The following is a 117,261-nucleotide window of genomic DNA, read 5'->3' on the forward strand; positions in this document are numbered from 1 at the left end:
TTTTTATTTAATCCTACATTATTTTATACCTGGATTATTGAATCCTGTTAAGAATGGTATGATTAAGAAAATACAGTTACAAATGAGAGTATGCCCTTCGTGACTGTGTGGTTGTGGTTTATTGATCCAGGGACCTGATCCTGCCCTTTCTTAAAGGAAACCAGGGTATTGGCTTCAGCCACATGGCTTGGTAGCATATTTCATACTACCATGACCCTTTGTGTTAAAGAAGTGCCTCCTGTTCTCAGTTTTAAATGCAGTTTCCTTCCTCATATAATTACTTTTTGTTTCAAAGAGCAGTAATATCTATGAATCTGTCATGGTTAAAGAGATGTCTTAAGACTTTTAAGTATTTAACTTAATTTAAGATTTACAACCTTAATTTAAGGTTTATCAGGCAGTAATGTCTGTGAACTGACGTCTACTGTATATACTGTAGATGTAAACACCAGTGTACAATTGGGTGAATTGTTTCTCTCAGCCAAAAGGAGGATGTTGGAATATCCATATTTCTAATGGATAGTGATTGTATTTGTGCTCTTAAAATCTATTGGTGCCAGAATACTAACCCAACAGGGTTACCATAAAATGAGGCTAGCTTTTTCAAAAGGAACAAAATATGATATTTTTCAACTTTATTTAATTTGTAGTGTCAGTCTATGATGTTATGAAGATAAAGAAATAAATGTAGGCCATGCAGATGAAATACATTAGCCTCTTTTTAATGAACCTGTGCTCCTTTTCCTACATAACTTAGATTCTGTTCATCCTCTGTGAAGTTGTGACAGTCATGGGGATTGTGATGATGTGACCTAGCAGATACCATAAGCTTTAAAAAAAAAGATTAAGAATAACATGTCCAAATGCATAACTAACATTAGGGGTGAAAGAAATGCTGTATTTTGCTCAGTTTTTTTTTTAAATTTGTATGACATTTAAAAATAAGTCTTATGTCTGTGATTCTGAGAAATTTTTATGATCCCTTACATTGTTAATGAAAATGTGCATCAGAAAACAAGCTACTGTACAAATGGTTTCTTTTTTAACAGTGCATTTTGGATACACTGTCCTTACTATATTGTTTAATGCTTATCAAATTAAAAATTGTTTGCAAGAGCTACAATTAACCACAGGAGGTCAGCAATGTGAAGACATGAAGCTTGATCAATAAAATGCTAAAAAAATGTCAGAAATTACTTGAATACATAAAGTAACATTATGATTGATATGTATTAAAGTATGTCAAGATTTCTGCTGAGTGACTTGCAATGTGGAGAAACAACATCGAATCCAGTGTGAAGTCCTGTTGGTCCTGAAAGGTATTTGTCACAGTCTGAGATTAATTTGTTGCTTTTACATTGTATTTTCCTTCCTACTGTAAGTTAGTACAGGAAAGAATTCTGAAGCCAGGGTTTGGATAAATTGTTAACTACAGACCTTAAATACTGCTCAATTAAAGACTAACAAGACGTATGCCCATGTCACAGGAATAGAGTACTGTCTGAATATGCTTTTGGTAACTTGATTAGAATGAGCAAGGATGGATAAATTAAGGGAGCCGAATAACTCTGTGCTCATAAACAAGTGCTTGTAAGGCCGTTGACTCTATGGTACTTAATGTGAAAAAATGTGCTATATGAATTAGCATTTTGCTTGAAAGTTGACATTTGGTAGCACTGTAGTAATGGAAGACTATTAGCAAAAGGAACAGTTAGCTGTACTGTTGGTACTGACAGAAGCTAAATATGAACTCATTTTTCAAAGTAATATTTCTGGTACTTAAATAAACGTTAAATTTTCACTTTAACCTGATAAATACTGTAGATGCAACACAATGAAGTTTGGTTTCCATTTCTTATGCTGTCATTAACTCGCGGAGTTTTGTTGGGTGATGTTTTCGGATTCTTCTAGCTTCTGAACATTCCAAGAGTACTGTTCCTGACCACGAGAGGTTTGAAGAATTTTAAACCTTATAAAGAGGTGTACAAAACCTAAGACTAATATCTTGTAAATCTGTAGTTTTTCTGTTTTGTTTTCTGTGCTTGATGCTTTCTAATAGAGGTGTTAATTTGTTTTGTGGGGTTAATATTTTATTTTAACACTGTTCTATTTTATATTTTCATGAATATATCATAAAGCAACACAAAGTAAAGCTGGTATGGGCTTGAAGTTAAATATCTCTGAGATAGTGGTGCCTTTCTAGTAAGGTAAGTCTTCAAACTGTAAATATAACTGTTAAGGGTGGTCTATAATGTATGTAAGAGTTCCTTGTCCACTGTGTTCTATATAATGCAGTGGAAACTGGGTTCTTCTAGTTTAAATGTGCAAATTGACAGAATAGAATACTATGGCTACATTTTTTATTTATATGTGAAAAGTAAATCTACAGTTTTGGGTTTATGTGACCTCACTTGTGGTAAAAAAAACAAATTCTGTAATTTAAAGTAACATTTCACCATCCTAGGTTAATGTATTTATGGATTTAAAAGTAATACATTATAATACATTTCAATAAGGACCCCCAGTGTAAGTATAAGATTATATATTCATACTTACATATACTTTATGTAGTACAAATAAAATTACTGATATAGTAGATATAACATCAGACCGTGATCTCACCTGCTCTCAGAAGTGATCTAGAGTGTTGATTTTGCACAAGGCTGCTAGACCAGATTTCTAGCAGACAGCCTTTAGTTCGGAGTCTAAAGTACCTGGTTTCAGGAAACAAAAAAATGTTACTCCTTGAAATGTATAAAATAAATAATGGAAATATATTGTTTAACATAATCCACCTAGTTTTTTTTTCTTGTGGTAAATTAGTAAAAAGGCCAACCCACCCAAGGTTAAACTTGAAATTGAAGGGCGCTTTGAACCTGAGTGCATTTTGGAATTTCCTAAATAACTACTCTACTGAGGTGAAGTGAAGAGCAGATTCAATCAACTAATCTACCAGGCACATATAACAATATACATTCTTATTTAAGAACACTAGCAATAACATTTAGGTGATCACGTTAGGACTACACTGCATCATAAAACATGAAAAGCAAGTGTTCATAACCTCTAAGGAGGAAGGATGTTGTTTAGATGTCACACATAATTTAAAATTGCCCTCAGAAATGCCAGTATTTGGAAATGGACTGAATTATTTGGGAATCTTGACAAGTAAGTAAAGATTTTTTAATATTATATTGATAGTTGCGTGTGAAGTCTTCTGTCTAGTGTCTGAATGAGCTGCATGCTATGGTCTTGTAAGGTGTTCAATTTGTACCTTTTTTAGGAAACTTTAGACTTTTACAGAGACATCTCAATACCTTAAACTACAGTTTTTCTTTAGCTTTATAAAATATAAAAATCCAGGTTTTTTAATTACTTCAGAGGTCATATTTTTCACAATTAAGACGTTTTTACTATAAAATTAGACCACAGATCATGAGGACAGATAGGAACATGCAAGGTTTAAAAAAATGCAGTTAATTATGTATAGTTAGTGTTGGGTAAACCTGTCTGGCTGTAAATTCATTAGTGGAGGTAGTGTGGGCCCTGTTTAAATCAAATATTTAAGTGATACAATGATTGAAAGCTGATGTTTCCAGTGTTTTTTTTAAAGAAGCCAGGGTACTGACTTGGATAACGTAGCTGGTTGGCTTGGTCCATACATATCCCTTTGAATGTAGAGCCTCCAACTCTCAATTTTTAAATATGAATAAATATGATGTTTTTGCAGGTAAAATAATTTTGACTAATTCCACTTTATGATAGTAACATGGAATTGGAAGTCTGTATGAATCAAGCAGAACAATGCTACAAATACAATATAAAAATAGAATGCATGAATTGTGCATGCTCTACATATTACATTACATAATATAGTTGGTCATTTCATGAAATTAAAAATGCAGGACATCTTCTAAAAGTGTAAATTATTTTCAAAAAAGATATATGGTTTCTGAATATGTATCATTTTTAATGATTTTGTGTTGTAAACAGGACTTGCATCAGTATTAAATACCGTAAGCACAACAGTTGCAAGAAACGGATTCTGTCACTTCATCAGGAAAATGTCACTGTGGCCGGTGAAAAGATAATACGCTACTCAAGGTGGCAGCATTTACCTACTTTGTGTATATACTTGAAAAGGCCTTGCTTTCTCACCATAAAACCTAAGGACACATGCAAAAAATAATAAATTATAATATAAATAATAAATTAAACTTTGTATGTTTATATCTAAAGTTTAAATTATAATGTTCTCCCAATGTAAATGCAGAGGCGTTTGTTACATGAAAACTCAAAATACTACAACTCCCGTACAATATCTGCGGTTGAACTGCATTTTGGGATTTGTAGTCCACGTTATGCGGTCCGTACCTAAAACGTCTTTCTCGTAATGATTTGTAAAAATACATCCCCAACAATGCAGTTTCCCTTTTTCCACAGGGGGAGGTATGTGAAAGTACCGCTGAAATGTCAGATCAATAACAAGGGTTAGGGGGATTGGTTGTGTGCGAGTCACACCTGCCTCAGATCAGAAAAGAATGACCGTGCGTGAAGGTGTCTGAAACTAATTTTTAAACACAAAAGGGACAAAGAACGCCAAATCTGTATGAAATCTTCGGCTCTTTTCGCGTAAAATAACTACATCACGAGGAAAGCAGCGGACCCGAGCTAGTGGAAAGTAATCTTCAAAATGGGAAATGTTTCAGTTTGACTCATCGATTTTACCCCCTTTCACAGTTCTCTGGGACGAAGGATTATTGGTTAAATTTAGATTTCACCACGTTCAATGAACGGAGGCGTCATACATTATTCCATGCTTGAAGGAAATCTGAGATCTTCACGGGACGGCGAAATTTTCCAGGGTTGGGGCTGTTAAAATGGACTGCTGAGATCAGCCTGGTAGCTAGTTTTATTCGGAGAGGCGATATTACATGTATCAGTCGTTCTCTTATGCAACATGAACGCATCAGCCACCTTCGTATGAATTTATTGAATACCGGAAACTATATTCAGAAATCTTTATTAATTCTGTTAATATATGCAAATCGATGTTTCTTCTAAAGAAACAATAGCTAACGTCGAAAGGTTTTTTTTCACATGAAGAGTTGGACAGTTGGTGCGAAACTTCTGATGTCGGCTGCTTGACTGCAAAGGTAACAACTTATATACGTGTGTTATATATTCTTGTTTAAAATACTCAGTTCCCATGCTATTTGAATTGAGTGTCTGTAATCGTTAGGACAGTCGTAATACTGTACTGTTTTCTGTAACACGGGACAATATTGTACTAATTTTGACTAACTCCTAATTGCGTCGCTTTTAGATTCTGTAATATTTTTTGTCTCATAATTATCGAAATATCATACCGAGCCCATACCCATCTATGGCTGACTCCTTTTTTATTTCAGTTTTCTACACATCAACTTTGTGAAATCATCATGATACTCCCATGTTTGCGGAGAGCCCTGCGGCCCGTCGTCTCCATGAAGCCCGGACTGATGTCGGAGAGGGTCTGCTGGAACAAGTCTCCTCCAGTCCGCAAGCCTTTGCCCATGCTGTTGGTTCAGGGCCGGGACCTCGGCACCCACCCTCACAAGGAACCCATGGAGCCATTAAATTCTCCACAGGGAGCAAGAGAGTTTATATACAGCCTTCACCCCACCGAGCGGACCTGCTTGCTAAGAGAGCTGCACCGCTTTGAATCCATAGCGATAGCACAAGGTAGGCAAATAACGTTTTATGTGCAGATTTCATTGATCGTGGTGCAGCCATAAATAGCACTGCCACCGTGCTGCCTATCGGAAGGTCAGCTGACATGCACCAGGGCATGCATGCACATACTTAACACAAATTGCAATAGAACATTTGCTTGAAAATAAGCCTATACAGTGTGTTCAGAGCTCTGGAAAATAAACGTGTTTTGTTTTGTTTTTTTTGCTGGAAGAAAAGCAAATTTAATCGTGTTGATTTGATTGCAGAGTTAAAAAATTACAGGAGTCTGCACCTCCATATTTTGATCCGCTTCCTTCAGCTGAAATACACATTAAAATAATATTGATTTACACCTGTATTGATTTAATGTCGGGTTTGGGGCATTAGCCAGTGATAGTGAGTGATCATTGAAACACGTGTGTGAAGTGCTGATGTCTGCTGCTATCTTGTGTGTTGTGATGTGATCTTCTGACTAAGGTCTTAACCCAGTTGCAGTCTGTGATAGTCAGCTGGACGTCAGGACTATGTGTTGTTTCCAGGAGATAGGGATCATGCCTATGCTTGAGCTCCAGCTGAAAGCTTTTCTGCTGTAATGGTATGTGGGGGGTCCATCTCTATACTCGCCCAATTATATTTATAAATTTCAGTTTAACAAGAGATCTGATGTTAGACCTGTGGTCAGTTTTAGTAATTTAGTGGTGTATCTTCACTCCAGACAAGTATAGAACTAGGAAACTGTGAAATCTTTCAAATTTGAAATTTGTTCTTTTGAAATCTTTCAAATATACACAAAATTATTCTTATGAACTGGAATACCATGATTTTAATTTTAATTCTTGGGGTAGGAGTTATTTTTTAGAATCTCCCATTGATTAAGACTCTTAGGCCTAAATATTTGTTGTTGGGTTTTTTTAATTACCACCGACTCATTAACAGAGATTAATTCTCCTGAGATTTGAAGTAGAGAAATGCTGTTTGACAGTAAAGCTCTGCAAGAATGAATAAAATGGAAATCTCTGGACAAAACGTCTGTTTTAAATTTATGACAGTCTTTTGACTCAGGAAGGTTCTTGAAAGTGTTGAAAATCCTACAAGATTAGATTTTTTATGCTCATTAAAATTAAATTAAAAATGCATGGTACACAGATTTTTTTTGTTCCAATTATTAAATCTCACTCCAAAGGGTTTTATCTTGTGAAAAATATGTGGTGTAACACTTAAATTCCCATATTAATCCACTGTGAAACTCTAGGAAGGAAAATCATAATATTAATCCCTTTGGATTTTTTCAGTGCCTGGTCATCAGTGGTGTAGCTGCAGCATTATTTAGGAAACTCTCTGTCATGGAAGCCAGCCACTCAGACGCAGTGTCTGGGAAATGAAGAACAACATTAATGGACTGTAACCTTGGCAAACCAAGCCAGTGTTGTGCTTCAGCTTTGTTGGGCCCATCCAAAAAATATTTATGTAGACAACCTGAGCTCCGGCAGTAGAGCTTGATTTTTGTGCTTTGAAGTCTGATAGCTTGCTCATTGTTTTTCTTAAACTGGTTCCAGACTAGTATTCTTACGGACAGAACTACTTGTTCTTATTATAGCACAGAGTCCCAGCATCTTACCTCTGAGCTGTCCTTTAATGAGCCCTTTTTGCATTACTTTGGGATTCTTGAAGTAGCTGAAGAGTAACTCCTGATGTTTCATTTACTTCAGTTGGTTATCTAGGTAGAGACACTGTGAACGCTGTCAGCTGTTGTACACTTTCAAGATGATTTAGACCACAAATATTATATAGTATAACAGCCTTAGAAAGAATTCAAAGAAAGGTGATATATCAGGAAATGTTTATATACAAGACAGATACAGAAGCTAAATCTATTCAGTCTGGAACTAAGAAGTTTGAGATTAGATCTAATCCATGTATTTGAAACCTAAAACAATAAACAGCTTGCTTAAATGGAACTGTTCATCCTTCTAAACCATTAAACAGTGGGATGATGGCCTCTTCCTACTTGCTACCTTTCATACATTTCTGTGTTCCAATATATAACTTTCCTGACATAACTCATATTTTTTATAAGGAGAGACTATATTAGGCTCTGTTAATGCAGCACTTCTCTGTTGCTGATATATTTATTTAAATGTTTTTTTTCTGGGGCAGATATTGCTTGCTGTGTCACTTGCCTGAACTTTACCTGTCCCAACTTATCTCATGTTTTAGACCAACCTTGCTGCCCTTTACTAATGCAGTTTTTTCACGGTTGTCATGTGTAATTGTTAAATTGCATTCTGCTGTGTACAAGCAGAACAAAGAAAGTCGAGTGTTGGTTAGTTGGGGTCTTTTTTGTGCAATTGCATCCTTCATGATTCCATTTTTGACAGTAAAAGTATCTTACCAAGGCTATATTATGTTTCAACAAACAAAAAAAAATGGCATTTGTATCAACTTAGATGCATGTCCTAGTTCTAAGTCTATGGAAGTTTTTTATAATCCCTTTCTTAACTGATAATGTTTTCAAATTCACACTTTTGTGTAAAGTAAATGTGTTACGTCAATCTTTGAAAAAGACCTTTAATTGGGTCCTTACTGATGCCTCCAGTATTGGTTGAGGGTGACTTTCAAGACTTTCCCTCAGAGGGATCTCTAACACAAGCTCCTCAGTGGAAACGTATAGGCTCTAACATATTTGATTAAGCTGGGTGCACACTTAAAGGCAAACTGTGTAGATCAGGTCATAGACTCAGTCAGATAGGGTGAATCCTGAAGCTTCTGACTATAGTCACCCAGGAGCTGCAGCACAGTTAAAGGGAGGAACCCCTATATGACTCATGAAGGTACATTCTAGGCTGCGTACGTCAGTCTTTTGTATAATTTGGTTGCTGCTTCCTTTGTTCTAGCAGAGAGATGCATAGACTTAAATACTTAAATAAATGAGCTGAGATTTCCTCAAATGAAAAATAAGGTTTCAGTCATAACCCTGCTTGTCAAGTTCAAAAGTGTCTCGTCTGAGGAATAAATATTATTACACCACCTGAGCAACACTATTATCACCTTCAAAGCTTTGGTTCAATAAAGGTTCCATTTCCAGCATTTCACAATATTCTTATTGTAGTATGAGGCATTGTGATTTAAACTAGTGAAATTAGTCATACTGTACTTTTAAAGCCCTGTTTAACATACTGTGAATGGATGCTGATTATATTCCATTACATTTGTTTCTAGAGCTGAATGTAGAGGAGTCTGAAAAAATATGTCTATTATTATAGACATTTCTCACCATCTTTCATTGTTTGTTTCATGGACTACAAGTATTATTTCTTCAGTCATACAGCAGGCTTAAGGCTTCAATATAATTCTGATTGAGTACATGACAGAGCACAAAAAATGTCAAAAATTTAATGTCATTTAAACCTGACTGGACCAAGAAAGGTACACAACCATGTGTAAAATGAAAGCTTTAAAAGCTGTAGCAAAGCATTTTTTTAAGATCAATGACAAGATAAGTTGAGTGGTTTTATACTGCTGTGTAGAAGTCTAACTCAGTATACGTAGGATATGAACATAAACAATTTGATAAATTTGTTTTCTACTGTTCTGAATAACTTTTGCTGTTATTTGTTCATGTTGATCAGAATCCTCAAAGACATGATCATGGTAAAGAACATGTGAGCACCCAGTGCGAATCGAATGTGATCGACTAATTCTCTGATGCTGCTCTTTTTTTCGTCCTCTGTATCCACCTATAAAGGTAAAAGGCTGTTTTTTAATCTACAAAATAGATATAAGGATTAAGCACAATCTCAAAACATTGGCTAAAGTTTCAGTAAAGACCCCAGTACAATTGTGTTTATTATGTACAGAAGGAAATCCATTTAGTCGAAAGAACATTGTAAAATGCCCAAGAGTCACAGGTTTGCACAGATTGCAAAAGTGTTATGTTTACGTTTTGTTTCTCTTCCTGCACCTTAAATGTAATCAGTCTGGCATGGGCCTGATGACATCTTCAAATATTCTAAAAGCAAGGTAGTTAAAGCCATTTACTTAAGGCAGATTAGCTACTGATAAGATATGAACTACAGGCACTAGAGCAGTAAGTGCTTATTTGAGGTTTGTAATGCATTAGTAATCACAGCCCTTGAACACATTTCCATCCCTACAACAGCTAAAAGCCTCCCTCTCATCAAAGACTTGCCTGTCTAGATCACACAGCTGGGTACCATTGGATTGTCTTAATTGGCGGCTAGTAATATGCATTCAAGGAGTTTTTAATGGAAACGGGGGAATGCAGTGTTTGCTGTTGAGGGCCATTACATTATGGTGCCTAAAAATACTTGCTTACATAATGACGAAAAACAATGCACATTTTCTTATTTTCCTTTTCTTGTGTTTCACCAGCTCTTATAAACAAAATATTGATCTTCTTTGATCGGTAGCCTGGGTATCTGTTCTGATTGAGGATCTCTCAATAAAGCAAGCTTTGTGGCTAGTAAAATGCTCATTGGATTTGTGTGCTGAGTCATTTTGTTTTTTGAAAACCGTGCTCGATATAGAGTCTGAAACCTAATTCCTTAAGTACCTTGTTTCATTTCTTTTTTGTTTCACACCATCTCACATAGTTGGTCTAATTGATTAATTAGAAATCGTATAATCAATGATTTATAGATAAGAGCTGCTTGAAGTGATTGTTTTGTAATCAATTACAAATAATCTTAGGAGCAATCGTATATGTAAAACTTAGGAAATAATTAGATTGTTCTAAACTGAATAGTTTCAAACAAAAACCAGAAGACAAAGTCTTCCAGGAACTAATTCTGAGACCTCGGTTGTTTGTAAAGATTCTACAACATTATATATACTGTATCTTTATATCCTGGATCTGAAGGAGATAGTAAATTGTTTCACAAAGTAATGAGCGTGCACATGCTGTATTTGTGAGATGTATTGTAAAAGTAAGCTTTTTTTTCCATACAAGGCTTTTGTAATTTCCCCACTTTCAACTCTTCAGAGGCTCCAATTTATGTAATTATACTCCTAATCCGCTTTAATCACTTTTGTTTCTTTCAGATCTTATACACTGGGAGTTAATACTGTAGAAGGACCCTATAGTAACTCAAAATACAAAAGCAGCAGGTTAAAAAGTGCAGTGGTCCAGAATGGAACAGTCTTCTTTCCTAAGCTGCCATCTGAGATGAAATGGTGTTCTGTATGTTGCAGTACTATATCAGAAAGCAGGGAAAGGCTCTTTAAAGCATTAGAGCTTTTCAGAAATGGTGACAGCAGCATGTTTCTTCCATATTTCCCGGGGGCATCAATAAATAGTATTGTATTAGAATTAAGTACCCCATTCCCCTGACATGCATGTGGGTGGCAGGATAGTACACCCACCTCTTGGCTCTCCAGTTCTGAGTTTGATTCCATTTGCCTGTCCGTATTTTTTCTCTGTGCTCACGTGAGTTTTGTCCCAGTGCTCAGATTCCCTCCCATTTTCAAAGAAAAAAGCCACATGGTTACAGACATTCTTGCAGAAATGGATCAATTTCATTTCGAGTTTGTGTAGGTGGAATACATGGTTATACTAAAGAAATTGTGCACATACTCATTATATTTGAAAGCTATATTTGTTCAAGTAACACCATTCTATAAAATATTAAGTCCAAGTTTCCCACCAATAGAGAAAATTCCAAAAGAGCCTCTTTCAATATTTGCAACAGAAGAAAAAAATACTTTTGTTCTATGAATATAATTGAAGATTTTTTTTTTTATTGAGGGAGCCTGTGCAGCCTGTTTTATTGTACTGTAAGTATCTAAGTAATCCAAGGGTCTCATCCAACCAGGATACCAGCTTCAGCAACATGGGGTGGATGGCACCCACTGCCTATTGTGTAAAACAGTGTCTTATGATCTGTGGCGCACTTTCCCATAGTTTTCACTTGGTCCCAATAGTTCGTGTTTCAGTGTGAATTGTGCATTTTTTTGCACCAAAAATACTGCTGCATTTGTAATCTCAGAGCATTTTTGTCCTCAAAAAAGGTTGTTCATGTCATTGGGAAAAGATTAAAACTGGTAGAAATGCATTGTCCAAAAACAATAAACGGAAAGAAAAGTATTATTTTTAGTACAATACATGAGAAAACCTTAATCTACACACATTTGCACAGCACGTCTGGAAATAGTGATCTCGTACTTGTGAAAGCTGAGTGTGAAATGCTTGCTCTCTCTTGTGGCCTAAGGCTTTGTAAGTTAAATGGAAGTGCTAGGCTTGTCTAAATGTGAAAGAATGAATGGCTGAGTGCCAGGCAGAAACAGAAAGTTAAACTCAACACTAATGGCAACGGCGCATGTATTAAGCTTTAAACACCTGCATATTCACTTTCGTGTGAAGTTCCTTTGTCTCTCTGTTTGCAATATCTGGTACATTTCTTCGTGTGCAATATTGAAATGTGTTCAGTTTCTCTGAGAGCACTAAATCCTGCTCTTGGATTGTTTGAAGAGAACTATAGATTTTAGTCCTTTCACTCAAATTCATTTAATTTGCTGACTGTTGCTAGGGTGATTACACAGGCAGTTGAGCATGGTGCACATTGTTCATTATTTAGATTCTTTAAATAGAATTACCAATTTAAAAAGACAAGGAATTGATGTCGTTTGATATGCTCAGTTGTTACAAATGTATTTGAAACGATTCCAGTAAAATGTGAGCTTCTGTGCTGCATTGTTATGCAAATTAGCATTCTGTGGTAATAAACTTCCCGTGTTTATTTTAATGTTTAAACTATGAGCCGTACATCTTTCCGTGTTTAGTTTCTACTTGTGCAAAAAAATATTCCACCAGAAACATTTAAGTTGTTTTTGGCACTATGTTCTGTCTAGACTTTATAAATTAGGGCCCAATATAAAAGTAATCAGACAGACAAAATTGATACATGAGTGAAGAGATTAGATTTTTTTTTAAACCTTTGATTTTCAACCTTCAATATTCACTCTTAATTCTTAATTTATGGTTTTCTCTGTGCTGCCAGTTGATCCCAACAGATGATAGTGTCTCTGTAATTCACAATGTAAAACCTCAGACACCTAAGCACTATAAGCACATACAAGAAATGCCTTCCACAGCTGAATAAACCTTTTCACCCAACAAGATTGCCCAAATTAATGCTGTAGTCCCCCTGGGCCTTCAACTCCACAATGCTCCACACCTGCTTTTCAAAGGGACAGTAGTGTGGGGAAGGACCATTTTAGCTTCTGAGGACACATGGTCATTTTATCTTAATACAACTGACAGTGGATTTCAGCCAAAGAGAGAAGGGTTATAAATTGCTCTTTAGGTGCTCTCATAGTCGCGCAGTGTAAGTGTTGCATAAATACTGTACTGTATGTCTCTAGAGCTCCAAGTGTGTTTTGTCCACTCATACCTTAGAATTATTTTTAGCCATTTTCCTCAGAAGGGGCAAGGACGTTGGGTCCCATACTATTTCTTGTTAAATGCAGGGGAACGTTACTATTAATAATAACTTATGTTCCAAAACACTATACTAAGGAACCAGTTTTTTTACATAAGTTGCAAGAAATTGCTTTTAAGGGGTAATGTATTACATTTAATACTATCTGTACACACAGGTGATCATTTTAAAGTATTTTCCCCCTGCTTCCTGTTCACATTAAAAAGTAATCTCCTACACAAGCAATGTTTAATGTGCTTTTAAAAGTAACTTTCCAAAATGCTGTACATTGCAGAGATATCTCAGAGAAGCTAATTATGATCTGTCCACTTTCTCCATGTTATTTTTTTAACTTGTTTTAACAGCTGTTGCTTAAGATCTATTTCGGTAAATGAACAGCAATAACATTTGAAAGCAGAACTGGGGAAATGCAGCTAGCCATCTCCCTTTAAACCCAAAGAGTTTGAGAGTTTAAAGACCGAGATGGCCAAACAAGTTGGATTTAACATTTGGCAGAGCCCATATTGCTGACTAAGACAATTGAAACTTTCCAGTAGTAAAATTTTCCACATTAGTATTGAAACAATTTTCTGGCCAAAAACTGATGAAGATTTAAAGAGACGAAGAGAGACACTGTGATGCTAATGTTTTACTTTTATTTCTGATCGCACCTTATCCCCAGGTTACATGAGACTTGGCATACGGTACATAAATTCATCTTTTTGTAGAATCCCGTAATACAATGTTCAAGTTAGGAAAAGTATACATTGGATGCATAAAGAGTATAAGTGGTGCGATAATTTCCTTCTGTGGATGAATATTGTGGAGTAAGTGCCCGGCTTTACCATGACACCGTTTTACTCTGTCTCACTTTGTACTCGCTTTGCAACATCCTCAGTGTGTTACCCCAGAGTCCTGGACGGATTTCCTATTGGACTTTACCAATCATGGCCTCCTATTAATCCCTAATCTATGAACTGGCTTCATCACTCCACTGATAGCTGATGTGTGGTGAGCATTCTGGCGCATTATGGCTGCCGTCACATCATCCAGGTGGGGCTGCACATTGGTGGTGGTGGAGGGGAGTCCCCATTACCTGTAAAGCGCATTAACTGGAGTGTCCAGAAAAGCACTATACTATATAAGTGTAAGGAAGTTGTTTGGTACAGAATCTTTAGGTACGCCGGAGTATGGGTGTACTTAAAACAGCTTTAGATTTCTGTAGATGATCCAGTTTTCACTTTTAGACTCTGTATCAGGATTTACAGTCAGAAACTATTTAACACACCTGGGCCAATCTTTGCAGTTTAGACAGAACAGCATAATTTTATTTATTTTTTCTTTTAGACTGCTGTTCATGTAAGTTGTACTGTAAGTGGTTCTAGTGCTTATCATTCACTGAAGGTTCACTCTCTTTCACAGTGCAACACATAAATTCTTACCCATGGAAGGTTTCTCTCTTTTTGCATTGTGAGGCTTTCACACTTACTCTTTGAGAGGTCTTGTTCCTAACATACATATTCTCCACACTGCAGCGTGACTCATCTCTTCAAAGTCATCTAAAATGGTGGCCTTCGAATCGATTCTTGGAACAGTTTTCCATTTATCACATTCTGTATTATGTTAAATGCACCCATCCAATTGTCAAAGGTTTTCCTGTAAAATGTGCTACTTGCTCTTTTATGTATCCAGCTTAAGCTTTTCCTAAATGGAAAATTTTATTATGGGGTCTTTGAGAGAGTTTTACCTAAAGATAAATTTACTTACTGTGTGTCTTGCATTATATTCTGAATTTGTTTATTACAGCCAGGCATAGCATACAACTACCCCTACCTCCTTCATTAAATACATCTGTCATGTCACACTGTGACCTGTTCCTTTGGATAATGGTTTAGTTCAAGTGTTGCAAATCATGATTCATAAATCCTGTTGTATATAAAGATACTAAAATATGTATTAATGTCAAATTTATATGAGAACAACAAGGCAAATATTAATACAGTACATTGTTAGTTAACCATTGACAGAGGTTAGTTGTCAATTGAGTATTATATTTAGGTAATATAGGTTATAAATAATAAATAGAATTTGATTCCTCTAAATCAAAGTGATAACTAGTTTTGTTTTCTAATATTGTATACCATGTTTGACCCACGCTTAACTGGATTAAGTGAAGCTTTTTCTGACGTGTCCATATACTATATGTATGTATCCTGAGCTACAAAGTTGGCTTCCTCAAGGATGTCATTTAATGACATCAACAAGATCTGATGTCATTTTTGTCATTGTACCCGTTTACCGTACAGGTGGACCTTCAAAGAACATTTGAATCTCTGTCCCCAGTTTGGTAGGTATGTCCTACATCATGTGATAATCATCGTTTGATAAAGGATGTGCTACAGCGGAAGCTACACCTAGCAGCCATCAAATTATGTGCAATGATTCTGGAATGGAAACTTTGGAACCTTAAATCCCCCTAACTTGCGTTTCAGGATAAGGGCACAATGATGTTCTAAAAGCGTGTGGAATATTATATGTACCTCGTTGAGTAACGATTTCACAATATGCTTGCTGATCTTGTGGTGAAGTTCTTGTTGTACCTCACAGATCAGTCAATCACAAGAGGCGAAGATTGTTTGAAAGGCAGATTTTCATAGTCTTTCGATGAAGTGGCAAACTGTGTACCGCATTTAGGCATGCATCACGTTCTTCACAGCTATTGGAAGGTTTACACTCCATTTTGTAATGCTACACATCACATGGTACTTAATGCATCACTAAACCCCTACTGTAGTCTTGGCAAGCCTGAGCTTCATGAAACTGCTTGCTGAAAATTAAAAATATTTATTCATATAAGACTGCAGAAAGAAAATGAAGCACCTAAAATTGTTTTTCAGAAATCAGCTATCTGTCATGCTGCCGCTAAAAGACAACCTATGTAATTTTTCTATTCCTTTCAGGGATTGGTCACCTATTAGATAACATTGCATTTAAAAAGGGGATATTTTTTCCATTTATTTTTTGTATGTTGTCACTGTGAAACTTCAAGTATAATCTTTCTTTCTTTAATAGAAGGCTTTCAGGGATGAGCACACTGTATGATTGAAAAGACGAACATCTTTTCCAAATTGCATGTTACCTACAATACTTTTCAAATTATTTGAAAGTTGTTTTTAAAGTGCTGTTTTTTGCCCTTTTAGACTTTTGTTTAGCATCGTGCATGAAAGTGGAATTTTTTACAGAACAAGCAGTTGGTTTTGTTTTGCCCGTCAACCTACGGGAGAGTGGGTATTTGATTAATGATATGTTCTGTGGTAATTATTAGTTCACACACAGGAAAGCATCAATTTATATTCAGTCCTGAACGTCAAATTAAAATAATAGCTTACTACTGAAATGTCATTTGAGTAACTGTTTGAGCCAGGCACAAGGGATCAAGCTGTATTCTGACTTGACAATTCAGCTAATGACCCACTATATTGCCTTGTATTCTGTATTCTTTAGTTGCCATGGATACACTTATAAGTTTTGTATCCATTAAGCTCCAATGTTTGGGTTATAATTAAATGGGAATCCGTGAAAAAAATATTTTATCTTTGTCTACTGAATCACATAGCAAAGTCAAAGGTCCCTAGCACAGGGGATCTGTTTAGGGATCTGCATTCTTTGTGGTCCACAGACTGCTTTAAAAAAAAATATTTTTTGCAAGAATATCCAAGACCTTTTTCCAAAGATGGCTGAAATGGAAATAACCATGGTGTCCACTGTGAGCATGGACCAGATAAAAGGTTTGACCCATCTGCCAAGCATACATTTCAAATCCTACTTTTGCCAGCTGGAGAGCACAGTGGTACAGTTCAGTTCCGGACCTGGGGCGTTATTTGTAAGGAGTGTGTGTGTGTTCTGCCCTGTGTTCATGTGGTTTTCCTTCAGGTGCTCCAGTTTCCTCCCACTCTTCAAAGACATACCGGTATGTTAAGTGGCCTGGGTGTGAGAATGTGTATGTCTGTATCTGCCCAGCATTAGGCTGGCACCCCTTCTACAGGGTATCCTGCCTTGTACCCATTTCCTGCTGGGATAGGCTCTGGCTCCCACAACCCCCAATTAGATAAACTGGTAAGAAATTGTAGGGGTGGATGTTTATCAGTTTTTTCTCCTAAAGTAGCCTCCCCCTCTCCCTTGAACACCAAGAAACTCTTGCACTGAGCAGCAGGTTTGCCATTTGTAACTTGTGGGTGGGATGCAGTCCTCACATGCTCAATAGCACCTGCATTCCATTACACCTGAAAGTGTTTGATAAAATGTATCTTTTTCTACAGCAATCAAGATGGATTTTAAAATTACGGATAAATTATTATGGTTAGTGGGACTTTGGCAATTGTAGATCCACTGTTCTTTTCTAAGTAGCCTTTATTTTAAAAAATGTATTTTATGCTAGATTTAAATATATTTTCCTTTGTATGGAATTGGTATTGTTAGTTTTTAGCATTGTTTTTAAACATATGGGTTTGCCTCTTGTCCTTGGGCACCGATGTGCTTCAGAGTTGTACAGTGCCACAGGGTTTTATAAGGAGAAGACGATGCTGGCATGCCTCTCTAACATAAGGCCTTATCACTCCCTTTTGTACGAAACCAGACTTGAGTTTAGGAAATAGGTAAAATATTGAGAGAACCCCGGTTTCACGTGGGACCTCACTTTTGTAAGAAATGTAAATGTTTTATCTCCGATTACATATGCAGTACTGCAAGAAGAAAGAAGATAGGTTGTCAGGTCTTCAGCTGCCATTTCAACCAGCTGTTGAGTTCAATTTAAATTTCAGAACAATCTTTTACCCAGCTGTGGTTTTCAATAGTTTTGTGTACATTAAAAAATATATATTTCTGTGAACATTCTTCAAACATGTTGTGAATTCCAGAAGAGGGAATAAGATTTTTTAGGAATATTTACAAAGCTTTACAAAACCCCACATAGAGTATAAAGCTAAGAGAGATATTTTTGTTCTATTTGCCAGATCTCTAGGCGAAGTTGAGTAGATGTGTGAAGATAGCTTCAATCCACTCTGCTCTTACTTTTCTCTGGCAATAACTATGGAGTACACAAAGGTGCTCCTAAGGATTGATCATGTACTGTAGTTACACCTACTCAAGTGAGTTACACTATGTTGTTAGGCAGCAAAATCTGTGAAATAGTTCTGAGAATCTGTAGGCATGAACCCAGCACAACCAGATACACAAAACTGTGCTCAGCACTCTCGTCAAAAATTATTGATTCCACTAAAGATAGAGCCTGCAGATGAAAAGAGGGCTCCTAATTGGATATTTCTCACTAGTTATCTGTTCGCTGATGTTGCTTTCAAAGCAGCCATTAAACCCAGGTCTTGCTTTCCTTGAGTAAAGTTTAGAAAAGAAGTGTCCTTATGCTGTTAGTGGTTATAAATGAAGAATACTGAGGTAGATAACTTTCCAGTAAGCTCCATGCACTGTCCATTAAGTTTCCATTTAAACTGAAACCAATTTAAGTCCCATAGAAAAAAGATCAGCTATATATTTGTAATGAAAGTTATTGTAGATTTGAGTAAAATCAATTTTTGAGCTGCTTTTTGCAGAATTATGATTTATTGATATTGTCTGTGGCCTTCTTTTGAAACCAGACTGCCTGTTCTATATGTGCAATAATTGACTGCTAGAAGTAAGAAGAACTGTTAAGACTTAAGACTGGCTGCAAGCATTGCATTTAAACAGTTAAAAGTGTGATGAAAGTTTCCATTCTCCAATAATTCATTGAATACACGTCAGTCGAAAGTCCTATTAAATTAAATAGCTTATTAAATTATTTGTATGATTGGACAGATTTGTAAAGGCTTCTGTTAATTAACGGATGCCTACGAACACAAGACAGTGGGCCCCTATAAGACTTGGCTGATGTTCTGTGTTAATGAGTTTTTCAGTTACATTCCATTTTATAGGCTTGGTTTTCAAATCAGGGAAAAAGCTTAGGATGTGAGCACTACCGTGAAATGAGATGAGACAGGATTTTCTAAAAGTAACATCTGCAATTTCCCAATGCCACAATATAGTTAATTAAATAGTGGATTTTTTCATGACGTTTACTCAGCATATGCAGATAACAGTATTGTTTGTCATTTTTCAGGTTACTTTCAGTGCTAATTAAATAGCCTGTCAGTGACAGTTCACTCATGCCAACTTGATTACTTCCTTAAGTCTTTGGAACCACCAGATATAATGACAGTTCGAGTAATGTAGGTTACTTTCAGAATCAAAGCCACAGTTGTATGTATTTGGTCTCATTTTCTTTTTGTAGCCTCCTGTTACGGACTGCTTTTTGTGAATATTTTAAGTTTCTTTGGGGCTGTTAATAATAATACCTTACACTTATATGGGGCTGTTGTGGTTCATGACTACAGCTTGGCTTTGGGACTTGGATTTGGATTTTTCAAGACTCCTTTCATGAAATTTAGAATGTAGACTATTAGTCAGATCATTAACTTCCACTGGCATACTGGGTACTGATGGGGGTGAGACATGAACACTGATCCATTGCTCCCCTATAGCCCTGTATAGATAGGGGGTCAGTGCAAGCCCTCGTTGTTCCTGTGGGATGGAGCAAACTATGTAGAGGACTAGAGGACTGCCCAAGCCGCAGACCCGATGGAGGACTACACGCCCTCAGCGCAGCTGGACCAGAAGCTGCCATCAGGATCTTTGCATTCAGAAAATAAATGACTTCATACTGCTTTGCTGTTAATTCTTCATTCAATACCTCCTAGTTCCAGAATGACTGTGTGGGAACTTGCGTATTCTCCCTGGGTTCACGCAAAGCTTTTTTTTTTCCCCATAGCGCTCACCGGTTTTCCTCCCATCTCTAAATGATCACGGCATGATATGCCACATCCCGGTCATGAGTGGCATATAACAAAAGAATCATTTGTAAAACTGATTTTGTTTCTTGCTTTGAAGTCTGTGTTATTTCACTTTAAAGCGATGTGTAAGCCTTTTCACATGTTTCTTGATAGAGGGAGGTTTGATTGAGCCTATCCAACAGTTTGCGGTATTTTTTTCCAGAAATACAAGCAACAGGATTTAGCCCTTTATTGCACTGAATGCCATGTCTTTCGGCGGATTCACGGTATACTCTGTATGTTCCACTAAACTGACCAGCCACGTAGGTTCCCCTTACAAAGAGGTCGGAATTATTAATGCACCTTTTTTGTGTGTGCTTTTTTGTTTCAGTATCCCATATTTTGTTGTTGTTGGTTTTTACCCCTTTTTTTGAAAATCCCTGTTTGTTTTATTTTCTAGCTTCAGAAAAATCTCGCTACACAAAAAACCTGGTTCCTCTAAGCCAGACGCCTGGGGGAGCAGCAGTCTCTGGGGCTGTGGCAGATGGGCGAGGTATACAGGAGTGTGCCTAGTTATGCCAAGTGCCTCCACATGCTTTATGTGCTGCTTTTAATTCAGCATGCTTGTGCTAGATGTAAAAGCCTCTGCTGCTGGCAAGAAAGATGAGTGATATTGCTTTTTTACATACTGGTTGTCAGCATGTTTTATTTTTTTGTCAACTTTGAGAGGGATGTCGGTTCTTTCAGGGTTTTTTTCCTGCCAACATTATTTAGTGCATAGGGAACTGACTCTGCATTTGTAACTTATTTTAAATTTTCAGTGCAGAGCTGTCTCTTACTGTCTTTTTTTCTGCACTTTGCCTTAGTCTTTTGCCACTGGTCCTCACATTGGACATTGTCGCAAAGAGCAGCAAGTTAACAAAAATATTTTGCAACAAAAAGGCTCCTCATGAAAGTAAAAAATAGATTTTTTTTCCACCTCTGAAAACCTATCCAGGGCTTCAGGGAGTTTGTTGGAAGCTTCACAGAGTACTTAAGGACGCATTTCTTGGAGTCTTTGACGGATAAGACAAATTACTTTAAACACTGAGGCCATTTTTTCTATTATTATTTATAAAACTAGGAGCTTCTGGACTTTGTCATTACTAAATATAGTGATAGTATGTAAAAACAGACTGTTCTCCAGTAATAAGGCTCTGTTAGGTCTTTATGTATTCAGAGTAGAAGACAGTGGCTTATTATTTTTAGAGTTGGCTGCATTGGGTGGAAATCAAGAGCTGATTTGTAAAAAGAGAATAGGGGAAAACATCCAATAACTTGGAGATGTCCAAATTTATTTTTTTATTGGCATGGTAAACCTTTGTTCCTATGACTTGGGTATTTATGGTGATGCACCTTCCTCTAGACAGAGGAACTATTAGGGAGGACAACAGTGTTAGGATACAAAGTTCAAAATGCACAATTTAAATCCAGGACAATGAAGATGTACAGAAGAATGTATTGGTAGGACCTCATTTGGAACCTTTTGTACAGTTTTGGCCCGCAAGATCCAAGAAAGATAATTGCTGGTCTGGAATCGGTACAGATAACAACATGTACAGTAGATGTTATGATTCCAGGGAATGTCCTCCATTTTCAGGCTAAAAGAACTGAATGTTTTTAATCTTGAACTGAGAAGACAATGAGGGAATTTGGATTTAAAGTATTTAAAAACCTTAAAGGCATTGACAAAGTCAACCACAAGGATTTCTTCAGCATCAACAGAGGACAAAGATGGATCTTAGGGAGAAAATCATTTAACACTGAGAAAAGGGGGTACTTTGTCATTCCAAGGGCTGTCTGGAATAAGCGACATACCTACAGTAGTGGAAGAAAATGAAAATTCCTGGGTAAATGATGAAAACCATGTATATTGAAAGTGTGGACTTCCACACACGTTTGGCTCATGTGTAAATTAAGCAAACAACATCCCAGCGTGCTTGGAGGCCTGTTTGCCTGTAATTTTGGCAAGAGTGGCTGCAGGAGGAGATCTCAGTGACTTTCAAGGAGGGAGGATTGTTGGGGTCCATATGACAGGAGCTTCAGTGAACACAACCATTCAACTTGCTGATGTTTCGATGTGATGTCGACATGGAAATCCAAAATTATCAGCAGAGAGAAACATTGGGTGGAAGCACGCACTCCAGGATTGTGGTATTTGCGCACGAATTCACAGTGCAAGGCAAATCACACAGTCAAGTGCATGAGTCAAGCTCGAAACAGAATAGTAGCATGTTTCTGCGCACTGTGAGAGACTAACCATACAATCTTAAAGTGAATTATTATTTTCATGATTGGCAGATTGATGTGGCAACTCTAAAATTCTTGACAGGTTTATGTTGTGTGTGACACATGATTTATTTCTGTTCTTGTAAAGAAATGTGAAGGACTATGCTTTTGACAATGAGGCAAATTGAAGAGACATCCATTTCATTATTTCTTTCATAGTGAGGGGAGCTTTGCTAATTTTGTGAGAACCTCCTGTGAAAAGTCAATGGCTTTTTTGATGAAGCAGACAAATAGAAAGGGGATATAAGGGATGCAGTAAATCTTCTTGCAAAAATAGTAGATCAAGGGTTCAAGTGAACAGTGTCCATACAGCCCTATTCCTAATAATTAAATTGCTGCAGCCCTGGGTTTTTTTTACGTTGCTAAGATACAGTTCTTCAGTGGCCTCAGAGGTGTATCTGCAGGGCTGCGCTATGTTTACTGCTATTTCGATAGATCTGGCTGAAAGGGAGAAATGCACAAGTTATTTTTAATTATGACAGTTTTGCTCAACAGTGGTTTAAGTAATTAATATAAGTTGTGTTGACTTGTTGACTTTTCGTACTTGGTGTGTATCCTGTCTTTCCTACAATACTGTCCTGTGCCAGACATTTAATCCATACAATCCTTTGTATGTTTAATACAGTAATACTCACCTGCGATACATTGGAAAGATAGAAAAAAGTGGGGTGGGGGCATGTCTTTATCATCCAGTTTACTAAATACTATCACCCATTTACGATATATATGATTACAGTCTGAAATATAGGTGCTTCATCTTTTAGACCCACTTGAAAAAATAAATTTTCAAGCCATATGAGACCAATATACACAATAGGTGTCCTGTGCACTATACAGTATATGCATGCATATACTATTTAATTTTGCTAGGACAATGTATTATTTTTTTCTGGTGATTTACAGGATATAAATCCATCCATCCCTTGAGGATTAAGTTTTTGTTTATTAGGCACTGAACATCGTACTTTATGTAGTGGATAGTGTTAAGGTATTTCTTCCCAGTTAATTCTGAAATTAAAAACATAAATTTCCTTTCTAATGTTAATTAATATTGTATATTACAGTTTTATAGCAACCTTGTTTAGGGACAGTGATTTATGTTGCATTGATTTTGTCTTTCCCTGACCAGACAGTGTAATATTTAATGATTACGTTAATAGTATTTGGTGTCTGGGATTTGTCTAATACATCTGTATCTCTGTCTTGGATTACTTCCCATTGTCTTAAAAAATTCTGTATTTCATCCGTGAAACTGGCAAAAAGCTCACTCTCATCTTTACGGCATACAGTGTGGAAAAATAAAATACACTGCATTCTTACAAGCTGCATTTGAAATATGTGGACCGTGTAGGCTTGTGTGCTGTGATGCAATTTAAAGACTTGTCACGGTACACGCTGGCTATAATTGACCGTCCCTGGAAGAGTGTGAAATTTCCTCGGCAACATGATTACTTGTGTGAAATAATTCTGAAACAAAGCAAATCATAGAATTACCTGTTCTACTAATTGATTTTCAGTAAATAATACTGTGTTGCACTCCACCATTCCATAAAAACTTAATTGTCATCAAATCATGAATACATTTATCAATTAAACATCCCTAGAAAATAGTATTTGTATTTAATTTCCTGAACTATGTAAATACTACAGCTACAGTACCTCTACTGATGAATATATTCGAAAATTTGTGTAATTTATCACCATTGAAAAATAGATCTGATGTGAAGCTGTATTTTTATTGGAATCAAAGTCTGTTTTTTTTTTAATTTTTTCAAAGTGGGATATCTTATAGTTGCCTCTGCATATTACAACATAAGACCAGTAATTCGTTGACATAGACTTTTCAGAAGTACCCCACAGAAGATAAGTACTGTACTGTACATATCAGAATATAAAAGGTTATATAAGCCTACAATTGATATAGCACAGTAGTGGAGCTGGAACTCTGAGCTACTGTCATTTGATGCCATCTTCTCCTAATCAGTGTTCTGCACCATACTGAGGTAAATTGCTCATCTGCCATCTTTCCTGCAGAGTGAAGAATGAACCTTAGATTGTGTTCCAATCCTTAAATGTTGAATTGATTTTATCTTTGAAAAGACACTTGGAAGATTATATATAATTCTATTTGTTTTATTTCAGAGAAACTGGAAATGGCCCCTCCAACAACTGCTCAGCTAAGATATGGTAAGATGTCTTTTAAATGTTAGAAATAGTCAGATTTTTTTCAAAGGACAGGTAGGTGCCTCATAGAGGTCAGCATGCATACTGCTTACCTTAAGGGTTCTGAATTTATTTTCCCCTTGGGGGTCCCTATCTGTATTCTTCCCTGCTTCCACATAGGTTTTTTTTAGCAGGCACTCCAGTTTCCAGCCACCTCCCAGACACATGCAGGTTAGGCTTGACCACAGTTGGGTAATCTAAACTGGCCATTTCAGTAAAGCCAGCAGGGCCGATTTGTCCAGTAGGCACAGCGGGCCCTGTTTCAGGGGTCTGTGAAATAGTTTTTAACCATGTGTTTTTTTTATTTGTACAATATAACATTTTAAACAATCTCTTTTTAAATGTATATTAAAGGGAAATGCAAAAAGAGATCATTTTGATCAACTGTCTACCCATAGAAACCAATTCTCCCATAACAATATATCCATATAAGAAGTAACTAGGGCCTGCAATGACCTTAAAATCCAGCCCTGGCCGCCAGGATTGGCTTTGGGACTATAGAATAATTGAGTAAGTCAGAGCTTGACGATGGACTGATGATCAAAAGTTCAATTTAGTTGGTAGGGAAGGGCAGAATTTTTTAATTACCAGATAAAATGTGCTCTATGTTTGAACCCACTTATAATAGCATGAGAGTGATCAACTGATCTTAGAACAAAAGCAGACAAAGTGGATAAAATGCATAAAATGTGCTTAACACATGTGGACTGATGTATGCAGCTACAATTGTTAACACTAGCATGAAGCAAAGTTGTTTTCCTGTAATTAGCTTTACCGACCATATTTTATATGTATCCAGTAGTTTGCAGCATACTGACATCTGCTGGGGGTAATGCTGTGCCTCCATATGAACTAGTTTGACTGAACCTCTGTAATAGTTTTTCTGCATTTCCCATTACATACAAAGTATGTTTAGTCTTAGCCTGTGAACATGTATAGCAGTTTGAGTGAGTGTTGCACAGTTCTCAGTTTTGAAGGTGGCTGGTGGTGATAAAAGACAAAAATATGTTAGGTGGGGCAGGGGTATTGGGACTGGAAATCTGAGGTCACCATGCTAGGTGAACACATGGGATGGTGCTCTTCAAAAATTTATTTTTTTCTTCCTCCACACTTTAAATTGGTAAAGGTTTAACATGGTCTTATCTGTCTATGAACCTTTATTCCAAAACTTCCCTGACTCATCTATGTCTTTGACACTGTACTTATTCTTTATCAGTTAGCATGATATAGCATCACTCAATAGATTATGCCCAGTGCAACCAATGAATTATTAGGAGAAGAAAAACCGAGTCAGTCTCCAAACCTCAGTACAAAAGAGTGTGAGTTTTACATGTTAATGGGGAATAAAGGAAGTCAGAATACCTTAAAAATAACCAAAAGGTTGAAGTGGTCGGAGCAAACGATGAACAAATCATGTCAAATGACTACAGAGAATCTGGTGAGCTTAGAGGGTCGCAGAGTTCATGCAGTTATTGCTTCAAAGGGCTATGCAGCCAAATACTATGATGTGGTCCAATACAGTCACTTGATATCACTTGGCTGAACAAAAAAAGTGTGTTGATAATCTAGTGTCATCCAAGTTATTTAAAGAATTTCTCAAAAATAGAGGATTGGTTATCTTACTATTCACTTTCATTTCATAATCAAAAATGCAATTTCCATGATTGTAAAGTAAAATTAACAATTTAGATTTAATTGTCCCAATACTTTTGGGAACACTTCAATTCTTGTAATGTCTGTTAGATGTTTAAACTAAAGTGATTAACTGCTCAGGGCTTTTAATTATACTTTTAGACTGGAGGAATTCTAACCTCAAATCCTTTCCTCTGCTCTTCAGTTTTATCTGTGTAGCAGTGATTGTTGCAAGCATCATAACACACTGTAACAATGAAAGCTTAGCAAATGCTTGTCTCGCATTTCAGCTCAAATACCAGTATGAGTTGAGTTATGTGCATATTTATTTTTGAAAGGCATGGTCTCAATGCCTCATTTATTATCTTTAAAGAAAGTCTTTTCCTGTCCATCTTTATTAAGTACTACTCAGAGGTGTTTCTGTTGGCGTTTATGTTAGATTTTCAAGTATACAGCACATATAAATAAAGTATCTTAATATTATCAAGACCCTTTGTATTGCTAAGACATAGACCAAATACAAATATATAGGCAGGGCAGAAAAATGGCTATGTCACTTGCACAACCAATTGTAAGTAAAAAAAAAAACCCTCTAAAGTAGATTTCTGAAACACTAGGAGCCTGATTTGCGTACTGCCTTTAGTAAATGCCAAGGGAGAACTTCACTATACAGTTAAAACAGATTGCTGTTTGTTTGGTGCCACCTGAGAAATCATTTATGCATGCATTAAAATTTTATACTGTTGACAGACCCAAAAAAGTCTTAAAAGGCATTTTCCCAGGGTAATGCACTTTTATCTATTCTTTTAAAATTCTTATTACACTGACTACTTATTAAGACATCCCAGTGTTATTTCAGTGGGTAGAAAATTATTGCTTGTCATGCTATACCTTATTATTTTGCTGTTTCAGTTGTTTAGTGTGCTGAATTACACATCTCCTTAAAGTTTCAGAAACAAAAATAATTGGGAATTTTTCAGGGATGGCCAACTTAATGTGAAAAAATGCAGCTTGATTTTGTACTTCTCTTACAAGGTTATTTTTGTACTGAGAGAGATGATGAGACGCTGGATAGTGTTAAATTTAGTTTCACTATATCAGGAAACGTCAATTAGTTGACAAGGACAATACCTAGTGGACTGTGATTTGCATATCAGAATCTTGTGTAGATTATAGCTGGTAGACAAATGAAATGTTGATTTAGTGCTCAAGCTGCAGCTTGTGTTTCATATACAATTTTCTTTATTTCTCTATATCATTGTACCCACTTAACTTTCAATTTTTTGTTTCCAGTGCTTCTTCACAATGCGATCCCATTTATTGGGTTTGGTTTCTTGGACAACGCCATCATGATAGCAGCAGTAAGTGGTTAATCCTTTTTTGTCTTTTTGAATTTGCATACTGTATGTATTTTAAACGATGCCTTAAACAACGTCAAGCATTTAGCTGTTCAGAACATAGTGGTCGCACACAAAACAGAGGATCAGATCAGAAAGTCAAACTCTTTCCTCTTCCAAGGGATATTGAACTTTGGGCACTGATGTTGGTCCCATCAACAAGTTTTAAGTTCAGCGTGACGTACAATTGAAATACCACAGAAATGTTCAAACGCCATCTGCATGCTGAGTTAACAAGTAAGTAGTATTTGTCGGCACAATTGCTTGAAGTCGATATGTGAAATTCAGTTCAGTTGCACTCTTTTAAAACAGCCTTTCAGGTCACGGCACTGCTAAGATTTTTCTTTTAGATGTGATTTACCATAAAGTTACTACCAGTGTAAATGATAACAGCACTTTAGCAAAACTTGAAAATGAATACAAGTATATTTAAGTTGGTTGGCATGTTGTTGTTTTTTTTTCTAAAAAGCATGTTGCCTTGTATGTGTCAGTTTCATGAAAATATTTACTATTAATATCGTAGCAGAATTTACTTGGTCTAAAGCATGTATACAATTTAATAGGAACAAGTAATAGGTTTTTTCCATGCTGAAAAGAGGAGAAAGAAAACACAAAGTTTAAATTGTGAAGCCTTCACACGAAGAAGGCTCCACGGCCAAAACTTTGTGTTTTCTTTCTTCTCTTTTCAGCATGGAATAAACCTATTACTTGTTCCTTTGCAGCCTATGTACTGTATGCTGATGCAGCTACCCACCTGAACCACTATAATATAATAGGGCAGCTTTGCGTGTCATCAGAAGTTTTGTTGTTGTTTTGAATCGCAGACAATAACAATATTGCACTATGCATACATTGAAATTTTGTCTCTTTTTTTAATCAAAATTGGAGCCTGTACAGATTACTCTGTGTACTTGGTAGTTTCATTGCGATTTGAAATGCACTCATCATTGCAATTTCATTATAACCCTGAAATGTAAAAATAGCATTGCAGTTCCCCTTTAAGTTTAAGTTTCCTGCTTCTCCACCACAGAGAGAGCTTCTTTGTAATTTGTTTAGTGGTTATGTACCTGTGCTCAAGACATTTACCTCCTGCCAGATATGCTGTTTGTGTTTTTTTTGTGTTAAGTCATTTCAATTCCAGTGGAGGCTAGTTTGATCATATGTAGAGATCCTTTATATTTATCTCATACCAAAATGGTAATAATCCTTAAACCATATGAATATTGGGGTGCCCTTATATTTTAATTTCTCATTCATTTTTTTATTGAGGATTGAAAAGACTTTTAACAGAATTACTAAGAAATTTACTGCGACAGTTTAAAATTGTTTTATAAAAAAATAAAGTAGGCCTACACCAATTGTACTTATTATTCAGTGGACACAGGCTCATTTTGCTGTTAAATAGTTTTTCAGTTTTAATCACTCCTTTCCAAGTAGTAACCACGTTCTTTCAACATTTTGAAAATCCCCCTTTTGAATTATTGAACTTCAAACTTAGTTTATTCCTTTATGGAGATAACTACTTACTAATTATTAGTGATAAAATGATGTCATAAAGCTATCAAATAAGCATAGGTAGAATGAACCGGTTTGAGGGTCAGGAAGCACAACATAATTTTGAAGAGACTATAATGTTTTTTTTTAATTTCACAGGGAACACAGATAGAAATGTCTATAGGTGTCATCTTTGGAATTTCAACCATGGCCGGTATGTAAGGTTTTACTTTTAATTTTATTAGTGAATAATATCTCACACTGTCCAGTATGTTTATCTTGTCATTTTCTACTTTATTCTTGAACAGCACAGAAATGTACCTACAGTATATTAGCAGGTTATTATAGTATAGCACACCTGTGCTGAGGCATATAACCCTGAATGTCTTCAAAGTGACAAGTTATTGCCCACAAACACTGAAAGATTTATTCCTATCGGGTTCTATTGTCTAACTTAAGTTTGTTATAATGTTTTATTTCGAGGAGTAAATGTTATGCATTTATTTATCAATGAATGCAAAAGAGAACGCATGCATGTTCAAAAAGTAATATAGAAGGAAAATATAGGAAGAGTACTGTATGGTATCAATAAGAGTCTGTACTAAAAGTACAAATTGAAGGGTTGACCTTTGTTATTATACACAGAGGTAATCTGCTAGCCACAAGTATTTGCTTCAATATATAGATTTCTTCCTGCTACGATACTGTGTGAATTAATTGCAGTGAGGAACTGAGTGTCATGAAAGGTGCTAGTGTAGACGAGACTGGGAGTGTTTGCCATACATCCAGTACTGTTTGTGACTAAAGGTCTGTGACGTTGAAAAATGTTGCTAAAAGGACACAGTTTTTTTCTCGTCTTACTCTCAGATTTACTCTTATCAGCTTGCCCACTGGCATTTTAGCCACATCCATGGTGTAGTTTAAGCATTTAATAGACATATTCATTTTAGACATAAGGGCTGGAATCAGCAGAGTCAGGCTGCACCGTGATTATTATTCATTCATGATCACGATGTGTATTCGAAATTGTTCATTCTTCAACTCTTACTTCTCAATATAATAATATGCCTTGATGCTAGTTATGAAATTTACTATGCATTTGGCCTTTAAGCTACATTGTTTTTTCACATAAATGTACATTACTATAATATTTTCTTTTATAGTTAGTCGTGTACATAACTACAGTATAACAATTCCTCTTTCAAAACAAAAGTTGACATTTAGCATTTATTATACTCAATCTAGATTTAATATCGGATGAGGTTAAGAATACAATATATGCTCTTTTCTGTTCATTAGTACTTTAAAATGATTTTAAATACAAATAATAGTCTACTAAAAAGAATATCATTAAGAAAACCTGTCCCTCTCACTCTCCTCTATACACATCCATTTTTGGTTAAAAAATGTTTATCCCTTCATATTGATTATGACACTCCATGAATATGGAACTGACTAATGTTAGGGGAAGTGCATATTGGAGTTTGTAATTGATAAAAAGCAAAGAGGAATGCTGAAAAAGCAGCATTAATCTGATGAAAGTACAATTAAAAGTAAGAACTGACTGCTTGTCATCATTTTCTTTCTCTTACTTTGAAGAAGGTGCACGTATGGTATCATGGTGAAGTGAATGGAATTTCTACCATTTTCTTCTGGTTTAACACTTCTTTCCCAAAATGTCATGGAACCGTCTCCCGTGTTGGCTGGGTTTTCAATTTCGTAAATAATTAAAATGTTTGGTTATGTTTAAAATTGTGCTAGAACAAATCAGTCACTGGCACCCACTGCTGGGTCTGTGTACAAGATGAATGAAGATGGAATTCCGGGCTGTTCTGCTGGTTCCTCCCTTCACATGAATCTTGGGCTGACGGTTGTCCTTTTAATCTGGCCTTGTTTAATCATGGTTCTTTGTGCCCTTTTGTTACAGCTGCAGCCCTTGGAAACCTAGTTTCCGACCTGGCAGGACTGGGGTAAGAACTTGAAAATTCTCTGTGGCATTGCTGCTTTCCAAAGCACGGTAATGACAGTGCAGTTTCTGCTTCATTGAGCTCTGCCTTCATGACCGTTTTACTTTCTGATTACAAATCAAATCCAAATGTGATTAATGTGAGCACTGTGACTTATTAAATTTTTCCTTTTAATGGGAGTTATGTGGTGGTCCACATTGAAGAACCACATTAGTAGAAGTTTTAATTTTACTTTTCTAGAAACTATTATCAGGAAAATAACACTCAGGAAAAAATGTTTTTTATCAGAAAAGCCCAAGATGATTCCCCAAATGCTAATAGATATCTGTTATAAAGGCTACTGAGCACTACCTCTTAAATGTTCATTAATAACCACTTCTCTTACTTATCAGTATTAATATCTTGTTCCTTTTTTCCTGTTTTGTTTTTTGAGGTATAGAACTCTTACGTTCTGGTTTCCTGTATATATGTCAGATGTGTATATCCCCAATAGGAGTTCAAATTCACTTTGGTATCGGTTTGCCAGGTGTTTTTAAAATAATTTTGGGTTGTTGCTTGTTAGACCTGCAGTCTTGTTTTATAGTATGGTATGTTTCTGGAATATTGCATTGTAGTGCTCTACTATTGTCAAATTATGCTTTCACACTAGCTTTTGTGTAACAGATCTGCTTCTGTGGTGAGTGAATATACTGTAGGTAGTGGGACATTTTCCAAAGGAAGACAAGAAGGAAATTTACACTCATACAATCTGCAGAGTTTAAACTAGATGGGTATTGGCTTTTCCACATAGAGTTCCTTTGGCTCATTTGGATTTTTATCTCTGCATTTTATCTATAGTTTTTTTGTTTTTAATTGTGATAAAAAAGTCATTAGGTAGGAACCCATGTCAATTTGTGAATGAACAGAAAAAAGAATCTTTGTTTAGAATAAAAAAACCTGGTGAACACAAGTCTTTGTCTAAGCTTTTGAGTCATATTAGACATTGTATTCCAAGTCTTTTTTTGCCTTTGCATTTGAAGCCTCTTAAAGGAGCTATGTGTACTAGTGTTTTCATGGGGAGAAAGAGATTTTTTAAAAAGAATAAGGAAATACCCTTTTCTACCAATTGCAAATAAGGATGTTTCTTGGTAGAGCAAAGATTTACTGTGAGTGACGACTGTATCATTGAGATGCCCTCATTGAGATGAGTCAGTTTACTGGGTCATGTTTAATGGACCATCTACAATCTTGTTTACACAACCCTGCTTCACCTGCATCTGTTGATTTTCATCACATACCTACAGGGAGTCAGCTCAGCTGTGAGGTACTCTGGAACAATTATTTCCACTGTAGTTGATTGCATCTGATTGAATCTCACTGAATCTGTTTATTATAACTGGCTTAAAATGTTAACATTTTTCACAACCGTTTTCCTCACAAAGTTACTGTGTGCAGTCTTGCAGGCTACGTTGAAGCTTTGGCTAGCAGACTCGGCCTACAGATCCCTGATCTTACTCCGAAACAAGCGGACATGTGGCAGACGAGAGTGAGCGCACACAGTGTGAGTGTCCTGTGACTTATTTTTTTCTCTTTTTGTCCAGAGTTACCGTTGTTGTCTATCTGTTGTTTAATAATACATTTTATTAAAAGTGCACTTTTAAAGGTGCGGTAAAATACACAATTTAATATATGCAACACAATTAATAAACAGGACAAAATAGAGGATAAAATCAGACAACACAATATACAGACATAAATAAGTAAATAAAAGAGATCTGAATCAATACATTAGGGTAAAATCAGGCAGCACTAAAGGCTTTATTGTACAGATACGTTTGGCTCTTGAGTTAAAAGCTTGGATTGGACTGCCTTCATATCATGGGGTAAGTCATTCCTGACCCAAGGAGCACAGCCTAGACCTACTCTAGGAACACAGAGTTTAGATTAGGAAGTAGACCTGAGGTTAGTGGTTTTAACAATATGACTGGTAGTTTTTACAATGTTCCCATAACCCTTTGCCTAAAGATGTACCTCCTGTTCTCAGCATTAAATGAAGACCTACATAGTTTTCAGTTGTCCTCTGGCAAAGTCCACTTTATTGGCTTTTGAATACTTGGATCAGGTCCACCGAAACCTTTTATCCTTGAATAGTGTCGGGCATTCCTTTAAGCCCCAGAATGTAATTAGTTCCTCTTCTCTCGACTGATTCAGGAGAAGCTAGATGATATAAATGGTGCGTCAGCTTTTACATGATTGATAACAACCTACATTATAAGCACCACAAGGTTATCTGTGGGAATGCCAGTGGGCTGCTGTCCTACAATCATACTTCCATAAGCATGAAAAAGAATAATGTTAACAGATTCATTGTTATTTTTGTATTTGTTTTTGCACTGTACTGACGCCTTAATAATGGTTATAATTATGTAGCATGTTTATTGCTAAAGATATGAAAGTATTTTAACATAACATATGTGGACATTTGCAAAAGTATCCACTCCTTTGCAGTGAGGTGCCATTTTGTTGAATTACAGTGTATTTAATTACACTATTCTGTTTATATATACTATATAAATATTTGTAATCAAAATTTGAATGCTGAAACATGAACAGTTTTATATGTGAAAGATGTTAAGTGTCAGTAAAAACATGTCCACTTTGAACGTGGATCACAACACAGAATTTCGGATGTGTTGGCTTCTGTGCGTACCTGGAGAGGCCCTCTGTGGAAAAGCACATTAGATAGCGCTGCACATCTGTATGAAGTATGTTAGCGTAGAGCTGGGCGATAATTCGATAACGACAATTATCGTGATATAATTTTCCTCTATATAATTTTAACAAAAGTGCGATAAATGTTCAATATATATGTTTATGCTTTGCGCATGATATGCGCATGCGCACAAAATACTGCGCAAGTGCGCGTGCGTGTTGCAGACCAGGCAGCTAACAGATTTGTTTAATGTTTCTGCTGTTTGGGAAGTGTTTGTTGTGTTTTTAAAATAAGAAGTTGTTTAATTTACCAGTTAACTGTCTGGTTTCTTCAACTTTCAATCAGGAGAAAAAAACTGCCTTTAAACTTGAAAGAAATAATGATTTAACATTTATCGTGATAAGTATTGATATCACCGGATATGAAACTTTTTTATCGTGATAATGTTTTTGGCCCAGCCAAAATGTTTTGCCCAGCCCTATGTTAGCGTGCACATTTTCATGGAAGGCAACTTGCAGAACCTCCTTTGTGATGAATGTGATTAATTCTACAACCTGCTGTGCACCAAGCAGAGGGAATAAACACTTCAGACAGCTTGGAGTGTAGATAAAGTCAAATTTATTTGAATTTCTGCTTTGTCAGAACTTATATCGCAGTCGCTTTATTTTATTTTATAGTTACTTTCCTTTCTTCTACCCACTGCATTGTCTAAAGGCTGGGATTCTTTTAAATTGTCTTCTAACAAATATGAGAGAACCTCTCTAGAAACTAATAATAGTATCAGATAAAGTTTTTTTTCCTTCAACGTTCATGCAGAACATACACCAACTGGATAAATGTATTTTTAGAATGTTCCTGGTTTGTCATTAGAATTACTTGTCATGTTGTCACTTTGAATAGGGCAGCTGTGAAAGGAAACTCAAATCATGAAAAGCCTTTGCAGATTTCGGCAGTAATTCAGGATTGCTTTTCATTCATAACAAGCACTTTCTAAATTTCTGTTTTTTAGCTTTCCTGTCGTTAAAATTCATAACACAGTAATTTTTTCTCAAACAAGGCTTTGGATTTTCAATCATTGAAATGCGTGTCTGGTTTGTCCTTGTATTTTCCAGGGAAAAGCCATAGGAGTTTTCATCGGCTGTATCTTAGGAATGTTCCCTCTGCTTTTCCTCTCCGGAGACGACGCCGAACCAAAACTGGAAAAGTAACCCTGTAATCCAGTGACTTGAAAGGCAATAAGATGATTTACCTCAAGTATTGGGAATTGCTGACTTTATGTGAAATGAAGAACCAATTAACTACATGCAGTAAACTGGGAACAGATTGTTCTGTTGCACACAGTAACTTCTTTTTTGGAGCAGGCCTAGGCTATCTAGAATACTAACACTATAAGCATGACTGTGTTTGATGATGCCATTTTCTTAAAAGTCTTATGTTTTCTCAAGTACCGTTTGCGGATTTCAGTTTTAAAAAGTACCTTTGTGTACCTTTGGATTATCAAGCTAATTGCTGCCTGCTGTAACTTCTTATTATTTGTTCCTTCAATGGATTTAGCTCCACTCTTGTTTTTTAGGTTTTGAATGTTAACACTCATGTAGTCTAGTTCAGATAGCAAAGCACACAAAGCAAAGAATGTTGAGGATTTATCTACAAAACGTAAGGAAGCAATTTATTGTTTAGGGTTTCTTAATACAGCCCAATTGTGGGACAGAGGGTGAGTTTCTCTGTCCATCTTTGGGAGGGTTGGATACCTGGAAGTTGGAAATAGTGTTTAATTTTTGTGTTTCTGATGTCATTTGTTTAAAGCTGACTACAGTGTTTTAGCATGATATCTGTATTGTAGTCACAAGATACAGACAGATGTGATATAATCAGAAGTGTGAGAAAGCTGTCAGGTCATCAGACAAGTTTTCCCATGAAACAAATAACTTGAACAAAGCATGTTTTACCAGAATTATGTGGAAAATGATGAAGTAGACTAAATCAAAAGTGAACATGTACGTATGGAAAATTTGAGATAGCAGACTGTCTAAAATAATGAAGCATTAGTGGCAGGTTGCAAAATATAGACACATGGCACAATTAAAAAAAAAAAATCTGGAATATAATCCCAGATGTGAATTTTATGGTCATTTTTAACGACTGAAAAAGAAAACAGTGCAAAATAAATGCAGTAAATCGCTTTCGTCTTTTAAGCAACATCCAGTGCCAATGTCCAGCAAATATTTCAATCTCTTTTTTTATCTTTTTTTTTTTTAGTAATATATAAACTGATGTTGGCTTTGGGATGGCATACTGTCTCAAGAAAGCTGTTTATTATTTAAACTATATGTAAATGTGTAAAAGGCAAATAGGTTTTTGAAGAAAAAAAACTAAACTATGCTGTGCTTTTGTTGCTGTTGTTTTTACTTGTGCCTTTTTTTAAATGTTATTTTTTTGTTATGCTAAAATTACCATCGACCCTCGTTCCTTTAGAACCCAGTATGTCGGTTTTCCGCTTCTCTACTACATTGGTAAGCCAGTTTAAAATGAAACTACCTTTCCTAAGAAACACAAGCACAACACTTTATAGGCGCTTTATAGGAGTCTTCGGAATGTGCAGGTTCAAGGAATGCATGACTGAAAACTAAGACTATACAAAACAAATCTAATGCCCTAATTCCAATGTTTGGAGAACATTCAGCTTTATCATATATTTGCACCCTGGTTAACTGGAAGGGAAGGACAGACTAACAGTCTGAGGAAAAATGAAATGTAATTACTGAAAACTAATTACTGGCTGAACTTTCAGTTGTGTGATTGTGAAAAGGTAGCCAGTTCTCAGCAGTTCTTCAAGACAGCAATTCATACGTTAGTCTATGCATAACTCTTTGCATTTTTCTGATTAGCTGCTTCCATAACCTCTTCTTTCCTGTTTGGAACCAATTTATTATTGATTTCAAATAGAAAGCACTGAGAAATAAAGATTTTATTGAAAATTCAAAACTTTAACCCTTCTGAGCTAAACTTGTAACACCGGGAAAGGGCGCATTAGAAAATACAGCCCTTATTCATGGAAATACCTTAAATATGCAGCACTTTTAACAAATCCGACATTTATTGTTGAGGGATGTTGGGTGTGAAACAAATGTGCAATTGGTTAGTTTAGATACAATATATGTAGAGCGAGAGTACAGAACACTCCTAAACAAGAATTTAGTGCACAGATACCCAGTATCTAGGTAAGAATGAGAAACCAGCAGCTCTAGGCTGTTCATTTATTGCACTCTCTGTTTGCAATTGTAGTATCCTGTTGAAACATTTCATGCATTCACACCATTGCATATCATACCTGGGTATTGCACTGTATAACAGCTGGGCCATAGTAAGGAATAAATAAGAAGTAGCTGCAATACTGTTGACCATTTTCAACAGTGAACATTATGCTGAGTTTCCATTTTAAATAAACTGGAACTAGATATTCATGTAAAGTGTTATCTTGTTAAAATTGAAGTCAATGGAAAGCACCAGCATAACTGATAAACATGCATTTTCTACAACAACAAAATGTACATTTAGTCAGTTGTTTATGTGGTTCAACATAGTTATAGGACTATTTATAGTTAGATATAGGTGTAGAAATGTGATTGTATTAATAGTTTTAGCTTCTGTCAGCTGTCTGGTGATGGTAGTGTTGCAAGGAAAGGAAAACTTTTTTTCTTGTAATTGTTAGCTTTGTCTCCCAGCACTGCAAAGCACTGGTAAGTGTCTTGACATTCTAGTTAATATATTAATACAGTAGATGTTGGAAGCACCAGATTATGGGATGTTAGCACAGGTCCTAGGAGAGATAGTAGAGTTCTATGCAGAACATCTGAGAGATCCGTAATACTCTGGATTTTAGCTCGTTATAGGTGTACAGTTAACTAGATGTAATGTTGCAGGTTGACTTTGGGCAGCATTCACAAGCATGCCAGGAGAACGGGCAGAAATGTGACACAGCATGCACTGTTTACATTTGCTTTCTTTAGTGAAGGTGCTTATGAAGATCTAATAAATAACTACTATGCTGCATTCATTATTTATTAACATTCAGAAGACAGGTTTCTTATGTGTTGAAAAAAGCATGCTCAGGATTTGTTTAAAAAAATCTATATTGCACTGGATTAAACCTAATAACGGGGATTTCATTGTCTTTAAAATAAGAGCATTAACACAACTAATCAGTTCAGGCAATCTGATCTCAAGTAGTAATCTGAATTTTGTTAGCCTTGATGGCAACCTTAATTGTTGTGATTGCATGGCGATAAGAATGCTTGTGAATGTGTTATAAGGCTGAACAAATTGTTTCAGGTTTTTGTATTCCTTTTAAATCCTTTATCATATGAATGCAACTCACTTTAACCCAAGGTAACCTTAGATTATGAAAGTGATCTTTTGTCCATTAAAAATCAACTAGCAAATTCCTGATTTACCAGAGGCAAGTCTGGAAAGATCCTGCTCTATAAGCACAGTGGGACAGTTACTATAGTGCTATGTCTTGGCACAATACAATTTAAAATTTTAAAAATCCAAACCTTTTGTTCAGCCATTGTTTTTTGTCATTTTTAAAATACAGTATGAGCATTCATAGACCAATTCATATAATTATACTTGGGTTCCCAAAGACTGGTGTTTTATACCTTTTTGCGGTGTCTTGGTGTGAGTTTCATTATCAATAATTTCATTCCTGCATGTTCACCTAGAACATGTTAACTCAGTGGGTGGGAGAAAGTGTTCATTGTGGAAAAGCCCCCTAATATTCCTAAGTCTAATTGAGGAATTTTCACCCAATAGGAACTGTTTAAATGTCCCAACACATCTACAGTATAGGAGGCAGAGAAATTTCAATTAAGAAAAATCATAATAGGCACTCCAGTGACATAAGTCTCTTGATTTTTTTTTTCCAGTGTGTTGTACTTATCAAAAATAATCAGAGATTTTGTATTCAAACAAAATATGAATGATATCATGTATAATATACAGTATATTGTCATGTATAATCCTTAAAATAAGATGTGTGTTGAAATTACACACTGGTCTTCACAACATACTGTAATAAAGCAGCATTTTTGCCCTGCCATATCTTTTTACTAGAAGCCTGAAAACGCCAGTTCACAAGCATCCATTACAACTATATAATAGGATAAAGTGAAGATTTAATCTCCTGTGACAGTGCAAGAAAAGTAAATGAATGATTTTAAACCATTGGGAAGGCGTATATATATATATCATATTGTAGCCTAGTAATGTAGCGATAAGTGAAACTAAAATTCCTTGAAATTAAAGAAAAAGCAGTGATACAAGGGCTTTGTCTTTTGCATTATTTGTATTGTAATTTTTGCATGTTTTTTGTTACTAACCTGCCTTTACTAATTTGCCTCATGTTTTTTAGTTTTGAAGGATTCCTTGACCAGTTTTCCCCAGGTTATTACTGTATATACTTCATGGTAGAAACTGAAAGGCTTAAGACCTAGTCTCTTAGCGTTCTACACAAGTTATTTCACAAAGATGCTTTTTCTCAAACATTATGTGTGAGCTGAGTAATGTCACTTGTACATTACTGTTCCTATATTAAGTCATTTTAAAAATAAGTTTTTTTTTTCTCATCAGAGATTTAATGTATAGAAACCTCAGAGATACTGAGAACTACAGGCAGCTGAACCCACATATATACCCCTTTCCTGTTCATGTTTGTGTATTGAAGATGTCAGCAGCATATGTTTTATGATCTAGGAACACTACGTCATTAATGAGCTACTAATATTCAGGGTCCCCTGATATGCTCTTTACATAGGACATCCAGGATCTCATAAATTCTTCATCTGCTGCAGAGCAGTGCTTTTTCTCATAATCAACACCTTGCTACACGTTTCTGCCTCCTGGGTTCATTCATTAACAAGATGGAGAATTAATAGAAGCATTTTTTTTCTCTTTTGAGAGTTTTTAGAATTTAAATCTTCCTGCGTTTTCTTAATAATTTGACCTGTTACATTGTTCAAATCATCTATATTCCCATCTTCCATGTGCGGTGTGATTCCACCAAATTTCATAATTTTATGTTAAATTAAGCACAACTGAAAAAATCTTTTTCAAAACCTTTCAGTTGCACTTTTAATTCTGCCTCCTCATATGAGAACATTTTAATGAGGTTTTGTATTTAAAGCCTTCACTATAACCTTGTTCAAGGTACATGGAAAATAATGTATTTAAAATCATACTGATTGTAATGTGAGAGCACTAGGTTTATTAATTATGTGGTGTCAAGTCTAAAATGATCTGATCCATTGAGTCCAATTAAAAGACTAGTATACTATGTTTTTGAAAAGACGTAGGCTAATGAAAAGGCTCTTTCAGCTATGCCAAGATGGACAAGGGTTGCTTTCTGCAGAAAAAATAGACTACAATCTAAATAAGACCTGGCTATCAATCTCTAAAGAACCATCAAAAGGTACGGTACTACATCTTTAATCTAGTGTTGTTGAAGTGCCCACTCAGAGGTGAGAAAATTCAGTCTTGATTGAAATTGCAGTTTGAGTTGATGTTCAACAAAGAAAGATTATTTTTCAAAAGTGTTTTGTATGACTTTTCATATGTGAATCTGATAAAATCTTCTAATGCCATCAAACTAAAGAGACATTGGAAGATTTTAGCAACTGTTTGTGGTTCACATGCTTCTGAAACTAGGAGAGCACCAGCTTTCCCCACATGGATAACTAGTGTGGTTCTTGTTAGGAACAGCAATTCAGTTGAACATCCGATTAATTGAAGGTAGTTTTATGTCGATCTTACATATATAAGACATATGCTAATGAAAAGCGTATTTTGTTTAGCAAACAAAAGCTGCTCTTTAATTTTAAATTCAATGTAGTTTAATTTTGTTTTATTTAACCTGCTTGGGTTCTTTTTCTTTGATCTCCATTAAAAATAACAATAAAGTGTAATGTCTGGTGTTTTAATCATTTTACAGGTCAGAAACCCATCCATTCATTCTCTAATCAATTCTTCCGATTCAGGGTCGCTGGGGAGTCAGAGTCTATCCCCGCAAGCAATGGGTGCAAGGTAGGATACACCCAGGATGGGACACCAGTCCATTAAAGGACACATGGATACAGACAAGCCCACACTCACACCAGGGCCAATGTTCCCAGAAGCCAATTTAACCAACCAGTTTTTGGATTGTGGGAGAAAAACAAAACATGCAGAGAAAACCCACATAAATGCCGGGAGAGCATACAGACTCCAACCTGATAGCATCCCAGGTCTGGAATTGAACCAGCACTGATCTGGAATAGGGTCCCAGCACTGTGAGGCACAATACTAATCACTGAACCACCAGGCCGAGTCTGTCGGAATCCATCTTTGAAATATAGACTAATATAACAGACTCCAAAGGTCTGTTAGAAATCTAGCTGTCAACACAGCCATCAATAATAAAATTTAAACAGCCCATTAAATGATGTTGTTTCTCAGAAGTTTCGTTCTCATTGGAAATCACCATAAAGTACTGACTGGATTTTTCAATCGGGTGTGTCAAAGCCTAGATTTAATTTGGTCCTCTTTCTCCGTTATATTATGTAGCCTGTCTCTAGTGTAGTATCTTGCAACTTGCAAATTTTTAAATGATTTCCTAGAAAAGTAAGACTTCGGCTACATATAGGACAGTGCAAACTGTGATCCCCGAAAGTTGCCAAAATCTATGGCTTAAGTTGCTTAGCTGAACCACTGTTCATTTTAAATACGTAAAAAAGAAAAATAACAACCAAGAAGGCCCTGTAGATTTACAGCCCTGGAAACCAGCAATAGTTTTTTTTTTTAAGAAAGCATTTATTCTTTCCTGATTCTCTTTAGATGGAGAGCTGATTTGTTTTCTAATACATTTATGAAAATGACGTTTTTTACATGATGGTAAGAGAATAACATTAAGTAGTTCTTAATATTTTGCATGGACAAAAATTAGATGGGAAATATTATATTGCAACTGAGGCTATCAAGAGGTATTAAAAAACAATACAAACTTTGGATTACACCGCTCAGGATTTTTTTTTTACAATAATACATTATTATAGTTGCATAGTTTAACAAAGCTTGAGCAGATACAGGATCGAAAGACTAGTGTTATAAATGTACTTGATACTATAAGGAGGCTCAATAATAAAAGAAAAACAAGACTTATAATAGGATTGATTGTTGTTAATTCCTGACCCTCCAGTGATCTCTTAGAATTTAGTCTCTTCTGTCACTTTAATTTTATGTATCAATGTAATGCAGCAGTGCCTGATACAGATTTGTCCTGTGACCTAAGTCAAGCATTAACAGTTTTCTCTCTTCGCTCTCCTGGACATATAGTAAGTATCCATGTGGGTCCTCAGTCAGAAGAGAAAATGTGGAGCAGCCAAGGTTAGAACATGCGAGCTCACAAGCCTGTGCACCATCTGTCATACAAAACCCAGGTCTCCTACAGTGTTTGTACATTTTTCAGTTATGTGCAGCAGCAAGAATGGCAACAACTGCCACAGATGGTGGGCCTAAAAAACAATTCATACAACTTTTGTATCTCTCAACAGCTAAAGAATAAGACATTTCTTAAAACTTCATTCATCTTCCTCCTTTCAGCAAGTCACTGGTGTGCAGCGACAGAAAGAGGGAGCTTCTCTCACCCAATTGTGAGCTTGTTGGTGATGTTACCTGGGAAAGTGTACACAAGCATGACAAGGAAGGATGTAACCGAAACACCAAGCAGGGAGAAAATTATATACCACTTGTAGTTTCTCCATATGAAGAAATAAAGAGTCTTGAAGGGGTTCACAATCCATGATATTGAAACAGTTGGACGACTGTTGAGAAAAGAAAAATCAAATATTGGTACTGGTCAATTATACAGCTCATAAGTCTTCAAAGCTGATGATAACAGTAGCCATCAGATAAAAACTGTCCCTAACTCTTGAAGGCTGTTTAAAGGAAACTCACTTTGGCTTTTCAAGTGGTTGAGGTTCTTCTCTTCCTTCACCGGCTGGGTGTTTCTCTGCTTCCTCAGAAGTCAGAAGCTCAAACTCGGCTTCCACTTTGCCCTGTGAAAGGGAAGCACTGTAATTGTTAGTGGTTAACAAGAGAGGTCCTATTCAGTTATTGCATTTACATTCTTTAACAAAAGGATGAGCAGAATCAGGACCACTATTAAAAATGATCTCAATCCTATAATGGGTCTCAATTAACTGAAAAGAAAAGCAAGACTAATAATTGGATTGTCATCTATGCCTAACCCTGCAAAAGGACTCTGGACTAGAAGCAATGTGGAGGCAGGTCAGGTGTCTTCATTTAGTACACAAAAGGATATTATGTGTTCTGAATCTCTGGCAAAAGCTTGTAATCCTATTAAATCCAGTCTTTTATCTGCAGTAAAAAGCTTTTGCATTTTTAAATACGATTCACAGTGCATTAAACGTGTTAAAGGTTACCTGTGTTATTTAAAGTGTTGTTGAGTGTGAACACCTCCTTAAGGAATTTCCATTCTGAACACTAAAGCTCCTATTGTATTTCACATATCAATTACGATGCCTGTTTACTGGAAGTCTTCAAGTGTTCCTTAATCCCAGCATTGATTTCTCGGTTTTATTTAACTTTGTGGCAATTGTATTATTGTAAAATCTGGCAAATTTAGGAATCTATTGGTAAATTCCAATTGACTGTGGTGATACAGGTCTTGTTTGAAATGATTACATTCGCTTACTGTAAGCTCCAAGATGTAGGCACTACTTCCTGTTCCTACAGTCACAGTTTCCCTCTCCTTTTCCTTCTTCTTTTTCTTTGTCTTATTGTCATTTTCTTTTTCCTCTTCTTCCTCCTCTGCTTCTTTCACCTTCGTAAACGGCCACCATCCTTTCTCTCTCTTCTTCTTGAAAATGGACGATGTCGGGTACGTGCCCTCTACTGCCATGTTCACAGAACACTGCTTTGCTGTTTTAATACCAGTAACCATTCTGGTCAAGTCAATTTCAATGGCACCTTTGGGGGGGGGAAATGTTTTCAGAGTAAATGTAAGGTCACAGAGTACTGTATATTATATGTAGGAGAGAGCTGACATCTGGGAACATGAGATAAGGTAATAACTGACCATATTCAACTCAATGAGAGAACCTGCTCAAAGTATGTTTTGTTGATCTTAATTTCTTAAAATGCACATTTATTGTGAGGATGTCTTTTACCAAAAAGGCATGCATGGCTCGGTGATCTGCATTATTTAATAGAAAATGTGTTAAAATGATAATGCATTGATTGATGTTGAAAAGAAATGTTAAAATGGAATTCCAATTGCAATTATGATAAATGTTTTACATTAGTTTTCAAATCTGCTCATGTTTGGTAAAGCTGGATTTTTTCAGGAGTCTCTTGCCTGTGTAAAAAAAAAAGTTATAAGTACAGTATGTTGAAAAGTACAACAAAAATATACTTACAGTACTGTGAAATTACATAGATACATTCTACTCCAGTCAAACTGTTTTTCAATATCTAGTTCAAACATTTTTGACCTGGAGAGCCCTTTTCAATCAACCACTTCCAATGGGACCCCAAGTTTAAACTCAATTGGAAGCATGTGAGTATTAAAAATAATTCAAATAACTATAAAATATAAAAAACACAACTGCAGATCTACATATGCAGTGGACACTTTGTCTCTGTGCTTCTTTTATGGTCAGAAAACTGAATCTGAAGCTAGTGATAACATGACTATGCTCCAAAATAACTAATCTGGTCATGGAGCATGCAGGATCTATCTTGTGTTAATACTCCGCTATTCAATGCTGTGACCCATCATTTGTTAATAAACCTAAGAAACATGAAACAATGGGGCAAAAATCAGTTTAATATATATATAGAAAAAATATAGAAGCAGAGGCTACTATATTACAGTTACAGCTACAGGATGTAGGTTAAGGGGCTATTTAATTGCTGTTCTCAGACCCACATATCTGCCTTATAAGCCTTATAACTGCAAACCCTTCTGTGTCATTTGGAAATGATTTTTTTTTCCAGATGCCACTAGAAATTAACAAATACTGAGTGGACTGACGTTTCTGGGTCACGTTGCACTTCATCCTCATATCGATGCCATTGGAGGTTAGGAAAGTCTTCAAAGTAATTTCTTCACGCTAGGAGACACTAAGCTAAATATAGAAATCTGCTGCTTATTAGAACATACTTGGAGTTAAAATCCATATATTACAAAGATACAAAAAAAACCCTCACAGGGGATCATTTTCTAATGAATGCCAAAGTAGTGAAAAACAAAGGGAAAAGCCAAATGGAAATCAGTCTTTTCTTTTAAGCTGAAATGTTTTGAGCTTGAAAGTAGTTTACGTTGGGGTTTAGCTGTTGTTAGGAGACTAGGGGTGCAGACAGGGCTGCCGGTTTTGATTTTGGTCTGGGGGAGTGAATGGGCCAGACTTTCACCGGCACAAAAAAAAAAAAACTGTGTGGCTGGGTATGAGTTGCTTGCTCTGCATTTCAGGGTTATCTTATGATTTCTGTGAAAACACAGGGAACTTGCCCCTTGACACATCTTTCTGAGAAATTTCGACATCGCTCCATCAGAATTGCAGAGGGTTTCAGCACACAAGGATTCTATGGTACGGTTTAGGCCTCTATGGAACACTCAAATGGTTCCCTGCAACAACTTCTTACAATGCTCTTTGAGAGCCTTTTTAAATTGAATAGATCATTTAGATATCAGGAACTACTGTATATCATCCTGCAACTCACAACTGACAACCCACTGGAGTTCAGTGGGTGTGAGCCTGGTCGGTACCTGGATGGGAGACCTCCTGGAAAAGATAAGGTTGCTGCTGGAAGAGGTGTTAGTGGGGCCAGGTGGGGGGGGGGACCCTGCTGTCTGTGAGGGTCCTAATTCCTCTGTATAGTGACGGGGACCCAATACTGTAAAAAAGGCCCCGTCCTTTGGATGAGTTGTAAAACTGAGTTCCTGACTTTCTGCTGAAATTAAAAATCCCAGAGTATTTCTCGAAAAGACTTAGGGTGCTACCCCAGTGTCCTGACCATATTTCCCCCTGGCTTTTACTAATCATGGCCTTCTAATCATCACCATCTATGACCTGGTTTCATCACTCTAGTTCTCCTACTCACTGACAGCTAATGTGTGGTGAGTGTACTGGCGAACTTTGGCTGCCGTCCAGGTGGGGGGTGTACACATTTGTCCTCATTGCTTATAAAGAGCTTTGAGTGGAATGTCCAGAAAAGCTCTCTATATATGTAAGGATATTATTATTATATTATTATTATTATTATTATTATTATTATTATTATTATCATTATTATAATAAATGAAAAACTATAAATAATCTGTTCTCATAACAGATACTTTCCAGTTGGCAGGATTCAAATACTTAAAGTTATGCTTATTCCTTCAGTTAACATACTTATACTTATTCTTTATTCTTAACTAACTTTATTCCCAGAACGTTGCCTCAGTGATTAAAGATGCTAGCATTTTCCAGGTTTGCAGTAATGAGGGAATTAATGTACCAAAAATCATATGATTTAACTGACACAGTGGATTACAGTATCTCTAGGTTAATTTCACATACTTCACTTCTATAGACCAGGAAACATTTATCTTAGGTCACATGTCAAATACATTTGGTGGCTGCAGCCCAACCAACAGAAAACATTATCCCTTATCTCAAAGGTACTGTACCAGAGAAAAATATTCGTCCTTCCTTAATTGGGGTCAAAGAAACAACTGCAGAGAGGCTTAGATTGTGGCTGCAAAGCTTTTAAATTACTCTTTGGAGCTGACAGCTCTATTATTAGCTCTACCATGAAATCAGCAAGGATGCAAAATGAAGCACATGGAGAAAAAGTCAAATTTTTTAGATCGTGGTCATCTGTACTGAAAGCTAGTAGTGAGCAATACTGTATATGTACGTTGTCTTATTTTATATTGAACTGGCCAGCACTGAAAGGTCAGTAAGGGCACCTGAATGAAGCACAGATTATAATCAAAGATGCGGCCCGCAGCAGTATGTTGCGGTGACAATCTGCCAGTCTGTTCATCATCATTTTCAATGTCCTCAAGCAGGCTTGCCACAAGTAATCTAATGTGAAAATGCAGTCCTCTGAAGTATTGTTTTCAGTATGTTTTTACTGCATATAATTAGCATAGCATTATAAGTAAGAAAAGTGCTATTTCAATTTGTAAAGGAATTTATAGTCTATAAACAAATGTGTTCTTACATTCTGAATATCTATTCTGTGGAACTATGAGAAATGCCCTTGAATGTTTAAATACCACGGAGAGTCAGGACCTCTGTTTTACATCTCATTTGAAGGACTTGGCCTTTTTTGCAGTGTAGTGTTTATACAGTATAAGGCTTACCAAGGAAATCATTGGCAGAGACCAAGTCATAGTCCCACACTTGCAGGATGAGGATAGGTGCTACACGGTATTCAGACTCTTCCAGTGAGAACAAGGACTCCTTCTTCTTGTAGACAATCTGCTTTTCTGAGGGCAGGAAATCAAACCGGAAGATGAACCTCCAGTTGAAGTTACCTTCCCCGGTGAATGAGTTAAAATGGACATCAGTTTCCTGCTTGGTATGGTCCATTGTTTTAATCCAGCTGTGGGATACAAAGCAAATAAAACTTTCAGACTGCTTACTGAATAGCTGAAAAATATTAGATCTGGTAATTATCTAAATACAATTCATTGTATTAAAATACTGAAATAAAAAATTCTTCAAATTCCTTTCAAAAGTATATTTTAAAAAGCAGACAAAAGACGGCGTTTTGATCCACAAATTATTGCTGACTAGGTAAATTGTAGATATCTGACTAGATAAAAACATGATTGTGATACAGAAATGTAATACTAAGGGTCCCTGGCATAAAAATGTAAAAAACTGACATCTGTGATAATAAGGATTCAAAAGAAGATGAAGAAAACAGTTTCTTTATTCTTTTGATTTTCAGAATGTCTTCCCTTAGCTTTTCATTTTTAATCACATGCCATGTAAAATGTGCAACAATAAATGAAATATTATATGGTCTACTATGAAAATGTCATAAATGTTTAAGAAAATAGAAGTAAACTAGTAGATTCATAAATCTACAAAATCTGACATGTTTCAGTTCACCTGCCAGATTTTACAGTGCAAAGGAGCTTTTTAATCGTATACTGACACCAAGATTATTGCATCCCAAATTGTAATTAATTTCTTACCCTTTCACATAAATGTCACTGGATTTGGTTCCAGTGACTGGATTCACATCATCAAGTATGACATCGTCTGTGTTCCAAATAATGACTCGAAGTTCATAACTGCACAGGGGAGATAACAAGAAGACATTCATATGCAGAGGGAGGCTGGTGGGAGCCAGCTAACTTCTGTAGGCAAAGCAAGTCTCTTTCTTGTAAAAGACGTGGGCTCAGAAATGTACTTCTGTACGGGAGCCATAGGAGAATCAATTGGAAAGCAAATACTTGTCTTACTAGTTTAACAACAGTGTTTTCATCATGAAGTCTGGTAACAGTTGTCTAGACCCAAGCAGCCTCCATTTAGGCAAAGACTTTCTAATGTCAGTCTTGCTTAGAATCGTTATATTGCTTCAGCTGTTTGTTCATTTATCTTGTGGCTTTTGTCTGAAAATGTATTTTTAAGGCTAAACAAGTGATTTAGCTTTTAGGTCCTTTAGAGTATTTAAATTGCTCACTGAACACGTGTAATGTTTTGAGGCCACACCAACAATAAATGTTTATCACATTATTTTAATTAAATCACAGGTTTCCACAACACGAAGGATTAAGTACAGTTGCACCTGAACTTAATTACTATGAGGCTAATAAATTCATGAACTGTTAGAGCTCAGTTGAGACTGCTTCTCATGTAACGTCACTTTAGTAAATACTAAGAACCTACCTCTGTGGTTTCCGTGGAGACACATTCACTGGTGGTGGCGTGGGTAATTCTTTAGGGAACAAGTCTACCCACATTTGAACTTTGCCCTTCAAGAGATGTAAAAAATCTGCTTTTAAATGAACTCAAAGATCTTTTAATATTTTGGCCAGAAAGTGGGAGAGAAATGAATGCACCCTATTGCAAAACACAGTCAATAAACATATAAAGTTTATTATACCATTGTGCTTGACATGCATACATGACATGCAACTTAGAATGTATTTGTTTTCAATACAAAGGTATGTATATTAATTTTGTGCTTACTTCCAGTCAGTGTACTTACAATACACAGTACTTTATCTTAGAAAATGTAATTCAAGGACATCTGGACTTGGTGGTCAACAGCTTCCTGTCACATATTGGTACAAATGTTGAATTCACTGCAATATAATTTTATCTGCTTTAAATGGTCAGAATTGTATGGCAAAAACTATAACTTATATGAAATGTATCTATAAACATATAACATATGTATGAATTTATATGTATTTACATATGTGTAGCCTTCAGCCTGAAAGACATTATTCAGTTTGGAAAAGTGATTGAATTACATTGTTCCTTGATGGGACTGCTTTTGCAATAGTGTTACAGTATAATACATACTGTGGTGATATCTGCTTTCCTCTTAAGTGGTCAATGTATAGTTCTTATTTCATGTTTTGAAGAGATAAAAAGAGGTCAGAATATAATCAAATCTTAATGAAGAGCTGGAAGTCCCAAACATTCTTGTGAATCCATCTGTTTTTGCAGTATATGTGTACCCTGAAAAACAGGCAAAAAACCTTACACTTTTTTATGTGGATCTCACCTGCTCCATTCCTGGTTTTTCAACACTGAAGAGTGATCTAGTTTCCACGTGCTCAGGAACCAGCTCAATGCCAGCTATTGGCATGTCAGCCCAGTTATGTAGAACATGCAAGGCTGCATTTTCTTCTTGTTCTTCTGTAGTTTTTCCTGTGTCCACAACAAAACAATAATTCTGGCTCTTATTCAAAACATCTGTTATGTTATAGGGTAAAAAAAAACGCCTTCAATTTTTGTTTTCTTAAGTCTTTTTATGACCTTGAATTCACACTTTGCGGTGAAATAATGGATGTGAATTTGTGACTGTGCTCAGCATATTATTCTCGGTAAAAGCCACAGACATCACAGGTGGAGAGCACGACTGCTTTTGCTGGCTAAAATGAGTCATTATGAGGACCATAAAAAAACTGGAAACAAAAACTATAGGAGGTCACACTTAATCCTGAGACAAAGAAAAAAAGTATTTCAGGAGCAATGGAAGAAATCAAGAGATTAAAGAAACAGAATTAAAATGGAAAATAATTGTGATCATCAAAATGCTAAACAAAAATAACTGGGATCTGGAAGTATAAATATTACTAAAAATACATCAAATACAATTTATTTAGAGAGCTTTTAAATAACAAGGATTATTTACTGAAACTGTCTAAAACTTCAGCACTTAACTAAAAAGGCACTGGCATAATCTTACATAAAGAAGACATAAAAAATGTTGGCACTTTTGGTCCTAAACCTGGATTAAAACATTGAACATCTAAGGTTAACTGTTAAGATTCTATTGTGGCAAAAGACTTGGAAATAGAAGAGTACCAAGTTGCAGTATGTCGTCAGGTACTTCAAATACTTTTGCTTCAATCTTCACTTCTTTTGCAGCAATGTCATAAACAGGCTCTGGAAGGCCAGACTCTTTGCAAAGCTTGGTGAGAATCTGAGTAGGCTTTCTAGCATCTCGCCAGCTGTTGTACCCTGACCTTTGAATGTAGGAAAGCACAGAAAACATTGTTAATTGACAAATACATTAATATTTTTCACGGCAACATTTGTGTATTGTGAAGCATTGTCATTAATCTAAAAACTGTATGTGTTTTCTATCTGCTGATATTTTCACTGCAGTAAGGCTTTTGCTGAGGCTGTTACTTCACAAAATGTGTGTATTGTGAAGCATTGTCATTAATCTAAATACTGTATGTGTTTTCTATCTGCTGTTATTTTCACTGCAGTAAGGCTTTTGCTGAGGCTGTTACTTCACAACACACTAACCTAGGTTCCTCAGTCAGATAATGAACACGCTATGAGGTATTAATGAAGAAGATAAAATGTTTTGAGTCCATTTTTTTTCAGTTAGGACTCCAAATCTAACAGTACTATAGCAAAACAAGAATAAAACAAGGATCAAAGTCTGTTTTTGAGACAAAAAAGCAGTGATAGAATGAGCAGTGATAAAAAGACATTAATCTACTTCCTTAGAAACCATACAGTTGCTAGTAAAGCTTTTTAATTCTACAGGCATAGCCACTGCATAAGTACAGCATAAGTAGATGCTTATGCATTACTAGTAAATTCTCAATCAGAACTTTCTTGTCCATTATCATGTCTAACATTTCTGTTTTTGTGATTTGGTCTTTTTTGACAGAAAGATAAAAAAATCTTTTTTTAGAAAGGCAAATAACCAGCTGTACATCAGGCAGGTACAATTGGAATGAAAAAAGAGCCATATGTTTTTAACAATGGGTCAATGTAAAAATCTTTATATAAACACAGTAATGAATTTAAGGTGAGTACAGATTCCAAGGTGAACACAAATGCATGAACTAGCAATCAAAGTCAAATGAGACTGTAGACAGCAGTTACAGTACCTGACATCAAAGCAAGACAATACATTTTGGCATCATGAATTAAACTAAACAGGGGTACCCACGTGTTATAGGTCCGTTGAAGCCCACAACAAGCATAATGCCTGCTGTAATAGCGATTTTCAAGGTCGATCTTTGTTTCTCCAATTAAATCGTCACTGCCCACTAGGTCATGGTCGAGGATTTGTATCGTTAGCTCAGTCTCTAAAGGGAAGTGTGCAATGAGCTCAAAGAACCTGCAGGCAAAGCCAGAACTTTCATCAGCAGTGAAGGGAAAGATATACAGCAGCTCCTGTGTTCTTTATCTAGTTCAAGCAGAAAGAAAGCAGAAACTAGCAGGCATGCCAGTGACAAAAAAAGAATAGCTATATTGAAAAATAAACCTTCAGAAAATTTTCTCTAAGGCACTATCCACTAAGATTTGAGAAATATTTTGTATTCTCTCTGCTAATTGACTCAAATTCTCTTTTGCTGTGACAGCTTGTAACTCTATCCTTGTCATTCCACTCATTAGTTTGCTTTTGCCAGCTCGTTTGCTGTCTGAGGTACCAGTCCTTTCGGCTTTCGAATAATCGAGATAATTGTGTTGGCTTCTCATCTACAGCAATCCAGTAATGCATTGCTAACAGAAATTTAATCTGGAGTAACAATGTCCAAAAGCTCAATGTAATGAAAATGCTTGGTGAGTGCTTAGTCATGGTAAAATTTGGCTTGACCGATTTAACTGAAGATAGCCCCTCCTGGCCGTAGGACTAGGAGGCTGAGACTGACATGCAGAGGGAGGAGGGAACCAGCTATGAGAAAGTTGCATATGGAGTGAAGGAGGGATGGAAAAGACAGATGGATATGAAAAAGGGGTTACATGTGGTATTTATTTTAATTAAGAAAATGACTTCAGGAAAGGTTACACGTTAGGACAGCTGAGGTGAGAGGGACTGGGCTGCCCTCACCCTACCAAAACTTTCCTTGTAAACTCTATTTAAAAACTAATTTGAAAATTATGCTTTTATTTAAAATGCAACTGTGTGTCAATAAGTATTTCTGTTTCTCAAAAGTGAATTTAACAGAAATTAATTCATGGTGTGGTTTAAATGTTGCATTCCTTCACAAAGTAACACGTTACAGTACTTGAAATGTAAAATGCTGTCTTGAAATTTGAAATGTGCGTCTGCCTTACTGCCTGTTAAAGAATATATTTTTCTCTTAAAATCTAGTGAAAGAAATGAACAGAGAGAATTCATGTTACATTGTATTGCTTATGGAAATACTAATATTACACACTATATACTTGCAATCTCAGCACTTGCTTTTCTAATAAACTAGGTTGAATCAAACTTTGTTTTAGTGTGTGGTTGTGTCTTCATTACTGAACGAGAAGGATACGTACTCTCCAAATACAGGGTTCAGCTGCTTTGGTATATACCGGTCCTTAGATGACAACTCCACATTTCCTAGTTTAACAAGTAAATACGGATCGGCTTTCCCATTCGGATCTGCTGGGGTCAGGTTAGTGGCCTTGAGTAGCACAGGAAAAAGCAAGGTAAGAGTAATGGAATTGAAACAGATATTTAACCATTTTTAAAGAAAAAAATAATGGTAAGTGAATGGTTAATCTTACAGCAAGTATTTAAAAATATTTAATTAAAAAAAATTAGCTTTTATCTGAGCAGGTTTTCCTTAATGAAATATAATGTACTAGAACTAAAAACCGTTGCCAAATAAATGTAATGAATATTTTAAAAACAAAACATGAAATAACATTAGGGAAAAAGCAGAAACATCAAATATCATTCACATGAATAAAACCAAGTAAAACCATTAAATTAATTCAAAGGTCAAACTTAAAAAAATATATCCCAATTAATTTGGGGGTATGAGATATGGGATGTGCAGAACATGGTAATAATTTAAGTGAAATTGTAAATAAATACATCATGAAAGAATGTGTGCTTATGAATTGAATGATTTATAAGCAAAAGCTTATAATGATTTCAGAGGAGAAAAAGGTTTCAGAGGAGAAAACCCTAGCTTTAGAGTGACATACTGTACCTTACAGGAAAATTATCACCAGATGTCCAACAGTATTAAAAGTGGCTTGTGTAGTGACAGCATGAATTGAGGGAGGTGTTATATTTTGCTTATATTTGTATTATTTACAGAATATTTTTGAAATTGTGTGTTAAGGCTTCATTGTCTGTTTAATTTGTTATTCTTTCTGCTTAGATTATAAATCTGCATGCCATTATGAAGATTATAATTCTGCATGCCAATTAAGTGTTTAGCAAACTATTGCTCTGAAGGACCTGAATCTTCTTACCAGAAGACAACGTTTATAAAAGCAAAAAAATTAATAGTCTCCACTCTTTATCTTCTTTTTCATAGAGTACAATCTTCCCAGGGGGATTTTATTACAGAATACAGTGCCTTGCGAAAGTATTCGGCCCCCTTGAACTTTTCAACCTTTTGCCACATTTCAGGCTTCAAACATAAAGATATAAATTTTTTATTTTATGTGAAGAATCACCAACAAGTGGGACACAATTGTGAAGTGGAACGAAATCTATTGGATTTTTGAAACTTTTTTAACTAATAAAAAAATGAAAAGTGGGGCGTGCAAAATTATTCGGCCCCTTTACTTTCAGTGCAGCAAACTCACTCCAGAAGTTCAGCGAGGATCTCTGAATGATCCAATGTTGTCCTAAATGACTGATGGTGATAAATAGAATCCACCTGTGTGTAATCAAGTCTCTGTATAAATGCACCTGCTCTGTGATAGTCTCAAGGTTCTGTTGAAAGCGCAGAGAGCATCATGAAGACCAAGGAACACACCAGGCAGGTCCGTAATACTGTTGTGGAGAAGTTTAAAGCTGGATTTGGATACAAAAAGATTTCCCAAGCTTCAAACATCCCAAGGAGCACTGTGCAAGCGATCATCTTGAAATGGAAGGAGTATCAGACCACTGCAAATCTACCAAGACCTGGCCGTCCCTCTAAACTTTCAGCTCAGACAAGGAGAAGACTGATCAGAGATGCAGCCAAGAGGCCCATGATCACTCTGGATGAACTGCAGAGAACTACAGCTGAGGTGGGAGAGTCTGTCCATAGGACAACAATCAGTCTTACACTGCACAAATCTGGCCTTTATGGAAGAGTGGCAAGAAGAAAGCCATTTCTCAAAGATATCCATAAAAAGTCTCGTCTAAAGTTTGCCACAAGCCACCTGGGAGACACCCCAAACATGTGGAAGAAGGTGCTCTGGTCAGATGAAACCAAAATCGAACTTTTTGGCCACAATGCAAAACGATATGTTTGGCGTAAAAGCAACACAGCTCATCACCCTCAACACACCATCCCCACTGTCAAACATGGTGGTGGCAGCATCATGGTTTGGGCCTGCTTTTCTTCAGCAGGGACAGGGAAGATGGTTAAAATTGAGGGGAAGATGGATGCAGCCAATTACAGGACCATTCTGGATGAAAACCTGTTGGAGTCTGCAAAAGACCTGAAACTGGGACGGAGATTTATCTTCCAACAAGACAATGATCCCAAACATACAGCAAAATCTACAAAGGAATGGTTCACAAATAAACGTATCCAGGTGTTTGAATGGCCAAGTCAAAGTCCAGACCTGAATCCAATCGAGAATCTGTGGAAAGAGCTGAAAACTGCTGTTCACAAACGCTCTCCATCCAACCTCACTGAGCTCGAGCTGTTTTGCAAGGAAGAATGGGCAAGAATTTCAGTCTCTCGATGTGCAAAACTGATAGAGACATACCCCAAGCGACTTGCAGCTGTAATCGCAGCAAAAGGTGGCTCTACAAAGTATTAACGCAAGGGGGCCGAATAATTTTGCACGCCCCACTTTTCATTTTTTTATTAGTTAAAAAAGTTTCAAAAATCCAATAGATTTCGTTCCACTTCACAATTGTGTCCCACTTGTTAGTGATTCTTCACATAAAATAAAAAAGATATATCTTTATGTTTGAAGCCTGAAATGTGGCAAAAGGTTGAAAAGTTCAAGGGGGCCGAATACTTTCGCAAGGCACTGTACTTTGGATAAAAGACAGCTATTTAAACACTTAAAAGTGCAGGGTTCAAGTGAACAATGCTGTTCACATCCAGTATGAAATACTCCTTTAAACTCTGAGTGGGGATATACTGTAATTCGCGATCAAGGGAAACAGTCTTACCAGTATTACATACACTCTGACAGTTACTTGAATGGGAGTGTTAGGAGGCATTCCCTCAGAGATACGGAATGTGTTTTCCTGAGCCTCTTTCTCTGGGTAGATGCAAAAGGACCCCTGAAACACAGCATGAAAATCTGAAATTTTTATCTATTTAGATGCACACAGTTCCTACCTTGACAGATGCACTCAAACACGTCTGTGAAATAATACTGTTGTATTTCAGTAGTAAACCATTGAGTTTTCAGCCAAAACAGCACAATGGAGTGTTTAATAGAGTCAGTATGATATTAATTGTAGCCATGCTTAATGGATCTGCACTGTTTGCTTAAAAAATGGGTGAACAAAATTATAATGTATTAAAATATTGCATGTAAAGCACTTAGACATTTGCATATTTTCTTTCTGCTTTTTGCTAATCAGCAGGACAAAGTATAGATTATGTTTATTAAATTATGTGGCAGTTATCCTAGAATTTACCTTAAGCTTTCCAGTGGTTCTGTCTTCCTCATCCTCATAGTCATCTCTGCTTTTGCCTTTGTAGAGTGTAAAGGTACACAGCCAGTCTTCAAAGTTGTTGAACTCCTTCTCAAGATCACCGTGAAAAATCTGTGAATAATTACACAATTTACTTTTTATTTGTGTTTTGGAAGATATGGCAAAATAATAATTTCAGACATACTAATGTGGGGGCTGAAAAACACTGAATGAGCATTGAGACCGTATCTTATCTAACAAAGCCTGTAATATAGCTTTGGATTTATGTACTGTAGCGGAATTACTGTAGATTACAAATAAGTTCACTAGACAAACACATGGTTATTAACCAGTTCATTTGATTTGGATCCCTCTTATGTTCACATTGGAATTGCTTGCAGTTTAAAATATCAAGGAATATTCTCCTGACCAACTTTACATTTGTGAATTTTGGAAAATAAATGATTACGTTTTTCAGCAAGAACAACAGGATTTAATGTATGCCTTAACAAGCACAGTACAATATATTTAGACAACAGGGGATGTGGCTAACATAACTAATGACCAAATATCTTCACATTTGTAGTTTCACATTTCCATTTGAAATAAGCAACCAAGAAACATAATTAAATTACTTCCAAATTATTTAATGTCTTCCTTAAACAAGCAATAAACAGACCATCTGAGAGGATCTTATTAGTGGAGATGACTAGATTTTTGAGAATTCTGCCCATGAAATAAATTCAGTTATTATTATTATTATTATTATTATTATTATTATTATTATTATTATTATTATTATTATTATTATTAATAATAATAATAACAACAATAATAATAGTAATAATAATAATAATAATAACAATAATAATAATAATAATAAAAATGTATCAGGAAACATTTTTAAAAAGCAAAGAAACTAAGTTGTCTTACATTGAAAACAACTAGAATATGTTTTTAGTTTTCCTAAAGTTCTGGAATGGAAACTCTGAAGATACACGTCAGTATTCTCAAATGATTTTGGATTATCAGCTTTAAACATTAATTAAATGCATTCTTCAACATTGATCACCTCTTTCAAAACCTACGGTATGTACTCATTAGATCATATATAAATTAGTTTTCATTTTTCAGATTAATGCATATGTAAACGTCAGAAAAGGGATACCCAGTCAGATTTTTCAAACACAAGGGACCTTCTAGAAATGGCTGAAATTCTTCCTCAGCTCACTAATAGGATATTCCTGAATGACCTTGTATTATTTGCATTCTTTCGTGTATTGCTATGCAAAGAATATAAACTCTTTAATCTGTCCTCAATTAATTTCTCTTAAATTATACAACAGAAAGTTGTACAAATCAATTCAATAAAGTAGATCAGAAAATGCTGTTGATGTACACTTTAAAATAGTAGAGTGACCCTAAAAAACAATCCAAACAAAAGTCAAAGATGAAAAGTGATGAGAGTCATAGCAACCACAGAATGCAAGTCCGGCCTACATGCACATGACTGCTCTTGCCCTGGACCAGTTCATTACAGGGTCACAAAGATGTGGATAGTTTGAAATAACTATCAAATATGGCCAAGAAAGGTGGAGGAAACCACAGTTCTGGAAAAAAAATCAGTGTGACCATAAGGAGGACACCTAAAACCCACACAGATACCAGAAATCAGAGTCTAGGGTGCGAGGCAACAGCTCTAACTCCCACACCACTGTGTTGTTATCAAACTAAAACTAGCCTCTAAAATGTCAGACTGTGGCATTATGTCATATACAGTACTGCATATTTCAAAGGAAAAATAAACCCAAGCTTGAAAACCTTAATCATAAATTATTGAAACAAAAACATGAAAATAAGACCACAATTCCCAATGCTCCTGTTTTGTACTTTAATTAGAACAACTGCATATTGAGCAGTATACTCTCTCTTGAACCCTTTTGGATATCAAAACAAAGCGGTTTCTGAGGATGCAGACTTTATATATAAATACATTGTAACAAAAACACCATGTACCTTTAATGGGACAATCAAGAATGGTGTCATTTTTGCAGTTGTAGAGTTTGCGTTTAAGCCCAGTTGATATTCATTCCAGGATTTATCTGTTGAACAAATATTAAACAGACATTACTGTGGCAAGAATATTTTAAGAATAGTAGTCCTGGAAATAGTCTAATCTGAATATCTATTGACAGAATATAAAAATCAATCTTTTCTTATCAAAGAGGATATAAACCTCAGCAATAGAATTTTCACAATGGTCACAGGAGGGTTCATTTTGAATGCACTTTAAACAGTATTACAATGTATATCAGTGGCAGGTACAGATATTTAAAAAAAACATTTCACAATTGCACTGTGCCAGTCTACAGTGAAGTTTGCAATGGATTATTAAAGCAAAGCAAGGTTAAGGTTACATTTTACCTATTACCCTGCTGTGTCTCTGCTCATCCAAAAGAGGAGATTCACCATTCTAAACAAGATAAGGAACAGGAATAAAAAATGTTATTACCAGATGTAACACTTAAAAAATGAAATCTGCAATTCAAAAATCAAATCAGTTTTACAGTTTCCACCTCTGTACCAGTAAGGAAGGATGAGAATCCTGCTTGCTTTCTTCAGAAAAGTGCCTTTACTACTAAAGCTGTCCACCAGTTTTCATGCAACAAGTTCCATGGCACCCACAGGAGAGATAATATCAATGGGAGGAGAAGGGTACATCTCAAACTCACATGCCCAGGGGTGCACAGTTAATTTTTCAATCTCTTTTAAAGAATTCTGGTTAGAGCTGTCCAAAGATATAGCTCAAATTTAAAACTGCAACATCGGAACTATAGGAATGAGCCTACATTCCAGGAGAGCACACTGATTAGGTGAGTCACTCTGAAGCACCTTAAAAAAAAGTAAGATGATGAGAAATTATCCCTTTTAAATTTATTAATTCATTTAACTTTAAAGTTGTTGTTGAACTCAGAATACAGAGAGGTTACTACAGTATGTCTCAAAATGTCTTCATACTGTCATGAATTTAAGAGAATCCAGCCCAGGTGACTTCCTACATCCATCTCGAAAGAGAGCAAACAGCATAAGTCATCTTGTGTTGCTGCTCGTTTGTCCTTATTGATAATGTACAGTAACTATTGATGGTAGCAAAATCAATCTTGAAGTTTAAAGAAACAATCTGTTTATATAGTACTTAATCAATTGTCTTTGACCTTTTGCTTATGTTTGAACACTGTACACAGTAGATTTTGAGTGGTGCTTTTGCGACCGTCGCGGTTCCACCCCGCCAGTTCGTCCCGCAACAGCTGGGGCCCGAACCCGGGTCCCTGCTATGCGCAGGGAGGGCGATGATGTCACCGTGTCCAAACAAGCTCCGCTACACTTTACTATGCAGTATGACAATGACCTAAACGTATACTAAAGCCAACACAACCAAGGAGTACATCAGGAGAAAAAAGTGAAAAACTGCGGACAAGTTAGTCTTCACGTGTACTGTACAATTCAGCAGCATTTTCTATGCTAAAGAAAAAAAAGTCAGAAAACTCCAATATTAGGCAAGATTCTGGCTATTGTGGCTACAACAAAGCATCTCAAATGACACAGTGTGGTGAGGTCACTGGGTAATAGACTTCATGTAGTTATTATCTCAAATAGATATTCAACCAAATCCTGACATTTTCACACTGACATTTAAAGTGAAAGTTTCCAAGGTATGTTTTTGTTCTAATGTGATGTATGCATAGACATATTAAAAAAGACATATATTGAAGGTTTTAGTCTTATTAATCCCATGATCACAAATATCAATTGATTTCACTTTGATGTCCCAATTCTTTTGAAGGGCACTGTAAATGCTAAAAGAAAATGGTGTATGCTGGCTTCTCCTGTGACTACCCAAAACGTTATGGTAACTACAGTAGATGTAGTATGCATTGCTTCCAGGCCTTATTCAATACATATGCAGGAACCAATATATCATGAAATTCACCTTTCCCTGTTTTCTCTCTTTATATTGTCAAATCTCAGTTTCAAATCTTATTGATCCTGGAGGCTTGTGAGTTATTGACATCCTTCCACGTATAAACATATCAACAATTCAAGGGTGAAATTGACAAAGCAAACCAAGCAATAGGGTGTATGTGAAATACAGAATAAGAAATTTAAATTTGTAGCTGCCAGTATGCTGGATAGAATACATTTCTAAAAAAACTATTTATAAATCACATCCTGCATTTTCATGCACATATTATAGTATTTTTTCCTCTTCTGAACCTAGAATGGAATGAGTACAAGAATAAAAGACTAATTCAATGCTTCCTGAAACAAAAATTTGTATGTCTTACACAAAAACACAATAAATCAAAATAATATAGTAATGTTAATGTGATCTATTGTGCTGCATTTTTTATTAACGCTTTTTCTAATATCCATATTTAAAATTCCTTTTCTTAAACAAAGATAGCCCTGCAGTTTTAATGGTACTTCATGTAAAACACACAAATTTATAGATAATTGTTCTGGGAATGTTATTACATGCATGATTACTGAGAAATATTGGTCACAATTGGTTACTTTTTTAAGCTACGTTTTAATTTTATAGATAGAAATTTGATATTAAACATATAAACATCCTTAATGAAATACGTAAAGGGAAATATAAACTCACCAATTCTTTGGAAACATAAAATTTAGACCACCAGTCCAGCTCACTTTCATCTTCCTCATTGCTTGCTGAGGTTTCCTGATTAATAACCAGTTTTGGAGGGTTGTCCTAAAAATGACGAAGGTTGTCAAAATTTAACACAGGAGTGAAGGTAATAAATCAATATTGTGGCAGCAATGAAACGAAAATTGAATAATTTCTCTGTTTATAAAATAAAAGTATTTTTATAAAATAAAAAGAGGCTTTCAGACCAGAGTAACAGCTGCAGAAAGGACTGCTGAAATCTCATAAGAAAGGTTGTAAAGGAGAGGACGTCATTCAGCCAATCTTGTTTGTTTGGAAGGAGGTTAGTGAACTAACATTTTCATCAAACTACTTTTTCAGAGAGCCTATAATTTGGATCTCAACCACCAGGCTGGGAGCTAGTACCTGATATCCACAACTTTTAGTTTCCAGTTGTCACAATGCATCATTTGTACACTATTGACTGTCAATTAGTCCCATAGTTTGAATTTACCCATAACTATTACATTACAATTTTCTATACTTGGACCAAAACTCCTCTCAATCATTGTTGTCTTAGACTGATGTGATTTACTGTAGCACCCTTAACCTCTCAATACACAACAGTCCTCTGGGACCAGGTGTCATTCATTCTTGTTGATCATGTTTGAACTCTAAGCCTATAATAGTTTTGTGGAAGTATGACAGGGAAAATATTGTCATGGTGATTTATTGGTTTGTAACCATCCCAGTAGAACCTCAGTGTCAGTTCTAATAAAATTACCCAATGCTGTAGATCATTATTTTATATAGGGCATGTTATTGGCATTGGCTACTGTATAAACCCATATTAAAGTCTTCCAAAAGAAATATTTACAGAAACCCAACCTATAACAAAAATAATGGACTGAAAAATTAAGATCAAACAGAATGCTGTCTCGAGTAGGTTCATTACACTATTGAAGTGTCATCCAGCACTTCAAAAAATAGACTGCTTTATGCTTTGGAAAGTTAAATCTTTGTTAGTCATCTTAGCAGACCAAAACAATTGTTTAATTTCAAAATATGTCAAGTGGCAGTATAAAAAAGTGTGAAGTAAAAAATACACTTACAGAAAGATTTTCTTTTTTGTTTTCTTTTCTGAAGTGAAACATTTCCTTTGTCTTCCTCACTAAATAATGACCTTTGCCACTTGTCTCACTCTCACCTATGAGAAAGCAAAATTGTAAAAGCTTGTTTCCCAAAAGCAATTAAATCTGACTCCTTAACTTTTACTTTTCTGACATTTTGTACTAGAAGTATAGCACATTTAAAATAAGAAAAATGAGCTACAGTACAACTGCTCGCAGAAAAATAGAATGAACAAATTTCAGCATAAAGAAACCATTACTCTTGTTTTAATTAATACATCCCTTGGCCAGGGGAAGCATTTACCTAATGTTCGTGATTTTTAAATGTCACTGTTAAATCAGCTCATGTTTTAGAGTGTACAATATGTAGCTACCAGTAGTAGACACTTCGTCATTGATTGTTTAGCAAAAAGACCCCAAAGCAAAAAAATATATATTTTCCAAACCATTTTTTTTTAATATTAAACTGTACATACAGTTTATATTGCAACACAAATGCAGAGCGTTAAACTTGGTCTGGCCACAAAATATTGTATATCCCATTTTACTTGCCTTTCATGTTTAGCATTAAATGATTTTCAAATTACCTTCTTCATTTTTACTTTCTGGGAGTTGTTCAGTTGAAAAGGACTGCACCTGTTGATAACCTAGGTATAGCATGACAGAAAACAGTGTAGAAATGAGAAACTAATAAAATAAATAATTTAATTCTGTTTCACATTTTTTTTCTCAGACTATGCATAGTTCTTGCTGGTGAGTGAAAAGTTAAATATTTGACTTAGTAAAAATTCTCATCAGCTATACAGCACCTCAGTTCCTGGCTCCAGATTGTCTGTAAAGATTTTTGGAAGTCTACCTCATGCCTAGATGAGAAAGTGTAAAACTTGGACCGGTATAAAGAAAAACAGTACAGTTTGTTACATAGAGCATATATACAGTGCCTTGCGAAAGTATTCGGCCCCCTTGAACTTTTCAACCTTTTGCCACATTTCAGGCTTCAAACATAAAGATATAAATTTTTTATTTTATGTGAAGAATCACCAACAAGTGGGACACAATTGTGAAGTGGAACGAAATCTATTGGATTTTGGAAACTTTTTTAACTAATAAAAAAATGAAAAGTGGGGCGTGCAAAATTATTCGGCCCCTTTACTTTCAGTGCAGCAAACTCACTCCAGAAGTTCAGCGAGGATCTCTGAATGATCCAATGTTGTCCTAAATGACTGATGGTGATAAATAGAATCCACCTGTGTGTAATCAAGTCTCTGTATAAATGCACCTGCTCTGTGATAGTCTCAAGGTTCTGTTGAAAGCGCAGAGAGCATCATGAAGACCAAGGAACACACCAGGCAGGTCCGTAATACTGTTGTGGAGAAGTTTAAAGCTGGATTTGGATACAAAAAGATTTCCCAAGCTTCAAACATCCCAAGGAGCACTGTGCAAGTGATCATCTTGAAATGGAAGGAGTATCAGACCACTGCAAATCTACCAAGACCTGGCCGTCCCTCTAAACTTTCAGCTCAGACAAGGAGAAGACTGATCAGAGATGCAGCCAAGAGGCCCATGATCACTCTGGATGAACTGCAGAGAACTACAGCTGAGGTGGGAGAGTCTGTCCATAGGACAACAATCAGTCTTGCACTGCACAAATCTGGCCTTTATGGAAGAGTGGCAAGAAGAAAGCCATTTCTCAAAGATATCCATAAAAAGTCTCGTCTAAAGTTTGCCACAAGCCACCTGGGAGACACCCCAAACATGTGGAAGAAGGTGCTCTGGTCAGATGAAACCAAAATCGAACTTTTTGGCCACAATGCAAAATGATATGTTTGGCGTAAAAGCAACACAGCTCATCACCCTCAACACACCATCCCCACTGTCAAACATGGTGGTGGCAGCATCATGGTTTGGGCCTGCTTTTCTTCAGCAGGGACAGGGAAGATGGTTAAAATTGAGGGGAAGATGGATGCAGCCAAATACAGGACCATTCTGGATGAAAACCTGTTGGAGTCTGCAAAAGACCTGAAACTGGGACGGAGATTTATCTTCCAACAAGACAATGATCCCAAACATACAGCAAAATCTACAAAGGAATGGTTCACAAATAAACGTATCCAGGTGTTTGAATGGCCAAGTCAAAGTCCAGACCTGAATCCAATCGAGAATCTGTGGAAAGAGCTGAAAACTGCTGTTCACAAACGCTCTCCATCCAACCTCACTGAGCTCGAGCTGTTTTGCAAGGAAGAATGGGCAAGAATTTCAGTCTCTCTATGTGCAAAACTGATAGAGACATACCCCAAGCAACTTGCAGCTGTAATCGCAGCAAAAGGTGGCTCTACAAAGTATTAACGCAAGGGGGCCGAATAATTTTGCACGCCCCACTTTTCATTTTTTTATTAGTTAAAAAAGTTTCAAAAATCCAATAGATTTCGTTCCACTTCACAATTGTGTCCCACTTGTTGGTGATTCTTCACATAAAATAAAAAATTTATATCTTTATGTTTGAAGCCTGAAATGTGGCAAAAGGTTGAAAAGTTCAAGGGGGCCGAATACTTTCGCAAGGCACTGTATCTCCACAGATCTATAGCAAATTTAGCACAGATGTGCCTGTGCTAAATTTGCTATAGATCTGTGGAGATATATATGTTTTATGTAACAAACTGTACTGCATTTCTTTATACCGGTTACAGACAGAGATTGTTGAAGGCAATGAAAGAATAATTTGTTACATAGAGCATATATATCTCCACAATCTCCGTCTGTTAGCGGTATAAAGAAATACAGTACAGTTTGTTACATAGAGCATATATATCTCCACAGATCTATAGCAAATTTAGTACAGGCACATCACCTAACTGCCCTAAATGTAAAACCCAGGTTGGAACACTGTTTCACTGTCTATGGGAATGTACATATGTCCAGAGGTTCTGGTGGGAGGTGTGTAAAAAAATATCTTTGATCTGTGTAATACAGTTAGATCCTCATCCTCTCACGTGCATTTTGGGAGTCTTGCCTGTTCAGCTGCTGAACCATAGAGAAGTAGTCCAGCCTGCCCTGATGCTGGCAAGAAAGGCAATCATGACCAGGTGGGTGGGTGACAAGCCTCCCTCTCTAGCTCTCTGGGAATTACTAATAAGAGACTTGATCTCTTTGGAAAAGTTAAGATTCATCCTAAAAGGTGAGCTGGACCATTTTAAAGATTTGTGGGACAAGCCTTTGAGAGCATTAGGTTTAAAAGAGGAGCTCAGTATATATTCCTAAGCCATTATATATAACTACGCTATAATTTTTATGCCTTTAAATGGTAAACTCTGATATAGCTGCGACTGTACCTGTTTTTGTTTTCATTTTGTTTTTGTTTTTTTCTGTCGTTTTTCTTCTTTCCCCTTTCACTTTTTTTTTTCCTTAACCCCATTCTTCATTTCTTTTTCTTACATTCATTGTTATTCTCTTTAAAAAATGTAAAAGTTTAACTATTGCTGTCTTTGCTGTGATATTTAATAAACAGAATTGGAAAAAAAAATTCTCAGCAGATGGATTTTATGATGAATTTTCTACCTTTGTCCAAGGTAATTGCCTGTAGAACCCTTTAACTCTTTTGTGACTGTCCTTTTTTGATCAGAAGAATATGCAACCCAAATAAAATTGTGGTAACAGCAAAAAGTATTTCAAAGACACTTACTTTTAACTTTCTTTCTTGACTTCTTCTTCCTACCAAAGACAAACTGCTCCAGGGATGACAAACTTTTGGTACCAATGAGACCAACGCCACCAAACAGCCTTCGTTCCGTTACCACAATAGTGAGAGGAGGATGCAGTTCAGGGTCAATGGGGAATTCCTGGAAAAAAACAATCCTCTTCTGTCAGACCACTACTGAATAACACTGGTTGATCTACCTTATGTAACCTACGCTTCCTAGTCACAGAACATCTAGCACTTTATTTTAATCCAAATGACTCGCCCTGAAACAAAAATCTAAACCTTACATAGGAGAATGTGTGGAGAAAGGAATGAACCGAACACAATCCAAAGCATACCACTTCATCTGCGATACAATGTGGTTGGCTTGGGCTTGGGAACTGGCTCACTCATCTCTATTGATGATGTAACTAATGATTGTAGAAGCAGAATGATTTCAGAAGCATACAGAAACATCTGGTCTTGAAACTAAAAAAAGCTAAGCTTTTGAAATATAATATAATATAATATAAGGCCCATGTTATCTAAACCACTTACAACGACAAAATAGTCAACTGTTTTCTTGAAGTTGGGCTTTGTCTTGTAGTTCTCAATCATGCACGAGTCCAGCTTCTCTCCTGCACACTCCATAATCACCATAGGCTGATTCATGGACAAGATGTTGAGGTTCTTAAGGTCCCGCAGGCCCCATAACAACACCTGAAAACACAGACGGATCCTTTCTTTCTCATTTTCTCTTGAGTCACTGGGCTTCTCACACAGAATCACGATCAGACTGGGCTTCACTTGTCTTGTCATAAAAAAAACGTTTTTTTATGTGTCTTGATTAAAAGGTGGAGTTGGAGTTGCTGAACTTTATTTCAAATACACTGTTGTCCAATGGTTCTTAGTTGATCAATTATATATCAGTCCATATATTGCCTAGTGCCAAGATCCACATTGCTTAGTCTTATAGTTTAGATTCCTGATTTTGCTCAAAAGATGACTTTAACAAGTTAACAAAGAAATGTCTTTTTTAAAAAAAACTCAACTTTGAAATGGATTGCACACATGTTTTTGGAATGCAATGTTTTCCAATGGCAGTGATAAACATAATATTCATAATATGTCATTAGAAAGCATTTAAAATCTTGTATACTTAAAAATTCATCTTACTCTGCCCTTTGCTGTTATTCATACTGTACCTCTATTCTGTACGGTTCCAGAACAGGCTGAATGCCTTCTGGAATAACATATTTATCTTGGTACTCCAGCTCCTGAGGTACAATATGTTCTGGTATCTTAGGCTGTAATAGAAATTGGAAATCGTAATCAGATTGGAAACATTCAATTTGTTAACATTTGCAGAATTAAAAATCTTTAAATTCTTAAGAAACGTTACGTGACTCTCAAAGTCCAATCAACAGGTTTGACAAACCACATTCAACAAGTTGTATCAGCTTTTGCCTTTCGTATCATGTCCATCTTTAATGATTATCTTAAACTGTAGCGCAATGTTAGTAGCAATTTTCTATCAAAGTGGGATATTTTGTCTGAAGGGGAAATTTCAAAAACAGGACACCAATTTTTTACAAATCTACAGAGATTATGTTTTCTACTTCAAATTAAGAGAACACCACACATTAAGAGAACAAATTACAGAGGTGTGGAGGGTTGTGTTTTACTAATAGAGATCACAGGGGACTCGAAATAGAGGCAAGTACTCAGCAGTGAGTCTATTTGAGAGAAATATGTCGAGAGAAAATTGAATTTCCCATTTGCAAGGGAAGGTTTTCTCTCCATTAAGATGGTCAGACCGTCAAGGCGTAGAATTGTCACAGACAAAATCGAATACAAGTGAAGAGTTTCACATTACTATTCAATTTAAGACGTGGCTGCCAAGAACTTTCTTGCCTCAGCATAAACAATAGAATGATTTCTGTTCAAAACAAGAGCAAATCTAAAATATATTGTCTATATTTATGAAATACATATTTAAAGCGAATTCATTTAATAAATATAGCTGGATGCCAGTTTGTACTGATAAAAAATTAAAACTTTTATTTTCATTTCAGCCTGCAGGTCACGGTGGTAGAGTACTGTACCTCTCCAAATGAGGAATAGTCTAGCTCAATGAACTCCACCACTGCCAGCAGTTCTCCAGCATGTCTCATTCCCCTAGTGATGTCAAAGATGCGCAGGCTTGGCTGCACATACTCATCGCCTTCCAGAAAGACCACAGGAACTATGAAACATTGCCCCAGGTACTCTGGACTGCCCTGCCATAGACACACATTCATATTTAGTACGTCATTTCAATATATTTTGCAATACATTTGCTTTTGTAAATGCTAATACTAATAGAAATCTACTTATTTAGTCAAATAACCTATGATTGGTGGCAATGAAATCTACTTACAAAATAATCTTGATCATATATCTCGACACAAACAGAAGGTGGATCACTTTGGAAATCCTCCCTGCTTCCTTCTATCAGAATGTGATCAAATATCAAAGTCTCACCCCATGTTGGAGACAGTGTCTCTTCAATCACCTGATAAAAACAATCATGTTAATTTTACAAGATAAACTCACTCCTACAGCTACAACACAAAAATGTACAGGAAGAGAAGCAATGAACAAATGGAACGAATTGCTGTTTTACTGATCTTTATTTTTTGTGACTATTCAATCTGAAGTTTCTACATTTTTTTTGCTAATTAAAAATGAATCCATAAAATTGCAGATTTTTATCAGCTCATTACTAGGTTGAATGGCATATATGGACATAATAATATTAGCTTTCTAAAAGTCAATTCTCTCTGCCTCTCTAGTAAGGAAACTGTTATAAAACACCTAGGATAATTTTGACAGCAACAGTCTGTTTTAGTAAAAATGGGTTTATGCTGGACTGAAATTTGAGGATCATCTGAAGACCATTTGTGGGGTTATGACAAAGAAATTTAAATTACTAAATAATCAACTACATAATCAGTAGTTGGTCAAATCAGTACTCAGTGATCAGTTCTTATTTGGATTTCTGTATTACTGTTAATTTGAGTTTGACAATTTGTCTTTTATATGGAACGTTATCAAGGGCTTTGTTGAGGTATAAATTAATGCACCATAAATTTATCCATTACTCTAGTTGCCTTTTCATCATTGGGCTTTCACCCTAAGGGTATTGAAGAGCTTCCCACACAAACCAGCCAGTCTGAAAGTTAACCTGCAATCCACCTGAAGCTGTCAGAGTCTTCTGATCCCACATCTGAGTCAGGACCTTATCACCAGCTGCTTGGCTGCAGACAACTTATGCAGCAATCTCTCTGATCTGCCTGGCTGCGCAGCCTTTCGTCTGTACCGCCTGACTGTGTCTTCTGCTCTGCCTATCTACCTTGTGCATCCACTGCCTCCCCTGTCTTCTTGCTTTCACCCAGAACCAGCGATTGGATTCCTTAGCCTGTCTCACAGTTGGAACATTCTCCAGGTCAGTGCAGCATCATCACATATCCTACATTTTAATGTACATTGAGATTACCTTTCTAATTTTGCTAATTTTTCAGGCAACCCTGGTAAGACCAATCAGTTGCAATTGTTGCAATTATTTGGTTCATTTTTGTCTCTAATTTTGAAATAGTATTAATATGCATGATCAAATTCATTTTTTGAACTGTTATATATTTTCTTAGAAAAATGACTGTTAATGTAAACCTGGTGATTTATGAATTAACAATTGGTCACCAATGTATGGGTAAACAATTGATAACCAATATATTGCATAGAACATACTGTAGTCAGCTGAGACCTCTAGACCACAAAAAGGTTTTGTGGAAGCAGCCTGGCAACCATCTGTTAACTGCTTCCTAGGCATTATTTTGGTCCTGAACCTGTGTACTATTTTGGCCTGTGGTGTACTGCAAGTGGGGATTAAGTACAGTAGCTGCAGCTTCAATACACCAGAAAAAAGTTAAAATTCTGATTACATGTCCCTCTTTTTCTGGCATGCTGCTGTGATGGACAATGCAATTTCTCTGCAACATATAATTCCAATTATTCTTTATTCCTACAGGCCTGCATCAATACTTAATACCTGACATCCTGCCTCCATCATACAGTGGCATCAACTTTACAAGACTTCCAGGAGACTCAACACAGCTACTTGCAAGTGGACTAATAACCCATCCCTTTGCACACTCTTCAACTCAAAGCTGGTTAAGGAGACTGCTGTTTATTTCTTCTCTATAGGCAGTAGCCTACCTGAACTGTTGTGACAAATACATCAGAAGACATATGATGTATAAAGTCTTATGGAACAATCAAGGGAGAATTAAGAAAAGGAGGGAAATTCACAAAGAAAGGGATTCACTTTATGGCTTATGCCTATAGTGACTCAGATAAACAAAACATATCTTTTTTTGCACCTACCTTGGTAGACTGGGAAAAGGCAGAAAATGTTACTTTTGCGAAAGGGTCAGCAAGTCCATTTTCATCTGCTGCCAGCAAACCGCGTGCCTGGTAGAAATGTGCTCTCATTTGGAAAAAACTCTGAACTGATAAAAACAACCAGGAAAGCAGCTGTTAATTGTGGTTTCTGTCATGTCAAGAGATAACAGAATGTCTGGAATTTACACTGTCCATTCAATAGGTGGGCCTTATTTTTCCCTTCATACCACAACTAAGGACATAATATAAATGATTATTTGGGTTAATATAAGTTTTATAAACTGTCAGCAAGATCAGCGTGTAAATAACAATTTATTCCCCGGGTTTTAAATTAATTACATTTATGCTGCTGCCTTATCGAACATTCATTAACTAAGAAACTAAGAGAATTAATCGCTGGTAAGATTCAGTGATCAGTTGAGATAATGAAGAAGCTGTAAAGAACACAGGGAATGAAACTGGAAATAACTACCCTCAGTGATGAGATTGCTTGGCAATGTGATGCCTGAAATGACTGATTCCTCTTCCTCATTATTGATATTAAATCCAGCTGGAAGGGTGACGATGGCGTTCTTTGCATATTTAGAGGGTCCGAACCACAGGCTAATTTCCAATCTTGCCATAACTCTGCTCTCGAGTCCAGGTGTCTGAATAAAAGGACAAAAAATACATAAAAACAACAACTCTAATTTTCAGGAAATTAGGAAAGCTACATTTCCTGAAAATCGTCTTATTCCCCCTGCTCTTATTTTCTCATTTTACCCCCTGCCCATGAAATGTTTTGAAAATAAGGATTTTGAAACAAGTTTTTTTTTATGTTATAACAGCTGTAATAATTCTTCAGTGCATTCTTCTCAGCTTATACCTGAAGCTTTTCTTACATTCTACAGTTAATCTTCAGACATAAACAGAGTTACAGGCTTGAAGTTGCTGACTCTCAAGATGTTTTTACTAAAAAATCTCTTACTTTGAGAAACACAGTTTGTATCTGTCCACAGTCTTTTCCTTTTTCTTGCTTGGCAACAGAAAACAATATAGTGTGAGCAGGGATCCGTATATAGGCAACTCTTTTGTTGTTGCCGAACATCCAAATGAACACATCAGGAATTACATTCTGTGACTGAAACACAAAACAAATACATTCAAATACAATGTATTTAGTTAACTGTGATGTTCTAAGTGAAGTGCAAATTAGACACATCTTTACTTAGAATTTCATTCATCAAGATGGGTGACAGCATTAGAAAAAATATTAATATTCAAATCTGAGGCCCTTTTCATTTGACACAAACCAGGCTTTCTTTAAAATGAAATGGCTAGCTTGCTCTTTTGTCATGTCTTGTATAGATGAGGTTAAATGATGAAGTCACATTTTCATTACTAGGTTTTTCCACGCTGTATGACAATGCCTCCATGCGTAAACACTTCATTTATAGTAAGAGAGAGATCACTTTATTGGCCATATACTGTACAATTTCTTGTATTAGGTATTTGACTTTTTGCGTACCCCAACTTGCTCTCCATGAGACACACAGACAGGGAGAGAAGCTTGGGGTCAGAGCGCAGGGTCAGCCATTTATACAGCGCCCATGGAGCAGTTGGGGTTAAGGGCCTTGCTCAGGGGCCCACCGGAGTAGGATTCCCCTGCTGGCCGCGGGATACAAACCGGCAACCTTCCAGCCACAGGCGCAGATCCTTAGCTACAGAGCCAACGCTCTGCACCAATTTATGACAAATCACCTTGGAGAATGACTTTCTATGCTCTGATGAGCTCCTACTCAGGCTCTGTTATAAAGTCTGGCGTTTCCTTCAAAGAACATCAACATGTGAATCAATGTCCAAAGGACAGGATTTACATTTCCATCAGAAAAACTTACAAAGGCACATTGAATCTCATTCCAGTAGTCACATTAGCCTCCTGTAGATGAATCTGGATGTTTCTGGGAGCTAGACATAGTTGTATCTCCTGCTATCAATTCAAAACTGACACCAGTCTAAGTTATCCATGAATTGTTTCTGCAGTTTGCTTATTGATTTGGAAACAACTGTAGAGATTAATTACTCTTATTAAAATTGTATTTGTTGTTGGGTGGATGTTAAATGTCAACTCTGTGGCATGTCACAAGAGATCCAAGTTGCTTTACAGCATCTTCTGAGATCATAAACAGTTACTCTGTTACTCCTTGCACATTAAAACCCCATGGAATGTGTGAAATTGAGAATCATTTTAGGATTGAGCGTTGCTCATCTTATTTTAACTGTAGCATCACAATGTCATTCCTAAGCATTAATTCCAGAATGGTTTCACACCTCATTTAATGGAAAAGCAAAATATTTCCTGTAAACAGTGTATTCAGGAGACTGTGCTCCATGTGGCACACCAGCTCAGTCTAGTGGTCTCTCAAGTTGGTCTCTTCTGGTTACTCACAGACATTCTAACTAAAAGCTAAATAGTACATTTTAATTTGATATATTGATGTGAAGTGTGTACTTTAACAATAAATGTAAGAACCATATGACAACCTTCTTATACAGTTTTTGACTTAAACAATTTCAATATTAAATTTAAGTATTCCCGTTATCTAATTTTGATCTCCGTTCCAGTTTGGTCTTTAACTTTTTAAATATTTCCTACAGATCCTCTTTTTAAAATTATATTTAGTTCCTCTTACCTTTTTCACAGTATATAGTCAAATTTAATGCATTGTAATTCCAATTTTCTTTATCATTGTGGTGTGTGCATGCTCTCACATTTGGATTTCACACACCTTTTTATGGAATCAGAACACATAATGCATATGTTTGTCATTTCTTGGTGATTTCTTTAAAAGTATTTTTAATATAACTGTAAACTCAGTGTTATAAGTTCATTAATATAATAGCAATAGTAAAATTCAGTATATAAGCTGGACTGTGACAAACACACAGAACAGAGCTACAACACAATTCCACTTTTTCTAAAACCCATGCCTATCCATTTCTCATTTTCATTTCAATTAATTAATCATTTAGGACTTGATCACAGCTTCAACAACCACAACCACACAAAAGGTACTCAAAATGTCAGACTGCTGCACATATGCTTACTTCTTCAGACCTCTGCTTAAGCTCTTTTAACATCTCTTTCATCTGGAGGACAATCTCACCAATATTTTCACTGTGCAAACACTTCTTAAGCTGGGTTACTTCCTCATGCAGTTTCTCCTTCAAAATAACAACAAAAAAATGTGAACCATAAATGAAAACCTTCTGTTGTCTGGGAAGGATATACTATGAGTTCATAAGTAATGAATTCACATATTTTACTAACGTCAAAGATCTTTCAGCTGTCCTGTCCCAATATAGATACTTTGCATATTTGTATAAAGTGTTTGAAAAACATTTCACAAATATTTTTCAAATTAAATATGATTCACCTTTGATTTTTATACTTTATAACATATTGTAATCGTCCATTAAGTGAATAAGTAATACTTTAAGCTGAAGATCTACCAGTGTTCCCCCTTTTTTCTCAAGGATTCAGGAACAAGAGTTGCAGCATAAAAGAAGACAAAAAGCAGCAACCGAATTCTGATATTTGCACAGTAGTGTCTAAACAGTAAAACAATTAAACAGAACTACATTGCAAAGTCCTTTAAATGGATTTTGGATCATACACTTCTTTAGTGTATAAATATGGTATGTGCAATATTTTATAAATTAATAAAGTATTATCATCATGTAAATGGTATTATATTCTCTTTTGGCACTTTTTAAGAAAAGTCTTCTTTAGTATTGCAAATGAAAGGTGGCAATTTAACCCATAGAGTTTATTTGGATTTTAGCAACCAAGTGATACAAGAGTCTTAGGATCTTCTTCTGAAAGAAATTGCATACTGTACTTGCTTTAAAAACATGTTTGAATAGTTTGCTCTAGACTCTCAGAACCCTTTCTTTGTCACCTGTTCTCTGTTTTAAATCCACTGCTCGTAGGTTTTCATTTGTGTCCTCTGGTTTATGTTTTGCTGATACGTCTGAAGAAATTAATAGGCTGTCACAGCAGCACATTCCTTTGTGTTTGGGAAAGTACCTGGATGATTTTCTCCTGACTAATTCCAGAGGATCAATACCTTTTTTTGTATGATGGTGACCAAAACTAAACATAAAATTCTAAAAGAGGCTTTAGTAGTACAATACCATCCCTTGAATTCCACACTTTTAAATAAGTATCCAGATATTCAGTCTCCCTTTTTATTTCTTTCCTACATTGTCTAGATCAAATGATGTCCAGATTTTCATAGTGTCATTTAATATTTAAATGTAACACTCTGCACTTAAATCATTACATAAAATGTAATCTGTCATATATATGCTAAGTCAGTTCTATTACAATAGATACCTGCATCTTTTGTTTTATAGAAAATATATAAACTATTGAATACTTAATTTCCTTTGCAGCTTCTAGTGTTTGCTAGTCCTCATGTTTTGGTATTCATGAGAGAATTTCATTACTATACAAATGGCACCAGAATCTAGATCGCTTACTGTATATTATAACATCATTACATCACTTTATTAACCCTTTACAATTTCTTGCATTAGGAATTATCTTTTCACATACCCCAGCTTGCTCTCCATGAGACACACAGACAGGGAGAGAGCCTGGGGTCAGAGCGCAGGGTCAACCATTGTACAGTGCCCCTGGAGCAGTTGGGGTTAAGGGCCTTGCTCAGGAGCCCAACGGAGTAGGATTCCTCTGCCGGCTGTGGGATTTGAACTGGCAACCTTCCAGCCACAGGCACAGATCCTTAGCCACAGAGCCACTGCTCCGCCCAATTGTAGGTAAATTAAGAAAAGCAGTGGTCCTAGTACAGATTCCTATAGTACTCTGCTAATCATATCGTTCCAGCTGAAGCACTCACACCTTATTTGTAGTCTCAGTATCCTATCCATTGGTCAGTTTCTAATTCAAGCAAGTGATTTCTTGAATGCCTAACAGCTGATGTTTAAGAATATTAAATCTAAATATACCATATAATGTACGTGGTTAGTATGTGTTACTGCTGTCAGTAAACAAGTTAGATAAGCAAGACCTTCTTTTTCTAAAGCTTCTTTTCATGATGACTACAATCCCATTTCCATACAGATGATCCTCTAGCTTAGTTCTAATTATCATTTTCATACTCTTACATTTAATAGAAAAGACAAAGACTTTTTGAATTAGTTATTAAACTGTCTAAGTATCATATAACTCCCCAACCCACACATAAAACATAGAATAGAGGTTTATACAGTATCCAAATGTTAATCTATGCTAGAGAATATGACAGCAAAATTATTTTCAGTACTGAGAACACATCAGTTCTGAGAAAGTAGCATAAAACTAGTCATACAATAGTTCTTTTTAATATATCGTGTTTAAGATACTTACAATATAATGAGACATTGACTTTTGCCTTCCACAATCTAACGCATTTGGTCTTGTCATCACAACTTTGTCCAGATAATTAAGGTATCGTCTTGCGTTCCAAAAGATGCAATAGAAAAAATTAGAATTGTATGTATTCTTGTTGTATGAAAAATGTTTGTATCAGAGCTTTAAAATTCAACTTAATTACAGGAAAAGCTTACCGCAGATCTGCAAGCTAAATTAAAATCAATACTGTCAAATATTTTTGAATTAGGATTTACAAGTTGAATGTACTTATCCATCTCTTTGATAAAGTACAATAACGGCTTAGAGATGAGTGAACAATTTCAAGACCTAGATTTACTGAGCCTGAAAGTTGGAAAAATTAATTTCTGAAAGTTTTGTAAATATCTAATTGTTATCTAAATGTATCTAAATGTATTTTATGCAGTTTTATGCTATTGTTTATTGTAGATTTGAAATATCTTGAAATATTAACAAAAATCTCAGTATTAAACAATGCATATTAATGACAAAAAATGGCAATATATGTAGCATGGCTCACAGAAAGACAATAGTTACAATTTCTTTAAAATCTGAAACTATTGAAAAAAATTAACTGCTTTCGTATTCAATTTTAAAAACATCTTAAAAAAAACATCTTCAGAGAAAAGGCCGGAGAAAAACACCTGCATGTGATCTTCAGGGCTTCAAAGGCATGTTGTAACCTTTGCTCTGTACCCGTTTTCTCTTTCTTTAGCATTTGCTCCACTGTATTGAGGTCTTCCTCCTGAAAAGATAGCCAGACAAAAGACAAAATGTGTGAATTTTTCCCATACAGATTACAAAACATATTTTTATGTACGAGTATACAGCTTGTTAAAGTCCTTAAACCATACGTTAACATTATATTCATCCAAGATACTGTTTTCAAAGCAATATTAACAAAAAAGATTGGGGGTTATACAAGTCTTTACTTTATGTTTCAATAGTGTTCTGATTGATAAAAGAAAACAGACCTATGGCTACTTACATTGCCCTGGTCATGCTCTCTACCAATTAAAAAGACGTACAGGACAGTCAACTCAGGTCAGAAAATGACAAATTATTTCTCTCATACAGAAAGGATGATATGCCTTTTGCAACACTAGCTCATCGGAGCTTAGTGAAATGATGAAATTCCTATAAATGTCATAAAATACGATATTATTTGTGATTGTAAGTAGTTATTGGAGCTACAGCTGATGCAGGTGCTCCACTTTTACAGTATGTGTACAACTACGATCATTTCGGATGTGTAGGACTTCAGCTGCAGCAGATATATATGTTAGGAATACATCACATATACTGTAATGTCCATAAGAGTGAACTCACCAGCACTTGCGATACCTGCTGAAGGGCATTTACATTGTAGAGTCTCCAGCTTTGGTCTTCCCATCTACTCCACAGGTGTAGACAGGGTTTTTTTTCCTTGAAAGGGAGGCAGTAGTAGGAGCTGCAAGGGAGTTACAAAGATAAGATGGAGACAGAGTTTTAATTTGTTCACAATAATTTTTCAAAATAAAGATTTCTAGATTTAATTGGCTAAAATGAAAATCGGATGACACAGTAAGCGATAATCATGTAAATATTTGATAGGGCCAACAAAGGGTTAAAAGTTCTATTTCACTTTTAAGTATTTTTAAACGAATTGCTCTTAATCTCTTTGGTTTCATTTTATACACGGGGAAAAAACTCACTTTAATTCACATAAAGAGCAGTAATGAGTCAACAAAGTAAATTAGTTGTTTCAGCCTTTAACACACATTGAGATTTGTGTGAAACAAAGTAATTTAAATAAAACTGTCAGGTGTATTTCACTGCAATTATGTTTTATCTTCTTCTTTTAATTAGATTGCATTTTAAATTAAAACATTTGGCACTGATGGGAACACAAGACTAAACTAAAATATAACTAGGCATGCATTTTTCTTTTAGATGCATACTAAACAATCCTTGAGCCTCATTTAGTACTGCTCAACAAGGAACAGTAGGCTGTTAATAATATTTTAGTATGGTTTCATTAGCTGATATTTATTTACCCTATGGAACAACTGCATGATATCTTCAGCAAAGAGGATTGGAAGGAGGATATGGTTATAGCCATCTGTTTAGACTAAGGACTGAACTTTGGGAAATTCTGATTTTATCACCGATATCCAGACAACATGACCAACCCATGGGATGATGATAATCATAGTTTCAATAACTGTGATGTTTGTTTGGAAGAGAACACAGATGTTGCTACATCTTTCCTCTCTTTTACAGAGGAGATTTTTTACAAAAAAAATCCTTCACAAACAGCATTGGTGATACAGGTCCAGTCCTTATTCCTGGCTCCTATATCCTGTGCATACCTCAGACCAGTATTAGGATAGGAATGGTGATTGTATAATAGACCATTAGTCTAGTTTCAGTTTTTAATGATTTGATCCTAAACACTTCCTTAGGTTCACAAAGGCTACACTTGCCTATTTTAGGAGACATTGGATTTGTTCATCACTATTATCAATTAATATCTGCGGAAGATATCTCTTAAGGTGCAGAACGTATTCCATATACTCTTAACTTCTCATTGTGAATCTGAGTTGATAACACTGGGGAGTATGCATTTAGAGTTTGCTGAAGGATTTGGTCTTCCTCATCTTAAGAGTAGTAAGTCCTATTGTCCTATATGTGCCTGTAAATATGTTGACAACTATCTAGGGATCCATTTCTGTTGAGGAACATTCTGCAGCACCATCAGCAGACTGGAGCTTATTGACAGAAGTCAGGGTGGTTTTAGTTGTACACCGAAGTCATTAGAGATTAAATAATTTACTGTCCTTTCCGTAAGTGAGCTGCACTGGGGAGTGGGGAGCTTGTTTGCAATGAAATGGAGCATGGCACTCAAGAATGTTGAAAATAGAGCTGGAAGGATGACATAGACTCGTTCAACTCCTGTCTAGACTTCTAGGTTCTATGTAATTGATGTTAGACTCCAAGCTCCGAAAGAAGGTTACTTTCTCCCAGGATAGCCAAGGTACTCAGAGCAGAGGAAGCTGCATTTTAAGTTATGGTAAATGCAAACATGGAGAAATGTAGCATGGTTTATGTCAACATCGATATTAACACATGCAAGATTCTAATATTTGACCAGAATTAGAAGGAAAATATGTTGAAAAGTTTTAGTGTCTGAATGAGAAAGCAGGAACATTGAAGAGAGTTCATCTTGACTGGTTAGTGCAGTAAATGATTAGGTGTAAGACAACACGAGTTCAATTTGCAATATACTGGATCATAAACTGGTCTTATCAATCACCTTCACATTCATGGAACACAGTCTTCCTTGGTTGTCACCAATAACCAATATTTATATTTCCATTAAGGTCTAAGGCTACTATGTCCAGTAAGGCTTGTTTTTCAAATTGCCCAAACCTCCATTGTTATTCATTTACATAAGGAGTATAAATCATATAAGAGCACTATAATCAAGCCTTAAAAGTTTCTAAATTTACAAATGAGCAAATGACACTTATGGGTAATAAGCATTATGAGACCTATGGGTATAGATTAAAAAAGAAACCTCTGCACTGGACATGCAGTGAATCATAAAAAGCATTCTAATAACCCAATAACCAGTCTAAGTATCTTTCTGAAAATTACTGAGTGGTCCATTCCTTGAAGACTGCCCAATGTTAATATTGTTTTTCACCAGAACTTCAGAAGGAACTAGGGGTAGGGTTAATCTTAGCTTGATGACACCTGACTGCTGACATCACTATATATGTATCCTGTGTAGATGAGGGGCCAAATTCCGCCAATATTTATATAAAATATTCATATTTCCTGGTTAAGGTTTAAAAAAATATTGTGCATTTTCCATTTTTCAATGGAAAACAAGAATTGTTTGCTAAGTTTTTTATCAGGCCAAGAATTTAAATTTAAAATAGACAATCTGTGACTTAATTAGGTCAACATGCACAGTGAACCGCCAGTTAGTGAGAAGCACCTTTCGTATTCTGTTTCCACTGGTACAGAGGGAGGGGTGATGCAGGCACTCTGTGTGACTTCTTCTTCTTCCACAACTTCCTCCACAGGGTCCGGTTCTATTAAGACTGAGGTCTCATCAGGTTCCTCTTGAGTCGCTGCTTTTTTTGCGGTTACAGGAATTCGAGATGTGCCCTCTTCACGTTTCCCATAATTCCCTGGCTCCAAACACAAACGTTTTTCAGAGACAAGTCTTGGTTTGCTACAGTAACGTCTTCTACTGTCTAGTTAGAAGATCAAATGGAAGGGCTTGTGAGCACCACCAAAAGTTCCACTTCTTCTACCACACCAACTTCAAATATATATATTCTTTGCATCACTAATGTTAACATAATACAGTAAGTGGATATTTTTCCTATAAGCTCCCAATGCTTGCTGGGGAAAGCCAAACCCATTATATTTAAAACATAAAGATGTTAACTGCTTAAAGTGCATGCAACTAAAAAGCGAACATCTCCATTCTTCCAAAAGAAATGAAAACACATGACTTAAAGAAAGTATAAGAAGAAGTAGCTCACTAGTGACCTTTTTATATTATTGAACATATCTAGAGAGGTTTGGGACATATTATCTGAATAATAAAATACATTTCTCAGTTTCACTCTGACAGAATGAAACAAACAAATATACCAAGAATCTACTTTTGTCTGGTGCAATAAAAAAGCTGAAGTCTTACTTTTTAAATGCTTACCTATTGAGAGCTCAAAACATATGGGTTTCAGACCCAAACTTTTTTCAATCATGGTTGCCTCTAAGAAAGTCGCTAGAAGAAGAAAATCTTTTTTCTTCCCAAAAATGTCCTGAAAAAAAATTTGAGTGCAATATTTGGAGATATGTTTTATTTATGATTGTTACATATACCAAAAGAAAATAGGAAAACGTCATGGGTCGCTGTTTTTACTCTAATTTCGGAAGACATACTGTATTTGTTATGATAGACTTCACCTAGCCAATACAAAACACCATTTAAAGCGATTTATTTCAGCTTGACCGCATAGTGCTACAGTGACCAAACCCTGGGACTGCACTTGCTTCCCTTTCTGCACGCTCACCATGATGTGACAAAACCTGTCTTCTAGTTAGCTGAGAATTTAACCTCTCAGCCCTTTTGAAAATGCGTGACATCTAGGGCTCAGGGACCAATGATCAGGCGCATACTTGTCCAGACAGTTTAAAATAAATGAACAAATCCCAAAAGACAGTATCTGCAAGCTGGTTCAAAGTGTGTGACATACTGTACATCTTATATTGCTTCCATCAATAGAAGGAGGGAATCTGTGATTTTCCTTATATAAGGAAATGTTAATTTAAACAATGTTTAGGATCACTATAGATTCTTTATTCATAGGCTTTTATAATTTGTAATACTAATACTAACAATCCTTACATCTAAACAACACTTTTCAATATTAGGGATCCCGAAGTGCTGTATACATACAACGCACTTTATCCAACTGTAGTGCCAACCAGGCAGATGCATGTCAACCGTTATGCACTAGGCAACAGCTCAAATGAGTGCTTATAAAGTTAGTTGAAATATTATTTTGTTGCAGAACTGTTAATGAAATCTGTGAGGCATGGATCAATGAATTCTGATAAAATATTTCCAAGGACATGGGAGCACATACCAGAGGGTGCTACTGTACATCTTATTTTTGTAACACCATTTGCACTCATGATAACACAGGTGCCAAGATGTCCACAGTAACTGTCAGTAGGAATATGTTCCAATTGCTTGTGTTTCTCTGTGCCGTGGTCTGCAGTTTTCAGGACAGCCAGAATAGTTCAACAAACTTTAAGAAACCTGTATTTTCAGAACCATGGCGAAACAGGTCAGAACCAGGTTTGAAATGTTTGACCAAACAGATAAAACCATGTTGGGGACACATTTATAATAATAATCAATAATTGCTTACACTCAAAGCGCTTTACAGGTAATGGGGACTCCCCTCCACCACCACCAATGTGCAGCATCCACCTGGATGATGCGATGGCAGCCATAGTGCGCCAGAACGCTCACCACACATCAGCTATCATTGGGGAAGAGAGCAGAATAATATAGCCAATTCATAGAGGGGGATTATTAGGAGGCCATGATTGGTAAGGGCCAATTGGAAATTTGGCCAGGACACTGGAGTTACACCCCTACTCTTTTTGAGAAATGACCACAGAGAGTCAGCACCTCGTTTTGTTTTTACGTCTCATCCAAAGGATGGCGCATGTTTACAGTATAGTGTCCCCATCACTATACTGGGGCATTAGGACCCACATGGACTGCAGGGTGAGCGCCCCCTGCTGGCCCCACTAACACCTCTTCCAGCAGAAACCTTAATTTTTCCCAGGAGGTCTCCCATCCAGGTACTGACCAGGCTCACACCTGCTTAGCTTCAGTGGGTTGCCAGTTGTGAGTTGCAGAGTGGTATGGCTGCTGGCAATAGTGATGCATTTATGCATTTATGCATTTATGCATGAAAAAGCAAAACTCAATTTGACAGCAGTTTTGTTTTTAATTTTGGTAGGTTGTGAACTGTGAAATCTGTTAGGCCACGCAGCCAGCTCACCTCTGGAAGTGGATGAATGTCTTCCACTTGAACCTGGACAGATGTGGGCTGCTGTAGATCATCTAGGCCGTTTTCGCCATCTTCCTGGTTTTTCACTTTGCTTTTCACTTTGACCTTTTTCTTCAGTGTTTTCGGCGCCTTCTTCCTTTTTTTTGACGATTTCTGCGGAGGCGACATTCCGTACACCCCCATGGCGACAGCCAGCAGGAGGCGCCCACGGTAGAAGGCCCCCTCCCCAAGGCCTTCATTCAGACTCTGCAAGTCATCACTCACTGTGGAGTTCTGAGAGGAGCCATACAGGTTCACCCATGTTGGGCCAAATGTGGGCAGAAATCCTGTAGGATTTTTAAGAAGCATGAAATTGCCACCTTAAAAAATTGCCTTGAGGTTATGGGTTAACATGCAAACATTACAGTTCTTGGCATCAAATATTATCAAGACTTCTACTTGGCAGAAGAGCTACAGTTTTTAATTTCCCCACCACCACCATAACATTAATGAGCTGTAAAAATCCTACTGTTTGATGAAGCCCTCCCCAAGTGTCTTCCACCAACCTCTGTCTTTGGCTACACTCTTCCAAATTGTTTTATCTTACAGAAGGCTTTTCAGTTGTTTCTAGTATTATCAGATCTAGTTAGGCATTTCCTTTGTCCAAAATGATCTGCTCTTCTTCTTTAGTGTCCAGTGAGGTCTCTTAACTCATATCAAGATATCACGTACTCCTGCATGTACTGTAATCCATTAATTGTCTTCACTTACACATTGGTCAGCTTTCACCTTTAAACATGTAAAACCATCTTCTCTTTCTTCATAGTTAGCTTATAAGTACTGTACATAATTGATTGTTTTAACTGACGGTTGTCCATAAACAAAAATATATACACAGATATGCGAAGATCTTAGTTTTCAGCAAATTTATCGATGAAGTATGATTGCCATATTTCAATGTTGCTGATCCAGCTGTAAAGCATTTTACAGAGACCTCACAGTTTCTCTTAAATACTCCAGTAATAATCTCTTCAGAGTATTCTTTACATCCTTAATCAAAACACCATTAAAATGTAAAGAGACGTTATCTTTTGTATTCCTGGTACGATATACTTAAAGGAGAATTCATTACTCTAGTCACATTCAGTCTGGTGGATTACATTAGTGAATTAGACAAATTGGTATTTAAACACTTTAGCTGAACAGGGAATTAAACAACCCAAGTGGAATTTACTCTACAACAGGACCTAGAAGCTGTAGGAAACATAAAAGTACAGACATTTAGAGTACTCATTCCTTTCATTGAACAGATGTTATCAGAAGATCTTTAAATAAAAGAACAGGAACAGTAAGTGTTTCACCTTCAGGCCCATCATCGGAAATCTGCTTCAGGTTAATGAAATGTGTAGCTAAAATCGTGTCACTGATGTTTGAATTGTCCTGAACTTGAATTTTAATTCTTCTACACAGCACTGGAAATAGCTGCATGAAAGTCACTTGTTTATTCCACACTGGGTTTGAGGATCTTGGAACAACAGATGTTTCACCCTAACAAACAAAAATAACTTGTCATCTTAAAAGAAAATGTTGTGTCACACATTGTGCTGATGTTTTTAGAAATTTACCTTTAAGACTGTACCATTTAAATATATATCATATGTTTAATTTTTGAGGACTGCAAACTAGAACAATTTACCAAACAATTACAATACAGAAATGAAACTACATCTGGCTTATCTCAAGTGGCATCTTGCGTTTTTCATAAGCTTTTTTGCATTGCAAATATGTCAAATGACACAAATGAGTAGAAAGGAAATGACAAAAAACTTAAGGGACAGACTTATTTAGATGCATTGAAATATATTTTGAAGCGTTTTAAAAACTGCATTCACTGAATTAATATGTGTTTAAAGCTTTACATAATTGTTAGTTGAATTGCATTGGTTTAGTGAAATGCAAGGCCCACAGTTCCAAACAAGGGAAGAAATAAGGGGGCGATTTATCAAGAATATCTAATCCATCTTTTACTAATTCTGGTGATTAAAGGAAAAGGAGCAATGAAAAAACAAACCATCCTATTGATCTCACAATATCCTAATATTGGCAAGCAATTAAAGCAGTTCCTTAACATTTCAAAATGGATATAGAAAGTTGCCTTAGAAATGACATTTTCAACTAAATTTGGATAAATAAGGCAAGGTATGAGCTATACTGTGGACACAATGGCTATTTGCAAAAGGATACATTAAAAACTAGGAAAACATACTGCACTGTAAATAACAACAGTAGTAAATGGAATATTACAGAGGAGGAAATGATAGTTGAGAATGATTTTTAATATTACGGTCTTCAGTCTCCTGGAAATGTCTACAGCTGCTCTGCATCTTGTCTTGTGGAAATTGTTTGTATGGTGTACAGCAGCCCTCTGCTTATCCCTGTGTACACAGTGCCCTCCAAATGTATTGAGAAAGTAAAGTCTGAACTGCAAATTTCTCTATGAACTCTACATTTTCTCGTGAACAAAACGTGACTTATAACTACAATTTTTATAAAGTATGTTATTGATATTACAGTCAAATAAATTATATTCTTGTGGGTCAATTAAACAAATTGGCAGTGTTGAACTGCTTTATTCTGAAGGAGCTAAAATATTAAGACAGTTTGCTGACAAACTGGTCAAAAAAGTCCCCTTATTGATCAGTTGTTGTTGTTGTTGTTGGGGAAATAATTAGGCATTAATAAATCTTCTGAATATCCTATCAACCTGTCTTACTTCTATTTCAGTGTTTGGAGTTTAGCAATCAAAAATCAAAATAAACAGTGGTTTTAAATAAAAACAAGCAATTCTGAAGCTGAATGAAAAGCAAAATTCAATCAGAACCATAACACAAAAACGGGGCATACCAAAATCAAACATCCTGGAATAAAGTTAAACAAATTTCTGTGAAGGAAACCCTTAAAATAATGGACAGTGTACATGTAAAGATACCAAAATCCACACTTTACAGAAGACTGAGACAGCAGAATTAAATTACAAATCCTACCCCACAAAATGTAAATTTTTCTCATCAGCATAAGTGAAAAAAAAAGATTGGAAATACAAAGATGAGAGTTTTAGAACTAAGTTGTATTGACAGATGTATGGACAGATAAGAAGAAAATAAAACTTTACCAAAGTGACAGGAAAAAAATAAAGTAAAATTGTGATACCTGTTGATCCACAAATGAGACAAGTATTTTGGGGTCAATAAAGACCTTGTTGTCACCCATGATCTTGGAAACTAAGCGTGAACTCATTCTAGGCAGGCCCTCAGCCTTGTAGATCTTCACACATAAGTAAGACCATGGCCTCTCTGCTGGGATTCCTTTTGGAAGCATCAGATTTCTGAAGAAACAGAGACAATCCTTTCCATATTTATAAGAAACTTACGAGTAAATGCATTCAGGCACATAATTATACAGTATTCTAACTTATTACTGCCCATATAGTAAGGACAGTAATTAAGGTCTGTTCTTTATAAAGGTGGCATTGAATGAGAGACAAGATATACAGTGCCTTGCGAAAGTATTCGGCCCCCTTGAACTTTTCAACCTTTTGCCACATTTCAGGCTTCAAACATAAAGATATAATTTTTTTATTTTATGTGAAGAATCACCAACAAGTGGGACACAATTGTGAAGTGGAACGAAATCTATTGGATTTTTGAAACTTTTTTAACTAATAAAAAAATGAAAAGTGGGGCGTGCAAAATTATTCGGCCCCTTTACTTTCAGTGCAGCAAACTCACTCCAGAAGTTCAGCGAGGATCTCTGAATGATCCAATGTTGTCCTAAATGACTGATGGTGATAAATAGAATCCACCTGTGTGTAATCAAGTCTCTGTATAAATGCACCTGCTCTGTGATAGTCTCAAGGTTCTGTTGAAAGCGCAGAGAGCATCATGAAGACCAAGGAACACACCAGGCAGGTCCGTAATACTGTTGTGGAGAAGTTTTAAGCCGGATTTGGATACAAAAAGATTTCCCAAGCTTCAAACATCCCAAGGAGCACTGTGCAAGCGATCATCTTGAAATGGAAGGAGTATCAGACCACTGCAAATCTACCAAGACCTGGCCGTCCCTCTAAACTTTCAGCTCAGACAAGGAGAAGACTGATCAGAGATGCAGCCAAGAGGCCCATGATCACTCTGGATGAACTGCAGAGAACTACAGCTGAGGTGGGAGAGTCTGTCCATAGGACAACAATCAGTCTTACACTGCACAAATCTGGCCTTTATGGAAGAGTGGCAAGAAGAAAGCCATTTCTCAAAGATATCCATAAAAAGTCTCGTCTAAAGTTTGCCACAAGCCACCTGGGAGACACCCCAAACATGTGGAAGAAGGTGCTCTGGTCAGATGAAACCAAAATCGAACTTTTTGGCCACAATGCAAAACGATATGTTTGGCGTAAAAGCAACACAGCTCATCACCCTCAACACACCATCCCCACTGTCAAACATGGTGGTGGCAGCATCATGGTTTGGGCCTGCTTTTCTTCAGCAGGGACAGGGAAGATGGTTAAAATTGAGGGGAAGATGGATGCAGCCAAATACAGGACCATTCTGGATGAAAACCTGTTGGAGTCTGCAAAAGACCTGAAACTGGGACGGAGATTTATCTTCCAACAAGACAATGATCCCAAACATACAGCAAAATCTACAAAGGAATGGTTCACAAATAAACGTATCCAGGTGTTTGAATGGCCAAGTCAAAGTCCAGACCTGAATCCAATCGAGAATCTGTGGAAAGAGCTGAAAACTGCTGTTCACAAACGCTCTCCATCCAACCTCACTGAGCTCGAGCTGTTTTGCAAGGAAGAATGGGCAAGAATTTCAGTCTCTCGATGTGCAAAACTGATAGAGACATACCCCCAGCGACTTGCAGCTGTAATCGCAGCAAAAGGTGGCTCTACAAAGTATTAACGCAAGGGGGCCGAATAATTTTGCACGCCCCACTTTTCATTTTTTTATTAGTTAAAAAAGTTTCAAAAATCCAATAGATTTCGTTCCACTTCCCAATTGTGTCCCACTTGTTGGGGATTCTTCACATAAAATAAAAAAATTTATATCTTTATGTTTGAAGCCTGAAATGTGGCAAAAGGTTGAAAAGTTCAAGGGGGCCGAATACTTTCGCAAGGCACTGTAACACAAAATGGAGTGACCAGAGGTGTAAAATCAAAGTAATAAGCTTTGCAAGAAGTACTACAAAGTTGAAGACCTGTATAGTCATTTTATCTTTAACAGTTCTACATTTGCAGTTATCTATTTACATGTATTTATATATTTCTATCTTTCTGTACTCATTAAAAAAGAAACATTGCAAACAGAACAATTCTAACTTGCCTTTCAATGTAACTGGAGTAAGCTGTTGTACTGCCCGTGTGCACCAAATCCCCTTTCTGTGTAATGATGATGTCACATCTGACATAGCCCTTTATGGCGGCTGTGATGTCTTCTGGATTTGTCAGGATGGCCCACTTGTTCCGGAACATGTGATCTGCACAGAAGCATAAACTTTTAAAATTATCCGATTTTAAAACCCTTTAACATAAAGACAATTTTGTCTGTGTTGTGCTTTACACAAGGGAAGCTGAAGGCTTCTTTTTTAGTTCACCTCGAGGAAAGTATTGCCTTGGAGTGCAATCACTAAAAAATTAAAAAGTAAAAAGAAAATGAAAATAAATACATTTACTATATTTGTTTCTCCCAGTCTGGTGGAAGTGTATAGGAAAAATTATTCACTTCAAGATTTAAAGACTAAAAAGACAATTTTGGTGGGTCTGAACATTAAGAATGAAAAAATAAGAAATACATTATCCCCCTCTTCGTCCCCTAGCCATGTTTCAGTTATTACTATAATCAATGTCAAAGCTACCTGTTAATGCAGTAGCCTCGAGCTCTTGCAATTTTCTCCTTATGCTTCTGGCATTGAGTAATATGCCACTCTAACTGTTGATCATGGTTGAATGTCAGTTACGTTTATAACATAAGTAGAAAAACTGTCAGACTAACATTTTCTACCATCTAAAACATCTGGGCTCCTATTTTACAGTTTCACTCTTTTATCCTTCCTCCCTGTGTCTGAGACCCTGGGGTGGTGAGAAGCAGAAACAGATGACAGAAACACTGTTACCATGTTACTTGCCTTGCTGCTCGTAAACTGATGACACATCAATTTTGAACATCCCTATCAGAGTTTTCTTGAAAGGTATTTTGTCAGCGCTAAAAACCTGAAAAAAATTTATCATAATGTTTCATTAAAACAAGGACAAAATCCCTCAGTTTCAATTTGACTGGTGAGAACTATGGGAACTTACCGATATCAGAATGATCTTATCCATAAGTAGATCTGGAGGTTCAAAAAACTCTAAATAAAAGTCCTGTAAAACATTTTGTTGGCATTACAATACTAAAACGTACAACACTAGCCCAGACCAAAAATAATTAAAAAGCATCATAAAAGCAAAGGCAAATTAAGACACTTTGATGTTGGCTGACATGTACCTAAACAAGGAGTGATTATTAATAAACTGATATAGTTTAAAGCTCAAGTCTTTCTTAGCTAACATTAACACTATTAAGTTTCTGTTTATGCTCCTAGCATGTGAAATTACAGCACATTCATAGATCAGGCTGCTTTCAATCCCATCACCAGCCTCTTTTTTATGAACTCATATGTCCACTATGGTGTCTGGAATCATAGAAGTAATAAATTTATTGATCATAATCTACCTTCAAATCCCTTTATATTGTTAATTCAATGCACATACTCAATTTCCACATTACTGTTTATTAATTCTTCTCAAATCACATTGATAGTATCTTTACTGCCTGACTCCTGTTATAAATTATTTTTGTTTTTGGTTACTTTTATTTTGTTTTTAAGCTGATCAGTAATAATATGTCATTTTAGACAAATAATTCTGACAAGAATTCTGGGAATGCCTTTGATTACAACATTTACAATGGATCAATAGTGAATGACAGCATATGGGAGACTCCGTTTTGCACATTACTGCTTTAACAAAACATCACAAAGCCTATGAAAACCAAACAAATATCAGGAGAGATAACACAGTACCGCATTGTATTCTGGGCAATTGGTGGACTTTTGAGTGCTTGTGTGCCTTTTCTTCCCATCAATGTCAATGTATACAACAGGATCGATGTTTATTCCACTCAGCTGCCTGGCTTCATGCACTGTTATATTAAACTTCACAGGGCACAGTAGGGAAAAATATTAGCTGCAGTAACAACCTGTGAGTGTACAAGTAAAATTGCTGACTGGTAGATTGGAGTCTGATTAACTGAAGGGCTACAAAATTAAAGAAATGTGTTTTTCTTGATCAGTCAAAGAAGTGCCTGCCTCAGAGAGACATTGATTCTAAAATGTTTGGTGAAGTAACTGTTCAAATAACTGAAACTGGAAAAGGTACTCCAGGCTAGTTTATCTTTAAAGGGATAAAGACATTTTAAGGAGATTAAGATGAGGGTTCCAAGACTGTTTTGTATTATTTCAGTATTTAAGGATCAAGGACGCAGCCTTTGGGGATTCTTCATCCTGGTTTATTCTTTTTTATATATTTTATGCTTTAATCTATACATTTTAATAACTTTAATAGTTTATATTTGGCTATTTCATTTTCATTGCATCACTGACATTAGACCGCAGTTATGACCTTTATGTCATATCAATGAGACATAAGCTAATTCAAAAGAGTTCATAATTAATTTATATATTAAAATATAAGCACACATCTATATCATGGCTAAAAAGACTACCAAAGTTCACCTTTTGCAATCATAATAACACTTTATAAGTACAAACAAGCAAGACTTTTGTACCCTTGCTACTCTTACTGTTAAAATCAGACTAATGTTGCCAGATGATATCAGAAGTGCTACAGCATCTCTTAAATGCAAATAAGAAACAAAAAGAGCTCAGAACCAAACATGGGTGCAAATTAATGGCACACTATGGAAAATAATCCATACTGTAAATATGGTTTTCTGAAGAAACTGACCTGGAAATTTTGTGGCCTAAAAAGAGTCTGATCTTTTCTTTCAATCAGCTTGAGACGACTAAGGGGAAAAAGCAAAAGCAAAATCTAGTTTATTTATTAGAAATGAGAATCCATTTATTCTTTTATAAACTGTTTGTGATTCTTAAAGTAAAATGTCTGTTATTATCAACAATTTTATTTTATTCAATTCAAGCCTTTAAAACTTTTAATTAAAAATGATGCATGTTTTGGGGAAATGAAAATAGAATTTCAGATCGATATATACAGTATAACAAAAAGTTGACTCTTCAACACAAAAAATTATGTTTAAGAAAAACAAATTGCTTTACAAATGCATGGAATTTTAAAATAGTACCAAACCTGCAATAAAGCTGATATACTGTATTACTATTGCAGGTACTATAATGTAATCTTACAGCAATTAAAAAGAGAGACCAGTTGTTTTTATGTGAACATACTCTCTCTTCTGTTCCCTAAGTCTCCTGTAGACGTTAAACACTTCTGACTGCACCTCAGGCACATCCTTCTCAGTCTCCTCTAAAAGGAAGCAAAACGATATCCGATCAGTGCAGAAGGAACTGAACTGACCTTAGCAGCATGTGGTATCTTTATAAGTTCAATGAATCAATGTTTGTATTATAAAGTGCCTTCTAAGAGTGAGTGCCATTTCAGAGTCATTTAAAATGAATCATAGAAAAAAAAAGCACAGGATATGTTCAGCATCCCAATGATTATAAGACAGGCAGCATAGAGAAAACAGCTACCAGCTGATTTGAGTGCAGAGGACTCTGGCAGTAAACAGCTGTATAATCTAAATGTAATTTCTCTAGGCAAAAACATTCATGGAGAGCCATTGCACATTGACAGAGTGATGCAGTATGTTATCTTTTGAATGAGACATCTGCTAAATGTAATGTGCATAAGATAAAACATTTTTGGGTTTGCTAGATGGCTAATTTAGAAACCATTATTTTGCAAGAATGTTGAAAGAACACTGCATTCTTAAAGAAAGATCTGAAAAGTAAATTACTCACCATTATTATCTGAAAATATTCCAAATTCTTTCCCGTGATTTCTACAAAATAATAATAATACACTATACTGTAAGTGTATGAATATTATGCAGAGCATAACAGAATGAACTCTTCATTCTGTGAAGAGTTGAAAACATGAAGTACATAATAGCAATAATTGAATCCCATCCAAACAAGAACTGTCTGCACTATAGGACTTGGAGAAAGCAGTTTTGTAATATTTAATTTTAACACTGCATATACTCATTCATTACTCTATTGTTGCATTCTTTGTTCATCTGAAGCAAAGAAATAACAGCAAAGCATGCAGTTATTAGGGCATTCAAGACTCATCCATTAACCATTACTTGACTCCAGCCATGCTTCTAAATGAGAGGAAGCGCCTGTGATCAACCCAGACATGGACCACAATGTGTAATGATTGAGGAAGGATATGCTTCACCACAGCAAGGACAATGACTGCAAATGTAGCTGGGCATCAAGGAAGACCTGTTTATATATTTACAATTATCATAGTTGCTGGAATCTGATGCAGGAACCCATACAAAATTTTAACACTGGGACTCAATATCATCTTTGATACTGATGAGCCCGTGGCACTAGTTAATGTTTTGTGTCTCATTTGATGACGAAACGTTAAGATTTCTATAGGGCAAAAGCACCATGCTGATGTCAGTAGTGTAATAATATGAAGCCACTAAGGCCAGATTTAGTATTCAGATTGTACTTGTTGATCTTTATTTAGGCTCAGATTTTGAATATATACCCCACCTCCTGTTACAGCAGAGAAAGTACAAATGTAATTGCTGAATTTTTTAACACAATAATGTTCTACTAAATAAGGAAAGACATAATTAGTGAAACTGTGAATTATTACCAATTAGTATATATAGCATTTCCCACTATGTAAAACACTTTTACCCTTTGTCTTGCACAATTTTCATCTTCTCATCTTCACTGTACTCAAAGTCTTCATCTTTCCATCGTACTTTCATAGGCTTGTCAGCTATGTAGAATATTTCAAGGTACATAGTAATCTAGTAACAGATAACATATATAAGAAAAATTGTGAAAGCTCACATCAGCTCAATGATATGGAATTCACCATCATCATTTTGTCTTGTATGAACAATATAACATGAAGAGAGCAGAACAACACTTAAGTTAGGCCAGCCTGACGTATCTTCATAAAAAAAAAAGAATCAAATTTCATTATTTAAAAAACCTGTATTAAAAATAGTTAAGATTTGAAAAAATGTTTTGGCAGTGGGCCATTTCAACCTTATTGAGAGTTAAACCTAATACGGCAAAAGAAACATACCGTACCATTACCATGTAAACTCTCCTTGTATTTTTTACTATTCATTTTTAATCTGAAATAATTCATTATTAGGTATATTTTGACCACCTCTAATCTAATACTGTCTAATGTTAAATCAGGTCAGGAAGACCAAGGTTAGAGTCAGTTAAGTGTTTAAGAACATAACCTTATTTTCGAAAGCTTTTAAGGAGATTTCTTTTGTCAGTGAGCTTTATTAAAAATCACATCAGTCTGCGGTGAATTATTCTGTTAGTGCAAGTGATTGAAAGCATCATATATTACCACACATCCTCCCCACACAGGTTTGATCAAACTGTTTCAATGAATTATGACTTAATCTCCAGATTTACATTCTCCGTTGAAGGTACTGCAGGATGATTTAGAAACATTCTGGATGAATACATACCCCAAGAGCCAGGTGGTTCTTGTCTACCAGCATCTCTTTAACACAGGTGTTACCATTTGCAATTGCCTGTTGCAAAACAACATTGACTGATCCAATGCACCTGAGATGTAAGAGAAAAACAAAATGGAAGAGCTTTTTTTACAAAAATTACAGAAAGAAAAAATCATAACCTCCCAATAATCCTCGGAATTGACCTTCACAAAGTGAAGTTAACTCTTTGTGGATGATACAGTATCTTATGTTTAAGCTTCACAAATTCTCTGTACTTCCTGTCAGGAGGGTGTTGTGTGCACATTTTTGCACATTTTGAGAAAGTGCAGAAATCATGTTCTGAAAACAGGACTTTTCCTGCTGGTCCAGTGGTTTAAACAGGGATATTTCTTGTTTAGGTTTAGTACCTATCCTAGGAGAGGGACTGTAATATGGACCTCTTGCAGTGGTAGAAACCTGGCTGTCTGTGAAAGGTTGTTGGTGCAGAACTGGAAGCCTCTAAAATCCTTCTACTTACATGAAGAACCCTTTCTTATTTTGATAGTATTTATATGGAACTTTAAACTGCAGGGATCCATGGTGCCATGTTGAGGTGGAGGAGTCCCATAGTGGTGCTGGGACAGCAGCTGGTATAGTGATACTGTTGGTACAATCTAATCCTTGCTGTATGGGGGTTCTAGAAAGGTATTTAACCACATTTCAGAGGTCCTAAAATAGAAACATGGAGGGGGCTATTTGACAAGGATAGGGAATGTCTAATTCCATTTTGTATTGTATTTAACTGTGTTCAAGAAAATAAACATTTGTTCGTGAAGAAAAAGGCAATCACACCAAAAGAATCTAGCAAATGATCTGCTGCCACTTTTCCTTAGCAAAACCAATGGGTTTATAAAATCCTGCCATGATTCAAACTGTCCAACAATTATCATACCCCAGAAACAGCTTCACTTGATATTTTAAATCAGATTTTTTTTCAATATTCTTCAGTATACAAAACATTCACCCTTTGTAGCTTGTCTTAAGGTCGAAGTACACTTATAGAACTCTTTGGATCACCTACTCTTTGGAAGACTCGAAGTCTTACCTTCGCTTCAGTTTACTGTACTCAAAAAGTTCCACAGTCAGGTAATCATCTTCCTCAATTGAGCCACAGTTTGGCCAGGAAAATATCTAAAAGATTTCCAGACCAGACACAGTGCATCAAAATATTATAAGTACATAACTGCTTCCAAATATATTTATACTCTTTTTAAATCTACTGTACATTTAAATGTTGATTTAACAAGTAAATTCAGGAGTTTACTGGATTTTTTCAATATTTAAATATGAATTAATGTAGTGTATAAACAGTATTGATACTGATATTGATATTACATACTATAGCACTTATTCTGAACATGTACAAACTGTTGTGCATAATGTACTGCATGAATTAATGCTGTAAATGTAACCTTGTAATGTTTTTGATTCTCTCACAAAGCCTTGGAAATTTCTGGAAATCAGCTTGTCAGCAGGTATTGAAGAAGGTTGTATAGAGACACAAAGCTTGTCTGATATACAGTATTGGAATCTGCTGTAAATCTGCATTTCATATCAATATCATATGAATCTGCAATTCATACCAATAATAGGTCTGCAATATTTGTGGTAAAGATAATCCAGTTGCTATACTCTGGTATTGGTACCATACATTGGTATGTTGCAAATTCTACTCATTGAATTACATAAATGCTTGCCTACCTGTGAAATCTTAAACAAAACGAAAAGGTAACAAAAAATTTCAAGATTATTATTACAACCAATTAAAAACAACATCAAAATGAAAATGGCCTACCTCATCAAAATTAGCTTCGCTTCCACAATACAGAGGCTCTGACTTTGCAGAAAAACCTTCAAAATTAAAAAGTAACTGCACATTATTCTAACAACTTAATGATGACTGTTAAAAGAGTATTGCTAACAATAACAAAAATGAGAGAATATAAATGTTTTGTCTCTTGCAATCCTCATAGAGCTTTAAGAGGTCAGCAGTATTCTTTAGTGTCTATGGTTAAAGACACCAAATAGGAAAAGCATTATTTATTGATACTGAAGACCTTCAAATTTGACATTTACTCTACAGTGTGGTAAGTGAACAAACCAGAAAAGTGATCATCTTATTAACTCATTTACCTTTCCATATAAAAAAACATTTGTTGTAATTTTTGTGAAGACACAACTCATACCAATATGTGAATGATAATGTTGGAGTAATGTTGCTGTAAGTGAAAGAATAAGCCCTAAGTAAATTATATTAAATTTCTATAAGAAATTCTGATTCAAAGAGCAATGTATTTAGTACAAAACACATCAGCAAAAAATAGTTTGGATTGTGACTATTTAAAGAGTTTAAATCAGTGAATGATGTTTTATACATATTCACATGTACCTGTATTCTAGAAATTCTTTAACTTAAAAGGCATGGTTTTAAATGGGCAAATCTATACATTTGAAAGGTATTTAAGAAGATATAAGATCAATCAGTTCCTCACTAACAAAATGTATCTCACATTTTAAGCTTTTAAAATACTCAGTTTTTGTGACATTTTAAAAGCTTTATACAGGTAATAGCATAAGTAGATGCAAACACATACAAAATATGTAAAACCTAACTGTCCATTATTGCCACTAAACATGTTTTTATAGAAAATGTACCAGCTTTTTGAAAATTGTTGAAACCCCACCTCTGAATTTCATCTGAACCAGTCTTCTTCCTTTTCCATAGAGATCTGTCACTTTCTGCACGTGAACTCTGAGTGACATTCTTCTTTGTATGATTTAAGATTTTACACAAACATAAAAAAGAGAAATTATCCAGAGTTTATCCAGAGCTAATAAAAGACAATAATCATTGAAGCAATGTCGAGTCAAATGCCTGAACAGACAAAAATGATTGCATCTAAATGGAACATTTTATGCAAATTCCCAAAAAAGAATGAACACATGACACACCAGGAAGAGTTAGCATGAAAGAGACACCCAAGAGGACAAGCAGAGTTGGGATGTTAAAGGATTTTATAAATACATATACAGTATACTGTATGTATTTATACATGTAATAAGAAACATATTGTATGTGGGAATGCATTAATATACTATAAAGGAACAGGTAACGGGTTTATTCCATGCTGAAAAGAAAAGAAAGGAAACACAACAAGAAGGCTCCATGGCCGAAACGTTGTGTTTCCTTTCTTTTCAGCATGGAATAAGCCCGTTACCTGTTCCTTTGCAGCCTACGCATGCTGACGCAGCTCTCTACTTGAACTACTTCATATACTATATACAGTGTATCTATATATAATATAATAGATACTATACTGTATATGGTACCTTATTAACACCTGGTGAATGCAGTTGTGACAAACATAATTTTCCTCTTTTAATTTATTTGGACAAATTATCAACACATTCCCTATTCCAGGAATGTAATTTATAGTAAACGTCTGCTGCTAAAACCATTAATAGATGGACCTAAAAAATCCATTCAATTACACCAACTACTGACATAAAAAAGGTTTTAGTATTAATTTATTCAGATTGTTCATGTTCCCACCAGATCTAATATCTTTAAAAAAAGATTTAGAATCAAGTCAATTATTAAAGGTATCACAATTTTATTACTTTAATTGTATTTTATTAATTAGATGTGTTGGGAACAATAATTTTATTCTAAAATTGAACATAACATTACATGTATCACCACAGCATACTAAAATATTTTGTAAATTATGGTGCTTAATAACTTCATAATATTTGTCATGATACTGCAACAGGAAATAATCACTTTCAACATTCACTCAACCCGTGTTTGGTTGTGTTTTCAACTGTTCTATTGCAGCAGATGATTCAAATAATATGGAAATTCAGGCACTCGTTTTTCAAAGTGGTAATTTACTGTATATGCAAACAGTGCTACTCTGGCCAGTCTGGAAATTCCACCTCCTTAACACAGAAGGTCTGTATCATTACAGATCAGAATGACTGATGGACACATCAGCTTCCTTGCAGTGACCCCAACAATGCACTAGAAAGTACTGAAGTTAAATCTTTAATAAGACTACACAATGACTTCAAAGAACCTGAGATGACACAAGTAAAAATGAACCTGCACTGCAGTGACCAGCAGAAAAACTCTATCCCCAAACAAAGTCTTGACTGGTTTATGTTTCAATAGTATTTCTTCCAAACAGTATATTCTTAAAGTAATAATATTCCCAGAGGCAAAAACAGACAAAAAAGCATTCATAACATAATATAAGGAAGACAAAGTAAATCAAGTGCGGAAAGAAAGAAGAGAAAAACACATCACACAAATATTTAAAGCAGAAGTCTAGAGCTCCTCCAACTGTTCATCTCTGAAAATCCTCAATACATCAAAATATTTTGGTTTATATAAGTTTATAAATTTATATCTATAGACTTATATCTATAGACTATAGACTATAGTTTAAAATGCATGTATAATCACTTTGTCCAGTAGAGTTGTGGTGCAAAATGATTTGACTAAATATCTGAAATTGATTCTTTTTCCAGGTCTGCTTCATGTGTGACCTTTGAATTCATTTGTGTCCAGTACTGTATGTTCTCACCTTATACTATATTTACTTAACATGGGTGATACCTCATTCCTTTTCACTCAGTTTAGCATCATGTGTTTCAATCAACAACATAAAATGTGGGGGTAACAACTGCATAATAAATGCCAGTTATAAACTGTTCAATTATTGCCAGTTAAAAATGCCAGTTTAATTATTAAATAACATAATAAATCATGTGCATAATAAATCACTGTCTTGCCAGTAACATCAAATGGTGCTGAAACAGCTTATATAAAATTCACAAGTTATGAACAGCAGAGTATACAGAACTGACTACAGAATTTGAGGTTATGAATAAGAGCATGCACAATAAACACAGATTTTTTATTTTTCAACTTTATTGAGATATTGTTTCATGAAAAAGGTGTGTGATTTGGAAAAGCACATTCTGTTGAAATGTTTTTGAACAATCAGCAATTTGACATTCATAAATTACTTAACACTTTCAAATGCACATAGTTTACACAGCAGTTGTAATTGAAGGTTATAACTGCTGACAAAAGTATCAAATGCAGTACATACAGGACATATTCATATATTTAAGTGTTAATAATATCAGCATGAATTTTGTGCACATAAAAGAGGAAAGAGGGCTTATAGACTTTTTTGCAACATACTGTATATGGATGCATATCATATACTGTATCAATAGCGTACTATTACATAGTCTGAAATGGTTAATACAGACTCAAGAAAAAATACCAGTAAGTTTGTGAAAAATAACCAGAGCAGAAAACACATTTCATATAAAAAACATATAATACAACATCAATATTAATGTAAATGATGTGGATTTCCAAATGCCCAATGCAAACCTTATGTAAATCCCAATAAACATTAATTGATATTGAAAACATTCCAATTTGACACTTACAGGACAGTAACTGAATATGCCACAGAAGAGACCATCTTATTCAACCCTTTAGCTTCCCATCTGACAGACTGTTCAGCTGACAGATTCAGTATGATTTTGGATGAACAGTGGGGATCCAACTTTGTCCTTATAAGCTTAACTCTAAGATCTGAAAACAAACTATATTTCAAATACAAAAAACAGCTGCAACTATGAACTTTCCATGACATTCGAAACTGAGGAATGAAAACCACACACTAAGTTATTAAAATTCAGATTATATTAAAATACTGTAAACACAATACAGTAAAAATGTTATTACATCAGTGATTTTAGAACACATTCATAGAGATAGATGTTTATTATAACTTTAATTCACTTTTTATTTAGACATTTATGCAGGCAAAGTTAGGAAATTTTGTGTCATTGCGAGCATTTACAAGCAACAGAATCAGTTAAAGTAGTAAAATGCCTTTTACTCATACAAATGTTCAACTGTTGGCTTACACTGGGAATGCTGATAACAGTTCCAAAAATCACCAGCCATTTTAAGGAATACATTGGGAACACTCGTGTAAGAAATCACCACTAAGATGAACTAAAAATGGTATCTTCTGTTGTAGAGCACTTAGTTAAAGATAACTCATGTATTCTGTGGCTGGAGTTTTTAATCCATCTGATCTCAAGTTAAAATGCACAACTGACACAGAACAAACCCTGGAGAGCACCATGCACCATGCATACACAAAGACCTTTTATGGTTGCTGCTGCTGACATACCTCCTAATACACATTTAGTTTGTAAACACTTTTCCCTGCCAGACACATAGGTCTTATTGTACATTTTGGTATAGAACTGATTTTAAAATAATATTCATTGTTTTAACTGCATAGTATTTAATGGTTTTGACCCACAAATAGAGGCTTGATTTCTCTTCTCCTGTTCATTTCAGATCCTCAACTTCCAGCTCAGTCTGTTAGCTGAATAGACAGAACAGAAGTGTGGATAGATCCCTGGCACATCACTACCATACCACCAATATAAGTCCTCTAAATGTCCACTTTGCGTACAATTACCTTGGCCATCATTTGCAAGGATACTGTACCTTCTGCCCATTTTTAGGTGAACGCATCAATTGTATTTGATGTTGTTATTAGAAATGTGAGAAGGATGTGACTTCTGCTCCATGTGACTTCTGTGTTTGATGGGCAAAATCAGTACTATAAGGCTAGGTATGATATGAAAGTGAAAGTACATTGACCTACAAGAGAAAAGAGATTAAAAAAAAAAGTATAAACAAAGCATAAAAGAAAACACTCTTAAGTTACTTAGAATCTTCAACCGATTCAGATTAAAATAAAACTGGGTTATGGATGTTGGCTTTTTCCTTTTGCAGTATTTTCAAATCTGTCCATTTAAATGCATTTCTAATTTTTAAAATTATTTTTTCTTTAAATGCCAGGTGCCTGAATGCCAGGTGAATTTACAATAAACAGTATACTGGATGCTAAATTTCCTACTTATGCAGTGTGTAAAAGTACAACTACAGTATCTTAAAATTTAGCATAGCACACAAAGTACCATAAACAAACATTTGCTGAAAATCTCTAAATAGTAATGAAAGCCTTATGGTTGATAACATTCACTCATCCATACATTTTCTAACCATTTCAGGGTCTTCGGTGAGCCGGAGCCTATCCCAGCAAGCAACAGGCGCGAGGCAGGACACACCCTGGACAGGACACTGGCCCATTGCAGGGCATAAAGAGACACAGACACAGACATGCACACACTTTGTCGATAACATCTCTGAGAAATTACCTGTTTTACCTGTTGGTAAATGGAACAGATTAGAATCTACATTAGCCCATAAGGATGCATGTTTTTACCAACCTACATACTGTATATAACAATAAAAAGACAGTAGTTACTTTAAAACTGTGATTTAAAATATTATCTTACTTGTAGAATGTAAGTGTAGGCTCCACTGCCAGCAATAGAAATGGCATTACAGTGTAACAGACTGCCAGCTGGGTTACTGCCCAAGTGAGTATGTCATACATAATCTTGATAGTCCATGAGGAAAGGAAGTAATGCCTAAAGTTTTTACGCACCTGAATGCACAGACAGAATGGAAAATTGATGAATGATATGAAATTAAAAGATATGCAAAAAGACAGAATGAAATATTAACAAAACCAGCATCAGGAACTTCTTTCACAACAGTGGTTTAAAGCATCCATTTTATTTTTTAGCAGTACCATGTTATACTGTATGTGCTCTGTATGAGTCACTGTTCATCAAAGTTTATAAGGCAATCAAATGAGAGCTGCACAGAGCCAATAAGCCTTTAGAAAAAAGCATTAAGAGCTTTAGCCAGTGTAACATTACTGTTAGGACTCAGACTGGCAGATACAGAAGGTCAGCTTCATGAGATCTCTACTCACCTCAAATGTCACAGAAAAATATATATGCAAATTATATCAGAACAGCTCAAATCTCTCAAGACTGATTCGGACAGGAGCTAGTGTTCTCACCCTCAGGCAACACTATATATAAGTATACAGTACATCTGGCTGATATAATAATGTCAATGCAATATAATAATCAAATGAAAAATGAGCAATTACAAAATGAACACAATCGATCACAAACTGGGAAAAAGAAAAAGTTTACAGTTCTCAATTTAAACCAAATAATGAATGCTGGTGATTGAATTTTGATGAAACACAGAAAAATAGTTACAGTGGCAGGAAGGAATTGTGTTATTATATTCCTAATGATAAAATAAAGGGAAAGTGATTTCCAAGACAAAATGGATACAAATATGTAATAAAAGAGAAAATATAATTGCAGAGATCTTTCCCATTTGACTGCAATATATGCCTTCAAGGTGGACAGCCATTAGTAATAGTACATTTGCTATTCCATCTAAAATAATGTTATCTAACATACCTTTTTCTATTTTATTGTAATGTAATTTGATTCCTATTTAAGTTACATTAGAGAAATTAAATTCATATTTGATTAGTGAATTAATTATAATTAATTGAATTAATGGTTAATAAATTCCTCTATTATCACTATGATGTGTAATGATTTTTCATTGCTAGATTCGAGACTAGCTAACATTTAATACTATTCAAAGCCTTAAAGTACAGTATTTCTGTCTAGAGCCCAAGCATTTGGTCTTAAGACAGCTATTGGGGTGACTCAGGCCAGATGGCAGAAGACTAGAGTCTCCAAGAAAGATATGTTTCTGGAAGGAGACTGGGGTTTTAGGGAAAACTAAGTATTCATAATATACTGGGAGACATAAACTGGATTTACACTTAGACTCATGGAACCCCACAAGTTCTAACCTACAGCCCTTGTGCACAAGCCATGCTCATTTTAAAATATCCAGCAAAAACATGGATGTAAAGGCAACATGCAAGCAACATTCCCCGACAGAAGAAGCGGAACAGAGAGCACAGGATGAACTTACTGCTTTTGCGGCAATGGTAATGGGAATGGCAGTGATGAAGGTGAAGTAATATCCAGGGTATACACCGTGCCATAAGGCAGACAACACAAAGGTTAAAGCTGTGGGATAATATGGGGCCCGATCATAGCACACACTGAAAAGAGAATATTCACAGTCTGAGAGCTATTTCACTTTCAGGGACATACCTAATCCATCAGCTCATGAGGGCCATGTAGCCTTTTGCATGACTCGGCTCTGACATACTCCCATAGAAACCAGTAGGAGTTCACTCTGAGGCAGGAAGCACCACCAACTTAGCCCCAGAAGAAAGTACAGCAGAGAGAACAACATTGCCATTTCCATTTGAGTCCATGTGAGCAGAGGAAGCTCACATTACAATTATTACGTTAATGGCCTGTTTCATTTCCCCCTGGTAGCTAATATTCATGTTGTAAAGAAAAATGGTATCCGAGAAACATTGTTACATTATTAAAGTAAATCCAAATACTCGTAATTAGCACTTTATTAAGACAATTTTCAGTGTTCTGTAAACATCATGTTCTATTTAGTTCACTTATCCACCAGGTGGCAAACTAAATCCACCAGATCCAGAGTTAAAAAAGAAAAAACACCATTCATACTGACAGGTTTGCGGGAGTAATACAGGCATGTAACTAGCACCCCATGTTTTATTTATCCATTATTTATTTCACTGATTTCAAGGACATTTAACAGCCTCACTAACATATAAGCTACTTTGCATCTGGGGAAAGAAATGTCTACCTTTTCTTCTTAGAATGAAGAAAGTATTTCAAGACTTTAGATGTTTTAAGAACTGCTGAGTGCACTTAGACAATTAATGTGGAATAAGTCTTCTTTAGGTGTGCAATCTTCATCATAATTAAAATACAGTAAGGATCACTGAGGCTAGAGTACAAGACTGTTGATTTCATCTGACATATATGCATCTCATTAAGAGACTCTTTAAGCAGGCAGAATTGTGAAAAATAAAAAAGTCCTCATCTGCAATACTGGATTTTCAGCTCAAGATACTGTTGTTAATAGACAGAAACATTTGTAACTTTACAGTTTTTTTACAGATTTACAGTTCTGAAAAGGAAAACCTGCTCCTCTCATCAATTTAAAAACATCTGTGGCCCAACATGTTTCCAGCATGATCTTGATCACATGGAATATATTGTGGCTTGCTGGTTATCCACATAATAGTTCCATAAACTGGGTATAAACATACTGGACAGCATAACAGAACTTACCGCTTTAACCAGGCACCTGTTTGTATATTCCAGTTATCAATGAACATTTTGAAACTTGTTGCTGTCTAGACAGAAAGACATTAATGGTTAACAAAAGGCATTTTGAAATGAATAAGTGAAAAGATTCTTCTAGTTACCTAATATCCATTATTACCAGATATTAGAAATATCTAATATTTTTGTAGCCCAAAAATAATATTTAAATCATATTAATGTGTAGCAAGCCTATACTGTAGGAACCTACAAATAAGAACAATAATAAAATTAGAGAAGGCCATTCTGTTTATCTAGAACATTTGTCGTCTGATCTGAGGCTCTTTTCCAGCCATTTCTTGAAAGAAGTCAAGTTGCCATCTTCTAAAACGTGGGTGGGTACTTATTTCCATACTCCCACCACCCTTTGCATAAAACATACCTCTTATAGTCAGTTTTAAATGTGCATACTTTCCACTTCTACCTTGTGGTTCAATGCATCTCACAATTTATACTGTAATCTTAAGGTTTGTATTGTTATTTTACTGTGTTTCCAGACTTGTAATCTGTACTTGTCATCTACTCACCTCAATTTTCCAGATGTTTAAGTTGGAAATGAGATCCCATGAAAAGTTGCCATCTTTATCAACACCACTGAACCCATAGCCAGCAGCATTGCTAATAGCATCAGCTGATGAGGTAAAACAAGTTGTTGGTGAACTCTTTGACCGCAACAGTCCCTAGAGTCGATTTTTCTCTATGTTATTTAAAGAAAGTTTCACACTGTATGTCTTTGGAAAGGACAGAAAGTTGACATATTACCCACTTGTTCTACACCTTACTGGATTTTTGGAACGTCCAATATTTTTTTCTCAGTATTCATAAGATTATTGGCTGTAGAGCAAACACCTTTTTTGTAATTACAGCTGTAACAATAGAATCAAACAGAATAAGTACTAATGCACTTCCTATTTGAAAATAAATTAAAGCAACTCACCTAATGTCCATGCAAAGTAAAACTTTGGTCTTGCTGCTTGTATTGAAAAAAAAGCATAAGTCAGTCTTGCTAAAAAGGATGCCTCATTGATGAACTGACTATCAATATTATAAGATATTGGTAAGGCTTTGGTGAGACTCAGGAACAGAATTAAGCAACCAATAGACAGCAGCAGCTTCTTAATGACAGCCCCCTAAAAAATGAAATACAAACACATTGTCTAATGGAGAGATGCAGCACTGAATGAAAAATCACAGAGTATTAGTCAGATCCTGCCTGTTAAGATTTGTTTTAGATTCTTAGTGTAAAAATATATTTTACACTATTTTACACATTTCTTTCTCTGTAGTATTCAGTTCCTGGAGCACTACCTGTGTGAAATTTGTACTGTATGTTGTCCATGTCTTTGCAAGGGTTTCATCCCACAGTCCAAAGACATATTGTTAGGTTACCTGGCTTTTGGGGAGCCCTGCATGTGTGTGTTTGTTTCTGTATGCCCTGAAAAGGTCTGTGTCCCATGGCAAAGAAGAAAAAGTATCCATTTTATTGACTAAGCTTGAATTCTGGTGAACAATGATGCTACACTGGCTTTCCCATATGACACTGCACAACTGCAGGTGGTAAGAGAGAATCTGACATTAAAAAATGTAACTGTATAACAAATTATAGACTGTCCTATATCTGACAGAATATCTCAAGTGCGTTAACTGCATGTTAGGACTCTTTACTTTTGTTTTTCAATCTTTTCAATTTGTTATTTTTAATAACAATGACAGACAGCCAGAATGGCATCTTCTGGACAATGAAATCAAAGCACCTCTGAAGGCTGTATCTTAAATGACTGTTTATATGTGCTTAGTTTATCCAATAATACATGTGGGTGTAAGTATTTATATAAAAAGACAGATTAAATTAATGCTGTATCTTGTCCCTTATCAACCACCATACTGATCAACCATATTGATAAATGTATTACAGGCTAATATACTGTATTTTTATACATACTACAGGTGAAGGCTCTGGAACTGTGCCATAGACATTTTGCTTCTCATTGATGTTGTTTTCCATTGAGGTTCCCATTGATAACCTTTTATACACATGTGTTCCTTCAATGAACTCAATGTAATCTTTGTAGTTACTGCAAGGTCCAACCAGGATGCTCAGGAAATTTAGCTGATAGCTGAGGTACTCCAACAGGTGGGGCTTTGAACTGCAGAACCAAAAATACATGTATTATTACATTCCTTGTCTCCCTATTGCAAACAGTTTTAAAGATGTGTTATCTCTGAAGAACCTCTGATCTTGTTAACAAGCTTATTTTTATCATTCTTGTTAACTATGTTTTTTGCATAACGCACAATACAAGGAGATTTTACTATACTACACAGATTTTAATATACACAGTTTTTTTATGTTGGACAATGTAATAGCACATACCGTAGGACCAGTTGTGATATTATTTTTCGCATTCATAGTTCCTTTAATAAGTTTAGCACTTTCTTCAAAATACTTTTGTCATTTATCTAAATCTACCCAAGATTTTGTCCTGTTTACTTCATTTAAACTCCTATTCCAGATACAATTCACAGGGGTTTCCTCCGGGTGCTCTGGCTCCTCCCACAGTCTAAAGACATACTGGTAGGTTAACTTACTTATGGGAAATCTGGCCCTGGTATGCGTGTGTATATGTCTGTGTCTGTGTGCGTCCTGCGATGGACCAGTGTCCCATCCAGAGTTTACCCCTGGCTTGCTTGCCAAGAAAGCTTTGCTTTGGAAACTGCCTTGCTTGCAAAGAAACATACTGTATGACAACGTACTTAACAGCAAGTCGCCTCTGCTCTGTTGTGAGTTGCTCTGCCTTTCGGCACAGACCTTTAATAAAATAAAGGGAATTTTATTAATATGCATATACAATGAATATTGTAGACATTTTTATTTTTTGTGTTCTCTAAGGAAAATATCTTAAAAATGTTATCTGTGGCTAGCTGCAAGACATTCACTATGCAATGGGAGGAAAATAAAGTACACTAGCTATATCATTCCATTAACATAAATCTCTAATTTCCCCCTCTGTACGATGGAAGAGAATGGATGTGTGTCCTGCCATGGACTGGGGTCAGGTCTAAGATGAACATTCTTTCTATGCCTGTTAGGCTTTGGCTCACGGCAACTTTCTGGGCTAAAAGTAGTTACTAAAAATGGATGAATTCAAAAATACTTCATTTTATTAGGTGATGTTAGTGGAAACAAAAATATTTCTGAATGTTATGATATACCTTACCATCATGTAGCTGAAAAGCAAGTGTAGTGATCTTCTGTGTTATTATCATCAGTGGCCTAAATAAAAACACGAGAACCTTTGAATACATTATAAATACTAGTATGAGTGATCAGCAGAAAAAGGAAAATGACACTTTCCAGGCTAAACTGCTTCCTTCAACTTCTGTTCTGTTCATCCAGGTGGGGAAATTTAAAAAGAATCAAGTGCAAAAGGTTTGCCACTTAGAAGACAACCAGCATAACAGTATCACAATTTAAACTGGTGGTGGGATTGTCCTCTTTTTGAATAGCAACAAAGGCTACAGCCTGGGTAACAGTTTGCATGGAACACAAAGTGTTCTGTTCCTATTACAATTCAATGACTTTGTGAGCACACTCCATTGTGCTGCTATGTGAATAGAGCTGTATTTCGCACTAGCTGGGACTGCTCAGTGAAAACAGAGAATACAAAAGGTTTTGACAGAGCAAATATCCAGCACTAAAGAAAAAATGCCATGCACAGCATTTCACAACAGGTTAAAAAATAAATCAATATGCCGTATAATTAATCCAAGTTACAATTGATATTACAACACAAATTAGACAAGAGAAACTGAGCTTGAATTACTGTACATTGTTTCTCCCTTATTATTCTTGATTTCAAATGGTATTTTTTATTTTGCTATGAATCGGAAAAAGAGACTGAATAGAAATGTTTAACAAAAAGGCAACTTCACCATAGCACTGACACATATTATCCCTAAAGCTGCAAAGTCTGTTTCAAATGAGGAAAGTCAAAACCATCTTACAAAGAATCAATGGGGCTTGTTCTATATTGGATTTTAACAAAAATAGAGCTGGCAAAACAAACAGAAATTGGTGAGACTGCTATACCTATAATCAATAATGGATAGGAAAACACAGAGATGGTGTCTGTCCTCCATCAACTGCTAATATTTTTTTAAGTAAAAAGATGCCCTACCCCTATCACCTGTAAAGTACAGATGGTTCAATGTCTACATGAGGTTGAAGCCTAATCAGATTTGGAGCAATTTACAACTTCAGGAAAACACCTGCTCTGTGACAGTTGTGTATACATGTGGATGTATACTTTCACATGTTTTAACATTACACAGTAATGTTTGCACCGATTTATGCTTCGTGATACCACTGTAACACCTCCATGATTTGTAAGGACATTAAAAAATTCCACCCACTCTGAAGCATATGTTACTGTGCAATAGATTATACCTATTGTAGATTATTTCATGCAGTATCTAGTTATATACAAAATTTGCGATGACTATAAAATAGGATGAAGAGAGTACTAAAGACAGTTCAAAAACAAACTACACTCAAGATTACACTAACAATGCGTAGCAAACTGAGAACATCATAACATGATTTAACTGATTTTATCGGTCTAAAATATGGTACATTCAACAGGACTCACTCTACAGTTCACCACAGAAAACCTCTTTTGTTTGAGGCATTCAACAAAGTTTGTTCAAGGAGGACTAATTGCAAAGTGCCACTAGCAATGGGATTTTTATCAGTTTTGCATTTATTTAATGGTGTATTTCTCCACCTCTCTCTAAGAACACTTTAGACAAAATGCAAACATTGATTTCAGGAATTAATGTCAACCAAACAAGCAGAAAAAAGACTCAAAGGTCAGTATACCAGGAAGCAGAAAAAGAAAAAAGAACATTAGATGTAACAACTTCAAAAGTAAAAAACTATGCTTTATGATGTTTAAAATGTAATATATACTGTATGTCGGGGGTTAAAAATAGCAATTAAGTAAAAAGCTGGCAATTTCATACATTAAAACATTAACAAGTGCATTAAAAAATATACAGTGTGAAGTGTTCATTTTTATGTTTTCGCCCTGTGTATTGATCTTGAAAAACTCACCCAGAAAAGTCTGTGGACAGGATGCCATAGCTAAAAATATAAACTCTGCTGACCTGGCATAACGTGAGGTAGCCCATTGCCACAATCAATGAATACCTATAAAAAAGACAGTAAGGATTACAAAACAACAAAACCTTGCAGTGTATTACATTTTTGTGGTGACAATAATAGAATTGTCTGACCATTATTGTTTCATAATTAATTTTATTTCAAGCAGATGTCATTAAACAAGGGCAGATTGAAATGCTTGGTAGCAGAATAGGATGTGCTCAAATTACAAAATTCCATGTTAACAATTTTTAGCCAATGCATTTCACGATCAAGCCTTACTTTCTAAGATTCATGAGTCAAATGATGAAATCCAAAGCTAAAAACACAGAATGTACTTATTTTAGTAAATTCCTACTAGAAAGGATGTTATGACTACCATTTACATCATATCTATTCATTATAAAAATGTTAATATTACAGTTAAAAAGCTTTTTCCTAAAAAGAAAAATGTTCCAACAAACCTTGTCACATCCTTCTTTAAGGGAAAGCAAATTTTTTTTCTGTATTTATACTGTATACCTTATTTTCCATAGCTCAGCCCTTTCTACATGTACTGCAATGTTTATATTTATTTTCAGATAATGCCCCAGAAAAGAAGATCTTGACCATTACTCTCTTAGTGGTAGTGTTTAAATTAGTTAATATGATAAAAACTTAATTTTTCAATTAAAAATTTCAGATAAATGACAGGCACATTTTTTCTATTAGATTATCTGTCTGTAACATGGTGAGGTGATAAACTAATTTTAAATTCTGGAGTCATGGATTGGGAGTTTACTGAATCATATAAAGTACAGAAATGAACTAAATGGAAAACGCCTGATGTTTTTAGAACTCTCTACAAGATACCAGATTAGAAAACAGTTTTTAAGTTCGTAAACTAAACTAAAGAAGGAGTGAAAATCTAAAGTCTGGTGATCATAACAGACAGAAAAAAGAAATCTCCATTCTTTGTCTTTTTCAGCTGTAACATATTGCATGTTCTTGTATTCGTGGTCTAAGTGATTGTGGTTGATCTCCTCTGATCATTCACAACAATAACTACTTCAAAACCAGTTGTGCTCAAAGCTGAAGGACAGGAAGTCAGGTGAAGCACATCAGTGCTATACCACCTTAAAAGCTTTCATCTGAAGCTTGCATGAACTAAAACTAATCTAAAGTTGTGTCCTTGGTGCCCGCCTTGTCAATCAGGTTTAAGAAAACTTTTTAATGCAGAACCATGTTTCATGAAGAAACAGCCTTCGGATATAATGAATGATTTCACACTGACTGCCTCCTATTGCACAGAAAAGTACGTAACCCCAACGACACACTGACTTTATCTCAAATAAAAATATATTCAACAAGTCTAATAATTTTCTTTCAAATCTGGGTGACAGTAGAACCCAAACATTTTTTGGCAAACACGTTCAATCACCAGATCAACCACTAAGAGGCCAGGGTTTACGTGTTTACATTACAGTAAGTGAGGAGTATCATCATATTTTAGTCCACAAAATCTAAGCTAGCTTTTTTAATAATAAACAGAAAAAAGGGTTAATGGAGCATAAATGTAGTAAGAAGTGCAACAAGTCCTTTATACAACAGTGCGTAGTCATGGTTAGTCTCTGGACACCTGACTGGAAGGTTGCGAGCTCAAGTTTCAGATAAGAACACTGCTATACCCTTGAGCCAGGACGCAAAGCATTCAAAAACATACAAAGTACACTGGTATCACCAGACGCATGTACAAAACAAATGTAAAAGGGAACCGGAACCTCTATAAGTCACTACACACTGGCTGTCAGGTCTAGATCAGAGAAAATGTAAAATACAAGCCAAAAAATTATACTAGAAACTGTGTATTGCAGAGTCTGTAATACACTGGTGTTGCTGAAACAGTCCAGCTGCACATACTGAACGAACAATGCTGTCCTTTTTCTAAATAGTCAGGAACCGCTAAGTAAAAAGACATTCCACATACTTTCAAACATTAAATTCCACGAAAGGGTAATGTTTCCTCTGAGTGTTTGTTTCATCTCAGTTTACAATTACAGTTAAATAGGCAGTACTTGAATGAGTCTTTTTGTTAAATATCGAAAAAATAATATGCTCTGCTGCTATATCAGATGGGCTGTTTCTACCTATAATTTGGTAAGGGATTTTGGAAAGATGCTTATTCGTGACAAGTTATATTTTCATCACATTCTTTATTAAGCATTTGTGAACTGAAAATGTAAGTATTTGGAAATTGTTGTCAGTGATATTGAGGTTTTACTCATGGTAAAAGGATATGTTGCAACTGTAATATCCCACTGCTAGTGGGGGCTTAAGCACCGGTCTGTTTTCATAGAATGAAACTATGCGCTGGGTAGTACAGCCGAGACCATCAGGGAAACAGCAAGTAGCTTTCAGACTAGGGAAATTACCCACCTCACAGGGTCTGAAGCTGGGAATATGCAGAGTAAAAACCAGCTAAGCCGTGATCCAGGAACGATAAACTAAGCAGGTTGGGATTCTAAGCAAGTCAAAACTAGGGACTCAAGGAGCTCAGAGATGAAACTCTGTAACAGAGCACTGAGCAATGTGAGAGCAGTCCTTAAGTATTCTCCACCACCTGACATAAGATGGATGGACATTATTCACAGGTGATGCAGATTTCCTGTTGGAACACTTTCCATGGTAACTGGCACTAAGAGGCCAACTATCATGGCAAATGCTAATGCAATCGACTTGTTTGCACTGCGGGCAAGCCTGACAGCAATGTTACGTTGATACACTACTTAATTAATTAATACAGAAAATAATCAAACAGAAGAAGCACATGCACTAAATGTAATTGATTGACAAGAAACAAGAAATTGATAAAATCAAATAAAAAATGTAGATAATGTCATTATTTTGGAAGCAGTAGGGAGTAATGGTCACTGCAAGGATGACTGAAATGTTCAGTATGGACTGAAAAAATAAAATGCTACAAAAGATTATGTATGAGCAATGTAAAATCATACTAGTTACCTGTGAACATTGTGATTATTTGCTTTAACCATGATATAGTAGCAGCTGAACACCAGTATAAAAATGTGTGCTGAATACCTGGAAAATAAGAGGAAAAATAGGAAATATTTAAGGTCAGAAACAGCCATTTTATGTATCTTACTTACATTATTGTGTCAGAAATTAAATTTTGAAGAAACCCAAATCAGGTTTGTTTGTTCTAAAGCAATACAAAAATTGTAAATGTTCCATTACACGGTTCATTTGAAAGTAAAAATACATTAACTTTGTGTAAATTATTCATTAATTTGTAAAATATAATTTGTACATTTAAATAATGGATTGTATAATAAAATAATAATGTTAATTATCTTTGATGATGTATTCCTAATATTGTATCTATAATATTAAGTTTGTTATAGAGTAAAATGCATATACTACAATAAATACAACATATGTTATATCCACCAAGGAACTTAACATTTGAAGAAGCAAAGGCCTGCTCTTAGATCCATCGTTGTAATCAGGTCCTATATGTAGGCCTACCAAAAGTGCTCTTTGTTTAAATAATCAATGTTTATTAAAAGGAACACCAGTGCATCCTAGCTCACCATTAGAGAACTACATCAAATTTACAAAACAATTCAGCTAACGTTTTTGAGATGACTGAAGATGAAATTATTCTAGTGCTTAGTTAATAACATGCCCAGTTATAATATTAAACACGCCCAGTTCCTACATAGACATATGTGAAGGCAGTACTGAGGGGCAGTGCTGTTTTTGCTGAACTTAACAGAACATTTTCTTATTGGCTTTCAGAAAAGTGAAAAACAACTTTCTTACCAACCAAAACAGAATATAACAAAAAAGATACCAAGGAGAATGGCAACAGCATGACGGACTGTAGTGCTGACATTTTTTGGATGGAGGTACAAGCGGAACCAAAACGCTGCCAAAAGTGCAAACAGCTGGCATGCCAAGAAATTCACCTGTAGAAGACAAAGAAAACCATATTGAAAAGCAAGTGCTAGGCCGTCAACAATTCAGTTAAACAGGGACAAATAAAAATGGAATGGTATGACAGAAATAAAGATGTTTGTGCAACTATACGGGCATGCTGAAGCAGAAGAACAGAAACAGAGTAATGCATTTATTTTTGCAAATGACTGCTTTCATGGATTACACATATTGAATACATTGTAACTTGTCAGTATGACAAGATGTAGAGGATACATGTTCTTAGGGCAGAAAAAACATGAAAAGTAGAGATATACAGTATGACTCAAAGTGTAATTTATCTGAATACCTGCACATTTTTAAAAGTTGAAAAATACTGAACATTTAACACAAACAGAGACAGGTTCTAAAGAAGGGAAAAGGCTAAACATTTCAGACCATGTTCCTGCATTGCCCTTTGATTTGTTTTTTTGGGGATGAATGACTTTTCATCCCTTAAAGCTTGTTGCCTGAAAGATTTGCTGCATGGATGTATTTATAGATCCTTTCTAAAATCAAATGTAGGATTAATTAAGTGTGTAATGGTCTTATTTTCATTACCTGGACAGCACTAGCACAAACTGAATCTACAGAGTTTGCATCTGTAACTTGTATCTCTGGTTTCTAAGCTGAGAATGCTAGCAAAATAATAAACAAAGGATAATACGGTAGAATCAGACAGGATGCATTAGCTAGAATCAGTCTCTCTAAAATGGCTTAAAACAATAAAGTTTGTCATTAGCATAGATATGTTGTATTGCATTGCAAAGTCTTTGGTCATAATCAACCCTTCTAAAGAAGAAGGTTTTGAGTCTTGATTTACAAGTGTTCATGTAAAGTGATTCTCTTCAGAGCTTCGGGGCATAGCATGAGAAGGCCCTGTCACCCATAGAATATAAATGAGCTTCGAGGACAGAGAGGACAGAAGAATAAGATGAGCAAAGGCTGTAAGGTGGGGAGCAGGGGAGGTAATATGTCAGGCAGGTATTGAGGTGCAAGTAGTGCCTTATAGGTCAGCAGAAGGACTTTGACGTTGACATGAAACCTGTTGGAAGCCAGTGCAAAGACTCCAGGATGGGAGTAATGTGATCACTTGCACAAGACCTGGTCAAGATGCTGGCAAATGCTAAAAGGAAAATCATATATGCATAACATACCACAAAATAATTCTGGTGGTATTACTAAGTCAAACAACTAAAAATATTTATTTTGTACAACAGTACAACATTTTGTACAGCATTTGAAAGCATTTGACTCTACTCGCAGCTGAAACACTGAAGACCAAAAGATAATACGCAAACCCACTTTTTTACTGTGTAACATAATGCTAAGACACTTACCACCAATAAAACCATAATTAGAAACCCGGCAATTGCACAATTATCCTACATTATAACATTAAACAACTGCAATTAAAAATTAATTGCTAGCCTACAGGTAACTCCGCCAAGGACAGTCCCAAGCCCATGCTGAGAAAGGAGGAGGGTTGGGCGCAGGGCTAGCACCCCAGCCCTGGAAAACTGTAAATTACTGCAGAAACAGGCAGAGAAGTTAAGCACATCTACAGCGTGTTAACATTTTATGGGACGATGCTGAGATGGTTGCATGCGACTGAACACTCTGGTGTCAAACTGCTGCCCGATGTGCCCAGCAGCACAGGAGGACATAAGACTAAGACTAAGCCTACAGGTGTCAAGCTTAAATTGAGTTCTGACTATTTTGTATTAATCAAGATCAAATTCCTTTCATATATTCAAACATCAAGGCATTTTCTTTTAAATAAAGCTGCTTTTGTTTAAAAATACCCTTTGCCTACTCATTTTGTCATTGCTCCAGATAAAAACAGAATGCTGTAGGCTTCTTTCATGAATTATGACCACAGTTGATAAAAACACTTGAGGTGGCTAACGGTGACGTATTTGCAATAGTCAATTAAGATCCTGAAGTTTGCTTTTATCTTTATTCTGGCAAGGGACAGGAATAGGGATTGATGGATCTGAATCAACAATCGTTATTGTATTTTGTTTAATGTTTATTGTAATTCTTATAAATCTTACATCAGTGTTGAACCGAAATACCCCCCCCCCAATAATATTCGCGTTTCATCGTGATTATCATGTAATTGTTTATATATAAATCTACACAGATCAGTAATTGATTAATCTGCTACACTATTTCAGCTTCTTTATAAATACTTTATTGTATTTAACCTTTACACAGGTATGTTTAGGTGAAAATACACGCGGTTTGGTGACGTATTTTAATGTAGTATGTGTAAACAAACACCTGCAGACTTCAGAAAGACTACTTTACAGTAACAGGTGTACTTCAATGTACGCATACGATGACCACGATAATATCTGAATATTTAGCTTAAAGAAAAAATACTAAATTAAATAATGAAATTACAGATTCAGTTAGCAGAAAGAGAAATTGGGCATTGCCAGTTTATTAATGCTTGAAACTACAACCGATTCTCAGCGTAGCATAAAGCTAAAATAAATGAGACAAAAATGACACACTTGGACAAAACATGCACAACTAGGTTATTACAATGACTTCATAAGCGGGTATAAATCATAATTTGAATGATTAATTTGTAAAGTGGTAGCCTATAAATTCCAATTCATTCATCTTTTTTACTGTTGCGAAATTACACATCTGCAATGACAAATAGTCGCAGTATCCATTTTACAAGCATTAGCGCAGGACAAATAAAAAAAAATACAAGAAAAAAGTGTGCGTTCATACGTTATACTGACAGTAGTACATTTTCTTAAAATCAGTTCAAATATTTTTTACTGTGGTACCACATGCATTAGAAAAATATCGTGCTCGTTAAAATCTCCCATGTGAAAAAAAATGAACCTGAACTTTTTTCTAAAACACCATGAGATACTGAAACCTCATGCCTCGATAAATAGGCGTATTTGTATTTCGCAAGCCCACTTTTTTTAAATACCATTCATAACGATGTAATTTATTGGGAAACCGAAAGCCTAAATCATATTAAAATCATTCAGAAACATTCAGCAATTATTCTGTTGATTAAAAATTTAATATGGGGTTATGCAAACAGTCGTCTCTCCTGTACTCAATGGAGGGGGGGATTGGCAATATTCAAGAGGATGAACCAAACTTTTTTTTAAGTTTCCAATTCGGTGCAAAAATAATAAAATGCCTCGAGGAGAGGAGAGCAATTTTAAAAGAGTACAACAGATCAGGGATTAAATAACGGTAAAGAAAATACTCGATGTCCCGAAACGTATTTTGCAATGAGTTATCCGACAGCGATAAATATAAAAAAAAAACATCGTTCACGGCTGTGCAAATTCTGTAAATCGGGTCTTCAGCTCATAAAGACATTGAGGTTGCTCTTGTTCGTAAACCTCTGAACCTCAGCGATTTATCTCGTTGTCCACATCGGGTAGTTACAGCTACAGTGGTCCCTGACACGATTTTCCTACCTGGTCCAAAGGGACTCCAAAAAATTCGCTGACAGGATATAAAAATAAAGAACCCGTCGTTCTATAGGGGAAACTTTGTGGATCCTCCATCCTACATTTCAGGACTCCTTGCTTCTTAGCAGCACAAGTAAAGGGACTTGTGAAAACCAAGAGTGATCTGAGTGAAGCAATGCTGCGTAAGTTTCCTCAGACTTCCTCAAAGGGAGCGCACTGGGGTTAGAGCGGCTCCCACTGACACATCCCACACGACTGTTGCAGCCACCTTAACACAGACAACAGCGGCCATGGCAACAGGCAAGCGCCCCGTCAATCCGAAGCGGCAGCTCCGTAGTTACAGCTAGGATAGGTGACTAATTAGAGGCCGGGCGGGGCAAAGTCAGCGCATGAATTGTAAAGGATTTGTATGGTGGGGTTGCTTGGCTACTTTGTCAGTGAAGTGGCGTGGTGCTGGGTGAGGCACATTGGTATTGCCTGAGTAAGTCACTACGTTCCTTTTGAGAATCACACCCATATGCGCAGGCAGAAAGCAAAACAATTATATGGATTATAATTAATGTGATCTTTAAAAAACAAAAACAACTTTGGTGTAATTTCCTTTACGAACATGTGGATGTGATATCTTGAATGTCTGACAAATAGTGATGAAACAGAACAAACGCAATGAAAAGTTTATGCAGTTTTTTTTTACTTTCCATTCCATGAAATATTTGTGTGTGAGCGTCTGCTTTTTCCATTCAGACCAATTTTCCACAGGCAGGCTTTGGGTCATGTCTCTAAAACACCAGGACCAAAACAGAAAAAAAAAATATATTGGAACGACAAGGACCAACTATGCTTTCAGTCCTCTTAAAAAAGTTACACTAGATAAATTTTTCCTCAAATAAGCTTCCGACATCACATCCTGCCCTGGTTTTGCCAAGTCACCATTGCAAGCATCGACTAAGCTCCACCCTGCCCAGCTTCGGAAACCAAAGAAAACCAAATCTCCACCGTTACTCCAGTAGAATTTACCTCCTCACAACAGCCCATTTCCTGAACGGATTACCACAGATTTCTGCGGTGTTCATTTTGCACATTTGTTTCTCAATAGGCGTGGAGAACATTGGTTTCCGCATTTAACTGGTTTCACTCTGCTATTACTTCATTGATTGAGGTGACCCTGTTTGTCAGCATTCCTTTCATCCTCATCTATTGCATAAGTCTCTTCATTTCACTGGGCAGAAGTACAAAGCTCCAGTTCAGTCCCTCCCGATCACAGGTTCTCGTGTTTTGATCTAGGCCATTGATGATAATAACACAGAAGATCACTTCACTTGCTTTTCAGGTTCATGATGACAGGGTATGTCATAATATTAAGAAGTATTTTTTTGTTGTTTTCACTTACATTGCCTAATAAAATGATGTATGTTTTGATCCATCCATTTTAAGTAACTACTTTTACCCTAGAAAGTTGCTGTGAGCCGAAGCCTAACAGGCACAGAGAGAAAATACATCTTAGACCTGACCCCAGTCCATGGCTGCACGCACACCCTTTCTCTTCCACACTCATACAAAGGGGATATTAGAGATTTGTGACACTGTAATGATACAGCTATTGTACTT

The 117,261-nt window shown here is 35.8% G+C and overlaps 2 protein-coding genes across 3 annotated transcripts; one reads left to right on the plus strand and one right to left on the minus strand.

Moving 5' to 3' along the window:
* The first annotated feature begins 4,421 nt into the window (after nucleotides 1-4,421).
* Nucleotides 4,422-39,068, plus strand: tmem65 (transmembrane protein 65). Of its 2 annotated transcripts, XM_015357565.2 has the most exons (9): nucleotides 4,422-5,156; nucleotides 5,412-5,724; nucleotides 20,472-20,564; nucleotides 24,482-24,526; nucleotides 27,488-27,555; nucleotides 29,245-29,299; nucleotides 31,013-31,055; nucleotides 32,487-32,592; nucleotides 34,857-39,068. In XM_015357565.2, the coding sequence occupies exons 2-9, from the start codon at nucleotides 5,442-5,444 to the stop codon at nucleotides 34,950-34,952; spliced, it is 789 nt and encodes a 262-aa protein (XP_015213051.1). In that variant the 5' UTR covers nucleotides 4,422-5,156; nucleotides 5,412-5,441; the 3' UTR covers nucleotides 34,953-39,068. The 2 variants fall into 2 exon arrangements, with proteins under 2 accessions (XP_015213051.1, XP_006636001.1); XM_006635938.3 differs by lacking the exon at nucleotides 20,472-20,564 and having other exon boundaries at nucleotides 4,425-5,156.
* A 1,687-nt stretch (nucleotides 39,069-40,755) lies between these two features.
* Nucleotides 40,756-116,165, minus strand: LOC102696657 (fer-1-like protein 4). Its single transcript, XM_069194932.1, has 56 exons — nucleotides 115,660-116,165; nucleotides 112,040-112,185; nucleotides 111,218-111,295; nucleotides 108,170-108,265; nucleotides 106,275-106,330; nucleotides 105,811-105,865; nucleotides 104,999-105,203; nucleotides 103,994-104,186; nucleotides 103,584-103,687; nucleotides 103,024-103,088; nucleotides 95,517-95,596; nucleotides 94,628-94,683; nucleotides 93,878-93,963; nucleotides 92,803-92,902; nucleotides 91,997-92,112; nucleotides 91,076-91,116; nucleotides 90,500-90,578; nucleotides 90,042-90,099; nucleotides 89,099-89,230; nucleotides 88,335-88,397; nucleotides 88,163-88,247; nucleotides 87,361-87,514; nucleotides 85,190-85,364; nucleotides 83,341-83,527; nucleotides 81,992-82,326; nucleotides 80,122-80,230; nucleotides 79,393-79,588; nucleotides 76,737-76,857; nucleotides 76,052-76,152; nucleotides 75,384-75,471; nucleotides 73,061-73,177; nucleotides 70,941-71,093; nucleotides 70,446-70,620; nucleotides 69,956-70,080; nucleotides 67,950-68,084; nucleotides 67,636-67,809; nucleotides 66,736-66,837; nucleotides 66,089-66,250; nucleotides 65,534-65,690; nucleotides 62,442-62,501; nucleotides 61,837-61,931; nucleotides 60,725-60,829; nucleotides 58,480-58,528; nucleotides 58,072-58,157; nucleotides 56,059-56,187; nucleotides 55,582-55,695; nucleotides 52,779-52,906; nucleotides 51,457-51,627; nucleotides 50,349-50,509; nucleotides 49,543-49,688; nucleotides 48,696-48,781; nucleotides 47,999-48,097; nucleotides 47,156-47,397; nucleotides 43,493-43,767; nucleotides 42,733-42,833; nucleotides 40,756-42,599 (listed from the first exon to the last, which is right to left on the minus strand). Exons 1-56 carry the CDS (start codon nucleotides 115,747-115,749, stop codon nucleotides 42,419-42,421), a joined length of 6,978 nt encoding a protein of 2,325 aa, XP_069051033.1. The 5' UTR covers nucleotides 115,750-116,165; the 3' UTR covers nucleotides 40,756-42,418.
* Nucleotides 116,166-117,261: the final 1,096 nt, after the last annotated feature.

This window comes from Lepisosteus oculatus, chromosome 10 (assembly GCF_040954835.1).
Source record: "Lepisosteus oculatus isolate fLepOcu1 chromosome 10, fLepOcu1.hap2, whole genome shotgun sequence".
NCBI lineage: Eukaryota > Metazoa > Chordata > Actinopteri > Semionotiformes > Lepisosteidae > Lepisosteus > Lepisosteus oculatus.

What these genes read in the sequence shown, in the direction of transcription:
- tmem65 (XM_015357565.2), top strand. Translation starts at nt 5,442, where the DNA reads ATGATACTCCCATGTTTGCGGAGAGCCCTGCGGCCCGTCGTCTCCATG. An exon ending in GGCTGTGGCAGATGGGCGAG is followed by an intron (nt 20,565 to 24,481) that starts GTATACAGGAGT and finishes GTTTTATTTCAG; the next exon opens with AGAAACTGGAAATGGCCCCT. An exon ending in ACGCCATCATGATAGCAGCA is followed by an intron (nt 27,556 to 29,244) that starts GTAAGTGGTTAA and finishes TTAATTTCACAG; the next exon opens with GGAACACAGATAGAAATGTC.
- LOC102696657 (XM_069194932.1), bottom strand. Translation starts at nt 115,749, where the DNA reads ATGGAGGATCCACAAAGTTTCCCCTATAGAACGACGGGTTCTTTATTT. An exon ending in TTGGAGTCCCTTTGGACCAG is followed by an intron (nt 112,186 to 115,659) that starts GTAGGAAAATCG and finishes TGTCTTCTACAG; the next exon opens with GTGAATTTCTTGGCATGCCA. An exon ending in TTAAGCAGAGGTCTGAAGAA is followed by an intron (nt 71,094 to 73,060) that starts GTAAGCATATGT and finishes TTTGTGTTTCAG; the next exon opens with TCACAGAATGTAATTCCTGA.